At 40.6% G+C, this 140118-nt stretch overlaps 14 protein-coding genes and 3 long non-coding RNA genes across 18 annotated transcripts; all 17 read right to left on the bottom strand.

Annotated features, from left to right (window-relative positions):
- Nucleotides 1-8565: 8565 nt before the first annotated feature.
- LOC125245613 (scavenger receptor cysteine-rich type 1 protein M130-like) lies at nt 8566-16168 on the bottom strand. The gene is made up of 15 exons (XM_048156281.1): nt 16162-16168; nt 15745-16059; nt 13860-14174; nt 13429-13743; nt 12973-13305; nt 12588-12905; nt 12101-12403; nt 10611-10682; nt 10115-10429; nt 9803-9988; nt 9609-9704; nt 9340-9399; nt 9060-9122; nt 8890-8958; nt 8566-8794 (listed from the first exon to the last, which is right to left on the bottom strand). Exons 1-15 carry the CDS (start codon nt 16166-16168, stop codon nt 8667-8669), a joined length of 2895 nt encoding a protein of 964 aa, XP_048012238.1. The 3' UTR covers nt 8566-8666.
- A 6406-nt stretch (nt 16169-22574) lies between these two features.
- LOC125245481 lies at nt 22575-24009 on the bottom strand. Its single transcript, XR_007179556.1, has 3 exons — nt 23984-24009; nt 23643-23831; nt 22575-22734 (listed from the first exon to the last, which is right to left on the bottom strand). It is a non-coding gene; the product is annotated as an uncharacterized LOC125245481 (long non-coding RNA).
- Nucleotides 24010-31582: 7573 nt separating this feature from the next.
- LOC125245612 (scavenger receptor cysteine-rich type 1 protein M130-like) lies at nt 31583-44066 on the bottom strand. Its single transcript, XM_048156280.1, has 15 exons — nt 44042-44066; nt 43370-43684; nt 42929-43252; nt 42535-42852; nt 42053-42355; nt 39719-39790; nt 33837-34151; nt 33550-33747; nt 33362-33457; nt 33101-33160; nt 32831-32893; nt 32658-32726; nt 32470-32532; nt 32277-32339; nt 31583-32083 (listed from the first exon to the last, which is right to left on the bottom strand). Exons 1-15 carry the CDS (start codon nt 44064-44066, stop codon nt 32034-32036), a joined length of 2334 nt encoding a protein of 777 aa, XP_048012237.1. The 3' UTR covers nt 31583-32033.
- Nucleotides 44067-44221: 155 nt separating this feature from the next.
- Nucleotides 44222-50275, bottom strand: LOC125245611 (antigen WC1.1-like). The gene is made up of 3 exons (XM_048156279.1): nt 49966-50275; nt 49274-49573; nt 44222-44544 (listed from the first exon to the last, which is right to left on the bottom strand). Exons 1-3 carry the CDS (start codon nt 50273-50275, stop codon nt 44222-44224), a joined length of 933 nt encoding a protein of 310 aa, XP_048012236.1.
- On the bottom strand, nt 50006-52708 carry LOC125245438 (soluble scavenger receptor cysteine-rich domain-containing protein SSC5D-like). The gene is made up of 4 exons (XM_048156033.1): nt 52160-52708; nt 51605-51901; nt 51214-51516; nt 50006-50735 (listed from the first exon to the last, which is right to left on the bottom strand). Exons 1-4 carry the CDS (start codon nt 52455-52457, stop codon nt 50416-50418), a joined length of 1218 nt encoding a protein of 405 aa, XP_048011990.1. The 5' UTR covers nt 52458-52708; the 3' UTR covers nt 50006-50415.
- Nucleotides 52709-53065: 357 nt separating this feature from the next.
- LOC125245479 lies at nt 53066-53505 on the bottom strand. Its single transcript, XR_007179554.1, has 2 exons — nt 53434-53505; nt 53066-53265 (listed from the first exon to the last, which is right to left on the bottom strand). It is a non-coding gene; the product is annotated as an uncharacterized LOC125245479 (long non-coding RNA).
- Nucleotides 53506-71309: 17804 nt separating this feature from the next.
- LOC125245609 (scavenger receptor cysteine-rich type 1 protein M130-like) lies at nt 71310-76696 on the bottom strand. Its single transcript, XM_048156278.1, has 8 exons — nt 76374-76696; nt 73604-73927; nt 73205-73522; nt 72677-72979; nt 72061-72132; nt 71571-71885; nt 71419-71489; nt 71310-71327 (listed from the first exon to the last, which is right to left on the bottom strand). Exons 1-8 carry the CDS (start codon nt 76666-76668, stop codon nt 71310-71312), a joined length of 1716 nt encoding a protein of 571 aa, XP_048012235.1. The 5' UTR covers nt 76669-76696.
- A 79-nt stretch (nt 76697-76775) lies between these two features.
- LOC125245608 (CD5 antigen-like) lies at nt 76776-79864 on the bottom strand. Its single transcript, XM_048156277.1, has 5 exons — nt 79747-79864; nt 79317-79631; nt 78010-78309; nt 77224-77538; nt 76776-77101 (listed from the first exon to the last, which is right to left on the bottom strand). Exons 1-5 carry the CDS (start codon nt 79862-79864, stop codon nt 76776-76778), a joined length of 1374 nt encoding a protein of 457 aa, XP_048012234.1.
- A 352-nt stretch (nt 79865-80216) lies between these two features.
- On the bottom strand, nt 80217-81177 carry LOC125245450 (putative DMBT1-like protein). Its single transcript, XM_048156049.1, has 2 exons — nt 80772-81177; nt 80217-80684 (listed from the first exon to the last, which is right to left on the bottom strand). Exons 1-2 carry the CDS (start codon nt 81106-81108, stop codon nt 80269-80271), a joined length of 753 nt encoding a protein of 250 aa, XP_048012006.1. The 5' UTR covers nt 81109-81177; the 3' UTR covers nt 80217-80268.
- Nucleotides 81178-81341: 164 nt separating this feature from the next.
- LOC125245606 (scavenger receptor cysteine-rich domain-containing group B protein-like) lies at nt 81342-84454 on the bottom strand. Its single transcript, XM_048156276.1, has 2 exons — nt 84219-84454; nt 81342-81670 (listed from the first exon to the last, which is right to left on the bottom strand). Exons 1-2 carry the CDS (start codon nt 84274-84276, stop codon nt 81342-81344), a joined length of 387 nt encoding a protein of 128 aa, XP_048012233.1. The 5' UTR covers nt 84277-84454.
- A 1273-nt stretch (nt 84455-85727) lies between these two features.
- LOC125245472 lies at nt 85728-86615 on the bottom strand. Its single transcript, XR_007179546.1, has 4 exons — nt 86545-86615; nt 86413-86455; nt 86169-86230; nt 85728-86041 (listed from the first exon to the last, which is right to left on the bottom strand). It is a non-coding gene; the product is annotated as an uncharacterized LOC125245472 (long non-coding RNA).
- A 1742-nt stretch (nt 86616-88357) lies between these two features.
- Nucleotides 88358-89767, bottom strand: LOC125245452 (scavenger receptor cysteine-rich type 1 protein M130-like). Its single transcript, XM_048156050.1, has 4 exons — nt 89530-89767; nt 89103-89419; nt 88690-89013; nt 88358-88613 (listed from the first exon to the last, which is right to left on the bottom strand). The coding sequence occupies exons 2-4, from the start codon at nt 89323-89325 to the stop codon at nt 88435-88437; spliced, it is 726 nt and encodes a 241-aa protein (XP_048012007.1). The 5' UTR covers nt 89326-89419; nt 89530-89767; the 3' UTR covers nt 88358-88434.
- A 4351-nt stretch (nt 89768-94118) lies between these two features.
- On the bottom strand, nt 94119-99576 carry LOC125245605 (scavenger receptor cysteine-rich type 1 protein M130-like). Its single transcript, XM_048156275.1, has 13 exons — nt 99462-99576; nt 98492-98806; nt 98032-98346; nt 97614-97928; nt 97197-97520; nt 96803-97120; nt 96278-96580; nt 95585-95656; nt 95098-95412; nt 94812-95009; nt 94618-94713; nt 94341-94400; nt 94119-94189 (listed from the first exon to the last, which is right to left on the bottom strand). Exons 1-13 carry the CDS (start codon nt 99574-99576, stop codon nt 94119-94121), a joined length of 2817 nt encoding a protein of 938 aa, XP_048012232.1.
- On the bottom strand, nt 99274-104434 carry LOC125245604 (deleted in malignant brain tumors 1 protein-like). The gene is made up of 7 exons (XM_048156274.1): nt 104236-104434; nt 103902-104091; nt 101952-102266; nt 101528-101830; nt 101125-101439; nt 100483-100785; nt 99274-100327 (listed from the first exon to the last, which is right to left on the bottom strand). Exons 2-7 carry the CDS (start codon nt 104026-104028, stop codon nt 99915-99917), a joined length of 1776 nt encoding a protein of 591 aa, XP_048012231.1. The 5' UTR covers nt 104029-104091; nt 104236-104434; the 3' UTR covers nt 99274-99914.
- Nucleotides 104435-113070: 8636 nt separating this feature from the next.
- On the bottom strand, nt 113071-114653 carry LOC125245458 (scavenger receptor cysteine-rich type 1 protein M130-like). Of its 2 annotated transcripts, XR_007179530.1 has the most exons (5): nt 114153-114653; nt 113951-114028; nt 113448-113841; nt 113274-113324; nt 113071-113087 (listed from the first exon to the last, which is right to left on the bottom strand). XR_007179530.1 is itself a non-coding variant. In XM_048156058.1 (3 exons), exons 1-3 carry the CDS (start codon nt 114187-114189, stop codon nt 113573-113575), a joined length of 384 nt encoding a protein of 127 aa, XP_048012015.1. In that variant the 5' UTR covers nt 114190-114653; the 3' UTR covers nt 113408-113572. The 2 variants fall into 2 exon arrangements, 1 of the variants encoding a protein (XP_048012015.1); XM_048156058.1 differs by lacking the exons at nt 113071-113087; nt 113274-113324 and having other exon boundaries at nt 113408-113841.
- A 5-nt stretch (nt 114654-114658) lies between these two features.
- On the bottom strand, nt 114659-117057 carry LOC125245602 (scavenger receptor cysteine-rich type 1 protein M130-like). The gene is made up of 6 exons (XM_048156271.1): nt 116757-117057; nt 116305-116619; nt 115873-116187; nt 115448-115763; nt 115043-115366; nt 114659-114966 (listed from the first exon to the last, which is right to left on the bottom strand). Exons 3-6 carry the CDS (start codon nt 116074-116076, stop codon nt 114659-114661), a joined length of 1152 nt encoding a protein of 383 aa, XP_048012228.1. The 5' UTR covers nt 116077-116187; nt 116305-116619; nt 116757-117057.
- Nucleotides 117058-124253: 7196 nt separating this feature from the next.
- On the bottom strand, nt 124254-128956 carry LOC125245439. The gene is made up of 2 exons (XM_048156035.1): nt 127621-128956; nt 124254-124313 (listed from the first exon to the last, which is right to left on the bottom strand). The coding sequence occupies exons 1-2, from the start codon at nt 128737-128739 to the stop codon at nt 124311-124313; spliced, it is 1122 nt and encodes a 373-aa protein (XP_048011992.1). The 5' UTR covers nt 128740-128956; the 3' UTR covers nt 124254-124310.
- Nucleotides 128957-140118: the final 11162 nt, after the last annotated feature.

Here is a 140118-nt window from a genome sequence, read left to right as displayed (position 1 = left end):
CAAAATTAGGAAAAACTTTGGTGGAATAAGTTTGCTTAAACTTTTAAAGTTCAAGGCTTATTCATACCTGAAGTAATTAGATCTAAAATAGAATTTTAGATTTATGAAAATTATGAAATTAGAAATAATGGAAATTTGGGAATGTAGAGATCATTTAAAATTACTTTCTAGGAAAACGTAGGATTTCAATTTAAATTTAATTGGTTGTATTAAATTCAAATTTGACAATTAAAAATTGTAAACCAGTATTTCTTTTTCAAGTCAAATGCAGGTAAGGCAATTATTAATTGTAAACCAATATTTTCCCTTTCAAGTAAAATATAGGTAAAGTAATAAGTGAGAAAGTTAAAATGGAAAGTATGAAGGAAAGACCAACAAGTGTACATAAAGTTGAAGTGTTTTAAGTGGTTAAATCACTTTATAGTTGCTAAAACAGACACTGTGTTCACACAATGATGTTAACTAGATTAGCTTTGAGGCTAAAGGCTTTAGCATACGAACTTCGGTGTAAAAAAACTACAGAGGTTAGCTTAGCAACACCGTGCGGTTTGTTTACAATGACGTTCTTCCGGAAGCGTTGGTTAAGACTTCCGTGCCACGACTGTAACTATGGCGACCAAACAAAATGATAGTGGCGAACATGTGAATTACATCAAATACATGTAACTGTACAAATGAAAGACACATGCACGTACAATCAAGCATTACGTGAAATGTCGGCGCATTTCAACTCTATAAATAAGAGACACCACTCGTAGCTGTTTTACGACGTGGGGCTTAAACTTTAAGTGATAGCTTTCTGCTGTAATAGATGGAAAAATCGCGACCTCGGCGGGTCTCTATATGCACGCAAAATATAACAGTTTCAAAAGCTTCACTTGATCAGTTTCAAATCACTTAAATTGCGCTCGGACACACGTAGTGTTACACGAGCTCAAACAAGCAAGCATATAGCGTTTAGCAAACGGGAGAATATAGCACACTGAAAGCAGTGGAACACGCACTATAATCAGTTTGGCTATATATAAAACCAGCAAGCGTATAGCGTTACTGTTTAACAGAGGGGAAAATAGCAGATTAAGTACAGTGGAACACGCACTGACACTTTAGCTATAAAAATAAAACAAGCAAGCGTATAGCGTTACTGTTTAACAAAGGGGAAAATAGCAGATTGAGTACAGTGGAACACGCACTGACACCTTAGCTATAAATATATTGATTTAGAAACAGATCGAGGAACACGCTCAATCTTGCCGTTCTGTGAGGAGAGTATTCGTCCTACACTGAGGTATTTTAACTATTGCAGTTTAGTTTCACTTCAGCTCTCTGATACACAATAACGTTATTATAGCTATATGACGCTGGAACACGCAGACATCAGGATAGCTAAACAAGGCATTCTAGAATTTAAGGAACACGCTTAATTCTTACCTTATTGTGATATCATAGATCTGAAATTTACTGCAGACTGGAGTTTAGAGACAAGACAGCAGACTGGGGTTAAAGCTCTCACTCATTCAGGCACTCGTTCAAACGGGCCGCGCCGTGCGCGCTGCATACGTCACACGAACACTGAGGGGTTTAATAATTTGCGTTGATAAAAAGAAAAATGACTTGATATGTGCTCCAAATTTAGATTAAACTGCCCGAATTATCCTCCACCATTACTGTAGGGAAAACACCCTAGGAAGTAAAATTAGCTCAAATGAAATATTTATAGGGAATTATAAAGAGTTGTTTAGATTACGACCGAGCAACTGATTCGTCCAGCGTTCATTTGCTCGAGCCGTAATAAGCTCTTGTAACGGATATAAATATCCAACAATCGTGAAAACACCTGATTAGAAGCACGGTAACTTGAAATCGACAGTTTAAGACATTAAATCATAAAGCACATAATACAAGACACTTTCTTTTTAAAATCTACAAGAGATTTTATTTATTCTTCTAACACAAACTAATCTAACACAAAGGCACGCACACACATACATTCATACGCGTTGCAGTAAGAAGGAAATGAGAGAGAAAGAGTTTTGAAAGAGAGAGAGAGGGAGAGAGAGAGAGAGAGTGATCTGATTAACAGAATTCCTATCAATGCATTTCAAAGACCTGAACGAACCATGAATCATTCATTTAAATGCACCAGTTCAGTTTTCCTCTGGAGGTACTTGCTTGCGTTGACTTAAAGGTGAATTTCCCTCGTCGTGCAGAGGAGGGTTTCCCAAGTCGATGATTGGTCCAGATCAGGTCCGTGTGGAACAATGAAAGGAGTCTCTTTGTCGCTGGAGTTGAAGCGGCCAAAGTCGTTGGTTGAACTTTGCGGCGAAACTTAGGACACGAGACTTTCAGCGGTAAAGGAGAATTAGGTAAAAGAAAAGAAAAGTGAGTGAAGGTCGGATGGCTTGAATGAGCTGCTTGTCTGTTCTTTCTTGTTACTCCATTGTTCTTGGTACTTGTCTTGGCTTCTTTTACCAGAACAGAACCAACTTCTCCCCCGTTTAGTGACCAACCTCTCCGTTCACTATCTTGCAATATGATCATTTAAACTTAGTTGTTTGTCACACCTCTGAGGAGTCCTGGCCAATCAGACATTGTCCTGTTTCAAGAGGGCCTTCCTCTGACCCCAATAAAACATAAGTGTTACATCTTGTTTCTGCTTCAGCAGAGAGTGCCATTTTAACATAATTTCTATTAAATGGAATACAATACATTTTAAACAGATTTCATTCAAGCCATGATTTAAGAAAGATGAAAAGAAATAGATCAAGTCCAAATAAGGCATACTTTCAGTCATTCAGTCAAGAGTTAACACATTTACATGAACTGTGAGTGTTCTAAAGCCTAACTGTTTACAGGTAGTACTTGTGGACACATAATGCAAAATGTATGTAGTTAAAAGATGTTTGATAAGTCCGTTAAAATTGTTGAAACAATTTTGAAGCAGTTTTATTTGTTCAACAGTCTCTTTGGCTTTCCTGTGAAGTAAGGAGAACAAAAGGGTCTGGATTGTCTCTCTGTCTTCTTGGGTGACCCTTTGGTATGTCGCTTCTGCTATCAGGAAGCATGTGTCGTAAAAGTAATCAGCCTGGCTTTATCTGCAGACGGGCCGGAGCCGGAACCCTCAATTCTGAATTAGAATTATGTTTTGAAAGAATCATCTGAATGATTCATTTGTCTGGTTCGTCCACAGTTCCTACAACTTTGACATTCAGAGCACTGGGCAGAAATCACATCGCGTCAACACCCGCGAGGGCCTTCGCGATGCTTTGTTTTAATTAAACAGTCGGATTCCCCTGGTCCGCACCAGTTCTAAGCCGGCTGCTAGTCGCCGGCCGAGGCACCGCGCCGGGTGGCCCCCCCGCCCGGACGAGACCCCCCGCGAAGGGAGCCCCGCCGCGGGACGAGGGTCCCAGCGCGAGCCGTAGCCGTGGAGATCCGCGAGAAGGGCCCGGCGCACGTCCAGAGTCGGATGTAACAAGTCAGGGTAAATGCTCAGTAATGATTGCAAGGCAAAACAAGACTTCGCGAAGCATGATGGGTTATGGGAGTCTTAAATAGTCCAGAGAATGCACTGCAGGTGGGAGGTGTAATCAGTCCAGGTATGTGGGATAGGAGTTGTAGTTCTTAAGACCTGTTAGTATTCCGGTGATGGCGCCCTCAGGTGGCGATCGGAGGGGACCACAGAGACCGTTTCTGTGACAGAGCCCCCTCCCTGAGAGCGGCTCCTGAAGCAAGGTGGCTGACGATGCCGGGGTCTTACACGAGGCCAGGGGGCCGGACGCTCCGGATGGGTCCTGTGAAACTCTGTGATGAGATTTGGGTCCAAGATGTCGTCTGCATTGACCCAGGACCTCTCCTCCGGGCCGAACCCCTCCCAGTCGACTAGATACTGTAACGAACGACCCCGGCGTCTGGAGTCTAGAAGCTCGTTGACCTGATAGGTCTCCTCGCCCTCTACGATGACAGGAGGGGGTCTCTGCTCACGGGTCTCCTCTAGGTCCTCCCCTCCTCTCGGACCACCTGCGGGCTTGAGCAGAGAAACATGGAAAGTGGGTGAGATACGGTATTCCGGAGGTAAGTCTAGACGGTAAGAAACTGGAGTTATTTGTCGTAGAATTTTGAATGGACCCACATACCTGGGACTGAGCTTCCTGCATGGTAGATGGAGACGGAGATCCCTGGTGGAAAGCCAGACCATCTGTCCGGGTTGATATGGAGGCTGGGGTCGACGATTCCGATCAGCCTGTTCCTTGGTTCGACGTACCGCCCTCTGCAGGTGAACGTGGGCCTCATTCCAGACCTCCTCACTACGTTGCAGCCAGTGATCCACAGCAGGTAAGTCCGTAGGCTCCCCGGTCCAGGGGAAAAGGGGAGGCTGGTACCCGAGAATGCATTTGAATGGAGAAAGGCCGGTTGCAGGTTTGTGTAAGGAGTTCTGTGCATATTCGGCCCAGAAGAGATATCTGCTCCAATCTGACTGGTTCTGGTGACAGTATGAACGCAAGTATCGTATGAGCTCTTGGTTAAGCCTTTCAGCCTGTCCGTTGGCCTGAGGATGGTACCCCGAGGTGAGGCTAATGTTGACATTGAGCTTTTGGAAGAAGGATGACCAGAGGCGGGAGGTAAACTGGGGTCCGCGATCTGAGACGATATCCTCGGGCAAGCCATAGAAACGGAAAACATAATTGCACAGGTGTTCAGCAGTCTCTAATGCGGTGGGTAGTTTGGTAAGTCGGTAATGAAGTCTATGGCGATGTGAGACCAGGGGCGTTGTGGAATTGGTAAGGGTTGGAGAAGGCCTGCGGGTGAGTGACGGAGAGATTTTGTGGTCTGGCAGACTGTACAGCTCTGGATGTAGGTGATGATGTCAGTTGATATAGTGGGCCACCAGAAACGATTGGCTATCAGATGGGTGGTTGCGGCCATACCTGGGTGTCCTGTGCTGGGTGACGTATGAACCTCTTGCATTACTCGTTGACGTAGTGTGGAAGGAACATAGGTGAGGGAGGCTGGACAGTCGGGTGGAGAAGGTTCCTGTTGTTGAGCCTCGGTTATTTCTGAAATGAGATCCCACTGTACGGGTGCGAGAAGAATCCTGGCAGGAAGGATGGGCTCATTGGATGGTGGTGTTAGACTGGACTCGAACTGACGTGAGAGTGCGTCTGCTTTGGTATTCTTGGAACCGGGACGGTAAGTCACTTTGAACTGGAAACGTGTGAAGAAAAGAGCCCACCTGGCCTGGCGATGGTTTAGGCGCTTAGCGGATCTCAGGTATTCGAGATTACGGTGATCTGTCAGGGCGGTGAACGGATGTTTGCTTCCCTCCAGCCAATGCCGCCAGTGCTCCATAGCCGCCTTCATGGCCAGCAATTCACGGTTCCCGACATCATAATTCTGTTCCGGAGGGGTGAGTTTACGGGAATAGAATGCACACGGAAACAACTTCGGAGGGCTGCCCTGTCTCTGTGATAACACTGCCCCAATACCGGTGCTAGAGGCATCCACCTCCACAATGAACTCCTTCTCGGGATCTGGATGACGCAGGATGGGCGCCGAGGTGAACAGTTCCTTAAGCTTACGGAAAGCCTCAGTAGCGGACGGTGTCCACTCGAGTTTGTGGTTGGTTCTCTTGAACATTGACGTGAGGGGTGCTGCGATCAGGCTGAAATTCCGAATGAATCTCCTATAGAAGTTAGCAAAGCCTAGGATGTTGTCAATGTAAACGATCATCCATCTGTTCAGCATATCCCGGAAAACCTCATTGATGAAAGCTTGGAACACGGACAGACTATTGACCAGCCCGAAGGGCATAACCCGGTACTCATAGTGTCCGGTTGTGGTGGAAAAGGCGGTCTTCCACTCGTCCCCCTCGCGAATACGGATGAGATTGTAAGCACTGCGTAGATCGAGCTTGGTAAAGAAGCGTGCTGATCGTAACTGTTCTAGAGCAGCAGGAACCAGAGGCAGAGGGTACCGGAACTTGATGGTGATGTCATTGAGCCCTCGGTAATCGATGCATGGTCTTAGTCCTCCATCTTTTTTCTTTAGGTATTCATAGGTATTTAGCCATTGATTATTTATGCTGGTTTGTATGTAAAAGTGTTGCAGATTTGGAGATGATGCTTTGATATAGACCTTGATAATGACAGTTCAGAGCATTTCAGTTCTGTGATTTCAGTTGTTTACTGTCTTTTACTACGGTAATATAAATTTCTAGGCTACAATTTCAATCATTGAAATTTTGGTATTATAATTCATAATATATTTTTGTTTGTTTGTTTTAAATTTAAAATGCAGAATGTTTTTTGTAAGGCTTAGGGGATAGAAAAAAATTGTTCATTGTAAATTTTGTACAGTATAAAAACCATCGTCTATGGAGAGTCCTCAAACACAATAAAGCGTGTGTGTGTGTGTGTGTGTGTGTGTGTGTTGTAATTCACCCAAGGCAAATGTAAGCAGAAGGACCTGGATGAAATACTCTGAATGATCAATCCACAATCTGACTTGTGATGCAGTCTGGAATCATAACCAAACTGTGTTCGCCCTTCTGGCCAGAGGAGAACTGGTCCCCTGACTGAGCCTGATTTCACCAGTGTAGTTTGGGTTCCTTGACACTGTCACCTTTTGACTCGCTTAGTTGGGGACACTTAATATTCAACAATATTATTGATTTGACTGCAATGACACTATCAGATTGAACTGAGCTGGATGATGACATCACTGTTTTCTGCTTTATTGCTGAATTTAACTCATTCCATAATTGATTAACTTTACAGTTATTGAACCGAACTGAATCAGGACTGAACAGTTGTCTTTTTAGAGCTAATTTACAGTAGAACTGAATTCTGTTTGCATCATTGAATCATTATTTCCTGCTTTGAAACAATCTGTACACAGATAAAGACATTTTGTTACACATAACATCAAAATTTAACAAAAATGAACAGGAAAGCTTTATTAATCAACTTGATTTCCTGATGACCTCTTATTTGAGTCTTCTGGCTCAATCGTACCATATTGTTATACAGCCACACCAGTTAATTTGTGTAATAGTGTGGTGTGTTGTGTGTGTGTGTGTGTGTGTGTGTGTGTGTGTGTGTGTGTGTGTGTGTGTGTACATGATTATGTGTTTGAGTAGGTCTGTTTTGTACTCTCAGTGTTTTAGAATCTGTGGTTTTAGTGCATTGTGGCTTAATTATTGATTTTATTTCACACATCTGCAATTTGGTGGGTGGAATGTGTCTATTTTGCCCTCTTGATATTGTAGAGTGTCACCCTTCATTGCTGTGCACTTTTTTCCGAATTGTGTATATTTTTGAGCATTTCCCATTCATTTCCAAAGGCAGTCATTTTTGACATCAACAAATACATAAAGAACTATCTCCAATCAGCTCCTGACAGATATGGGGGTATGGGATGCCAGAAGGGCCAGACAGCTGTTGATCTTTGTTCTCAATCAGAATAGGTGCATTTTTTATTTACATTTGTATTATTGATTTGAAGTTTGCTGAATAAAAGTTCTGTCATGACAACTCTCTGAGTGTTTGGCATGGTAATGGGTATGACGATGTTGATATGTTTGGTCTTGGTGGAATACATCTGCTACACTGCTTTAATCTACTGCTTTATTGCTGCTGCTGAGCAAGTACGGGATTTGCTACTGCACTTAAAACATATAAAATGTTGAATTTTTTTTTTTTTTTTTTTTTTTTAGAAAATGATCGATGGTTTCTCTAGATAAGACTTTTATTTCTCGTCTGGGATCGCTGTAATTTTGACCTTAACCGTTTGGGCTCCACTGAAGTCCACTATAAGGAGAATAATCCTGGAATGTTTTCATCAAAAACCTTAATTTCTTTTCGACTGAAGAAAGAAAGACATGAACATCTTGGATGACATGGGAGTGAGTAAATTATCAGGAACATTTAATTTGAAAGTGAACTAATGCTTTAATATTTTATAATTTTATGATTTAAATTCCAACAATTTTTAGCAAAATATAAAAGTCCACCAGTGGGTTTACATTCACAAGGAATGTAATTATATTTTTTGTTCTCTCAAATTTTTAAGGCTACGTGATAGAAATGTACAAAAAAGAGCATTTTCTACAAAAACATATGGGAAAAAAATCAATTTTCAAAACAATGCTTTTTTTCTCAGAAATTGTCGCTGAATTAGAAGATTTCAATACAAAGTGCAACATAAAACATTGCTGGACTGCAGGTAAAACATACAGTGTAGGATCTTAAACACTTTTCAGACCACTTATAAACTTTGATTTGAGGCAGTGTGTGGTTGGAGTTATACAGCGCTTCCATGTTTTCCTGGATCTTCCTCCACATCATCAGTCTGTTATCAGAAAACAAGAGCAAATTCATATATCAACATGCTTTAAAAAGTATTATAATGACCACAATGTTTTCAGTCCATTTAAATTAGCCATTGTGACAACAGAAGTTGATGGAACAAGATAAATTGATAATATAAAGCTATTAAAAAGGCTAAACCAAAATTATTCTGTAAAAAGATGTCAATAGCAAACATGTCACTTATATGTTCCCTGATGTTCTTCACATCATCATACTCCTCCTGATTGTCCTCTGATATAAATGTGTCTAGAATTAATTACATGAAAAAAGTCTTCATACTTTATATGCTACTATAATTTAATGAAAAATAATAAGAAAAAAATACCCTGTTCTAATGTAGAAGTATAATTTGAAACCCACACCTTTTTTATCATTGGAGAACTGCTGTATGATGATGACATCATCATAGTTTTCTGCTAAGTCATCTAGAATAAAATAATGAAAAAATAAATGCATCCATCCATTAATGAACAAAATTTTAGATTTAGAAACTATAATATATATATATACAGAAATAAACCTGTATCATGAGGTCTCCGTTCAGGAATGATTACATCATCATAATTCTCTGGTGTGTTTTGTTGCTCTACTAAATTATTTAACAGGAAAATAGAATAAAGAGAAACTAATTCACAGGCCAAATAGATATTTAAATTAAGCGAATTTCTGTGATCAGTTAAAGTCACTGACCTGCTGGTCCTTCAGTGACGGTGACATCATCATAGTCAGGTGTGGCTCCTACTGCAGAATTTGCTTTTGAAATAGAAAATACATACATACATATATATTATTGTTATTATTATTATTATTATTAATAATAATAATAATAATAAAACCTTATCTGAATTATGTGCTGAATGATTTATATGATTTATACTTGTCTAAAATAACAAGTGAATGTTTTTAATTATTTAACACAGATACTTTTTTGTATGTAGTAGGTAACATAATTCTGTTTCAGTCCTCTAACCTGAAAGATGCTCATCAACATCTTCATACCCAGAATGCTGTTCTTCAGAAAGGACACTTCCTGTTATAGAGTAGAACCATCAGACATGTTCAAAATCACAAATCAGCCAAAATCCCCATATCAATTGGGCCATATAGCACTAAACCTATATCATTACAAGTGACACAAACAAGGTACAAATTAATCTATGTGAATTACTCTACTCACCCTCTGAATTAACTGATTACCCTGCTGATCTCCACAAATCAATCACTACGACACTTACTCACCCCTCTGAGTGAAGAGACTGTGTCTATGAGTGGGTCTGTGATGAAGCTCCTCATAAACAGCCTCAGTCGTGCTCCTGTGTCTCCTCTCAGAGAGAGCTGTGAGTGTAGAGAGACAAACCTGCTGTCAGTTCACAACACATGACTGATCACACACTGAATAAGACACAATATGACAGTCTCTGGATCTCTCCTACCTCTCCTCATCACTCTGTTCTGCTGAATCAGTATAAGCAGTGGCACTAAGAGCAGTAAGAGCACAACTCCCAGTACAATCACAAGCACAGAGAGAGACGGAGGAGTTTGTGGACGAGAGACTGATGTTGAGCTCACTGTCTGAGAAACTGGAGGAGAAGATGCAGGAGTAGTGGACACTGACAAATCTGGAAAAACAGAGACACATTCAAAATCGTGATTGTCTTGATTCAAGACTCTTGAATACACAAATATTATGAGCACAAAAAAAAAATTATCTAAAATTACTAATATTGCTCAGTGTTTTCTGTGACCTGCACAGGTGAGTCCAGCGTGATCTTTGTTGGAGCAGTCAGTGTGGTTCTTCAGGGAGAGAGGACAGTCCCACAGGTGAATCTCATTCCCTCTGCACTCGACTCCGTTCAGCCACACAACACCTTCACCAGCACCAAAGACTGAATTCCCATCAGCCCTCAGTGCTGCTCCACAACCCAGCTGTCTGCAGACCACCTGAGCATCGCTGATGTCCCACAGATCATCACAGACTGAGCCCCACACAGCGTTATGATACACCTCCAGCCTCCCAGAGCACCGGCCCTCCCCTCCACTCAGTCTGAGAGGAACATGCTCTAAAATCCACAGACAAGTAGACATTATTATTGGCCAACAGAGTTCAGTCAGAACAGCGCCATCTACAGTGTGGTGTGTGTGTGGTGTGATATTAAATCCTCTTCCCCGAACAAAAATTACAAGCATTCATCACAAATGGCTGTTATGATTTTTATGTTCTTCTACATCAAATGAACTTACCTGAACACTGTCTCTGATGTGGAGATGTGGAGCATGACAAAGAGCTTCTAGGGAACTCATGACTCTCCTGTTCTGTAATCACAAGTTATTTAGGGCCTGAGCACCGATGGTGTGAGGACCCTATTGTAATTGTTCGGTCAATTCTTCTTCTTCTCCGAAATTAATTGCATTTTTTCAGGCCTAAACATGCTTGAAAACTCATGAAACTTTGCACACACATTAGAAGTGGTGAAAATGTACGTCTGATATGGGTTTCAGAATTAGGTGTGGCAAAATGGCTCAATAGAGCCACCTACAAAAATTCAATTAAACGTCCTTCGCGCTACGTTTCATGTACAAGTATGAAATTCGGTAGACAAATGTAACAGCCCAATGCCTACAAAAAAGCCCCTGGGTGCAAAATCTAAAACCCAACAGGAAGTGAGCCTTTGCAATATTAGATCATGAGTTTTTGCTGAAGGGCACGTCTGTGGCGGCCTGACAAAATTCGAAGTTTTTCCATGAAACAGGAAGTTGTTGTAACTTGGACATACAATGTCCGATCTGACCCAAACTTCACATGTTTTATTAGAGTCCTGACCTGAAGACATCTACATGCCAATATTCAGTTACGGTCATAGCGCCACCTGCGGGCAACAGGAAATGTCATGTTTTACACTGTGATTAACTCCTCATAGAGATTTAACCAGATCAACATCATATGTTATCTGTATAATTTTAAGGCCTTAGTGATGATAAATATCAAAGATCTTGAGTTTTCGTTGAAGGGTGTGTCCATTTTATATTAATATAAAATATTAATATATATATTTTATATTAATAATAGGATATTAAATATTATAATAGTAATATAAATTAGTATTAGTAATATATATTTTATATTGTATTGTTAGTGTATAAACAACATAAAGACAGTATATTTTAAACATTTGATCTAACAGGTATGAAATATAAAGAAAATGAATAAAGTTATCAAACACAAATTATAAATTAAATATAGACTAATCCTTATTAAAGCTATTAAAGTTAGCTGTGAGTTATTTTCTCTTTTTCTTTTGTTCTTTCATTAACATTAATGACAAACAGCAGCAGGTTTATTAGGGATTTTGGCATAATTGTTGTTTTTGTTCAAGTGCGAAAGAGAACTCAATGCAGCCAGTGTGCTGTCTGAAGCAGATTTCTGTGCGTGAGTCATGTGTGTGTCACACAGACAGGAGATTCATAGACAGCGTGCCAGTACCGCACCGAGTTCTCTTTTGTCACATTTGAATGGTTCAAAAGCATTTGCATGAATAAGCCCTAAAGGATGATGGGAAAAGGATGCTTAGTTAAATATTTTTAACTTGTTAAACTGAAGAAAATTAATTGCATGACTTAAAGTGTTAAATTTGACAGCCCTAATTATATATATATATAAATATATTTATATGCTCAGTAATGTTAACGGATTACTCTTGTATTTTTAAAAATGGAAAATCCATCAGTCTTACCCAAGCAGGTGATTTTGGCCACTTCATCTTCACCACAGTTATTCTGTCCCCAAGGTGAAGATGGACACTGCCAAAGATTTGAATCATGTGGTCGACATTTCACTTCATCCAGCCAGTTAGGAGCTGATTCCACTCTTGGTGTAGAACTGGAAAAAGCACCAAATCTTCCACAGTTCATCTCTTGACAGAACAGACTCACTGTGTCTCTGTCCATCTTGTTCCAGCACACATTACCCCAGGATCCATTGTAGAAAACCTCCACATTTCCCTCACAGCCCTCAGTTAACCTGATCTCTTTAAACTCTAGATGAAAACATGAATGCTATATCAGCTCTCATCCAACCCCATTCATTTCAACCACTCGATGTTACATAATACAAATTACTGAAATAACCCAAAAATATAACATAAAAAATATTTTAAAAAGATAAAATTTAGCTTTTAAATGTTACTGAATAACATTTTTTCACAACTGAGTGCTGTTTACCTGAGCACACGACTCCTACATCCTCCTTGTGTTGACAGTCATGTTTTCCCCAGCCTGGAGAAGAGCAGCTCCACAGGGATGTCTCATTCCCCTCACACTCCACCTCATCCAGCCATATGGGCCCAGAACCAGGACCAAACCAGGCTGGTACCTGCTGGTTACTGAGGGCCACTCCACACTGCAGCTGTCTGCACACCACATGGGCATCTTTAATATCCCAGGAGTCATCACACATTGTCCCCCATGAGCCGCTGTGAAAAACCTCCAGCCTCCCTGCACAGTCTCCCCCAGAACCCACCAGCCTGATGGACCCACGACCTGATATTCAGAGAAAGAGAAACACATTGGTGATCACTAACAACTAAAGAATCTGCCCAGATGTTGCTCTTCTCACCAAGGCAGGTGATTGACAGCTGTTGTGTGGAGCTGCAGTTGAGAGTTTGTGGAGAGCTGCAGTTCCCCAGATGAGCTTCACTCCCAGAGCACTGGAAGCCCGTCACACACTCATGACTGTGTTCAGGACTGGATGAAGAGGAGCCGGAGAAGTTCAGCACAGAGCCACAGCCCAGCTGTCTGCAGACCACAGAGGATTCAGTGAGACTCCAGGAGTCCAGCAGAACTCTCCTCCAGACCTGATGGATGGAAACTTCCACCTCCCCCTCACACTGTCTCTCTCCAGACAACCGCACCAGACCATCATGAACAGCCGGAGAGGAATCTGGAGAGAAGATCTTATATTTTACTAAAATAATTGTGTTAGATCATATTGAAATAGTGTTTATATATTAAAGAGAGTTTTTTTTCCAGTAGCATAATGCTCTCAGGTGTCAAATAAGTTTACCAGAGCAGATGACGCCAACATCTCGTCTATGAGAACTTTCAGCTCGACTCCATGAAGAGATGGAACATTCTGAGAGTTTTGTTTCATTCCCGTCACAATCAAACACATCAGCCCAGATTTCACCACTTCCTTCACCAAACCAGTGTGATCCTACAACAGACACAGCCATCCCACAATTCAACTGTCTACAGAGGACACTGGCAGCTCTTATATCCCAGCATGCATCACACACTGTGCCCCATTCATTGAGGAATTGAAGCTCCACTCTTCCAGAACAAGAGTCTGAACCATTCATCAGTTTGGCCTCTGTGTAACCTGAACAAAGAACAGAGAAGTTACGTAACATAACGAAAATAACGTAGGCTAATAATGCAGCTGACAAAGAAGATATATTGTATCAAATGAAGAGACACTGAATATTTATAATTTACCTGAACAGATCAGTCCCACACTATTGTCACTGGTGCAGCTGTGTTTGTGTGTTGATGATATTGAACAGAATGAAATCTGAGATTCATTTCCTCTGCACTGAATCTCTTGTGTCCACATCTGAGCATCTCCTTTTCCAAAAGCATCTTCTCCCAGCACCTGTACAGGAGCCCCACAATCCAGCTCTCTACACACAACCTCTGCATCCTGCTGGTCAAAGGCAGCAGCACACACTGTGTTCCATGTGTTCCCCTGAAGTATCTCTAACCTTCCAGAGCAGAGGTGAGATCCATTAACCAGTCTGGAAGCTTTATGACCTGTTCATATTACAGAAATGACAGAGCACAGTATACAATAATAAATGATTGACAATTAAATTCAACAACCACACAAACATTTACAGTTTTCAAAACAAATGTAACAACTGAGACAAATCAGACACAATTATTTGTTATATTTAACAAATAATTGTTTAAAACTTACTCTGGGGTCTGTCCCCATCCCCAGAGAACACCAGCCTGAGTTTTATTGCCCCAAAGTTTGTGTGTGCCACGTGGAAAAGCAGAGACAAAGAGACACATAGAAAGCCCTCAAAACAGACGTTCCTGCATTCAGTTAGAGACAGGCTGTTCTATAAATTAACATGCATACCCATAGGACATGGCATCCATTATTACTGTTTGTTGTATGGTACTCAGTATTGTATTCACATTTTATGATACATACAATGTAACTTCAATTATGCCATGTTTAGTGTCTATGGGTTCGTATTGAGAAGATTTAAATGCTTGTGTATACGATATGTCGATACCTGTGCAACAAATCAGTAGTACAATAATCTTTAATAGTTCTTCTTCAACAACTCAGCCAGTTAAATCGTGCTCGGTCGTAAAAGCCCCGACAGGAGGGATGTTGTCACCCGGAAATTCAACCTTCTCATTGGTCAGGTCAACCCTAAGAGGTGTGACTTTGACCAGAAGTTAAAAGCCAGTGCGCAATGCACCTCCCTCTCTCTTGCTTCTTTGCGACCCAGCCATGTGCTCATCTATGAGAGAGAAAAAGACTTCTTTCCCCACTAAGATTCAAACTAATCATGCAAGTTTGTTATTGCTTCTTCATTCAACGCAGAAGATTGATATCGATTGCTACTTCCATACCATCGGACTGAATTCTCAAGACTTCCTACGGCAGCAATATATCCAGACGCTCTTCATACAGGCCAAGGCCTGATGCAAGTATCGTACGATATATTAAATTGCTGCTAGTTAGTTAAAATTATTAACCTGAAATTAATAACCTCATTAAAAAAAAGGAGTTTTATGATGAATACTGATGATTCTTTCTTGGTTTTTCTTTTCTTCATAGCTCCTACTGTTGCCCACTTCCGGTTTCACTTTATAATTTATCATTTTACCCATTTATGTGTGACTTGCATGTATGTATGTTTGTGTTTGTTAGTTAGCTATGTGCTCATGATTTAGTTAATAAAACTTGTGCACATTACATATTTGGTTCTGATGCTCTGTCTGCAATGGATTACCTCTTAAATGATCAGATCTGATTACCAGCTCTGTAAATGCTTATTACAAAGCACTGCAAATACTAAGAAAGAATTATTTTTCTGTGGCCATGAAAAATGCTATTCTCTTAGAATTAATTAATAATCAATACTGAGTGTTCACATGATGAACTGATTTATTGATCATAATTTTAATGTAGCTACTAAAGGTAATCTGATTAACTGATTCAAATATTCATAATTAATCATAATTAACAATCATAGTGAGTTATGAATAATTATTAATATTTCCCCTTTGAGCTAATATTGCTACACAAAATGTTATTTATATCACAACAAATTCATGGACAATCAGTTAAATTACTCACCCGAACAGATGACACTGGCATCATGATTGTGAGCACACGCATGTAAGCCCCATCCTGATCCCCCACAGTTCTTCAGTGTTGACTCTGATCCAATACATAACACAACACTCGTCCAGATTGGTCCTGATCCTGATCCAAAATGAGCATCACCCAGAGCATCTACAGGTTCTCCACAGTCCAGCTCTCTACACAGCACTGCAGCATCAGCCATATCCCAGGCATGATGACACACTGTTCCCCACTGACCTCTATGAAGAACCTCCACTCTACCAGCACAGCGACTGTGACCACCAACCAACCTCACATTCTTTTTATCTAAGTGACAGAAAAATACAGACAGAGTCTATGGCAGCATCTCCATAAGCACACTAGTTCACGTATCTGTATATTATGCACTGGTAAAGCACACTGGCTCACCACACATTTGGACACTGATTACTCAATTTCTGGTGACATGACTAGGTGCTTGTGTTGTAAAACTTCTGGTATTTATCAACAACACACAGGACCAATATCTTTCTGACATTAATGCTGTTTAAAGTATGTCATGAAATGTACTGATTTTAGTTGTATATCTCTGCAACATTTTAATTGTAAATATTAACTAGGCTATTTACTACCTATCTATTGATGTTTATGCTGACATTTCATTAAATAATGATTTGTCTTTTCAAATCTTCTATCGCATGTCATGATAATATTGTGTTGATATTGTGTTGGCTCGTGCGATTTGTTTTTCACTTAAGAATTTCCATTAAGGGAACAAAGTGAGCATCTTGTTTTTTAAGTGCATTGTGGGATTTTTAGGGAGTGAACATTCCAGTTTACTCAAAAGGTTTTGTGATTGAAACAGCCCTTAAAATGTCTGGCTCTCTGGTCAGTGTTCTGACTACTGAACTAGGGAGCTGACTGAGATGAACCCTATGAGTAAAAGGTGTGATATTACTCTCATATTCTTTTGACTCACCAGCACAGAACAGCCTCTGGTATTTATCATGTAAACAGCTGTTTTTGTGTAAGGATGTTGGACAAAATTGAATCTGAGACTCTGCACTGAATCTCTTGTGTCCACATCTGAGCGTCTCCTTTGCCAAAAACATCTTCTCCCAGCACCTGTACAGGAGCCCCACAGTCCAGCTCTCTACACACAACCTCTGCATCCTGCTGGTCAAAGGCAGCAGCACACACTGAAACCCACGACTGATCATCAAGTATCTCTAACCTCCCAGAGCAACTGGAGTTTCTGATAAGCCTGACACCTGAAGTAGCAAGAGATAAGAAACTTTCCAGTTGTGTTTGCTATCTATGTGTAATAATTCTTGTCATTAATGGTCTACCACAAAGCACCACTTGTTAATGTGAAAGGAGTAAAATAATCAAATTACTCAATCTCAATTTGTCAATCCAAACCCATCATACATTCTTTCAAGAAACATAAAAGGGGAATTTTAAAAACTACCCTGGTACTCTTTTCAATATAATGAAAGTAAATTAAGAAATTAGAAAATACATTTTGTGCTCCACAGAACAAAGTCATATAGGTTTGAAAAGACAAGTAGTAAATGATGCCTGAATTTTTATTTTTGGTGAACTATTCCTTTGAAGCAGGTGGTTTATCAGTGAAATAAACATAGGGCAGGGTTTAGAGCATTTACCTGAGCAGATGACTCCTGCATCTTTTGTATGATCACACTTATATAAACCCCAATGTACTGATCCACAGTTCTTAAGTGTAGATTCTGATCCAGTACATACACTGCGATTTGTCCAGATTGATCCTGATCCTCGTCCAAAGTGAGCACCTCCCAGAGCATCTACAGGTTCTCCACAGTCCAGCTCTCTACACACCACTGCTGCTTCAGCCATATCCCACCCAAAATCACACACTGTTCCCCACTGACCTCTATGAAGAACCTCCACTCTACCAGCACAGTGACTGTGACCACCAACCAGCCTTACTCTCATGATGTCTATATAATGAATAAAGAGGGAGTAAAGACATATGGACAAAGGAAAAGAATGAGGGGAAAGTATCACACAAAAAGAATAAAATTAATGAATATTTAGTGTAGTATTTGGAAACATTAACATTTTATTTTTAGTTTATTTAAAAAAAAATAAAAAAAAATAAAATTCTCTAACCGGCACACTCCAAGCCAACATCATTTTCATGTGAACAGTTGTTTCTATGAGATGGTGATATTGGACAGAGGTGAAACTGAGACTCATTTCCTCTGCACTGAATCTCTTGTGTCCACATCTGAGCATCTCCTTTGCCAAAAGCATCTTCTCCCAGCACCTGTACAGGAGCCCCACAGTCCAGCTCTCTACACACAACCTCTGCATCCTGCTGGTCAAAGGCAGCAGCACACACTGAAACCCACGACTGATTATCAAGTATCTCTAACCTCCCAGAGCAGCGAGAACCTCCAACCAGCCTGACTTCTGAAAGAACAACACAGGAAAGAACAAAATTTAAGGTTATGGAACTTCAATAATGAGTCAGTCATTCTGTATAATCAATACATCAATTATATAATAAAAAAATCATATTTTCCTTTATCTTCTGAAATAAAAGATATTTACTATGAAAACATATTATACATTTCCAGTCCAAAAAGGCCTTGAAAATAAGATACAAAAATGGCTCATAAAGAAAAAAGCGTATAATAACTTACTGTAAAAATCTGCCCACATTTTCATGTCAACAATGTCTATGAAAGAATCCTTTCAGAGCATCACATTAAAATGTATTATTAGAAACAAGCTTCTAAAGTTTATTTTTAACACGGTCCCTGATTATAACTGTTACAAATGCAGTGTAGCTGCAGCAGGGATGAGGCGAAATACGGACTTCAAACAAACAAAGGTATTTATTACACAAAGAACAGAACAGCGACACTTAGAAAATAACATAAAATAACATTAAGAACAGACAGGGAGTGCAGGGAGTGAGTCCAACTTAAAGAGAGTGCTAATGATGAGGACCAGGTGCAGGGAATCCAGGAGAAGCAGAAAGGCTGATGAGGGAAGTGCAGACAGGTGATGAACAGGGAGAATTCTGGGAAACGGAGTTCAGGACAGGCGTGGATGTAACATTACCACCCCCTCTCCGGTAGGCGCGTCCTTTCGCCGTAACAACGGGGGAGGGGGGTGGGCACCCTGGAGACCTTCATGCAGGTGTGGGGGGGGTGCAGATGGGTGCGGAGGTCTCCAGGGCGGGTCTAGGAGTTCGGACCATCACGGCGGGTCAAGAGTCTCAGGCAGCCGTGGCGGGTCAGGGGCCGTGGGCGGCCATGGCAGGTCAAGAGTCTCGGGCGGCCATGGCGGGTCAGGAGAACGTGGGCAGCCATGGTGGGTCAGGAGAACGTGGGCAGCCATGGTGGGTCAGGAGACGTGGGCAGCCATGGTGGGTCAGAGGCCGTGGGCGGCCATGGCAGGATTCGCTGGAGACTTGGGCTGCTCGGAGACAGAATTCGCTGGAGACTTGGGCTACTCTGAGACAGAATTCGCTGGAGACTTGGGCTGTTCGGAGGCAGAATTCGCTGGAGACTTGGGCTGCTCGGAGGAAGAATTCGCTGGAGACTTGAGCTGCTTGGTGGCAGAATTCGCTGGAGACTGGGGCTGCTCGGCGGCAGAATTCGCTGGAGACTTGGGCTGCTCGGAGACAGAATTCGCTGGAGACTTGGGCTGTTCGGAGGATGAATTCGCTGGAGACTTGGGCTGCTCGGAGACAGAATTCGCTGGAGACTTGGGCTGCTCAGAGGCAGAATTCACTGGAGACTTGGGCTACTCAGAGGCAGAATTCGCTGGAGACTTGGGCTGTTCGGAGGAAGAATTCACTGGAGACTTGGGCTGCTCGGCGGAAGAATTCGCTGGAGACTGGGGCTGCTCAGCGGCAGAATTCACTGGAGACTTGGGCTGCTCGGAGACAGAATTCGCTGGAGACTTGGGCTGCTCGGAGGAAGAATTCGCTGGAGACTTGGGCTACTCGGAGACAGAATTCGCTGGAGACTTGGGCTGTTTGGAGACAGAATTCGCTGGAGACTTGGGCTGTTCGGAGACAGAATTCGCTGGAGACTTGGGCTGCTCGGAGGAAGAATTCGCTGGAGACTTGGGCTGTTCGGAGACAGAATTCGCTGGAGACTTGGGCTGCTCAGAGGCAGAATTCACTGGAGACTTGGGCTACTAGGAGGCAGAATTCGCTGGAGACTTGGGCTGTTCGGAGGAAGAATTCGCTGGAGACTTGGGCTGTTCGGAGACAGAATTCGCTGGAGACTTGGGCTGCTCAGAGGCAGAATTCACTGGAGACTTGGGCTGCTAGGGGGCAGAATTCACTGGAGACTTGGGCTACTCGGAGACAGAATTCGCTGGAGACTTGGGCTGTTTGGAGGCAGAATTCACTGGAGACTTGGGCTGCTCGGAGGAAGAATTCGCTGGAGACTTGGGCTGCTCGGAGACAGAATTCGCTGGAGACTTGAGCTGCTTGGTGGCAGAATTCGCTGGAGATTGGGGCTGCTCGGTGGAAGAATTCGCTGGAGACTGGGGTTGCTCGGCGGCAGAATTCGCTGGAGACTTGGGCTGCTCAGAGGAAGAATTCGCTGGAGACTTGGGCTGCTCGGAGACAGAATTCTCTGGAGACTTGAGCTGCTTGGTGGCAGAATTTGCTGGAGATTGGGGCTGCTCGGCGGAAGAATTCGCTGGAGACTTGGGCTGCTCGGAGGAAGAATTCGCTGGAGACTTGGGCTGCTCGGAGACAGAATTCTCTGGAGACTTGAGCTGCTTGGTGGCAGAATTTGCTGGAGATTGGGGCTGCTCGGCGGAAGAATTCGCTGGAGACTGGGGCTAATTGGCGGCCTTCTTTTTCGGCCGTCTGGGCTTAGCGGTGGACTTTTCTTTGGGTGGCTTGGGCATTTTGTCAGGCAGGACACCAGGGGAATACCCACTGGAGGGGTATGTGGGGGAAACTGACGGTTGGTGAACTGGCCAAGCCGCTTGTATGTCTGCGGAGACTGAGGAAAACACGATTCTTTTTGCACCTCTTCAACTTCAAAATCAGAACCATTCAGAAAGAGAATCAGGTTAATAGTCTCGACTAGGGAAAAAAAAACATGCAGGTTCACTGAAGCAAATCGTGTCCTCGTCCACCCCCGCCAGAAAACAAGCATTTAACGGTGCATCTGGCCAGTTCACCAAGCAAGCAAGCTCAGAAAACTCTTCCACATACCTCTCTAGCGGGCGACTGTCCTGCCGAAACCCCGACAGGCGATCCACCGCTGATGCATACTTTTCGCTGAGAGGCAGGTGCTGGCAGTTCTTTGAGGGCACGGGAATGAGAAAGAGACCTATTTCGGCTTGTTGAAGTCCAGCGATTTGGTCCGTTCTTCTGTTACAAATGCAGTGTAGCTGCAGCAGGGATGAGGCGAAATACAGACTTCAAACAAACAAAGGTATTTATTACACAAGGGTCAGAACAGTGACACTTTGAAAATAACATAAGATAACATTAAGAACGGACAGGGAGTGCCAACTTAAAAACTTAAAGGGAGTGCTAATGACGAGGACCAGGTGTCCAGGAGAAGCAGAAAGGCTGATGAGGGAAGTGCAGACAGGTGATGAACAGGGAGGATTCTAGGAAACGGAGTTCGGGACAGGTGTGGATGTAACAATAACAGCCTAATTTAACAGTTTGTGTGGTCAAAAAGAAGGCGGAAAATGCTCACAAAAAAATTTATTATGGCTGCTTTTGGTGCAATTGTTTTGTACATTAAGACAGGATTTTTTTAGCTTACCTGAACAAATGACTTGAGCTCTCTTATCAAGACACACATCAAGATCAGTTGGTTGCATGAATCCACATTTCTTAAGTGTAGACTCTAAGCCAGTACACATTGCAGTTTTCATCCCCTTGGATTTTGATCCTAGTCCAAAATGAACATCATACAGAGCATCTACAGGTTCTCCACAGTCCAGCTCTCTACACACCACTGCTGCATCAGCCAAATCCCAACCATCACCACACACTGTTCCCCATTGACCTCTTTGAAGAACCTCCACTCTACCAGCACAGCGACTGTGACCACCAACCAACCTCACATTTATTACATCTGTGAATGTAAGAGAAAAAGCTAGTGTAAATATAAAATGTTATAATAAAATGGAATGAAAAGTACTTTGTTGTACTTTGAACTCCTACCAGTACACTGCAAACCAATGTTGTGTTCTTGTGAACAGTTGTTTTCTTCTAATGGTGATGTTGGGCAGAGGTGAATCTGAGATTCATTTCCTCTGCACTGAATCTCTTGTGTCCACATCTGAGCGTCTCCTTTGCCAAAAGCATCTTCTCCCAGCACCTGTACAGGAGCTCCACAGTCCAGCTCTCTACACACAACCTCTGCATCCTGCTGGTCAAAGGCAGCAGCACACACTGAAACCCACGTCTGATCATCAAGTATCTCTAACCTCCCAGAGCAGCGAGAACCTCCAACCAGCCTGACTTCTAAATAACACAACACAGATCAACAAAAGCATGGCTTATTTATGGGGCTTCAAGATAATTATTTTTACATAGAAGCCATTTTATGTTTAGCCTTATAATGAATAAATAATGTAAAAAAAATATTATTAAAGTCAACATTTTAAAACCAACTTCTTTAAAAATTCGAAGCCAAACTAAAAGCACAAAAAAATTATACAAAGATATGAATTTTAATATCAAAATTAATTTATCTGAACAGATGACTCCAGCATCTTTAGCATGATCACAGGTGTGTTTACCCCATCCTAATGACCTACAGTAGTTCAGTGATCCAAAATGAGCACCACCCAGAGCATCTACAGGTTCTCCACAGTCCAGCTCTCTACACACCACTGCAGCATCAGCCAAATCCCAGAAATCATCACACACTGTTCCCCACTGACCTCTATGAAGAACCTCCACTCTACCAGCACAGCGACTGTGACCACCAACCAACCTCACATTCACACCGTCTAAATATTAATCAGTAACAATGAGAGATGAAGGGATGAGAGTTTAATTCATAGCATTACAAAATGGGACACATACTGTATGCCTGAATATTTAAAATTAATATTCAGACTTCAATACAAGTTGAGCTCAATCAACATCATAGATATGCTGATTAACAAAAAAAAAAAAAAAAAAAAAAAATCATGCTATGTCCATCCTTTTTTTAAAAAAAAGGGGGTTTAAAGACTTAAATTAATTGTCTTAAAATGCATTATTATTTAATCTGTAAATAGTTTAAATCATAATTACAGGGTTAATACCATTACGTTAAAACAAAGTTGTAAAACTCAATATAACTTTGCACAGAAAATTTTTTACACACATATTGTTTACATCTTGTTTTTATATTATTGGCCCCATTCTCTTCCACTGTAAATTTCTCACTGTAACCCAGATTTTTTTTTTTTTTTTTTTTTTTTTTTTCCAAGTAGAAATTTATTTTTGTGGTAAACAAATTTATGCCTCAAATAATGTTGATTGAGCTTTAAAAGTATTCCTTTCATATTCTTTCCCTCTATATAGTTCATGGTAACCCTAAAAGGCCTTTAGGGGGGTTTTTCTGTCTTGTTTGTCATGATCACAACTTTATTTACTTGTGATCTTGACATAACATAATATAGCATATGCTGCTGGATAAAAAGTAGACCATCATCTAAAACTTAAAGGTCTTTATAAATTGGAGAGAGACAAAAAGAATGAGAAAAAAATGCCTGTTAAACACAGAAGCACATTCAAAATATTGTAACAATGCGTTTACGCAGGCATCTAAAAAACACAAATTACAGAAGGCTATAGTTTAATTTTGAGTGATTAAATAACAAAGTCTGGCCCCTTAATTTCTAAAAATAATCTCTTTCATTGTACTTACCAGCTGTGATGAGTTTTATAACTGTAGTCAGTAAAACGTGTCAGGCATCTCTCCATCTCTCTCTGCTTGATTAATTCAACATCCAGTTCAAGCTTCTCCGCACTGATGATACAGAAGTACAGGCATCCTCTCACACCCCTTAATGAGAGAGAAAGAGGTCCAACACCCTCCAATCACACTCGCTGTTACCTTATTAGACAAAACAGAGGAAATCATCAAACAACTTCAGTGACAAATCAGATGAGGCTTTTATGACTTTCTCCATATATATCTAACTGTCAGCGCTGATGAACTCCTCCTCCCCACCCATCAAGACACACACACACACACATTTGACTTACAGGAGACAGGAAACTCTCCAGTTTATACAGCATCAAAGCTCAACACCTGCAGAGAAGAGATAAAAGCGCTGATAACTAACTGTGAATGTCCTAAACACTGTCTATTAGTGTATACATATGTTAGCATGACATTAACACGTAATAAATTCAACTCTGTAAAATGAATGCTATTGAAATATGACATTTAACAAATTAAAGGGGACCTATTATGCAAAATTCACTTTTGCCTGGTGTTTGGACATAAATGTGTGTTGGCAGTGTGTGTACACAACCACCCTATAGTGATAAAAATCCACCCACTCCTTTTTTTTAATCCCAATAAATCATAAGCAGTGTCTCAGAACAAGTCGTTTCCAGATCCCTGGCAGTGTGAGGTCACAAAAGCCACAGGCCCCGAATGTTGACAGACACTGCCGTTTGAACATAGAACCGCCCTGAGCGCATTCACAGTGAGTCCGCCATTGCTGCACTGATGAGAATGTCTCCCAAGAGTTTTAGGTGTTCTGTAGCTGGATGGATTAATCCACATAGCTCTCTCCATTTACTCCCTAAATCTGAGCTGCTGAAAATGAGGTGGATTGTTTATTGTTTATTGTTTATTGTAAAAAGGATCCCCATTAGCTGTCACCAAAGTGAACGAGCTAATCTTCCTGGGGTCCACAACAACAACAAAAAAAAAATCACATAACAATGTTAATATGAAAACAATATAGCACTATAACATTATATACATCAATACACATCATCATAAATTAGTCTGAATAAATAATTACAATATTACATTCATAAAATAAATATGTCCTTTCCTTACTTACAGATTTAAGTAGTGCATTCTCAAGTGGTACCATATATTCAATGGACAATTATTCCAATGATTGATGGCCCGATAAATAACAGTTCTCTTTAAAGCATTTGATTTTGGGCGTGGTAACATCATCTTGCCATCATCCACAGACCTAGTCACATGAGAATGTACCTGATCACACCCAACAATTTGGTTATATAAAAAAACTGGTTGAGAAGAATAGACAATGTTTCTAAAAAACTTAATTGTATTAAAAACTAGCCTTTTATCCACCGTTAACCATGAGAGCTGACAGTGCATACTAATAGTATTTGTTCTAATGGGACAATGTAATACTAACCTGGCAGCTCTATTTTGGGCCGTTTGTAATTTATTTAGTTGACCTTTAGATATAGATGACCATACAGGGGCACAATAATCCAAATGACATAAAATTAAAGATTTAGCCACCTGCTCCACAATGTGTGTAGGGACATAAAAAAGACATTTCCTCACCATAGCGATACCACTACCCATCTTCTTCACTATAGTATCAATATGTTCTACCCATGACAGCTTACTATCCACTATTGTGCCCAGTAATTTTACTTTATCTACCTGTTCTATAGGTTCCCCAAACAAGCTCAAACTCATCTTTGGTATTAATGACAATTTGTGACTTGATCCCAAAATAATTGATTTGGTTTTTGAGATATTCAACACCAACTTATTCTGTTTTATCCAATCAGAAACCATATTTAACTCAGCTGATAAAACATAATCCAGTTCACTGACAGTTTTTGCAGCATAATACAAAGTAGAATCATCAGCATACATTTGTACAGTTGCTTTACACAAAACAGATGGTAAATCATTTGTGAAGATGGTGTATAAAAGTGGTCCCAGGCAGCTCCCTTGCGGAACCCCACAGTCCAAGACCTTAGAGTGAGACCAGCTGCCAGTGTAATAAACCCGCTGCGTCCTACATGTGAGATAACTCTTCATAAAATCAATGGCAGTTGGACTAAATCCATAGCATTCTAGTTTACCAATGAGTAGATTGTGATCTATGATGTCAAATGCCGCACTAAAATCAAGTAATACAGCACCAGTCATCTTTAAATTATCCCTTTCCTTAAGCCAGTCATCTGTCATTACCGTGAGGGCAGAACAAGTTGAGTGATTTTGTCTATAAGCATGTTGGAAATCTGTGTTCAAACCATTAGATTCAAAATATTCCTTTACTTGTGAATGAACTATTCTCTCCATCAGTTTACTAAGAACTGGGAGAATAGTAATAGGTCTACTGTTCTTCCCAGTAAGAGCTAGTCTGCCATCTTTAGGTAAGGGAATAATTTTACCCTCTTTCCAAATAGTGGGAAAAACACCTTTCATTAAGCATGCATTTAATATTTGACATAACGGACCGCAAACATAGTCAACTGCCAGGCTGAGTACTTTACCATCCAGCATATCAGTACCTACTGAGCTATGTTCAGGCAGAGACTTCAACAACTTTTTTACTTCCGACTCCTCAACATGATTAAACTGAAAAGTACAACTCTTGTCTAACATCACATCTTTTTTTATAAACTTTAGGTAATTAGAATCAGTATTGTCCATATTCTGCCTTAGTACATTGACCCTATTTATGTAGAAATCATTAAAATAATTCGCTATATCAGATGGTTTAGTCAAAAACTTGCCTTCTGACTCCACAAAGGAAGCCCCTCCAGATGTCCGCCTCCCCATTATTTCATTAAGGGTTTTCCAGAGCTCTTTACCATCTTGCTTTACAGCATTTATTCTCTGCATGTAATAATCTTTTTTCATCAGTCTATTCAGTTTAGTAACCTGATTTCTCAGTTGACAGTACTTAAATCTGTCCTCCACCAATCCAGTCTTTACTAATATAGATTTGGCTTTGTCTCTTTCCTTCATGAGGCTCTTTATCCTCTCATTCAGCCATGGAGCTGGTCTCCCTTTTACAATACACTTTCTCATTGGGGCGTGCCTATCAACAATCTTCATAAATCTTTCCATAAAGATATTTAAGGCAGCCTCAGGCTCCTCAGCAGCATACACATCAGTCCAATCAATACCTCCAACATCTGCCAAAAAACTCTCCGGAATAAATTTCTTAAACATTCTTTTATGTACTATATTAACCTTACATTTTGGAATTTTAGTTTTTCTGGTAATTGCTATAATATTATGGTCACTAAAACCCACAGATCTAGAAACTGGTTTAGTGCAACATTCAGGAATATTTGTATAAATATGGTCTATGCAAGTGGCAGAAGTATGTCCAGCACTGTTAGTAAAGACTCTGGTTGGTTGAGAGATCATCTGAGACAGATTACAAGCAGCGATCAATGAAACTAACTTTTGTTTCATTGGACATTGATTCGCAAACCAGTCAATGTTCATATCCCCAAGTAAAAAAATATCACTATTCACATCTGTAACTCTGTCAATTAACACACATAAATCATTCAGGTATTGCACATCAGTCCCAGGAGGTCTATAACAGCAACCTATTAGCACCGGCTTTAGGTGAGGAAGATGCACTTTAACCCATAACGATTCTAAACCATCAGAGATAAACTCAGAGCACAGTACTGCCGGAAAGTTATCTCTGATATATAATGCTATGCCACCCCCATGTTTATTCCTGTCCCTCCTAAAAACATTATAGCCATCAATAGAAATCTCTGTATCAAGAACAGTAGCATCCAGATGAGTCTCTGATACTGCCAAGATATGAATGGTGTTTTCTGTAGTTAGATAATTAAGTTCAAATACCTTATTTCTGATGCTACAGACATTCAAATGAGCCAAGACAAGACCATTTGAAACAGAAAGGAGCTGCTTACCATCAATAGGCCTACTATCCATAATTATTATTTTTCTTTAAAATCAGTTCAGTCTATTTGAGCTCAAGTTAAGGAAACCAGAACACTAGTCTCTCACTTCAGCTCTTAACTCCAACTCCTGGCTATTAGTTCCTTTCCCATCCTTATGCTTTCGGGCAGGGTGATGGACAATAAGCTTGTCATGTCGGATATAGGCTATGTCTCCTCGTTCTCTGGCAGCTTTCATGGCTGGAATAAGTTCCTTACGCTTTTGCCTGATGGCTTCGGTGTAGTCCTCGTTCACATAGATGTTGGTGCCTTTCAGGTCCTTAGTCTTTCCCAGAACAGCCACTTTATCTTTATATCTGAGGAATTTGACCATGATAGGCCTAGGTCTCTTTCCAGAATATCCGGATGGATTGCCAGTCCTATGTGCACGTTCAATCACCATCTGACTACTGTCCAGGTGAAGTTTCTCCTTTATCACATACTTGACTTTGTCCTCAACCTCTTTCCAGCTTTCATTCTGGGTCTCAGGAATGCCATCCACAACAAGGTTATTCCTTCTTATTTGACCCTCCAAATAATCAGCTTTCTCAGTCATTTCTGCCAATTTCCCCTGCATTATTTTGGTTTCAGCACAAACAATTAATCTTTCTGACTCAATTTTATCATTTTTCTTTATTAGATCATCAATGTCCTTCTGGGAGAATTGCAAGCTGCTTCTCAGCTCCTGTGTCTCCTTGATCAATTTGTCAATCCGAGTGTTCGCATTGTTCACAATTAATTCCACAACAGTCTTAAAGTTGCTTTCTTGCTGCTGTAGAAGTTGCATAAACAGATCCCTTTGTTGACTCATTAAATCCCTTAACTGTGAAAGCGACACCAACTCCTCACCATTACTTTGGTTGCTTCCTTGGTCCTTCTTGGGTGGCATGGTGTGCTGAGATTCTTTACCAGGAAATCCTTAGGCTTCAGTCGACCAAGTAGGCCAAGATAGTATCCAACAAAAATCTCAAAGTATGAATACCATCCACTGTTTTTCATTAAGTATCTTATAAAATATAGACTCTCTGAGTGGATATAAAAAAAAAAATGTCAGTTCATAAGTTAAGATAAAACACTTAAAGTTCAGGGTTCAGGGTTCAGAGGAACTACAGGAAGTATGTGTGCTTATCTTAATAGGTGGATTAACTTGGTTTTCCAGGAAAATGCTCCCTCAGTTCTGTCAGTTCATGCATGTCTGCACGAATCATTTCACACCGGACTGCTTTGTGAAAGAATGTCAATACAAAGGGACAATACAAAACAGAGGTTGTGCTAAAAATATGCTACTCAAGGACATACAAGTAAAAACTTTTCGTGATCCAGCTTACAGTCTCCAGAGTGATACTGGATACGGTACGTTTCATGTCTTAGGACATCAATGTGTCATCACGAGCCGCAGGGTTTAATTTGGATTTGTCTGTGCATGTTTGTTTTTTTACTTGTATAGACGAAGTTCCTGTTGACATGCATTATATGACTGACAGATGGCAACAGTTGGAGTTAAAAATCATCATTTGTGTTCTACTGAAGAAACAAAGTCACCTACATCTTGGATGCCCTGGGGGTAAGCAAATAAACATCAAATTTTCATTTTTGGGTGAACTATCCCTTTAACGATTTGGTGTTTCCCGAAACCATAGTTCAAACGAACATTTGTAAACTGCATTGCAAGTGGTTAGAAGCAGTTTCTTGTTTTTATGACATGTGGACTTAATAATCTTGAGCAAAATTAGCAAGTTGACTTTAAGTACAATGTATATGTTTTATTTCAAATATATAAATGTCATTTACATATATTAGTTTGTAAAGAGTTTAAAACATCTGTAGACATTTAATGACACATTTGTATAATAAAATGAAAGGATTAGTTCAATTTCAAATTAAAATTTCCTGATAATTTACTCACCCCCATGTCATCCAAGATGTTCATGTCTTTCTTTCTTCAGTCAAAATGAAATTAAGGTTTTTGATTAAAACATTCCAGGATTATTCTCTATATAGTGGACTTCAATGGCCTCCAAACAGTTATAAGTCAAAATTACAGTTTAATTGTAGCTTCAAAGCGTTCTACGTGATCCCAGATGAGAAATAAGGATCTTCACTAGAGAAACCATCACTCATTTTCTAAATATTTTATACATTTTAACCATAAATGCTCATTTTGAACTAGCTCTCTTCTTCTTCTCTATTAGAATTCCAGCAGTGTAGACACTGCTAAGTGTATTACTGCCCTCCAAAGGTCAAAGTTTGAACTAAATTGTCATATACAAAATGCTAGTGCAAGTATATAACAATTAGTTCAAACTTTGACTTGTGGAGGGCAGTAATACACTTAGCAGTGTCTACACTGCTGGAATTCTAATAGAGAAGAAGAAGAAGAGAGATACTTCAAGATGAGCATTTATGGTTAAAATGTATATAATTTTTTATTTATTTATTTTTTTAGAAAATGAGCTATGGTTTCTCTAGATAAGACCCTTATTCCTCGTCTGGGATCATGTAGAACGCTTTGAAGCCGCACTGACCTTCAACCTTTTGGAGGCCATTGAAGTCCACTATATGGAGAAAAATCCTGGAATGTTTTCATCAAAAACCTTCATTTCTTTTCGACTGAAGAGAGAAGGACGTGGACATCTTGGACGACACGGGGGTGAGTAAATTATCAGGAAATTTTAATTTGAAAGTGAACTAATTCTTGAAGAGTTGTAGTTAAAAGTCTCTTCCTGGTTTTATTAAAACCATCCATTACCGTTTTTTTCAACTGCTTATACACAAAATCCTTACTTGTCATACAATTTCTGAAACCTGACACTCAAACAGCAGAACCACACACCAAATCTGCAAAACCACACATTAATTCTCAGCCTTTGACTCATTTTTCAATTTCATAAAACACTTTTTGCAAAACACAACACACAATTCTCTATACAACACACAAAAATCTAACAGGAAGTATCTTGATTTCCTTTTTCAAACACAACCAATCAAAATGCCACAATAATTCATCAGGGCCTCACACTAACTCCTCACATCTGCAAACATTCATTGCTTTAATTAACACCAACTAATCATGGCTTTAGAATAGGCCTATAAATAGGCCAAAGGTCAAGTTATAGGTTTTCAACAACTTTTCTGCTGTCTACTTACTTCCATATTCATCTTTTCTAAACCCTATTGAGGATTTTTTCTCCACATGGTGCTGGCAACTGCATGATCGTTGTACCTATAACACTTCTCCAGGAAATGGAAGAGGCATGTAGAGACACTGACGCTGCCTCCATCCACGGTTGGATACACAAGAGAGAATATAGCATGTGACGTGGATGAAGTATTGTGGCCGAACCCAGCCAGGAGGAGAGATGGAGCCTAGATACACCCAACCATCACGCCCACCAACAAACATGTGAAAAACGTGGACAGGGCCTGTACAAATTGCCGTCACATTGTACAAAATCTGCTAACGGCTTGTTCTGAGACACTGCTTATGATTTATGGGGATTAAAAAAAAGGATTAAGGATTGGGTGGATTTTTATCATTATAGGGTGGTTGTGTCACTCACTGCCAACACACATTTATGTTCAAACATCATGTAAAAGGAAATTTTGCATAATAAGTCCCCTTTAAAGTGTTGACAAAGTCACACAGGTGTCATGAGAGTGAATGTGGGAAACACAAAGTCTGACACCTGCAGAGAAGAGATGACAAACACTGACAATGACCCTGGCTTGAGGAACACTGGGTGTTAATATGCTAAGAAAGAGAGACATAAAGGACAATCTGTGAACAACAAAACATTGTTTTGCCTTAATGGATTTTGCTTTTTGTGTACAAAAAAAAAAAAAAAAAAAAAAATGTGTTGCAATAAGTTGATTCAGCCTTCCCAATTTCCCCCAAAAATCATATTTCCATTCAGTCAGTCTGATTTTAACTCTTTAATAGAAAACATGGACATCAATTCAAAACAACAATTAAATTGCAAGCAAATCTAAAACTAATACATGAAACAAGCTCTGGTTTTCAGCTCACAGTGCAAGTCACATGTTTCTGACAGTAAGAAACTCCTTTTGCAGGACATAAAGTGAACATGCTTTTCTGATAATTGTTCAAAGCTGCTGTTTGTAAACTTGTTTCCCAAAGTAAATTCCAACAAGTCCACCAGCAGTGGGTCTACATTTAAAAGGAATTATATTTTTATAAGTAGAAGTTGCTGTGAAATGTTAAAGACTGTGATTGTGGTGGCTTAAAAGTAAAAACATAAAACATTGCTGGACTGCAGGTAAAACATACAGTGTAGGATCTTAAACACTTTTCAGACCACTTATAAACTTTGATTTGAGGCAGTGTGTGTGTGTGTGGTTTGAGTTATACAGCGCTTCCATGTTTTCCTGGATCTTCCTCCACATCATCATAGTCTGTTATTAGAAAACAAGAGCAAATTCATGTATCAACATGCTTTAAAAAGTATTATAATTAACACAATGTTTTCAGTCCACTTAAATTGGCTATTGTGACAACAGAAGCTGATTAAACAAGATAAACTGATAATATAAAGCTATTATAAAGGCTAAACCAAAATTATTCTGTAAAAAGATGTCAATAGCATACCAAACATGTCACTCATATTTTCCCTGACGTTCTTCACATCATCATACTCCTCCTGATCGTCCTCTGATATAAATGTGTCTAGTATTAATTACATGAAAAAAGTCTTCATACTTTATATGCTACAATAATTTGATGAAAAATAAGAAAAAAATACCCTGTTCTAACTTAGAAGTGTATAATTTGAAACCCACACCTTTTTTATCATTGGAGAACTGCTGTATGATGATGACATCATCATAGTTTTCTGCTAAGTCATCTAGAATAAAATAATGAAAAATTAAATGCATCCATTAATGAACAAAATTTTGGATTTTGAAACTGTACGTATTGTATGTATACATATTGTGTTAAAACCTGTCTAAATAATTAAAATAAATAAACCTGTATCATGAGGTCTCCGTTCAGGAATGATTACATCATCATAATTCTCTGGTGTGTTTTGTTGCTCTACTAAATTATTTAACAGAAAAAGAGAATAAACATAAACTAATTCACAGGCCAAATAGATATTTAAATTAAGTGAATTTCTGTGATCATTTAACAAAGTCACTGACCTGCTGGTCCTTCAGTGGTGGTGACGTCATCATAGTCAGGTGTGGCTCCTACTGCAGAATTTGCTTTTGAAATAGAAAATACATACATACATATATATTATTGTTATTATTATTAATAATAATAATAATAAAACCTTATCTGAATTATGTGCTGAATGATTTATATAATTTATACTCTTCTAAGATAACTTAAGTGAAAGTTTTTAATCATTTAACACGCATACTTTTTTGTATGTAGTAGGTAACATAATTCTATTTCAGTCCTCTAACCTGAAAGAAGCTCATCAGCATCTTCATACCCAGAATGCTGTTCAGTAGAAAGGACACTTCCTGTTATGGAGTAGAACCATCAGACATGTTCACAATCACAAATCAGAAAAAATCCCATATCAGTTGGATCGTATAGTACTAACCCTATATCGTTTACTACAAGTGACACAAACAAGGTACAAATGAATGTGATTTACTCCACTCACTCTCTGAATGAACCCTGTTGATCTCCACAAATCAGACACTACGACACTTACTCACCCCTCTGAGTGAAGAGACTGTGTCTGTTAGATGGTCTGTGATGAAGCTCCTCATAAACGGCCTCAGTCTTGGTCCTGTGTCTCCTCTTAGAGAGAGCTGTAGAGAGACAAACCTGCTGTCAGTTCACAACACATGACTGATCACACATTGAATAAGACACAATATGACAGTCTCTGGATCTCTCCTACCTCTCCTCATCACTCTGTTCTGCTGAATCAGTATAAGCAGTGGCACTAAGAGCAGTAAGAGCACAACTCCCAGTACAATCACAAGCACAGATAGAGACAGAGGAGTTTGTGAACGAGAGATTGATGTTGAGCTCACTGTCTGAGAAACTGGAGGAGAAGATGATGATGATGTGGCAGGAGTAGTGGACACTGACAAATCTGGCAAAACAGACACAAACACATTCAATATCATGCAAATACGCAAATATTATTTACTCTACAATTATCTAAAATTGATTTTCTGTGACCTGCACAGGTGAGTCCAGCGTGATCTTTGTTGGAGCAGTCAGTGTGGTTCTTCAGGGAGAGAGGACAGTCCCACAGGTGAATCTCATTCCCTCTGCACTCGACTCCGTTCAGCCACACAACACCTTCACCAGCACCAAAGACTGAATTCCCATCAGCCCTCAGTGCTGCTCCACAACCCAGCTGCCTGCAGACCACCTGAGCATCGCTGATGTCCCACAGATCATCACAGACTGAGCCCCACACAGAGTTATGATACACCTCCAGCCTCCCAGAGCACCGCCCCTCCCCTCCACTCAGTCTGAGAGGAACATGATCTAAAAATTAACATTGGGCATGTTACTTTAAAAAAGTAATTAGTCAGTAATTATGTCAGTATTGTGTTTCATCTTATTTGATGGAACTTGCTACAGTACTGTTTGATGCTAAGCTTTGTATGATTTGTGTTGAACAAGTTTGAAAGTTGTGATTTAAGTTTGTCAACATTATAATATACTGGCAGATACTGAAGCTGACATGGCAGATGGGGAAGAGGCTGAACTTGGTAAGCAGCAGCAAGCTAATTTAGAAAAGACAATCCATGAATGCAAAGTAAGATTGGAAGGGGTCAGGAAAATCGTCCTGTCCAACTTATGGTCAAGATATGGGGAACATGAGATTGAAACAGTAATCCAAGAAGAGTGCCCTAAATATCCATGTCAGATCCGCAATCACAACCAATGCTGAGAATAAAACCAACCAGTTTACCTAAGTTCAGTGGATTCAAAAGTAATTTCCATCGATGGAAGAGAGACTGGGAAAGTCTGCAAAAGCAAGGGGAGCCAACTGGCTCAGTTGAAGTAAAAAAGATCCAACTCTTGGACAGCATAGATGACAGAATGTGCAGAGACCTCCGATTGTCTACCTACAACACTGCTGAAGACATATTCTGAGTGCTTGAGAACAGGTATCGAAATAAGTCCACAATTGCCTTGGAAATAATTGAAGATCTGGAAAAAAAAAAATACCCATTTTAAGAGCAAATTGATTCAATGTATAGAGAAGGCCTTGGATGACCTCAAAGAGCTTAGCAACACAGGAGCCATTAACAACCCTCTAGTGATCAAATCAATAGAAAGCAAGTTACCCAACAACATGAAAAGAGACTGGCTTGATTTCATGGTCAACCCAGCATGAAACACAGAATAAATTCTAGAGAAATTAGAGCAACTGGGAGTAAGTGAAAAGCCAGAAATGAGACAGCACACGGAAAAGTATGCTTCCACTTGGTCCACAAGGAAAGTGGATGTGTCGTTTGTGGAGATGAGAAGCATCGGGAGAAGATATTCTTTTGTAAGCGGTTTAAAGAACTGAAGCCTGGTGATAAGCTGAATGCTGTGGAAAAGCTGGGAGCATGTAAGAAGTGCCTGGTATGTCATGATGAAGATAGTGAATGTAAGGATTACCTGTGTAGGAACAGGGATTGTAAGAAAAGTAACTCTCCAGACCATAATTTCTTTCTTTGCCTGAAGAGAGACTTCAAAATGAGTGAGGCAGAAAAAGGAGGAAAGTCTAATGTAAAGCATCAGTTCGCAGAGGAACAAGAAAAATTCATATCTGAACTCCCACCAGAGATGGTAGAAAAATTCAGAAAGGCTTTTACCAACAGCACTGCAAAAACAAACTGTGTTGGTAAGAATCAATCAGGAGTGATGGAGTTAAGTGCACTGGAAGAGCTACCTGTGATTTTAATGCTATTGGAGGTAACTGCCAATGCAAAAGAAAATATCGGGACCTTGATAGCCTTGGCATCAGACACAAACTATATTACCCACAAAACTGCCAGAAGATTAAATCTGAGGAGTTAAAAGATTTACGTTCATGGAGTTGGAGGAATGAACATGAAAGTCAAAGCCAGAAGGTACTTTCTCAGAGTGAGAATCAAGACGCCTATAGGCACAGAGAGAGCTCATGAACTTGTTTGTTATGGTTTGGATGAAATTGCCAAAGTGCACAGGGTAGTCAGGCCTGAACAACTCAAGAAATTATTCCCAGAAGTTAAACTTGTAGATTTAAAAATACCAAAAGCCATTGAGATGCTGATAAGTCACCGTGAGGGAAGACTTGCTCCACAAAGAGTGAAGGTAATTGGAGACCTTGTCTTATGGGAAAGCCCATTGGAGAAGACTGTTGGGGGAGCACATCCAGATCTCTTTGAAAAGATAGATATGGCTATGCACAAATCTGAAACACATTTTGCTAGAATCCACAAGAGTTCAAAGCTGAGACTAAAGTTGCTGGCAAAGAGTTTCTAGAGTGGTGGAAATGGGACAGCATCGGAGCAGCATGTGAACCCAAGTGTGGAGGATGCCGGTGCGGCAATTGCCAGCCGGGAGGCAAGAAAATGACTCTAAGTGAAGAAAGAGAATTGGAAGTCATAAAGAAAGGTCTTACCTATGTGAGAGCAGATGAACATAGTGATTAACCTCACTGGGAAACAAAGTACCCTTGGATCGAAGACCCAATTTCTCTGCCTAACAACAGGAGTGGAGTGGAAACCACTTTTAAGGACAGAGAGGCAACTCAAGAAAGAACCAGAGTGGCAGGTAGCATATGCAGCTCAAATCCATGAAATGGTGGAAAGAGGAGCCGCAAAGAAACTCACAATAGAGATCATTGCCAGCTGGACAGGACCAGTGTGATATATAAGTCACTTGGTAGCACCTAACCCTCATTCTGTGACAACACCTCTGCGTCTCGTATGGAACAGCAGCCAGAAGTTTAAGGGACTCAGCATGAATGACCTACTGCTGAAGGGGCCTGATGTTCTCAATCCAATCCGGGTAGTTCTCCTTAGGTTCAGGAGAGGTGTGGACATGGCCCTTGGTGACACCAAAAAAATGTACAATTATGTGTGGTTAGAAGATCTAGAGATGCACCTCCATAGATTTCCGTGGAGAGACACAGAAGATGGAGAAATTGAAGAGTATGTCATTACTGTGCATCGCACAGCTGGCAATGAAAGAAACAGCAAAGCTGCCTGAGTTTGCTCACCTGAAGGATCCTGGAAGAGGATTCGTATGTTGATGATATATTGACTTCCCACAATGACAGGAATAGGCTAGACGAAATCACCAAAGGTAATCCTAAAGGCTGGTGGATTCTTCCTCGAACCATGGGTCCGGTCAGGCCAAAGTGGGAGGCAGGAGCATGTATCAGAAATGGCTAAAGCATCAGTGGGAAAAGTGCTTATTCTCCCAAATCAAATGAAGAGAGGAGATAATAAAGCTCTGGGAGTCAGATATTTGGTTGAAGAGGACAAACTATCCAATGACCTCAATCAAGAGGAAGAAGAAAATGAGAGTTGGAAAAAATCCAAACCCACTAACTAGGAGAGAGCTGTTAAGCCAAGTAGCTAGCCTTTATGACCCGATCACATGACTTCATCACACCTGCTAAGCAAAGGGGTGCCATTCTAGTAAGAAGAGCATTTCAGGAAGTTGGAACCAGATGTCTTGCCCGGGACATTTGGGATAAGCCACTTTCTGAAAAGTTGAGGGAAGAAGGCATTCAGCTCTTTGAGGAATATGTCTGCCTCAGCCAAGCCACTTTCCATCGAAGCCTCACACCAACCAACTGGATTGGGAAGCCTTAGGGAGTAACATTCTCTGATGGAAGTGACAAGAGCTATGGAGCTGTGGTGTATTTCAGGTGGGAGACAGAAACAGGTGTCCAAGTCCGATTGGTTGAGTCCAAAGCAAAGCTGTCACCATTAGATCAGAAAGGAGAAGCGGTCAAAGCTGAAATATGTGGTGCAGTCTTTGCAGTACGACTCAGAAAATACATTGAAAAGCACAGTCAAATAGAGATTGATCGATGCTTCCAACTACTGGATAGCCAAACTGTGTTAGGAGCAATCCAAAGAGACAGTTATGGTTACCAGGCCTTTTTTGCAAACAGGGTTGGAGAGATTCAGAAAGTCGGGTCTGCTGAAGACTGGTGGTGGATCCCAGGAGATCTGAATGTGGCTGACATCATAACAAGGGGAGCAACACCAGAAGTCCTTAAGGAAAATTCTGTGTGGCAGAATGGGCCAGAGTTTCTGAGGCAACCTGTAGAAGAATGGCCGAAAAAATCAGCCAAAGAAGTTGCTGCATCTAATAAAGAAAGCATAGACAAGCTCCAAAGAAAGTGCTTTTCTGCAGCAATGACCAGGGCATATAATGTTATAATGTCTGTAAAGAGGATATATGCGCAATATATCAGGAGACATGCAGTGGGTCAGACATGATTTTGACCACTTCATTAAGTTTTGTTTTGTAGAAAGCCTTTCTATAAAGTGGCTGCTTGCCTCACAGACATGAGAAATATACCTATAAAAAAAGTTTGAAATGTCTATTTTTTAAGTGAAATAATTCAAAACGAAAAGAAATGGGTTACTCTCTGATTATGTAATCTGAATGAAATGTGCATCCACTATGCGGAGATGATGAGAGTCAGCAATGTCAACTTCATCTTTGCAGCCGACACTGATTCAGAAAACATTAGTTTATTAATAAACAATTAAAATGTCTCCTTGCTGTTTTTTGTCACATTCATAATCATTACTTTTGCAGGTTCTTTATGGCAAGCTTTATGCGTGTTCTTGAGTGCTATAGGCTATAGCCTTGATACTGTATATTACGTAAACGCTCATTATGATGGTTTATTCTCTCCAGTGTTAACGAAATTAAATTAAAGGGATAGTTCACCCAAAAATGAAAATTTGATGTTTATCTGCTTACCCCCAGGGCATCCAAGATGTAGGTGACTTTTTTTCTTCAGTCGAACGCAAATTATGATTTTTAACTGCAACCGCTGCCCTCTGTCAGTCAAATAATAGCAGTGGATAGGAACTTCAACTATAACAGTAAATAAAACTTGCTTAGACAAATCCAAATTAAACCCTGCGGCTCGTGACGACACATTAATGTCTTAAGACACGAAACGATCGGTTTGTGTGAGAAACCGAACAGTATTTATATCATTTTTTACCTTTAATACACCACTATGTCCAACTCCGTTCAGCTTCCGGTGTGTGAGGTCTGATCGCGCTCTGACAACGGAAGTGTTGTCTCGCGCTCATTGAAGTATATGGGCGAGACATCACTTCCGTCGTCAGAACGCGTTTTTTGACCTCACTAACAGGAAGCTGAACGGAGTTGGACATAGTGGTGTTTTAGAGGTAAAAAATTATATAAATACTGTTCGGTTTCTCACACAAACCGATCGTTTCGTGTCTTAAGACATCAATGTGTCGTCACGAGCCGCAGGGTTTAATTTGGATTTGTCTAAGCAAGTTTTATTTACTGTTATAGTTGAAGTTCCTATCCACTGCTATTATTTGACTGACAGACGGCAGCGGTTGCAGTTAAAAATCATAATTTGCGTTCGACTGAAGAAACAAATTCACCTACATCTTGGATGCACTGGGGGTAAGCAGATAAACATCAAATTTTCATTTTTGGGTGAACTATCCCTTTAATATAAATGTGACTAGTCAACTAATGGCTTAAATGAACAGGTCTGTCATCTCTAGTCACACAACATTCATCATCAGTTAGCCCACTGTATGTGTCCTACCCAACACACACACACACACCAGAGAAAAAACTTTGCAAGTCCTATGACTGAGAGAGAGCCTTCTCGGATGAAAACCGCTTCAGTGAGCTCAATTATAGTAACACCGTTTTTTATTGTCAGTAACGGTAATGGCGTTGTAACGGGGAAAACGTAATTAATTTGATTACTTGTTACTGAAAAAAGTAATGCCGTTAGTAATGCTGTTTATTTATAACTCCATTATTCCCATCACTGCAAATGGTTGTTATGTTTTTTTATGTTCTTCTACATCAAATTAATTTACCTGAACACTGTCTCTGACGTTGAGATGTGGAGCATGACAAAGAGCTTCTAGGGGACTCATGACTCTCCTGTTCTGTAATCACAAGTTAATTCAATATTATATTTAGTGCTGTCAATCAATTAAAAAGAAATTGTAATTAATCATGATTAATCACATTTAACATTTAAGTTTTTAATATATATTTTTATATTGTAATAATTTCAATTTTTATCTCCAAATTAATGCAGAAACCACATAGGCAGTACATTTTAAACAATCTAATGGGCAGGAAATATACTGAAATGAAATAAAGTTCCCTTTCAGTCGGTCACGTTCGACGTACGTCAGTAGTGACCGACGAATTGGGATATCGCTAGAGAGCCCTATCAGCTTCGAGTGAACTAAAACAAGCCAATGGAATTGGCGTGCGATATTTGCATAATGCGCACCGCCCCCGACAGGTGTATATAAATAGGAAGCAGATGCAATCGCACTCTGTCTTTCGCTTCGGAGCCAACTGGTTGGTCTCTTCAGCTTTTCAAGACTGTTTGAAGTCAGAGTGTTCTTCAAAGCCTTTGAAGTGGTGCAGCACTTTCTGTTGGCGTCACAGCACAGCAGCGAGGTCGCAAGCTTCTCCAGGAGCCTGAGCATTGAGCTCTAAACTGCTGTTTTCACAGCAACCCTTTGCCCCATTGAGCGCGAGCATTCGAGGGTCGAGCATATCAGTACAAAGTCCTACCCTTCGGGCTGGCCCTGTCGCCCCGCGTCTTCACAAAGGTTGCGGAGGCGGCCATTGTTCCCCTCAAGGAACAAGGTGTTCGTATTCTCAACTACCTTGACGACTGGTTGATCCTGGCCAGCTCGCGAGCGCAGTTGTGCGAACACAGGGATATGGTTTTAGCTCACCTCAGCCAGTTGGGGCTTCGGGTCAACTGGGACAAGAGCAAACTCTCCCCCGGGCAGAGGATCTCTTATCTCGGTCTCGAGCTAGACTCGGTCGCCCGGACTGCGCGCCTCACCGAGGAACGCGTCCAGTCGGTGTTGACCTGCCTGAGCACGCTCAAGTGCAGGACAGCGGCCCCACTGAAACTATTTCAGAGGCCCCTGGGGCATATGGCATCTGCAGCCGCGGTCACGCCGCTCGGATTGCTCCATATGAGGCCGCTTCAACACTGGCTTCACGGCCGGGTCCCGAGATGGGCGTGGCAGCGCGGTACGCTCCGTGTCCCCGTGACACCGAGCTGCCGTCGCACCCTCATCCGGTGGTCGGACGGATGGGTAGGTAGTGGGTAGGTAGTGGCCTCCGCAGCGTCCCCTACGGGTTCGCTTCCCCAGTGTAGTCTAGTTTACTTAGTGGGTAGTTGTGAAACAGCAGTAGACTCTCTCGGCGTAAGCTCGCCCCCTCCACCGTCCCAGCTAGTGCCATGGGTGGCCGAGCTTGCGCTGGGCACTGGAAGGGGTTTCGTAACTGTGGCGCTTTAGTTGGGATCCCAATTCGTCGGTCACTACTGACGTACGTCGAACGTGACCGACTGAAAGGGAACGTCTCGGTTACGTATGTAACCCTCGTTCCCTGAAGGAGGGAACGGAGACGTACGTCCCGTCGCCACAGTTTCTGTACCCTCGCTGCTGCGCGGACACCAGTTGTCTCCTCAGCGAAAAACAGAGTGCGACTGCATCTGCTTCCTATTTACATACACCTGTCAGGGGCGGTGCGCATTATGCAAATATCGCACGCCAATTCCATTGGCTTGTTTTAGTTCACTCGAAGCTGATAGGGCTCTCTAGCGATATCCCAATTCGTCGGTCACTACTGACGTACGTCTCCGTTCCCTCCTTCAGGGAACGAGGGTTACATACGTAACCGAGACGTTATCAAGCACTTTACAGTTTTCACTGCATAAATTACAAATTAAATATAGATTAATCCTTATTAAAGCTATAAAAGTTATTCAGTCAAGAGCAGTGAGTGATTTTCTCTTTTTCTTTTGTTCTTTGATTAACATTAATGACAGACATCCAGCAGGTTTATTAGGCATTTTGGCATCATTTTGTGTTTTTGTTTGTTCAAGTGCGAAAGAGAACTCAATGCGGCCAGTGCCAGTACTGAGTTCTCTTTTGTCATGCTTGAATGGTTTAAAAGCATTTGCATGAATAATAATGCATTCATATAATGCAATGCTAGATGGAAAAAAATGGATGCTGCATTAAATATTTTAAACAAACTTAACTGAAAAAAAATTAATAGCATAATTTAATGCCTTACATTTTAACTATAGTTTATATGCTCAGTTATGTTAACAAATTACTGTTGTATTTTTAGAGAAGGAAAATAGAAAAATCCATCAGTCTTACCCAAGCAGGTGATTTTAGCCACTTCATTTTCACCACAGTCATTCTGTCCCCAGGGTGAAGATGGACACTGCCACAGATTTGAATCATGTGTTCGACATTTCACTTCATCCAGCCAGTTAGGAGCTGATTCCACTCTTGGTATAGAACTGGAAAAAGCACCAGATCTTCCACAGTTCAGCTCTTGACAGATCAGACTCGCTGTGTCTCTGTCCATCTTGTTCCAGCACACATTTCCCCAGGATCCATTGTAGAAAACCTCCACATTCCCTTCACAGCCCTCAGTTAACCTGATCTCTTTAAACTCTAGATGGAAACATGAATGCTATATCAGCTCTCATCCAATTCATTTCAACCACTGGATGTTACATATAAGATTGACTGAAATAAACCAAAAAGATTAAATTTAAAATATTTTTTAAAATATAAAATTTAGTTTTTAAATATTACTGAATACCACTTTTTAACAACTGAGTACAATTTACTTGAGCACACGACTCCTACATCCTCCTTGTGTTGACAGTCATGTTTTCCCCAGCCTGGAGAAGAGCAGCTCCACAGTGACGTCTCTTTCCCCTCACACTCCACCTCATCCAGCCATATGGGTCCAGAACCAGGACCAAACCAGGCTGGTACCTGCTGGTTACTGAGGGCCACTCCACACTGCAGCTGTCTGCACACCACATGGGCATCTTTAATATCCCAGGAGTCATCACACACTGTCCCCCATGAGCCGCTGTGAAAAACCTCCAGCCTCCCTGCACAGTCTCCCCCAGAACCCACCAGCCTGATGGACCCACGACCTGATATTCAGAGAAAGAGAAACACATTAGTGATCACTAACAACTGAAGAATCTGCCCAGATGTTGCTCTTCTCACCAAGGCAGGTGATTGACAGCTGTTGTGTGGAGCTGCAGTTGAGAGTTTGTGGAGAGCTGCAGTTCCCCAGATGAGCTTCACTCCCAGAGCACTGGAAGCCCGTCACACACTCATGACTGTGTTCAGGACTGGATGAAGAGGAGCTGGAGAAGTTCAGCACAGAGCCACAGCCCAGCTGTCTGCAGACCACAGAGGATTCAGTGAGACTCCAGGAGTCCAGCAGAACTCTCCTCCAGACCTGATGGATGAAAACTTCCACCTCCCCCTCACACTGTCTCTCTCCAGACAACCGCACCAGACCATCATGAACAGCCAGAGAGGAATCTGAGGAGAAGATCCCATGTTTTACTAAAATAAGAATTGTGTTAAAACACAGTGAAAATGAGTTCATATATTACATCGAGTTTTTAAGTAGCATAATGCTTCTTAAAATAAGTTTACCAGAGCAGATGACTCCAACATCTCGTCTATGAGAACGTTCAGCTCGACTCCATGAAGAGATGGAACATTCTGAGAGTTTTGTTTCATTCCCGTCACAATCAAACACATCAGCCCAGATTTCTCCACTTCCCTCTCCAAACCAGTCTGATCCCACAACAGACACAGCAATCCCACAATTCAGCTGTCTACAGAGGACACTGGCAGCTCTCATATCCCAGCATGCATTACACACTGTGCCCCATTTACTGAAGTACTGACGTTCAACTCGACCAGAACAAGAGTCTGAACCGTTTATCAGTCTGAGATCAGTGTACCCTGGATAAGGCAGAGAAGTTAAAATAAAGTATAATGCAGTTGAATACTGTTTCAAATACAAATGAAGAGACACTGAATATTTATAATTTACCCGAACAGATCAGGCCCACATTATTGTCACTGGTGCAGTTGTGTTTCTGGGATGATGATATTGAGCAGAATGAAATATGTGACTCATCTCCTCTACACTGAATCTCTTGTGTCCACATCTGAGCATCTCCTTTGCCAAAAGCATCTTCTCCCAGCACCTGTACAGGAGCCCCACAGTCCAGCTCTCTACACACAACCTCTGCATCCTGCTGATGAAAGGCAGCAGCACACACTGAAACCCACGACTGATCATGAAGTATCTCTAACCTCCCAGAGCAGAGGTGAGATCCATTAACGAGTCTGGAAGCTTTATGACCTGTTCATATTACATGAATGAGAGAGCACAGTAGACAAAAACAAATGCCTGATAGTTGAATACAATAACCACATTTACAGTTTTACAAACAAAATATTCTGTCAACACAAATTCTTGGTCAATCAGTTAAATTACTCACCCGAACAGATGACACCGGCATCATAATTGTGAGTACACGAATGTATGCCCCATCCTAATAACCCACAGTTCTTCAGTGTAGACTCTGATCCAGCACATAACACAATAAACATCCAGATTGGTCCTGATCCTGGTCCAAAATGAGCATCACTCAGAGCATCTACAGGTTCTCCACAGTCCAGCTCTCTACACACCACTGCAGCATCAGCCAAATCCCAGCCATCACGACACACTGTTCCCCACTGACCTCTATGATGAACCTCCACTCTACCAGCACAGCGACTGGGACCACCAACCAACCTCACATTCTTTTTATCTAAATAACAGAAAAAATACAGATAGAGACTATGGGTGCATCTCTATAATTGCACTAGTTCACGTATCAGTATATTGTGTACACAAATTCGGGCAATGGTAAAGCACACTCTCTCACTACACTTTCAGACACTGATTGCGTAATTTCTGATGACATGACTTGGTGCTTGTGTTGTCACCCCTGGTGTTTATTAACAACACACATCCTGTGTTATCAATATCGTTCTGACATTTTTATGCTGTTTAAATATGTCATGAAATACACTTTGATGGTTGTTATATATGCAACATTTTAGCCAATTTTTAATTATAAATATTAACTAGGCTGTTCACTACCTATCTACTGATGTTTATGCTGACATTTCATTAAATAATGGTTTTACTTTTCAAATCTTCTATCACATTTCATTTCAATATTGTATTGATATTGTGTTGGTTCATGCTATTTGTTTTGCAGTTAAGAAATTTCATTAAGGGAACAGCATCTGGTTTTGGGAGTGCAGTGTCAGATTTTTAGGGAGCAAACATTCCAGTGCACTCAAATGATTTTGTGATTGAAACACCCCTTAAAGGGTTAGTTCAACCAAAAATGAAATTTCTGTCATTAAAGGGGTAATTAAATCAAATTTTCCTTGAGCTTTTGACATATAAGAGGTCATCATACTATAAGAATATCCTGTAAGCTTCAGAATTGAAAACTTCCTTGTTAGTCCAATAAAAGCTTTTATTGACACCAGGCCCAGCAAATTACAGGTTTTTCAAAGTGGGGATCTATGATGTCAAAGGGCAGCAAGCACCGGCTCTGCAGAAGAAGATCAACGCCTACTTCATCACTGCCTGTTTAGCCCCACCCACCGATTCACGCATGACATGCAATAGACATGCATTTTTTAATAAACCCTTATACTTAAATTATTATTAAGTTTTTTGAGCGATATAAATTGACGTCATTCATGTCACATCGTTGCAGATGTTACCGATGTAACCGACATTATCAGAAGAGTCCATTCAACAAACTGAGCAGCAGCATATTTCAAGTTTTCTGTTGAAGTTTTTAGGGTTACCATCATGGTTAAGACTAGTGCCTGTAGATGTTGAGAATGGGCTGTGAAACATTAATCGCCAGTGTATGGAGTGTGACGTCTGATCCCCGGGTGTCATGGCACGTCAGCGCCGGGGGCGAGGTTTGGGGTGTGTGTGTGTGTGTGATGGCTTATTATTCTGGCTGTTGTCGCCATTAAAGCAAGTGTTAACCAGCCTCTCGAGATGGCAATTTATTGTGTCTCATCTATACACTGGCGAAGACTTCATATATTGCATGTTGATTAACAGTTCATGCAAGTAAATAGTGATAAGTCATTTTGATGGTACATTAGCACATGCTAGTATGCTATTGCTAGCTAACACTTAACTGTAAAGATTAGGTGTTGGTTTAATCAATATTTATATTACTGAATTTGGGTAATATAAAATATATTTTTTAAGTTCTACTAAAATAATCTTTGAGTTGTTTACTTAAATGTTTTGAGTATTCTGAACTTATTTGGTTTCACAACCACTGCATTAAAATAATTGAAAAATAAGAAACATGGTAAACAATAGTGTAAGAAACCCCCCATCAGCCCAAAAATGGAATCCAACGGCCTGGGCAAAGGTTTAATGCGTGTTTCTGGGTACAGAAGATCCCCCATGACTGTTTTGCACTTTACCTTAAATACCCAGACCAGAACAAAAGGATTGTAAATATTTACTACACCAACACCTGTTTTGGGGGGAGAGGAGTGGGTTTTCAGATATCTTGAAGAGACACCACCCAAAAGGAGAACAGAATTCTCCTCAGTTTTCAATCTTCTTCATACACGTACCGCACGTCCTGATATTGCTGAGTTAGATGCATTCCTGGGTCAACATATTTTGTTGATCCTGGAACAACATTCCAGTCTGAAAATGTGGTCTTAACCCTATTCCTACCCCTATACCTAACCCTACCCATAAGTTATCCCAAAAATCAGAGGGAAATGATAGATGAATAACACTGATGTAGAAGCACCAGTTCATGATTTTAAGCCTAAACTTGACATAATCTGTAAACTTGTCCCTCAAATCTGATTGGTTGATTTGAGTGTTATTCCAGGATCAACAAAATTGTTGACCCAGGAACATGCTGAACTCAGCAATATCAGGTTGTGCACACATACCAGTGACTGCTGTGAAATTGAGACAATTTTACCAATCGCACAGAGACATTTAAAATGATACCAAACATGAAGGGAAAAAACAATAGATACAAGAGAACTTTCAGTTACTTGAGTCAGGGGGAAAGGAAGGAGGGTGTGTGTGTGTGGTGGTGGTGGTGGTTTTGGGGGGATGGGGGGGGGGGGGGGGGTTGCATAATTTGGGCAAGGCAGAGTAGATCTTCTCTCCAGATGAGTTTTATTGCTTTATTGCAGGGCACTTGAGCTCAGTTTTCGTCTTAGCAGGAAAATCAAGTCTTACAGTTTGCAAGATTGAAAATATCTAAATGATATTTTACAATGAGCAAAGACATTTGCTTTACTGTTTCAACCCCCTCTCTCTTGCTACAAGGGCCATTTGGAAGGTGTTGATAGTGATCAAGGCCTGTAGGCCAAGAAGTATGTACATCGGGGGTCTACAAATGGTGACACCTTTAGTACAGTGGGGGAAGTTTTAATCTTCTGATTGGTCAGTTTGAATGTCTCACATTTGGGTTTCAGTCACATGGTCAAGGAAAGGATAAAAGAAGATTGTAACTGTTGCTCTATCTCTTTTATTGTCTGCTCTTTTTCTGGGCTCTTTAATTCTTTTCTTGGGCCCTCTCTGGCCCTCTCTCTCTTTCTCAGGTAACTTTTTACATACATGCTGGAATACAATTAATGGTATATGATTTTATCATCTAATACATCTATTTTGTAATTATTATTTAAGTGTAACCATAATCAGATATTGTCATTAAACCCTTTCAATTACTTAAAAGACTTGATTTGCTTCACTTAAATTTTTTGAGGTAATCAGTGTGCTTTCATGTGCTCAACATGTCTGTGATCGGCTACAGTGTTCATCTCTGCAACCTTTCATGCCACAATCTAAATATAATATCATAGATCTAAATGTAATGCAACACTTTTCACGATTAGTTAACCTTGAGAGCTGTAATAGTAAAAACGTGCTAAAAGAGAGAGAGTAATACTGAGCTATTTCAAATGGAAAGATGTTAGCCAATCACAGCAGTGGGCATTTACACTGAAGTCTCACAGCAAACACGCCCTTTAAAACAGAGCATTCAAATCAGATAAAATCAGGGTAGGAAAAATGCCTTTTATTTATAAATTAAGACAATTTTGAATGTAAAAAGCATACTAACATTATAAGTGCATGACCCCTTTAAGTACTCACCCTCATGTCACCCCAAACCCGTAAGATGTTCGTTTGTCATTTGCAATGAATAGGTCACCGTGATTTTGTCAAGTAAGACATGTTCCTGGATCAACAACTTTGTTGATCCAGGAACAACATTCCAATCAACCAATCAGATTTGAGGGACAAGTTTACCGTTTATGTCAAGTTTAGGCTTGCAACCAGGATTAGGTGCTTCTACATCAATGTTATTCACCTATCTTTCCCCTCTGATTTTATATAAATTATGGGTAGGATTAGGTTTAGGGGTAGGAATAGGGTTAAGACTCAATTTTCAGACTGGAAAGTTGTTCCAGGATCAGCAAAATATGTTGATCCAGGAACATGTCTTACTTGGCAAAATCACAGTGACCTTGGTGGTAATAATACAAAAAAAATGACATACAAACATTTTACACAGTTATTATAATAAATGAAATATTTGGACATTTAACACGCATATGTAGGGTAAGTTTAAATGTGTAGTGTATAAAGCTAAGCTAGTAGGGTAATCACGTTGATGTATGCAATGCTAATACGTAAACTAACTAAAAAAAACAGTAAGAACGAGAAATGCTTGATTTCACAACCTATAGCTTCAGTTATATACTAGTATATGAACAAAGTCATTTAAACAACATTAATAGTCATTGTAACACATTTTAAACAATATAAAACATGACGTTATTTTTGCAGGAATTGTAATCAGGCACTAAAAATACTACCCATTAAAAGTCTGCTGAACCAATGGGATCACTGTGGGGTCCTAAAGGAGACCCAATGTATGGAGGGACCTATTTTTTAGTCTATGGGTAAGACTCAATTTCTCATGACACCGCCGTTCAGACGTAAACATGGAAGATCTGCAATGGAAATAACATAACAGAATGACAGGGAACAAAAGAATTTGTTGAATAAAATAGTTATTTTTGTTTTGTTTTTGCGCACAAAAAGTATTCTTGTCACTTCATAGCATTAAGGTTGAACTACTGTAGTCACGTTGGCTGTTTTTTTCAATGTCTTTAATACCTTTCTGGAAATCAAAAGATGCAATGACATTGCTGCATATGTGTGGATCAGATACCCTCGGATTTCATCAAAAATATCTTAATTCGTATTCTGAGGACAAACAAAGGTCTTACGGGTTTGGGACGACATGAGGTTGAGTACTTTATGACAGAAATTTAATTTTTGGGTGACCGAACCCTTTAAAATGGCTGGCTTCCTGGTCGGTGTTTTGACTACTGAACTAGGGAGCTGACTGGGATGAACACTATGAGTAAAAGGTATATTACTATCATATTCTTTTAACTCACCAGCACAGAACAGCCCCTGGTAATTATCATGTGAACAGCTGTTTTTGTGTAAGGATGTTGGACAGAGGTGAATCTGAGACTCATTTCCTCTGCACTGAATTTCTTGTGTCCACATCTGAGCGTCTCCTTTTCCAAAAGCATCTTCTCCCAGCACCTGTACAGGAGCCCCACAGTCCAGCTCTCTACACACAACCTCTGCATCCTGCTGGTCAAAGGCAGCAGCACACACTGAAACCCATGATTGATCGTGAAGAACTTCAATTCTCCCAGAGCAACTGGAGTTTCCAATAAGCCTGACACCTGAAGTAGCAAGAGATAACAAACATTTCAATTCTGTTTTGCTATCTATGTGTAATTCTTGTCATTAATGGTCTACCACATAGCACAATTTATTAATGTGAAAGGAGTAAAATAATCAAATTACTCAATCTCATGTCAATCCAAACTCATCTTACATTCTTTCAAAGAACATAAAAGGGGAATTTTACAGAATATTCTGGTACTATTTTCAATATAATGAAAGTAAAATAAGAAATAAATAAATAAATTTTGTGCTCCACAGAACCAAGTCATATAGGTTTGAAAAGACAAAATGTAAATGATCCCGATATTTTTATTTTTTGTTGAACTATCCCTTTGCAGCAGGTGGTTTATCAGTGATGTAAAAATAGGTCAGGGTTTAGAGTATTTACCTGAGCAGATGACTCCTGCATCTTTTGTATGATCACACTTATAAACACCCCAATTTACTGATCCACAGTTCTTCAGTGTAGATTCTGTTCCAGTACATAAACTGCGATTTGTCCAGATTGATCCCGATCCTTGTCCAAAGTGAGCACCTCCCAGAGCATCTACAGGTTCTCCACAGTCCAGCTCTCTACACACCACTGCAGCATCAGCCAAATCCCAGCCAAAATCACACACTGTTCCCCACTGACCTCTATGAAGAACCTCCACTCTACCAGCACAGCGACTGTGACCACCAACCAGCCTTACTCTCATGTTGTCTATAATGAATAAAAAGGGATTAAAGACATATGAACAAAAGGAAAGAATGAGGGGGAAAGTATCACACAAAGATAATAAAATTAATGAATATTTAGTGTAGTTTTTGGGAGCATTAACATTTGATTTCAGTTTATTTAAAAAATGCTCAAACCTGCACACACCAAGCCAGCACCATTTTCATATGAACTGGTGTTTTTATGAGATGGTGATGTTGGACAGAGGTGAATCTGAGACTCGTTTCCTCTGCACTGAATCTCTTGTGTCCACATCTGAGCATCTCCTTTTCCAAAAGCATCTTCTCCCAGCACCTGTACAGGAGCCCCACAGTCCAGCTCTCTACACACAACCTCTGCATCCTGCTGGTCAAAGGCAGCAGCACACACTGAAACCCACGTCTGATTATCAAGTATCTCTAACCTCCCAGAGCAGCGAGAACCTCCAACCAGCCTGACTTCTGAAAGAACAACACAGGAAAGAACAAAATTTGAAGCTATAGAACTTCAATAATGAGTCAGTCAATCATTACATCAATTATATAATGAGAAATCATATTTTCCTTTAACTTCCGAAATAAAAGCTATTCACTATGAAAACATATTATACATGCCAACAAAACTTCTTCCAGTCCAAAAAGGCCTTGAAAGTAAGATACAAAAATGGCTCATATAGAAAAAAGCATATAGTTATAGTTACTGTAAAAATCTGCCCACATTTTCATGTCAACAATATCTATGAATGAATCCTTTCAAAGCATTAAATTAAAATGTATAATTAAAAACAATCTAAAGATTTTTAACAAGGTCCCTGATTATTACAGCCTAAATTAACAGTTTGTGTGTTCAAAAATGAAAATGGTAACAAAAAATGAAATTATGATTGCTTTTGGTGCAGTTGTTTTGTACATTAAGACAGGATTTTTAGCTTTAGCTTACCTGAACAAATGACTTGAGCAGTTTTATCAAGACACACATCAGGATCAGTTGATTGCATGAATCCACATTTCTTAAGTGTAGACTCTGAACCAGTACACATTGCATTATTCATCCAAAATGGTTTTGATCCAAGTCCAAACTGAGCATCTACAGGTTCTCCACAGTCCAGCTCTCTACACACCACTGCAGCATCAGCCAAATCCCAACCAGCACCACACACTGTTCCCCACTGACCTCTATGATGAACCTCCACTCTACCAGCACAGCGACTGTGACCACCAACCAACCTCACATTTATTATGTCTGTGAATGTAAGAGAAAAAGCTAGTGTAAATATAAAATGTTATAATAAAATGAAATTCATGAGCTTTATTGTACTTTAAACTCTTACCAGTACATAGCAAACCAATGCTGTGTTCATGTGAACAGTTGTTTTCATGTGATGTTGGACAGAGGTGAATCTGAGACTCATTTCCTCTGCACTGAATCTCTTGTGTCCACATCTGAGCGTCTCCTTTTCCAAAAGCATTTTCTCCCAGCACCTGTACAGGAGCCCCACAGTCCAGCTCTCTACACACAACCTCTGCATCCTGCTGGTCAAAGGCAGCAGCACACACTGAAACCCATGACTGATCATCAAGTATCTCTAATCTCCCAGAACAGCGAGAACCTCCAACCAGCCTGACTCCTATATAAGACAACATAGATCAACAAAAGCATGACTTATTTATGGGGCTTCAAGATAATGAATCGTGTACAAAATCCATTTAATTTTTTGTCTTTTAATTAATAAATAATGTAAAAACACACAGAAAAACTAATATAAATATGAAATCGATTATTGAAGTCAACATTTTAAAATCAAATTCTTAAAAAATTAGAAGCCATTAGGGAAGCACAAAAAAATCTTACAAAGATATGAATTTGAATATGTAAAATACTCTACCTGAGCAGATGACTCCAGCATCTTTATTATGATCACAGCGGCTTTTACCCCATGCTCCTGACCCACAGTTTTTCAATGTAGATTCTGATCCAGTACACATGACAAAACTCATCCAGACTGGTCCTGATCCTGATCCAAAATAAGCACCACCCAGAGCATCTACAGGTTCTCCACAGTCTAGCTCTCTACACACCACTGCAGCATCAACCAAATCCCAGTCATCACCACACACTGTTCCCCACTGACCTCTATGAAGAACCTCCACTCTACCAGCACAGCGACTGTGACCACCAACCATCCTCACATTCACACCGTCTAAACATTAAGCAGTGATAATGAGAGAGATGAAGGGATAAGAGTTTAATTCTTAGCATTAGAAAGTGAAACAACTGGAAAATGGGACACATACATCTGAATATTTAAAAGAACATTCAGAGTTCAATACCCCATGGGACTCACTCAGGCTAACATGTCTGTCACTAATATTTCAAAATGAATGTCAGAACTCCAAATATATGATTAATTTTACTGCCACCCAGCTCGAGGGACTGAGATGCCTGCATGATTATAGAATGATGTTTGAAACATGATGAATTTGCAACCAGAGAAAAGGTGAGCAATATATGAATTTTTTTTTTTTTTTTTTTTTGAGACAACAGTTCATTGAGACAAAATTTACGATGATGATATCACGTGCAAAATTATTGCGATTACAAGACAACATGAAAATGGGAGAAATAGAGAGAGAAAGAAAGGAAAAATTGCCTGTTAAACACAGGAGCACATTAAAAATATTGTGACAATGTGATTACACAGACATCTAACAAAAAAATACATTACAGTATAGTTTAAATAACAGTCTGACCCCTCCATTCCTAAAAATAACTTAATCTCTTTCATCCCTTGTGTACTTACCAGCTGTGATGAGTTTAACAACTGTAGTCAGTAAAACGAGTGTCAGGCATCTCTCCATCTCTCTCTTCTTGATTAATTCAACATCCAGTTCAAGCTTCTCCGCACTGATGATACAGAAGTACAGGCATCCTCTCACACCCCTTAATGAGAGAGAAAGAGGTCCAACACCCTCCAATCACACTCGCTGTTACCTTATTAGACACAACAGAGGAAATCATCAAACAACTTCAGTGACAAATCAGATGAGACTTTTATGATATTCTCCATATATATATATCTAACTGTCAGCGCTGATGAACTCCTCCTCCTCACCCATCAAGACACACACACACACACACACACACACACACTTGACTTACAGGAGACAGGAAACTCTCCAGTTTATTTACAGCATCAAAGCCCAACACCTGCAGAGACGAGATAAAAGCGCTGATAACTAACTGTGAATGTCCTAAACACTGTCTTTTAGTGTATACATATGTTATGTTAGCATGATATTAACATGTAATAAACTCAACTCTGTAAAATGAATACTCTTTTACAAAACCATTTAAGTAAATGTTTACCAAGAACACAGCGTACAAGTAAGTAAGTCCTTATTATACTGACAGGCAGAAGAAAAAAAACTGTCTTGTGAAACATTTTATCTATATCTCAGAATAATTCCTGTAACTAATGTGAAATTTACTTAATTGCACAAAAGTGTTTTCTTTCAGGTGACCCAGAAAAGAAAACTAATTTTCAGTGAAGATGAGCATGTTGTTCACCTTGTGACCAGCAGAGAGAGCCAGTGAACTACATTTCTGCTAAAGCACCTTGTTTTGCACATTCATACTTCCACAAGCTAACACAGTATATTTGAACAATGAAATAAATGAACCTCGACAGATATTACAATGATAGAAAATGTAGCTTTGATAGCATCAGTGGTATTTGAACACATTAAAATAGTGAATAGTGAAACAGATACTAAATAAAGATGAAGATGGCATAGAGAAAATATAGAATAACATAAGGTCGGTCCTGAGAGTCTCAGTCTGGCAGAGTTTAGCTTCAACCCTGATAAAAACTCACCTGCCTGTAGATTTCTAGCAACCTTCAGACCTTGATTAGCTTGTTCAGGTGTGTTTGATTAGGGTTGAAGCTGAACTCTGCAGGACTGAAGCTCTCCAGGACCAACGTTAGCCACCCCTGATATAAACTAACTGTGGTTGGTTTTAAATGGCAGTCATGTGGTCTCTTCCTGTCTACACTGTAGTGGTTCTTATCCAGAATGTGACACTTTGTTGTGCTGGCTTGGTGTCAAGATACTTAGAAGAAAGTGCAATTACGTTTACCACACTTGCGTTGATTTGTCTTAGAAAAAAAATTAGATGTCATTTTGACGTGCACACACTGATGTCCAATTGATGTCGAAAAAAAAAACATCAAATGGACGTCAATTTTTTTATGTCAATTTGACGTCCACACACTGATGATTTTGGGAAAAAAAAAAAAGAAAAAAAAAATCAAACTGACATCTGTTTGACATCCACACACCGATGTTCAATTGACGTCAAAAAAAAAAAAAAAACCTCATCGAATTGATGTCAATTTTTTGTCAACAAACCAGGTCAAAAATGCAAATCAAACTGACGTCAAAAATTTGACGTCCATTTGACATCCACACACTGATATTATTTCGACCACCAAAATAACGATACAAAAGCAATGCAATGAAAGAAAAATACAAAGTTCTGTCATGATACTCTAAATGCACAGGCTAATAGGTCCTTAACTCAACTGCTCGTAATCACATCATTATCTATAGGACACAGATGATTGGTTCCTGCTGTATTAGTAGCCAATGAGCCTGCATGCTCAGTCTTCAAATACACGAATAGCATTTGCCTTAGCAATGCAGCACGCTTTCAGAAACCCTCCACCTTCACCTGTATAGATCTGCTATGGGTAATTCTTGTATGCTATATTGTACAGCAGCAGCATGTCTTACTTGCTCACAGCAGCGTGTCATGTATGTGTTGGCAGTAGCAAATCCCGTACTCGCTCTGCAGCAGCATCAGCAATAATCAACAGCAGTAGCAGCGTAGCAGATGTATTCCACCAAGACCAACATACCAACATCGTCATACCCATTACCATGCCAAACACTCAGAGAGTTATATTGAGAGGTATATTGTCATAACAGAACTTTTATTCAGTAAACTTCAAATCAATAATACAAATGTAAATAAAAAATGCACCTATTCTGATTGAGAACAAAGATCAATGGCTGTCTGGACTATCTGGCATCCCATACCCCCATTTCTGTCGGGAGCTGATCAGAGATAACACAAAAATATACGCAATTCAGAAAAAAGTGCACAGCAATGAAGGGGGCAAAATAGACACATTCCACCCACCAAATTGCAAATGTGTCAAATAAAATCAATAATTAAGCCACAATGCAGTAACACAGATTCTACAACGCAGAGTACAAAACAGACATACCCACTCAAACACACACTCACACACACAATTATACAAATTAACTGGTGAGGCATAACAATATGGTACAATTGAGCCAGAAGACTCAAATAAGAGGTAATCAGGAAATCAAGTTGATTAATAAAGCTTTCCTGTTCATTTTTGTTAAATTTTGATGTTATGTGTAACAAAATGTCTTTCCCTGTGTACTCAGGTTTAACTAATAAAATTAAAGCAAAAACTGAAATTTCAACATTTCAAAAAAAAAAAAAAAAAAAAATCTAAACCTTTACAAAGAGCTGTATTTGAGAATGTCTAAATATATTTCCAAATTCACAACGTGACAGACAAGTTTTGAAAGTAACATGCGAGCCATGAGATTTAAGATTACTCACAGGTAAATCAAGTCAAGTCACCTTTATTTATATCTCTTTATTCAAAGATGCAAACAGAATTAAATTATTCTGTAAATTAGCTCTAAAACTACAACAGTTCAGTACTGATTCAGTTCGGTTCAATAACTGTAAAGTTCATCAATTATGGAATGAGTTCAATTCAGCAATAAAGCAGAAAACAGTGATGTCATCATCCAGCTCAGTTCAGTCTGATAGTGTCAGTGCAGTCAAATCAATAATATTGTTGAATATTAAGTGTCCCCAACTAAGGTGACAGTGTCAAGTAGCCCAAACTCCACTGGTGACAGAAATAGAGGAAAAAGTCTTGGAGAAACCTCTGGACATTCTGGATTTTTTAAATTTTCAAAATAAATAAATAAAAAACTAATAATAATTTATAATACTGAAATTTCAATGATTGAAATTGTAGCCTATATTACTGCACCTCATCTGTATCCACAAGATAGCAGTAAAAGACTGTAAACAACTGAAATCACAGAACTGAAATGCTCTGAACTGTCATTATCAAGGTCTATATAAATCATAACCTCATCTCCAAATCTACAACACTTTTACATACAAACCAGCATGAATAGTCAATAGCCAAACGTCTAGAACTGCATATTCATTTTCCAAGATATGTTGTCAGTGTAGTACATTAGACTGCATAAAGTTTGAAGTTTATTTTTTCTGCTTAACAATTTTGAGTTAACAGAAAATACTTGTGATAAAATAACATTAGAAAATCACAACAGAGATAAATTCAATATGGAAGTCAACCATATTAAAAATTTCTGTAAAATACAACCACATCAAAGACAGACAACAGAATAATCAAGATAATGAATCAGATATTCTTAAAAGAGTCTGTTCATTCTTGTCTTTAACATTCTTTAGCTGGAATCAGAACAATTCAGGAATCAGGAGATGAGCATTATGATCTCTCAAATAATGAGAAAGATCTTTCTCTTAAAAATGCTGTTGGCTTAAGGATTCAATATATACATTTTTGTAATATTTAGTTTTGTTTCATTTTGTGTGAGATGTAATTATTGTATCCCACAATGTAATGAAATTAAGTTATTAGGACAGTTCTTTTCTATTGGTGTAAATGTACAACTTCACAGCCACTGAATAACATTTATGCAAACATCCTTCAACAATATTTTCTAACATACAGTATATTTAACAAATGCTCAGAAATTCATCTGTGAAAGACATTGTAACGATCATGTTTTGTCACTGGAAGACTCTCCTACATTCCTCAGAAAGAGGAAATAAATGGTTAAGTGTAGAAACATTTAACCCTGACTCTGATTCATAACACTGAACTGTGGAAATCACGGCAATAAACAATGTTTAGAAATGATAATGGTAGCAGTATTTCATTTATCGAGATTGTGTTAATGACCATATTTAAGTAGTTTATCAACAGTCCATTTTCACAGACTGTGATGAAGTGTTTTAACGGTCATCAATATCGTAAATCCTGCAAAGTTTTTTATATTTTCTTTTTTTTTTTTTTTTAAGTATGTAGATTTTATAACACTATACTTAACATTATATTACCTTTGCATCAAATTACAAAGAAAAAAAAAAGTTAACACTGCTGTGAGGGTGGGGATATAAAAATGACATCTTTCTCTCTTTTGACTGCCTCTCTATTTTTTTCCTCTTTTTGAAAGTTGTGAAAACATTATATTGGAGTTTTCCTTTACTATTGGTGCAAATGGAAACAAAAATGTATTTAATGAAGTCTTTTATTCACCGCTCTATAACTTTACCCAACCATAATGACTTCTGCTTCTGAGAAACCTGGAAGTGTGAAAAGGGTCTATAGACAATATCTATTTTTATGTCACAATTATTTTAACAGAAGAGAAGGTAGAAAATAGTCATGGAAACTAAAAATGATGACTGCTTTTGACAAGTGTTTTTATTATAAAAATATAAAACTTTTAACTTACCTGAGCAAATGACTTGAGCACTCTTATTATGACACTCGCCATGAAAACTCAATTTTATGGATTTTAAGTGTAGACTCTGATCCAGTACAAATTGCAATTTTCATTAAGACTGGCCTTGAACCAAGTCCAAAATGAGCATCACCCAGAGCATCTACAGGTTCTCCATAGTCCAGCTCTCTACACACCACTGCAGTATCAGCCAAATCCCAACCAACACCACACACTGTTCCCCACTGACCTCTATGAAGAACCTCCACTCTACCAGCACAGCGACTGTGACCACCAACCAACCTCACATTCTCATGGTCTGATGATGAGAGAGCTGACAAAATGAGAGAAAGATAAAGGGATGAGAAAGAGTAGAAGAGAAACATACATACACATAGGGTTAAAAAAAAGTTTTTGAATGTAATATTTCTTCCTTTTTCTCTCTGTATTGCAGTGGACCTCTTTAGCTATTGAAATGGTATTGTATAAAAGGACTGTGCAATACGGAAGCCCTAAGGTGCCATGCATTATTCTTTTTTCTGTATTGGTTTTTCACAAAATTGTTTGATCACAGCCTAATTTACTCAACATGACAAAAGTTGTTCTCTCTTCCTATTTATGTATTTTTTTGGTATGGATGTAACAAAAGCCATTTCTATACTCTATATATACACTACTTAATCATGGATAAGTAAACTTTGAAAAGGGAAATATGTCAATAAATCACTTCCAAATTAATGTTTATCAAATCAGAATTGTATCATTGTAGACACTAAAGTGACTATTTCTATTTCATTTCTAGTGAACTCAAGGGACAGAGATTTCTGTACAGTTATAGATTGATGTTTGACAAATGCAATTAAATAGTCTACAGCTGACCAGAGAAACTGTTTTTTTGTCATGTGAAAACTAATCAAAGATCTAATAATCATATGATCTGTAAACATCAAATGCATTTATTATTATTATTATTATTATTATTATTAAACTGTCATCTGAGACACCACATTACAGTCAAACTTAATTTTAAGTAGCCTATTTGAAAAACACCAAACTTAATTTCTGACAATAACTTCACCACTTTCATCCCTTGTGTACTTGTGATGAGTTTTACAACTGTAGTCAGTAAAATGAGTGTCAGGCATCTCTCCATCTCTCTCTGCTTGATTAATTCAACATCCAGTAAAGCTTCTCCGCACTGATGATACAGAAGTACAGGCATCCTCTCACACCCCTTAATGAGAGAGAAAGAGGTCCAACATCCTCCGCTGTTACCTTATTAGACACAACAGAGGAAATCATCAAACAACTTCAGTGACAAATCAGAGGAGGCTTTTATGACTTTCTCCATATATATCTAACTGTCAGCTCTGATGATCTCCTCCTCCCCACCCATCAAGACACACACACACATATATTTGGCTTACAGGAGACAGGAAACTCTCCAGTTTATACAGCATCAAAGCCCAACACCTGCAGAGAAGAGATAAAAGCACTGATAACTAACTGTAAATGTCCTAAACACTGTCTATTAGTGTATACATACACTGTGTGCAGAATTATTAGGCAAGCTGACTTTCTGATCATATTTTTTTTCCAAGCACATTTTACCAATTTCAATCCACATCAATCTTAATAACTACTATTAATAATGTTTTTAATCATTTATAAGTGATATATAATTGTTCATGAAGGCTGGAAATGAAAAACGCTTTATATTCAGGTGTGCAGAATTATTAGGCAGGTTTGCTTTTACAGGCAAAATGAGCCAAAAAAGAGATTTAACTCAGACTGAAAAGTCAAAAATGATTAAATACTCATGAGAAGGACGCAATACTAATGCAATACTAGAAATTGCAAAGTTAAAGCATGACCAAGGGAAAGCAAAATGCTCATTGGGTCAGCGGGGTCATACAAAAACAGGTGGAAAAGAAAAGACACATGTTAACTGCAAAAGAGTTAAGAATTAAGGTGAAGAGTTAAGTGTGAAACCATCAGGAACCCTTTAGTCTCCAGCGCCACCATTTTCCAGAACTGCAACCTACCTGGAGTCTCCAGAAGTGCAAGGTGTCAAGATCTCAGAGACTTAGGTTAGCTAAAGAATCCTAAAAAATGACCCGCTTTTAATAAGAATCACAAGCGGAAGTGTTATAAAATACATGAAGACTGGGTTTTTATAGGCCTTATAGACAGACAGATTGAGAGTGACTCCTGAAGGACCAGCACCACATCCTCTTTTACCACTGTTTGAAGAATTTATCTTCCAGAATCTGGTAGTAAGTTTTGGAAGATCATTTTTAGTCCATCTCTGCAAGACGGATATTTCAGGATTAGAGAGGGACTAAAAGTGAACTCCCACACTTTACTGCCAGATTCTGGAAGATAAATTCTTCAAACAGTGGTACAAGAGGATGTGGTGCTGGTCCTTCAGGAGTCACTCTCAAGCTGTCTGTCTATAAAGCCTATAAAAACCCAGTCTTCATGTATTTCACAACACTTCAGCTTGTGATTCTTATTAAGTGTGGGTCATTTTTTAGGATTATTTAGCTAACCTAAGTCTCTGAGATCCTGGCACCTTGCACTTCTGAAGACTCCAGGTAGGTTGCAGTTCTGGAAAATGGTGGCGGTGGAGACTAAAGGGTTCCTGATGGTTTCACACTTAATTCTTCACCTTAATTCTTAACTCTTTTGCAGTTAACATGTGTCTTTTCTTTTCCACCTGATTTTGTATGACCCCGCTGACCCAATGAGCATTTTGCTTTCCCTTGGTCATGCTTTAACTTTGCAATTTCTAGTATTGCATTAGTATTGCGTCCTTCTCATGAGTATTTAATAATTTTTGACTTTTCAGTCTGAGTTAAATCTCTTTTTTGGCTCATTTTGCCTGTAAAAGCAAACCTGCCTAATAATTCTGCACACCTGAATATAAGGCATTTTTCATTTCCAGCCTTCATGAACAATTATATATCACTTATAAATGATTAAAAACAATATTAATAGTAGTTATTAAGATTGATGTGGATTGGAATTGGTAAAATGTGCTTAGAAAAAAAATATGATCAGAAAATCAACTTGCCTAATAATTCTGCACACAGTGTAATAATAATAATAAAAATATCAGCAACCAGTATCAGAAACGGCCAGTTTGCTTGTAAATATAAATCAGAATCTGAATTGGCCATGAAAAAATACTAAATACAATCTGGGCTGTCTTTTTCTATCAGTTATTCAATATTGTCTTTCATAAAGGTCGAGGTCAGGGATCTTGGGCTTAAAAGGTTGGTGACCACTGCTGTACTGCATCTTCATACTTTGAATATTTTACAGTGTGGACGAGAGCTTTGGTTATATCAGTAAGGAAATATAAACAATCTATATAAATCAAACTAAGAGAAATGAAATATTACACAAGTTATTGACGGTACAAAGGAAGATCCTTATGTTAAATATTAAACAACTTTAATTTAATATGTTGAAAGGAATTGTCTGGCCCTTTAACTGAAGGTAAAAATACCTGCACTGGTGAGTGTGACGACTGTGGACATCAGTAGGATTGTCAGACAGTTCTTCATCTTCCTCTGCTCCGCACTTTAGTACAAACTTTTCATCAACTCTCTTAGCAATTCTGAAGAAAACAGAGTGAATGTGGGAAACACTTCAGAGTACATACAGCACCAAAGTCAGACACAAGCACTGATAACTGCTGACGAAAAACACAAAGACAGAGAGACATATCAAACTACTGAATAACAGAATACAATATCCCATAGACCTTTATTGTTTTATGTTGCAACATTCCCCAGTTTCACAATAATGATAATAATAATGACATAATATCCATGCACATAGTCAGTCTGATTTTAAATGCTAAACAGAAAACATTTAAATCAATTCAAACCAGCAATCAAATTGGACACAAATATAAAACTAGTACATAAAACAAACATATGAATGCCATGTATCAATGTCTGACTGTCACAAAACCCTCTGCAGGATATAAAGAGAACAACAAGCCCTTCTGCTCAGTTCAAAGAGTCATTACATTATTTTGAGGTAAAGATCCTTGACCACAGCTGCTGTTTATAAACTTATTTCCCAAAGTACATTCCAATGATCTTTAGTAAAATATTGTGTACACTATCAGTGGGTCTACATTCAAAAGGAATATGATATTTTTATGTTGATATTTTTTAAGTATAATATTTTTAATTTGCTGTAAAATATTAAAGACTGGGGCAGTGGAAGGTAAATGGTGAAGCATCTGAAATCATAACAATTATATACAAACTGATTACATGTTAGGATTTTTTTCCCCTCCAAATTGCCAAATCTACATCATAGAAATGTTTCAGATCACTTAAAAGCTTTAAAAGGATTTGAGGCAGTGGGTGTGGTTTGAGTTATACAGTCCCTCCCTATTTTCCTGGCTCCTCCCCACAGCATCGTAGTCTGTTATTAGAAAACAAGAGAAAATAAATGTATTAATATATACTTTAAAAAGTATCATAAACATCAATATTGGCAGTCAAGTTAAATGAGCTATCAAGATCACAGAAATGAAAGCTCTAGTGTAAGTTCTGCCGGGAAGACTCTATTGTTACGTCATCCATTAGATCAGATCTAACCAATCATTATCGAACACTTGGGTATAAAGCATCGGTACTTACACTTATCTGAGTTCGCAGATGTTGACGCCAATCTCCACCTCCATCCTCCCCACCACCACCAGAATGGTCCCTGTCCATACCCCCGTGGGGGTCGGCTACGCCCCTGCCTTAATTCCGGGCAGGATATGCTGAGCCTACAACCCTTTGGATGTGTGCTACGGACGGGGCCTACGCCAAAGAACTTTATCTTATTCTGTAGCTTACTGGTTGTTAATAAATTTCATTGTTATGTTATCTTGCCTCCCGAGTCTTTCTGGTAGAAATTGATATTATAACACAATTATAAAACGTAAATGTAAATTAATTCAGTGTAAGGTAAAAAGGTGTCAGTAACGTACCAATCACATCACTCATACACTCCCCGACATTCTTCCGACATTCTTCACATCATCATAATCCTCCTTAACGCCATCTAATATGAATGTTTCTATTATTAATTATGAGTTTATATGCCAATATAATTTGAAGATAAACAAACAAACAAAAATGTGTAATTTGAGAGAGGAATTTGAAACCCACACCTGCTTTAATCACTGGAGAATTGTTGTACAATGATGACATCATCATATAGTTTTCTGGCAGGTCAAAATAGACAAAATAATGAAAAATTGAATGCATATGGGGTGGAAGACCTCACATTCATCATCGTGGTAAGTCACCACCCTGTGGCTGCAGGGTGAACTGTTCTAGGTCTTTTAAATTAATCAAATACTTCTGTATTTTTCAGACTGCTGTTCATTGTGTAGGAAGTGTTTGGGCATTCATCTGAATCTAGGAAAGGATTTTTGTTCATAGTGATGTCACAATTAGGGCCCTGAAGTCCCTGCAGGTTGGCTAGAATGATTAGAGAGAAGTACTATTAATAGGTCTTCTTTGAGTATGCTGGGTTTTGCTTATTGTATGTTCTCTGGCGAGCCCACTGCTCTTTTTAGCTCTCTTATTATTTCTGAGTGTGCTGGCCCCCCTCCCACTTGGGAGTGGTTTGGAGGCCACCACTCTGTTGTAGGCTGGCCCTTGTCAGACCGCCTTGACAGCCACCTCAGGGTAGAGTAGTTTGTCTCCTCTTCTCATGGTTTGGAGAGATTTATGTGGAAAAAAAAAATCAAAGAGACATGCCCTTTTACTTCAGATTGATTTAATGTCTTGCGCCGGCCCTCAGGGCCACCTGACATTGTTACCTAGTTAGCATCACTCATTCTAAAATTGATTTAGGATAGCTAAGGCTTTCATGGTATTTTTTAGCCACCTTAGCAGTGTCAGTTTAAATGTGATTATGCCTCCTCTCAGCTCAGAGTTGTTCTGTAGAGGCCGCTGCTCCGAGGGGTGCCAGGTAGATCTATGCTTTGTGGGCTGGCCCTCACCTGGGCCACCCTGACAGCTAGAGTAGGCTAAGCGCTAGGGATTTGAAGGCGGTCTGTTAAGCATTCTGCCTCTGACCCCTCATTAGGTGAGTGTAGGTTCCCTTTGGCATCCCTAGTTCTGGCCTCCTTTCCATAGGGGGTGGGCCTTGGCTGGACCACTCTCTTCGGCATTGGGGCATAATGCAGGTTGGTGTGGAGGCAGAATAGGCGGTTTAGGCCCTTTTCACTTCGCGAGAACTTTCTGAGATTGCGATAAAGTTGCCTAATATGACAATTTTTTAGTGATTATTGAGGGAACGCTCTTTGCGCGCTTTCTGCCATGCCAAATCCATTATACATTTTCTTTTGAAATTAGCAGTGGTTTGTGAACGTACTTAGACGCTTTAATAATGGTTTGTCAGGAGAGTTTATGCTGGGCTGTGTATGTTGTGCGACAACACGGAAACTGGAACTATTACAAGGAAATTTATGTGTTTTTAAAGAGGAATCACTTCTCCTTAGCCTTACCTTGGAGTTAGTTCGCCCTCCACCTATGTGTGTGTGCGAGAAAGCAGAGGAGAGGTCATGTAGCTCACCTTTTTGTGTGTGTAATATTTATATATGCCATATAATTATAACTTCTATTTATTTTTATTTTGAGCGTGAGAACCGTGTGCACACTGTCGATTCACCACTATTAGAACTACCACCGATTTGTGGCTTTTGTGGCTCTGATTGAAAATTAACTAGAGACTTGTGCTTTGCGCATCCCGTAAACTGCTGCTTTATGTCGAAGTAGGCTACTGCCGGCCCAATTTATCAGTGGCCCACCAGGAATTCTCCCGAATCTTCAAGGAGATATTCTTGGTATATAATTACAGTTAGTGGTTACGTGTTATTTTTTTTTTTACGTTGCAGAAAGAAAAAAAAAATCCCGAAAACATGTTTGCACATTTTTTTACTTTAGTTTAAGTTTATTAATAAATCAATAAACAAAACCTTCATTCTTTTACATGCATCTCAAAGATCAAGTTTAATTGTGAGTGTGAAGTGGGGGTGGCACGACAGGGTTTGGCCTAGAGCGGCAGTTGAGCTTGTGCCAGCCCTGGTGCTGTATTTAGCCATGTAGTACTGGCAGCCAGGCAGCTGGCCCTAGCGGGCCGCCTTGGAGGCTAGTCCCCAGCAGTAATGGGTTTTCTGGTAGGTGGACATAGACTTGCTTCAGATAGTAGGCCTCAGCAGGCCTCTCTGAGGGCGTGTTCCCACCAGTGTGGGTTTCTGGCAGCTACTGAATGCTTGTTCTCAATTATTGGCCTTAGCAGGCCTCTCTGAGAATTAGCAGGCCTCCCTATGGGCGAACTCCAATGCTGCAGGCCCTAGACAGCTAGCTAGTCTTGCTCTCAGGTAGCTGGCCTCAGCAGGCCTCCCTGAGTATTAGCAGGCCTTCCTGTGGGCGAGCCCCAGTGTTGTAGGCCCTAGACAGCTAGCTATCAGGTAGCTGGCTTCAACTGGCCTCAACAGGCCTCCCTGAGAGCCAGCCCCCAATAAGTGGGTGCATGATGGTTAGCAATAACTATATTCAGCCAGTGAATTTTGCCATTGAAGTGTTTGGTCTTATTGGGCCCCTCTGAAGGTGAATTCCCCACAGAGCGGGTACTTCTCTACCAGTTAAGATTTGATACCAGGTAGCTAAGGTCTTGTTAGGTGGTTGGCCTTTCTAGCCTCCCTGAGACCGCACACTACTATGTGTTGCTGGCTTGGCTAACTTAGTTCACTTTTGTATTCTAGCCTATAGCCTGGTCGACCTAATAGGTCGAGCTTTTGACTGCCCTTTCTCTGGTATAGATTTGAGTACTTAGCTCCCTAAGTCTGGTCAGAGGTTGAAGCCTTCTCTTGAGGCCTCCCAGTTAGATCAGCCCTTAGGCTGTAAGCGCTCCCCTCACGAGGGTTCCCTTTTAGAGTGTGCGGCCTCCTTAGCGCCTTAAACATAGGTGCTTTGTAGATCCTAGGATCGAGCAGAGTAACTCTCCTCGCTTACAAGGGTCGATAGCACTTCGCTGTGTCCTGTGCTCCAGGATGCCCGTCTCTAAGATCCGGTCTGAGTTGGTCTACTGCCCTTTCTGAAGTCCCTCTTTCTGGATGTCTCTTCATGAGACTTCTGTGTCTAGAGACTGTTTCTGAGGAAACAGACAGGTTGTTGGCAGACTAGGTTACTAGTACACCTAGAAGCCAGGTCAGCCTCCTTAGTGGCATTTGGGGTTGACTTTGTTCCCCTGAGAAATGACTGATTGGGGTGCCTTTGGGCACCCTAGCCATGCTCCCTAAAAGGTACCCCTTCTGAGGAAGTGGTTGGTTCCAGGCCTTTGTGTGGCCTTGGCAGGCCTTCATATGTAAAATATGGAGGCCGCTTTGAGGCTTATAGCTGAGGCTTTGACCGCTGGGAGCACTGTCACTGACAGCCCAGTTGTGACCCGTAGGGTGAGTGGGTCTGGCGTTTCATTTGAATTTGCCTGACTCTGACAGTTGTCACTGCCATATGTTGGCATGCACTACCCTCAGCATGGCACCATGGGTATATCGTTCCCTTAGCGCTCTGACGCAGCGCGAGTTCCCTTTCAAAAGGGAACGTCTCAGGTTACGCATGTAACCATGGTTCCCTGAGAACAGGGAACGAGACACTGCATCTCTTAGCCATGCCTCGGGTCCTTTCTGCACACAGTCCCTTCAGACAATAAACGGATGACATGTTATCTTGGCACCCATTATATACTTACGGGTTGCATGGTTATGACATCATGGGCTGTCGCCAGTCAATATGCTATTGCAGAGATTGGATATGTGTTTCAGGCACCAGTTCCTGTGGAGGCGGTTCCCCTAGCTCCCACTCTGTTTCCCAGAAACTTTTTCTTTTTGTACAAAAAGCACAGTGTGTTGAAATAAAATGTTTCAGCCTTCCAAAAAAACAAACAAACAAACAAACAAAAAATCAATGCACATAGTCTAAGTTTAACTATTTAATAGAAAACATGGACATCAATTCAAAACAACAATTAAGCAAATCTATGGTGCTATGACATGTTAAAGACTGTGGTTGTGGCGGCTTAAAGCTAAAGAACTCATACATTTTTTTTTTTTTTCTCAATTTTCTAAGGATACATGATAGAAAGTATGAAATAGCAAACAAAGAAGAAGAAGAAAAAAGAAGCAGCATGATCTGCAAAAACACCAGGAACAAAAATCAAACATTTTGAAAGCAATGCCTTTTTTTCCAGAAAAAACATTCAGTGTATAGGATCTTAAACACAAACTCTGCAGACCACTTAAAAATTTGATTTGAGGCAGTGGGTGTGGTTTGAGTTATACAGCCCTTCCATGTTTTCCTGGATATTCCTCCACATCATCATAGTCTGTTATCAGTAAACAAAGAGCAAATTCATATATCAAATATCAAATTCATATATCAACATTCTTTAAAAAGCATTATAATGAACAATTTTTTCAGTCCGTTTAAATTAGCCATTGTGACAACAGAAGTTGATGGAACAAGATAAATTGTTAATATAAAGCCATTATAAAGGCTAAACCAAAATTATTCAGTAAAAAAGGTGTCAATAACATACCAAACATGTCACTCATATTTTCGCCGACATTCTTCACATCATCATACTCCTCCTGATCATCCTCTGATATAAATGTGTCTATTATTAATTACATGAAAAAAGTCTTCATACTTTTTATGTTACTATAATTTAATGAAAAAAGGAAAAAATATTGTGGCGAGGGGGGCGTGGTTTAGTGGGGTCTGCAACAGGAGGGAGCGTCTGGGGATGTGCGGTGATTGAACGGGTTGAATGTAAATCACGAACACCTGTTTCTTGTTCCAGTAATTGGCGTGGAGACAGGATAAAACGCCAGGAGAAGCAGGATCGAGAGAGAGAGAGAGGGACTGCTGAAAGTCACGCTGAGTGAGCCGTGCTCGTTTGTTGGAGTGAAGCCCGTCCTTGGATATGGAATTATTGAGTGTGCGTTGCACCGTCTTTTCAAATAGGTCCAGGAAGGCCTCCGGGTCATCTTGCGGGCCCATCTTCTGCAGTGGCAGCTGGAAGGGGCCAGCAGCTGCCGCACTGGTCTCCGCGGGAACCTCCCGGTCTATCCAGCTCCGGAACCTCTCGCGGTCCTCCTGCTGGCCCTGGATGATCGCCTCGAAGCGGCGCTCCTGATCGTTTCGGAGATCCAGCAGGGCCCGATGTTGCTCTTGATGAAGGACCGCGAGGGACGCGATGATGTCCGCAAACGGCGCTCCAGCGGTGGGGTTTGCCTGCATGGCGGCGGCTTCCGTCTTCCTTCCCGGGTTTCGGCACGAGTGTGGTAAAGGTTCTTGTGTAGTGGGAAGGAAGAGGACAGGGATCGGCTTTGGCTGCTGACAGTCTTTATTCTCACCAGAGAAAATATCAAACACATAAACAAAAAGACGGTGCAACGCACACTCAATAATTCCACATCCAAGGACGGGCTTCACTCCAACAAACGAGCACGGCTCACTCAGCGTGACTGTCAGCAGTCCCTCTCTCTCTCTCTCTCTCTCGCTCCTGCTTCTCCTGGCGTTTTATCCTGTCTCCACGCCAATTACTGGAACAAGAAACAGGTGTTCGTGATTTACATTCAACCCCTTCAATCACCGCACATCCCCAGACGCTCCCTCCTGTTGCAGACCCCACTAAACCATGGCCCCCTCGCCACAAATATATATTTTGAAACCCACACCTTTTTTATCATTGGACAACTGCTGTATGATGACAACATCATCATAGTTTTCTGCTAAGTCATCTACAACAAAATAATGAACAATTAAATGTATCCATGAATGGACAAAATTTTGGATTTTGAAGCTGTACATACAGTGGGTACGGAAAGTATTCAGACCACCTTAAATTTTTCACTCTTTGTTATATTGCATTGTTATTTGCTAAAATAATTTAAGTTCATTTTTTTTTCCTCATGAATGTACACACAGCACCCCATATTGACAGAAAAACATTTTGAAAACAATTGTTGACATTTTTGCAGATTTATTAAAAAAGAAAAACTGAAATATCACATGGTCCTAAGTATTCAGACTCTTTGCTCAGTATTTAGTAGAAGCACCCTTTTGATCTAATACAGCCATGAGTCTTTTTGGAAAAGATGCAACAAGTTTTTCACACCTGGATTTGGGGATCCTCTGCCATTCCTCCTTGCAGATCCTCTCCAGTTCTGTCAGGTTGGATGATAAACGTTGGTGGACAGCCATTTTTAGGTCTCTCCAGAGATGCTCAATTGGGTTTAAGTCAGGGCTCTGGCTGAGCCATTCAAGAACAGTCAAGGAGTTGTTGTAAAGCCACTCCTTTGTATTTTAGCTGTGTGCTTAGGGTCAATGTCTTGTTGGAAGGTAAACCTTCGGCCCAGTCTGAGGTCCTGAGCACTCTGGAGAAGGTTTTCGTCCAGGATATCCCTGTACTTAGCCGCATTCATCTTTCCCTTGATTGCAACCAGTCGTCCTGTCCCTGCAGCTGAAAAACACCCCCACAGCATGATGCTGCCACCACCATACTTCACTGTTGGGACTGTATTGGACAGGTGATGAGCAGTGCCTGGTTTTCTCCACACATACCGCTTAGAATTAAGGCCAAAAAGTTCTATCTTGGTCTCATCAGACCAGAGAATCTTATTTCTCACCATCTTGGCAAACTCCATGCAGGCTTTCATGTGTCTTGCACTGAGGAGAGGCTTCCGTCTGGCCACTCTGTCATAAAGCCCCGACTGGTGGAGGGCTGCAGTGATGGTTGACTTTCTACAACTTTCTCCCATCTCCCGACTGCATCTCTGGAGCTCAGCCACAGTGATCTTTGGGTTCTTCTTTACCTCTCTCACCAAGGCTCTTCTCCCCCGATAGCTCAGTTTGGCCGGACAGCCAGCTCTAGGAAGGGTTCTGGTCATCCCAAACGTCTTCCATTTAAGGATTATGGAGGCCACTGTGCTCTTAGGAACCTTAAGTGCAGCAGAATTTTTTTTTGTAACCTTGGCCAGATCTGTGCCTTGCCACAATTCTGTCTCTGAGCTCTTCAGACAGTTCCTTTGACCTCATGATTCTCATTTGCTCTGACATGCACTGTGAGCTGTAAGGTCTTATATAGACAGGTGTGTGGCTTTCCTAATCAAGTCAATCAAATCGAATCAGTATAATCAAACACAGCTGCACTCAAATGAAGAGAACCATCTCAAGGATGATCAGAAGAAATGGATAGCACCTGAGTTAAATATATGAGTGTCACAGCAAAGCGTCTGAATACTTAGGACCATGTGATATTTCAGTTTTTCTTTTTTAATAAATCTGCAAAATGTCAACAATTCTGTGTTTTTCTGTCAATATGGGGTGCTGTGTGTACATTAATGAGGAAAAAAAATGAACTTAAATGATTTTAGCAAATGGCTGCAATATAACAAATGAAAAAAGAGTGAAAAAATTAAGGGGGTCTGAATACTTTCCGTACCCACTGTATGTACAATTAAAACGCGCATATATATATATATATATATAAAACCTGTCAAAATAATTAAAAGAAATAAACCTGTAGCATGTTGTTCCACGTTGATTACATCATCATAATTCTCTTGTGTGACTTGCTGCTCTTCTAAATTATTAAACAGAAACTAATTCACAGGCCAAATAGGTAATTATATTAAGTGAATTTCTGTGACCAGTTAACACTGACCTGTTGGCCCTTCAGTGGTGGTGACATCATTATAGTAGTCAGTCTTCATTCCTACTGCAGATTTTGCTTTGAAAAAGAAAATACATACATGATTATTATTGTTACTATTATAATAATAATTATTATTATTAATTCTTATTTTGTGCTGAATGATTTATATAATTTATACTCTTCTAAGATAACTTAAGTGAATGTTTTCTGTATGTAGTAGGTTACATAATTCTATTTCAGTCCTCTAACCTGAAAGAAGCTCATCAGCATCTTCATACCCAGAATGCTGTTCGGTAGATAGGACACTTCCTGTTATAGAGTAAAACCATCAGACATGTTCAAAATTACAAATCAGCCAAAATCCCCATGTCATTTGGATCATATAGTACCAACCCTATATCATTACAAGTGACTCAAACAAAGTCCCACAAATGGGACACTTACTCACCCCTCTGAGTGAAGAGACTGTGTCTGTTAGTGGGTCTGTGATGAAGCTCCTCATAAATGCCCTCAGTCGTGCTCCTGTGTCTCCTCTCAGAGAGAGCTGTGAGTGTAGAGAGACAAACCTGCTGTCAGTTCACAACACATGACTGATCACACACTGAATAAGACACAATATGACAGTCTCTGGATCTCTCCTACCTCTCCTCATCACTCTGTTCTGCTGAATCAGTATAAGCAGTGGCACTAAGAGCAGTAAGAGCACAACTCCCAGTACAATCACAAGCACAGAGAGAGACGGAGGAGTTTTTGGACGAGAGACTGATGTTGAGCTCACTGTCTGAGAAACTGGAGGAGAAGATGATGTTGTTGTGGCAGGAGTAGTGGACACTGACAAATCTGGCAAATCTGTCAAAACAGACACAAACACTTTCAAAATCTAATCAAAGTAAATGTTTGATTTAATATTCCTTATTGTTTTGCTGTGACCTGCACAGGTGAGTCCAGCATGATCTTTAATGGAGCAGTCAGTGTGGTTCTTCAGGGAGAGAGGACAGTCCCACAAGTGAATCTCATTCCCTCTGCACTCGACTCTGTTCAGCCACACAACACCTTCACCAGCACCAAAGAGTGAATTCCCATCAGCCCTCAGTGCTGCTCCACAACCCAGCTGCCTGCAGACCACCTGAGCATCGCTGATGTCCCACAGATCATCACAGACTGAGCCCCACACAGCGTTATGATACACCTCCAGCCTCCCAGAGCACCGGCCCTCCCCTCCACTCAGTCTGAGAGGAACATGCTCTAAAATCACAGTCAAGTAGACATTATTATTGGCCAACAGAGTTGTCAGAACAGTGACACAGAGGGTGTGTGTGTGGTGTAAGATTACATTCTCTTGGTTCCTCTGAACAAAATTATGCATTCATCACATATGGCTGTTATAATTTTTATGTTCTTCTACATCAAATGAACTTACCTGAACACTGTCTCTGATGTGGAGATGTGGAGCATGACAAAGAGCTTCTAGGGGACTCGTGATTCTCCTGTTCTGTAATCACAAGTTCAATAATTATATTTAGTGCTGTCAAAAAAAGTTTTATTTTATTTTTTGTAATTAATTATGATTAATCACACCAACAGTTTTTAACAGTATATTTTAAACATTTGATCTAACAAGTAGGAAATATACAGAAACTGAATAAAGTTCTCAAACTATTTGCAGTCTTCACTGCATAAGTTATAAATTAAATATAGATTTATCCTTATTAAAACTATAAAAGTTATTCAGTCAAGAGCAGTGAGTGATTTTCTCTTTTTCTTTTGTTCTTTGATTAACATTACTGACAGAGAGTAGCAGGTTTATTAGGCATTTTGGCATTATTTTGTGTGTTCTTGTCCATTCAAGTGCGAAAGAGAACTCAGTGCGGCCGGCATGCCTAGTTGTGTGTGTCACACAGACAGGAGATTCACAGACACTGAGTTCTCTTTTGTCATGCTTGAATGGTTTAAAAGCATAAAAGCATGATGTAATACTAGCTAAAGGAAGATTATTACTGTTGTATTTTTAGACATGAAAAATACATCAGTCTTACCCAAACAGGCGATTTTAGCCACTTCATCTTCACCACAGTCATTCTGTCCCCAGGGTAAAGATGGACACTGCCACAGATTTGAATCATGTGGTCGACATTTCACTTCATCCAGCCAGTTAAGAGCTGATTCCAGACTTGGAATAGAACTGGAAAACGCACCAGATCTTCCACAGTTCAGCTCTTGACAGATCAGACTCACTGTGTCTCTGTCCATCTTATTGTAACACATATTACCCCAGGATCCATTGTAGAAAACCTCCACATTCCCTTCACAGCCCTCAGTTAACCTGATCTCTTTAAACTCTAGATGGAAGAAAAGATGTGCCTTAAAACAAGAGTTATTCTGGTTATGCTAAATCTAAAATATCACCAAAATGACTGGTTAAAATAAGGGTAATCCATGCTGTCTAAAATATTACATCAGCCTAATAATATGTTACAATGTTCAAATGTAGGGGTTTTTTTTTTTTTTGGTTTTTTTGTTTTTAAATAAAAATACATCTATGGCAAACATTTCTGCTAGTGTACCTGAGCACACGACTGCTACATCCTCCTTGTGTTGACAGTCATGTTTTCCCCAGCCTGGAGAAGAGCAGCTCCACAGGGACGTCTCATTCCCCTCACACTCCACCTCATCCAGCCATATGGGTCCAGAACCAGGACCAAACCAGGCTGGTACCTGCTGGTTACTGAGGGCCACTCCACACTGCAGCTGTCTGCACACCACATGGGCATCTTTAATATCCCAGGAGTCATCACACACTGTCCCCCATGAGCCGCTGTGAAAAACCTCCAGCCTCCCTGCACAGTCTCCCCCAGAACCCACCAGCCTGATGGACCCGTGACCTGAGAAACAAGATTAGGAAAGAGAAACACATTAGTGATCACTAACAACTGAAGAATCTGCCCAGATGTTGCTCTTCTCACCAAGGCAGGTGATTGACAGCTGTTGTGTGGAGCTGCAGTTGAGAGTTTGTGGAGAGCTGCAGTTCCCCAGATGAGCTTCACTCCCAGAGCACTGGAAGCCCGTCACACACTCATGACTGTGTTCAGGACTGGATGAAGAGGAGCCGGAGAAGTTCAGCACAGAGCCACAGCCCAGCTGTCTGCAGACCACAGAGGATTCAGTGAGACTCCAGGAGTCCAGCAGAACTCTCCTCCAGACCTGATGGATGGAAACTTCCACCTCCCCCTCACACTGTCTCTCTCCAGACAACCGCACCAGACCATCATGAACAGCCAGAGAGGAATCTGAGGAAAAGATCTTACCTTTTACTAAAATAAGAATTGTGTTAGAACATAGTGAAATAGTTCCCTTTCATGGGAACTCTTGATGCTACGGCATATGATGTTATGGGAACCCTCTGCGTGATTGCGTCGTGAAGCACTCTTGTATCTAACCAATAATGTGACAAGACGTAGAGGCGGGTGACATCACGGACCAGGAAACTGTAAAGCATACCCAGAACAAAGAACGCTAGCTTCTGCTGTCTTCAGCAAGCGCTCTGTGTTATCGTGTGTCTTATTTGGTGTTGTTTGTCTTATTACATATAAACAAGTCACGATCTCTTCGTCTGAGGACAAGAGTATCCCACACCAATCCATATATTTATATATAAAAAAGACATATTATGGTGAGCAGCAGTTGAATGGGAGTTGAGCATGCCCAGGCAGCTCTCGAGGGAGATGTCTGTGTGCACTGTAAAAAACTCACTCTTAGGACACTGTGCTCCAGTGTTCCCCGCGGATCGGGTCCCGCTTCTGCTGAGGCAGGGCGGAGGCTCCATTCGTGGGGTTCACAAATGGATCTGACAGAGGGGTTAGCGACGGGCGCTGCCCTTTCTCTGCCCTTACCTGCCAGGTTCAGTGCCGTCTCCCAGGTGGAAGCATGCTCTGTGGTTTCTTCCCCCGGGTTGAGGCACCGGTATTTCACATGTCCAGCTCTGAGGAGGTGGATATTGTGATATCGATATGAGGACTCGCCACCTCACAGTCACACACATATCGTGTTTCAAAATCACACGTTTATAACAAATTAATAGTGAACAGCAGTTTGAATCGCGTTTCCCCCTGTGCTACACTACAAAGCGAGTGGGGATACACACGATTTATGTGTTGTTTGCTAGGAGTGGAGCATGCACGTCAGCTCACAACTGACAGTGACAGTGTTCATTCATAAAAATGTCCCAAAGAGAAGTATGCACTAGCGGGAGTTTTGTAGCTCCACTCCTGTTGGCTCTATTCTCAAGGGAATAAAAGTCTAACACAAGGCTCGGATCTCGCGCTTGCCAAGGCAGCGCGTGGATTAAATTTTCATTACAGAATATATAGCTCGGATCTTGCGTTGCCGAGGCATTGCGTAGATTAAGTCTGCAAGAATGAATATACGGCTCAGGTCTCGCGTTTGCCGAGGCTGCGCATAGATCATGTGTCCGTAAATATATATGTATTTATATATTGAGGGATCTGAGTAGACGGGAGTTTCCCTTTCTCTCTTTCCCTAAAATACCTTGCGAATTATTACGAGCTATAATTCTTTTTGTATTCTAAATATATTCACCCTGTTCAAAATAATATATATATAAGAACTGGCTCCATTTAATTTGAGGATTACATTAAATATTGAATACATTAAACTCTGAGGAATTTAAAAGAAAATAAAGGAAACCGTTCTCCAAGAAAGAGGAGGATTGTAGAGCGGTCAGTTCAGATGTTCCCTGCCAGTTCGCCGTTTCAGGGCACTGATCTGACCGTTCATCCAAAGAAAGTGTCGCCACCCATGCTCTCCCGCAGAAAGCTTGGGGACAGGGACAGGCGACACAGCTGGAGTCTTTGTGGGGTAACACAGATTTGCGGACTGTAATTATCACCAAGAAGGCTTCATCAGGAGAAACTCAATCTGCTCTGCCCAGTGAGGGCTTTAGATGTATATGTCCACAGAGCTGCCCTGAGGGGCAAAACAGATTAATTGTTTGTGTGTTACGGGTCTCCTAAGAAAGGAGGCCCGGCATCTAAGTAGAGAATGAGCAAGTGGGTGGTCGAGGCTATCTCACTTGCTTATGAGGCGGCCGGACAGCCATCTCCATTAGCTGTCCGTGTCCACTCTACTAGGGGTATAGTGGCCTCAAAGGCCTTAATGTCAGGAGTATCCATTAATGACATATGTGGTTCAGCTGGATGGTCATCCCAGCACACATTTATTAGGTTTTTTCAACCTGGACGTAGGCTCCACTCTGGGGTCCTCAGTTCTGTCTACAAGATAACAGACAGGTACTTGGTTCTACGGCGTAGTTGGGACAGTGTTCCCATAACGTCCCCATGAAAGGGAACGTCTCGGGTCACTGTAACCCTGGTTCCCTGAATAAGGGAACAAGATGCTACATCACATTGCCGTACCCCCAGCATACCTGTAAGCGTCTTGCTTCAGCCATAATCCAGAAGCTAGCGTTCTTTGTTCTGGGTATGCTTTATAGTTTCCTGGTCCGTGACGTCACCCGCCTCTGACGTCTCGTCACATTATTGGTTATATACAAGAGTGCTTCATGACGCAATCACGCAGAGGGTTCCCATAACATCATATGACGTGGCATCTCGTTCCCTTATTCAGGGAACCAGGGTTACACAAGTAACCTGAGACGTTTTTATATATTAAAGAGTTTTTCAGTAGCATAATGCTCTCAGTGTCAAATAAGTTTACCAGAGCAGATGACTCCAACATCTCGTCTATGAGAACTTTCAGTTCGACTCCATGAAGAGATGGAACATTCTGAGAGTTTTGTTTCATTCCCGTCACAATCAAACACATCAGCCCAGATTTCACCACTTCCTTCTCCAAACCAGTCTGATCCCACAACAGACACAGCAATCCCACAATTCAGCTGTCTACAGAGGACACTGGCAGTTCTCATATCCCAGCATGCATCACACACTGTGCCCCAATCAGTGAGGAACTGAAGCTCCACTCTTCCAGAACAAGAGTCTGAACCATTCATCAGTTTGGCCTCTGTGTAACCTGAATAAAGAACAGAGAAGTTAAAATAAAGTATAATGCAGAAAAGATATATACCACATCAAATACAAACAAAGAGACACTGAATATTTATAATTTACCAGAACAGATCAGGCCCACACTATTGTCACTGGTGCAGCTGTGTTTGTGTGATGATGATACTGAGCAAAATGAAATCTGAGGTTCATCTCCTCTGCACTGAATCTCTTGTGTCCACATCTGAGCGTCTCCTTTTCCAAAAGCATCTTCTCCCAGCACCTGTACAGGAGCCCCACAGTCCAGCTCTCTACACACAACCTCTGCATCCTGCTGGTCAAAGGCAGCAGCACACACTGAAACCCACGACTGATTATGAAGTATCTCTAACCTCCCAGAGCAGAGGTGAGGTCCATTAATGAGTCTGGAAGGTTTATGACCTGTTCACATGACAGTGTGCACAGTAGACAAAGACAAATGCTTGATAGTTAACTACAATAACCATACAAACATTTACAGTTTTCCAAACAAAATATTCTTGGGCAACCAGTTTATTACTCACCTGAACAGATGACACCTGCATCAGAGTTGTGAGTACAGGCATGTAAGCCCCATCCTGTTGCCCCACAGTTCTTCAGTGTAGACTCTGATCCAGTACATAACAAAACATACATCCAGATTGGTCCTGATCCTGGTCCAAAATGAGCATCACCCAGAGCATCTACAGGTTCTCCACAGTCCAGCTCTCTACACACCACTGCAGCATCAGCCGAATCCCAGCCAACATCACACACTGTTCCCCACTGACCTCTATGAAGAACCTCCACTCTACCAGCACAGCGACTGTGACCACCAACCAACCTCACATTCTTTTTATCTAAGTGACAGAAGAATACAGATAGTGACTGTGGGTGCATCTCCATAAGCACCAGCTCACGTATCAGTATATTGTGACACAAATGTGGGTACACTGGTTCAATACAGATTAGGACACTGATTACTCAATTTCCAGTGACATGACTATGTGCTTGTGTTGCAAAACGTAACCACTGGTATTTATCAACAACACAAAGAACATCTTTCTGACAATTTTTATGCTGTTTAATAAAGTATGTTATGAAATTGTTGTTATATATCCCTTAAATATTTCAACCAAATTATAATTATAAATATTAACTAGATTACGTTCACTACATATCTAGTTATGTGTTTATGCTGACATTTAATTAAATATTTGCCTATTATTTCAAATTTTCTATCACATCATGATGTTGTGTTGGTTCGTGCAATTTGAGATGGACCCTATGAGTAAAAGGTATAATATTACTCTCATATTATTTTAACTCACCAGCACAGAACAGTCCCTGGTAGTTCTCATGCAAACAGCTCTTTTTGTGTAAGGATATTGGACAGAGGTGAATCTGAGACTCATTTCCTCTGCACTGAATCTCTTGTGTCCACATCTGAGCATCTCCTTTGCCAAAAGCATCTTCTCCCAGCACCTGTACAGGAGCCCCACAGTCCAGCTCTCTACACACAACCTCTGCATCCTGCTGGTCAAAGGCAGCAGCACACATTGACATCCATGTCTGATCATCAAGTATCTCCAACCTCCCAGAGCAACTGGAGTTTCCAATAAGCCTGATGTCTGAAGTAGCAAGAGACAAAAAAGCGTAAAAACGGGGTTGACACTGTTTTTATCAGTTCCCTTTCAGTCAGTCATGTTCAGTGTTACACGCCTGAGATCACAATCACCTTTGAGTGTAAACTGAGTGTCTGCAAGTGCTCTTTAGGAAGAGGCCTCTGCTATCCAGTGTTGGTGTGACAGCCCTGCAGCGGTGGTCGCAATCCTTCAGAGCATTTCCTGCTGTTTCATAAACAGCCCTAAAAGATCTTTCTGCACACTGCACTGCACCGGTCGCCGGTCAATGATGGTCACGATCATTGACGTAAGTGTCTGGGCATCAGGCATGCTGAGGTAGCTTTTGTGAATGAGTCGGAGGACGAGACTGTAGTACCTCTAATGAGGTGGAGTCCCCTTGCCTATACCCCGATCTAGTTCCTCTTCTGGGTATCAGAAGAGGGCTACTTCGGTGAATAACCAGGATCACCGGCTCGGCTCCTCAGAGAAAATCTGAATATGCATTGCATCTGCTTCTGCATTTATACCCGGGCTGCGGGGAGGAGAGCGAGATGCAAATCTCGCATGCCAATGTGCATTGGCTCGTTTAGTTTACACTCAAAGTTGATAGGGCTCTCAGGTGAGATCCCAGTTCGTCAGTCGTTCTGATGTAATGTCTTCATTCCCTCCTTCAGGAAACAAGGGTCACATACGTAATTGAGATGATTTCTTTGTCATCAAACTGTGTTATTCTTTTCATTATTGGTCTACCACAAAGCACAATTCATTAATGCGAAATGAGTAAAATAATCAAATTACTCCATCTCGTCAATTCAAACACTTTCGACTTATTTTCTTTCATGGAACACAAAAGAAAAAAGTCAAATAAGAAAAAAAAAAAGCATGTGCTTCACAGAACAAAGTCATACAGGTTTAAAAAGACATTAAGTAAATGATGACTGAATTTTAATTTTTTGGTGAAGCAGGTGGTTTATCAGTGCTGTAAAAATAGGACAGGGTTTAGAGCAGTTTACCTGAGCAGATGACTCCTGCATCCTTTGTATGATCACAGTCATAAATAGCCCAGTCTACTGATCCACAGTTCTTCAGTGTTGACTCTGATCCAGTACATGTTTTGCGATTTGTCCAAATTGTTCCTGATCCTGGTCCAAACTTAGCACCACCCACAGCATCTACAGGTTCTCCACAGTCCAGCTCTCTACACACCACTGCAGCATCAGGCATATCCCAGTAAAAATCACACACTGTTCCCCACTGACCTCTATGAAGAACCTCCACTCTACCAGCACAGCGACTGGGACCACCAACCAACCTCACATTCTTTTTATCTAAGTGACAGAATAAATACAAACAAGAGGTAGTAAATCATATGGAGAAAGAGAAAGAAAGAGGGGGAAAGTTAACATTAAATTTGATTTCAGTTTATTTAAAAAAGGCTCAAACCTGCACAAACCAAACTCAAATCATCCTCATGAGAACAGTTATTTTTATGTGATGGCGATGTTGGGCAGAGGTGAATCTGAGACTCATTTCCTCTGCACTGAATCTCTTGTGTCCACATCTGAGCGTCTCCTTTTCCAAAAGCATCTTCTCCCAGCACCTGTACAGGAGCCCCACAGTCCAGCTCTCTACACACAACCTCTGCATCCTGCTGGTCAAAGGCAGCAGCACACACTGACATCCACGACTGATTATCAAGTATCTCTAACCTCCCAGAGCAGCGAGAACCTCCAACCAGCCTGACTTCTGAAAGAACAACACAGGAAAGAAAAAAATGTAAGTTAGAGAACAGTGTGTTGTTATTGTTACTGTAAAAATCTAAATACATTACATGACCGCAAGATATGCTTGGTTACAAACATTCTTCCAAATACAGCAGAACAAAGAAATTTTGAAACAACTTGAGGGTAAGTAAATGATGACAGAATTTTCATTTTTGGGTGAACTATTTAACAGTTTGCATGGTCATAAAGAAAGAGGAAAATGGTCACGCAAAATGAAATTATGACTGCTTTTGGTGCAATTGAATTTGTACACTAAGACAAGATTTTTAAGCTTCAACTTACCTGAACAAATGACTTGTGCATTCTTATCAAGACACACATCAGGATCAACTAATTGTAAAAATCCACATTTTTTAAGTGTAGACTCTGAGCCAGTACACATCGCATTTTTCATCCAAACTGGTTTTGATCCTGGTAAAAACTGAGCATCACTCAGAGCATCTACAGGTTCTCCACAGTCCAGCTCTCTACACACCACTGCAGCATCAGCCAAATCCCAACCAGCACCACACACTGTTCCCCACTGACCTCTATGAAGAACCTCCACTCTACCAGCACAGTGACTGTGACCACCAACCAACCTCACATTTATTATGTCTGTGAATGTAAGAGAACAATAGAAAAAGTGAGTGTAAATTTAAAATGTTATAATAAAATGAAATGTGTTGTACTTTGAACTCCTACCAGTACACAGCAAACCAATGTTGTGCTCATGCGAACAGTAGCTTTTTACTAGTGGTGATGTTGGGCAGAGGTGAATCTGAGACTCATTTCCTCTACACTGAATCTCTTGTGTCCACATCTGAGCATCTCCTTTTCCAAAAGCATCTTCTCCCAGCACCTGTACAGGAGCCCCACAGTCCAGCTCTCTACACACAACCTCTGCATCCTGCTGGTCAAAGGCAGCAGCACACACTGAAACCCACGACGACTGATCATCAAGTATCTCTAACCTCCCAGAGCAGCGAGAACCTCCAACCAGCCTGACTTCTGAAAAGACAACATAGATCAACAAATTCATGGCTTATAGAAAAAAAAAAGAAAAAAAAATATGGGGCTCTGAGATAATGATTTGTCCATTGAAGCCATTTTATATTTTAGTCTTCTAATGAATAATGTAAAAACACAAAAGAAAAATAGAAAAATATATAAACATGAAATTTATTATTGAAGTAAACGTATTAAAATTAACTTCTTTAAAAATTAGAAGCCAATATGGAAGCACAAAAAACCTTACAATGTGAATTTGAATATTTAAAATTCTTTACCTGAGCAGATGACTCCAGCGTCTTTACTATGATCACAATTGCTTTTACCCCATCCTACTGACCCACAGTTCTTCAGTGTTGACTCTGATCCAGCACATATAACAAAACTCATCCAGATAGGTCCTGATCCTGGTCCAAAATAAGCATCACCCAGAGCATCTACAGGTTCTCCACAGTCCAGCTCTCTACACACCACTGAAGCATCAGCCAAATCCCAGTCACCACCACACACTGTTCCCCACTGACCTCTATGAAGAACCTCCACTCTACCAGAACAGCGACTGTGACCACCAACCAACCTCACATTCACACCGTCTAAAGATATTGAGCAGTAACAATGAGAGAAATGAAGGAATGAGAGGGAGAGTTTAATTCATAGCATTACAAAGTGGGACAGCTGACAAAGTAGTGCACATACATCTGAATATTTATAGACCCCCTGTGGTGAAAATCAAGTCTTTAATATTGTTTATATGTCTATGTGGTGATTTTTAGTATGTTTTAAGACAAACCATGTGCAAATTCATATGTCAACACCATTTCTGAGTATTTGTCCTTAAAACTGCAGTGAAAAAAGACAGTCTCAAACCTGCGGTTTGAAATCGCTGTTTCTGACGTCACAAACTACCTTGTAATCAATCGCGTCAATGTGCCAGCGAGCTTTAGCATATCATTAACAGCGAACTAGCAGGGGAGTCTCGAGATAAACCAGGTTATCCCAGTATATTTTTCTGTTGATATGAAAAATCGGGTAGATTTAGCAATATGGGAAGTGTCTGATGTATATTACGATGTTATGATGAACTATATGCCTTTCTCCACTGACGTTCTGAGTTTTTCAAAGCATTTGTAAAGATACTGAATGTTAGAAGATAGCTGTCTGACTCTTATGGCGAACGGGAACATGGTTTGTGTAACATTAGTAACACATTATTAGCTGTTTGGTAACATAGTCAAGCAAAAGGCTAACATAACAATCGCAAGGGCTGTGCCAAGAGTGCGACCGCACAGGGCCTTGTGCCAAAGTAAAGTGATGGATGACTTGATGAAGTATAAAGCCAATAGTTAAAGTTCATGTTTTTGTCCTTCGAAATAGAGAGAGCAGTCCAAATGAATGCGAGTGGATTCAGACGGTTTTGCAAATGTGTTTTACCAATTCATAATTTAATGAACTGGTAAAACACGTTTGCTAAACTGCCTGAATCCACTCGTAACATACAAGTGGATCCATGTATATTAAATGAGGCAAAGGTGTAGAGTTACATTCAAGCTATTTTAAGGCATGAAGAATTTTTTTTTCACAGGAAAAAAAAAAATGTATAAACGACATTTTGGTGATCAAGTTTTGAAGAGTTTTGGTGATGAGTTTTGAAGGATAAAATAATTGACTATAGGGGGACTTTAATGGAATATCCAATGGAATATTCAATTCAATACTGGTTGAACTCAATCAACATCATTTTAGGTGTTGATTAACAACAACAACAACAAAAATGCTGACTTCACCCTCAATTTTAATAAAAAAAAGAGGGTTGAAAGACAGAAATGTGAAGCTTATAATTAAAAAAAAAAACCTTTAAATCAGTTATCTCAAAATGCATGTATTATTTATTAGCTGTAAAGCTGTTCAAATCTTTGTGTGTGTGTTTGTGTGTGTGTGTGTGTGTGTGTGTGTGTGTGTGTGTGTGTGTGTGTGTGTGTGTGTGTGTGTGTGTGGCATTGCAGGGTTTATACATTATGTTATCATGGAAACAAAATTGTAAAATTGGACATAACTTTGCAGAGAAAAGGTTAGTAAGCAATGTTTTCCAAACTAAAATCATGTTAACATATTTTTCATGTCTTGTTTCTATATTATCGATACAGTATTTTAGCGTTTACAGACTGACCCCATTCTCTTCCATTGTAAATGTCTCACTGTAACCCAGATTTAAAAATAAAAAAGAGGGACAAGTAGAAATTTATTTTTGTGGTAAACAAAATTATGCCACAAATGATGTTGATTGACCTTAAACTATATTAAACCTGGTGTATTCTTCTAATATCTATATATTTTTCCCTCTTCTTCTGCAGCTGAGCTCTGTATTGTGTAAGAGTCTAAAATGGTAACACTAAAAGGCCTTTAAGGTTTTTTTTTTTTTTTTTTTTTTCCTGTCTTATTTGTCATGATCTTCATTTTATTATGATCTTGATGTAACATTATACAGCATTTATGCTGCTGGACCATACGTGATTCATTTAATCTTTTTTGTAAAAATGTTAATGGGACTTGCTCAAGTTAACATGTTTGTCACTAATATTTCCAAATGAATGTTTATCAAATCAGAACTCCAAATGTGTGATCAGTTTAACTGCCGTTCAGCTCGAGGGACTGAGATGTCTGCATTATTATAGAATGATGTTTGAAACATGGCGATTAAATAATTTTAAAAAATGTGCGCAAATGTATGATTTTTTTTTTTTTTTTGAAAAAGTTGAGACATTTATTATCTCAAAAATTAAATTGCTTTCACAAAACAACAAGATAAAATAATAATAATAATAATAATAATAAGTAGCCTCTGAGTGTTTACATATATAACAAATATTACAATTATTTTAATAATGATATATTATAATAAATAAAAAGAAGACCATCATGTAAAACTTATTTATAGCTCTTTATAAATTTGAGAGAGAGAGAGAGAGAGAGAGAGAGAGAGAGAGAAATCGCCTGTTAAACAGAACACATTCAAAATATTGTGACAATGCGCTTACACAGACATCTAATACATTATAGTTTAATTTTAAGTGATTAAATAACATTGTCTGACCCCTTCATTTCTAAAAACAACTTAATCTCTTTACCTTCTTGTGTACTTACCAGCTGTGATGAGTTTTACAACTGTAGTCAGTAAAATGAGTGTCAGGCATCTCTCCATCTCTCTCTGCTTGATTAATTCAACATCCAGTTCAAGCTTCTCCGCACTGATGATACTGAAGTACAGGCATCTTCTCACACCCCTTAATGAGAGAGAAAGAGGTCCAACACCCTCCAATCACACTCGCTGTTACCTTATTAGACACAACAGAGGAAATCATCAAACAACTTTAGTGACAAATCAGAGGAGGCTTTTATGACTTTCTCCATACATATCTGTCAGTGCTGATGAACTCCTCCCCATACATTAAGACGCCTCACTGAGGGGATGCAGAAACACACACACACACACACACACACACACACACACACACACACACACACACGTCTATAACTGACTTAGAGGAGACAGGAAACTCTCCAGTTTATTTACAGCATCAAAGCCCAACACCTGCAGAGACGAGATAAAAGCGCTGATAACTAACTGTAAATGTCCTTAACACTGTCTGTTAATTTATACATATGTTAACATTATATATTAATATGTAATAAACTCAACTTTATAAAATAAGTACTCATTTTAAAAAGCATTTAGGTAAATGTTTATCAAGAGCACAGCGCACAGCACAAGTAAGCCCTTATTACACTAATTAGAGGTTTTAAAAAAGTTATTTTGTGAAACATGTTATCTATATCTCAGAATAATTCCTGTAACTAATGTGAAATTTACTTAATTGCACAAAAGTGTTTTCTTTCAGGTGGCCCACAAAAAAAACATAATTATCAGTGAAGAAAAGCATGTTGTTCACCTTGTGAGCAGCAGAGGGAGCCAGTGAACTAAATTTCGGCTAAAGCACTGTTGTATTTCACATTCATACTTCAAGAGCAGGGACAAACTAACATTATATATTTGAACAATTAAATAATAAATGACCCTCTGCAAATTTTAATATTAAAGAAACTTTTATTTTTTATAACATTAGTTATATTTCACACATCGAAAACAGTGAGCAGTGAAACAGTTACATATATGTAAATTACATATATGTAAATATATGTATTTGATCTCTCTCTATTTACCAATGTCTTTGCTGCTGTATCACACACAACATATTTATTTATTTATTTATTTATTTATTTATTTATCAAAAGCGTTTAATCAATGTTATACCAAGAAAAAAAAAATCACAATATGCTTAGAAAAAACAAAATTAATTTATTAAAACATCAAATCAGTTTTTAGGAAGTTACCCTTCATACATTACTGTTGTCTAAATAAAATGTTAAATATTTGAAGAACTCCTAACTTCAGAAAAGATGAATTCACTTTTTTATTTATTTGCTAAAAGCACTTATTAGTTCAAAATACATTTACAAAAAAAAGAGCCATATGCAATAATCTTTCCTTTTAATAGAATAACTGTTTTCATTAAGCAGAAGTACATGTTGGTCATTTTGTCTTGTATGGGCTTCTGGCCTTCAGAAACTCGATGCATGTACAGAGCTTGAAAATGTTTTTGTTTTTTTAATAATCAAAAATGTGAGAATAAGACAAGAACATAAAATACCCTGTCTGTTTTATTTATTTGTTCTATATATATTTCCAGTTTGTTTGCTGCATGTTTTAAATTGAAGTCCATGTTATCTATTAATGCTTCAACTGTAACAATGGTGGACTGAAACTAAAACTTAATAGTATGTATCATTTAAACTCACTGTTGAGACAATTAAAAGCTGTAAAAGACTGTGAGGTGGTGGGTGTGGTCACAAACTGAACATAGCCCCTCCCTGTTTTCTTGGCTCCTCACTCATATAATCATAGCCTGCTGTTTGAAAACAAGAACAAATTCTTGTATCAGTACATGCTTAATGTGCAAATCAACATTTGCATTGCAATTTCTAGTTATAAAATCTAAACATATCGTGTGAGATAAACGGGTCACAATAACTTACCTAACAAGTCTCTCGCATCTTCATTGATATTTCTCTCATCATCTACTTCTTCAGACTGCATACTGATATAAATGTATCAGTCATTAAATACATGAACACAATTTCACACTGCACTTGAAAACACACTACAATATATAAAAATTATAATAAAATAAGTATAAAGTATAATTTATATAATAATATAATTTGGAAAGAAAATTCACTGTATCAGAATCTAAATCTAAAAGAGTAAAATGAAACCCACCGTCTTATGATGACAACATCATCATAGCTTTCTGATATGTCATCTGCAATAAAATAATGAAAAATGAAATGTGATAAGCTTAGTAAAATGACCATGCATATTCAAATAATATGAAAAATTAAAGAAATAAACCTGTAGCATGATGTCTCAATCCAACAGTGATCACATCATCATAATTTTCTATTTTAAATTGTTGTTCTTCTAAATAAGTTAAAAGAAAGAGGAAAAAAACTGATTTATAGGGTCATTTATATTTGGGTCATTTAACATTACATCATTTGACATCAAATGACACAAAAAAGGTCCTACAAATAAATCTATGCAATTTGCTCCACTCACTCCCCTGAGTACAGTGATTACCCTGTTGATCTCCTAAATCAGACACTCAGACACTTACTCACCCCTGTGAGTGAAGAGATGGTGTCTATTAGTGGGTCTGTGAAGCTCCTCATAAACGGCCTCAGTGTTCTTAGAGAGAGCTGTGAGTGTAGAGAGACAAACCTGCTGTCAGTTCACAACACATGACTGATCACACACTGAATAAGACACAATATGACAGTCTCTGGATCTCTATACCTCTCCTCATCACTCTGTTCTGCTGAATCAGTATAAGCAGTGGCACTAAGAGCAGTAAGAGCACAACTCCCAGTACAATCACAAGCACAGAGAGAGATGGAGGAGTTTGTGAACAAGAGACTGATGTTGAGCTCACTGTCTGAGAAACTGGAGGAGAAGATGATGTTGTTGTGGCAGGAGTAGTGGACACTGACAAATCTGGCAAATCTGTCAAAACAGACACAAACACTTTCAAAATCACATCGAAGTAAATTATTGATTTAACATTCCTTAATGTTTTGCTGTGACCTGCACAGGTGAGTCCAGCATGATCTTTGTTGGAGCAGTCAGTGTGGTTCTTCAGGGAGAGAGGACAGTCCCACAGGTGAATCTCATTCCCTCTGCACTCGACTCTGTTCAGCCACACAACATCTTCACCAGCACCAAAGACTGAATTCCCATCAGCCCTCAGTGCTGCTCCACAACCCAGCTGCCTGCAGACCACCTGAGCATCACTGATGTCCCACAGATCATCACAGACTGAGCCCCACACAGCGTTATGATACACCTCCAGCCTCCCAGAGCACCGGCCCTCCCCTCCACTCAGTCTGAGAGGAACATGATCTAAATCACAGACAAGTAGACATTATTATTGGTCAACAGAGTTCTGTCAGAACAGCGACACCTACAGTGGGGTATGTGTGTTGTGTGATATTAAATCCTGTTTGTGAACCCAGAACAAAATCACATACATGCATCATATATGGCTGTTATGATTTTTATGTTCTTCTACATCAAATGAACTTACTGTTCATTACAGTAGGAGCCATACACTGTCTCTGATGTGGAGATGTAGAGCAAGACAAATGAGGGGACTCATGACTCTCCTGTTCTGTAATCACAATGACAATATAATATAATATACACAACTCATATAACTTACTGTTGTAATTACTGTTGTTTTTTAGTGATGGAAATTGCATCAGTCTTACCTGAGCAGGTGATTTTGGCCACTTCATCTCTGTTGCAGTCATTCTGTCCCCAGGGTGAAGATGGATACTGCCATAGATTTGAATTATGTGGTCGACATTTAATTTCATCCAGCCAGTTACGAGCTGATTCCAGTCTTGGTGTAGAATCAGACAAAACACCAGATCTTCCACAGTTCAGCTCTTGACAGATCAGACTCACTGTGTCTCTGTCCATCTTATTGTAACAAACATTTCCCCAGGATCCATTGTAGAAAACCTCAACATTCCCTTCACAGCCCTCAGTTAACCTGATATCTTTAAAATCTATACAGAAGTAAAAAAATAAATAAATATTATATATATATATATATATATATATATATATATATATATATACATGTTTTCCCCAGCCTGGAGAAGAGCAGCTCCACAGGGACGTCTCATTCCCCTCACACTCCACCTCATCCAGCCATATGGGTCCAGAACCAGGACCAAACTAGACTGGTACCTGCTGGTTACTGAGGGCCACTCCACACTGCAGCTGTCTGCACACCACATGGGCATCTTTAATATCCCAGGAGTCATCACACACTGTCCCCCATGAGCCGCTGTGAAAAACCTCCAGCCTCCCTGCACAGTCTCCCCCAGAACCCACCAGCCTGATGGACCCACGACCTGATATTCAGAGAAAGAGAAACACATTAGTAATCACTAACAACTGAAGAATCTGCCCAGATGTTGCTCTTCTCACCAAGGCAGGTGATTGACAGCTGTTGTGTGGAGCTGCAGTTGAGAGTTTGTGGAGAGCTGCAGTTCCCCAGATGAGCTTCACTCCCAGAGCACTGGAAGCCCGTCACACACTCATGACTGTGTTCAGGACTGGATGAAGAGGAGCTGGAGAAGTTCAGCACAGAGCCACAGCCCAGCTGTCTGCAGACCACAGAGGATTCAGTGAGACTCCAGGAGTCCAGCAGAACTCTCCTCCAGACCTGATGGATGGAAACTTCCACCTCCCCCTCACACTGTCTCTCTCCAGACAACCGCACCAGACCATCATGAACAGCCAGAGAGGAATCTGAGTGAAAGACGTGGCATTTTATTAAAATATTGTAAGGTAATTTGTATAGATAATTTAAAACATTTATTTCAATAAAATCCCCTCACTAGAGCAGATGACTCCAATATCTCGTCTATGAGAACATTCAGCTCGACTCCATGAAGAGATGGAACATTCTGAGAGTTTTGTTTCATTCCCGTCACAATCAAACACATCAGCCCAGATTTCACCACTTCCCTCTCCAAACCAGTCTGATCCCACAACAGACACAGCAATTCCACAATTCAGCTGTCTATACAGAGGACACTGGCAGCTCTCATATCCCAGCATGCATCACACACTGTGCCCCATTTACTGAAGTACTGACGCTCAACTCGACCAGAACAGATGTCAGGACCATTAACCAGTCTGAGGTCAGTATAACCTGGAGAAAAGTACAGAGTTTTTACAAAAACAGTATATATATAAAAAAAAGTATTTTTAAAAATTTATTTATTATTATCCCAATAAGTTAAAAAACTACTGCTCCATTACCAGAACATAACAGTCCAATGTCATTCTCATGGGTACAGTCTTGTTTGAGAGAAAATGATGTAGGACAGAAAGATATATAAGACTCATTTCCTCTGCACTGAATCTCTTGTGTCCACATCTGAGCGTCTCCTTTTCCAAAAGCATCTTCTCCCAGCACCTGTACAGGAGCCCCACAGTCCAGCTCTCTACACACAACATCTGCATCCTGCTGGTCAAAGGTAGCAGCACACACTGAACCCCACGACTGATTATCAAGTATCTCTAACCTCCCAGAGCAGCGAGAACCTCCAACCAGCCTGACTTCTAAAAGAACAACACAGTTTAAAAAAAAAAAAAAAGTACACTTGATATATAAAAAATATTTTATAGATTCTATACTTATAGATTAAGATATGGAAGATAAATGCGACAAGTTTCATATTTGTATTTTATTTTTAATATAGCCTAAATCAGCTAGGATCTTAAGAATTTGAAAACAGATTGGGAAATAAAAAATGTAGAAGCATATATGTGTGGTTACGTCACATATGTAAACAAGAAGAAAGTCTGGTACGAGTACGAATTCAATGTGACACTGGTTTTAATGGTGGGAATTGCATGGTAAGATTAAGATAGCTAAACATTTATTTATTCGACAATATTCATTGATGCAAACTATTCAACTTTTTTGACAAATAGACATATGAATAAAAAAATAATAAAAAATATATTTAAAAAAATATATAGGGATATTTTATTCTTTATTCTATTTATGATTCTTTCACAAATACAATTTTCTCATTTTTCCGTTGTTAGTGACATTTGTTCTGATAGATTAGAAGGATTGTCTGTAATGATGGGTACACTTAGCAGCCATGACATATAGTGGTAATATAATTGCATGTTTAAACAAAAATAGTGCCTTTATTCAACATTTCCGTCTCTCCCCTGTCTGCTACGCTGTTTAAGTTGTATAGACAGTTCAGGCTTCTGGGTTCTATGTCAGAACGGCTCAGATGTCAAGAGTAAATGAAGACTGCTATGTTCAGTGATGGGCGCTTTTGAAACGCGCTTCGTGAGGCTTCAAAACCTTCGCGAATTATTTGTTTCAAATCAATGGTTCAGAGCTCATACTGCCAAAGCCATGTGATTTCAGTAAACAAGGCTTTGTTATGTCACAACTGTTTCGAAATGTCAATCGTTCGCCATTACGGGCCATGCTCACTGTTAAAGCCATTAACAATTGTCTGTATGATTTTTAGCTGATCTCAGATCAGTTTTATATATTTGTAGACATTTAATGACACATTTGTATAATAAAACGAGAAGTTAGTTAAAATATCTTACTGTTACTGTAATTAAACAAGTTCTCTATTAAACAAAACAATCCTTACAATTTAATAAAATAACACAGACGCTTTATATTCAATGGTGTTAGATAATTTGCTAATTGCATTTAATAGATTACGCTTTCAACAAAACATTTGCAGTTGTAAAAGCTGATTTAATGGATGTTTGAGCTGGGTTTTCATTGTATTTAGGCCTACATTGTTCTGACCAGCGCATGGCGCTTTGAATGCTTCAAAACAGTGAATCATTTTGTGAATCAATTGCCTCAATTCATTCAAAGTTTCGAAATGCTTTGTTTCTCCCATCACTAATGTTCACTCTTACATCCAAAAACAAAACACCTTTTCGCTTACGAGACATTCTTGTCTCTTGTAGCTGCTCCGATGTCAAGACAATGGTGGACTATTCGCAGCTTCTTATTGACGCTATCCGGTCCACTTTAAAAGACGCTACGCTTCCGCGTTTGTAGCTTCTTATTCACGCTCAAGTCGAGTACATTGAGAATAAGGCCTCAGGAAAACTTTTAACGCACCTTCAAAGGCAGCTGAGATATAGCGCCTCCAATATGGCCAATAGTGCAATTTCTCTGATAACTGTATTGTCACATTTGTCAAATTCATGGGTCCATAACTTTAAAATGCTACAGTAAAAATGTCTGAAGGTGACAGTCAAGTACATTGGGACTAAGGCCCCAGTGCAACTTTTAACGCACCCTCAAAGGTAATTTAATTCACATTCACTTGTATAGCGCTTTTCACTATACATATTTCAAAAGAAGTTTTACAGCAAATTCATGTTTTTATGTGACAAAAACACAACAGTCTTCTTTTATGAGATGATATCAGAACGTACAGTTGTAAGATATACAAATTGTAGTATTTACTTATTTTAAGCAAAAGTAGTGTGCATGCAAAGCAATGATAACATGATCATTTTGTATAATCATCCATGTTTGATGTTCTGGAGTCCTTCATCTGAAGTCTTCATAACAGGCTGGATCCAAGCTGGAGCTGGAGCTGGTATAGTCTCTACCTTGTGATATTGAAATCTGTAATATTTGCTTGAATTATTTTTTTATTCAATTGATTCATTAATGCTTTTAAATGATGACGTGCAAAAAGAATGTAATTGTTTTTTATACACCTTTGTAATTTTACAGTAATTTTCACAGATATCTCGGTGTTATTTACATTTCAGAATAGTTTATTATTATTTTTTTCTGAAAATAGACAATAATAGCATAAAATGCGTGAATAAGAGAAAAACTACACGGTCCTTCAAGTTGAGCTGATGATACGTTCAATAAACAAAGAATAGCCTACTAATTATATTTTATGTGCCTTTATATTTTTGCAGCCTATTTTCGCGTGTTCAGTGTTGCATTTCAAAATAGTTTCTGAAAATAGACACAAAAAGCAACACAACACCTCAAAAAAGCGCGAAAAAGAGAAAAACTGCACTGTCCCTAAATTGAGCGTGAATAAGAAGCTACAAACGCGGAAGCGTCGCGTCTTTTAAGGTGGACCGGATAGCGTCAATAAGAAACTGCGAATAAGAAGCTGGATTCAGCCTCGTGGTGGACTGTGTATAACTCACACAGGGCGGGGTCTATGCTAATACAGCAGTGTCCGTCAACAGTCAGCCTGTACAAATGTCACTTTGTACAGAACCTGTGAACGACTTGTTCTGAGACAGTGCTTATGATTTATGGGGATTAAAAAAAGGAGTGGGTGGATTTTTATCATTATAGGGTGATTGTGTTACACGAACACTGCCAGCACACATTTATGTTCAAACATCATGTAAAAAGGAATTTTGCATAATAGGTCTCCTTTAAAAGTGCTGACAAAGTCACCCAGGTGTCATAAGAGTGAATGTGGGAAACGCAAAGTCTGACACCTGCAGATGAGATGACAAACACTTTAACAGAAAACATAGACATCACTTCAAAACAACAATTAAATTGGAAGCAAATCTAAAAGAAATACATGAAACAAACAGGGTATGGTACTTTAAAAAGCTCTGTTATAAACACTGAAGGTTTCAGCTTACAGCTTGCATTCAGCTTGCATGTCTTGTGTTTCTGACAGTCAGAAACTCCTTCTGCAGAACATAAAGTGAACATGCTTTTCTGATAATTGCTCACAGCTGCTGTTTGTAAACTTATTTCCAAAAGGAAATTCCAACAATTTTTAACAAAATATAAAAGTCCACTAGCAGTGAGCCTACATTTAAAATGGCGCTGGTGGCTTAAAGCTAAAGAACTCATGAAATAGTTTTTTGTTCTCTCAAATTTCTATAGATGATAGATGATAGAAATGATAGAAATGTATAGCAAAAAAAAAAAAAAAAGTGCAACATAAAACATTGCTGGACTGCAGGTAAAACATACAGTATAGGATGATCTTAAACACTTTTCAGACCACTTAAAAACTTTGATTTGAGGCGGTGTGTGTGTGTGTGTGGTTTGAGTTATACAGCGCTTCCATGTTTTCCTGGATCTTCCTCCACATCGTCATAGTCTGTTATTAGAAAACAAGAGCAAATTCATGTATCAACATGAATTAAAAATTATTATAATGAACACAATGTTTTCAGTCCATTTAAATAATCTATTGTGACAACAGAAGCTGATAAGATAAATTGATAATAAAAAGCTATTATAAAAGGCTAACCCAAAATTATTCATTAAAAGGTGTCAATAACATACCAAACATGTCACTGCAAATATTCCCCAACATTCTTCACATCATCATACTCCTCCTGAACACCCTCTGATATAAATGTGTCTATATTAATTACATGAAAAAAGTCTTCATACTTTATATGTTACTATAATTTGATGAAAAATAATAAGAATAAAAAACCCTGTTCTAATGTAGAACTGTATAATTTAAAAACCCACACCTTTTTTTATCATTGGAGAACTGCCGTACGATGACGACATCATCATAGTTTTCTGCTGAGTCATCTAGAATAAAATAATGAAAAATTAAATGCATCCAAATTTTGGATTTTTAATTAAATGCAATATATATATATATATATATATATATATATATATATATATATATATATATATAAGAAATAAAGAAATAAACCTGTAGCATGATGTCTCTGTTCAGCAATGATTACATCATCATAATTCTCTGGTGTGTTTTGTTGCTCTAATAAATTATTTAACAGAAAAAGAGAATAAACAGAAACTAATTCACAGGCCAAATTATTTAAATTAAGTGAATTTCTGTGATCAGTTAAAGTCACTGACCTGCTGGTCCTTCAGTGGTGGTGACATCATCATAGTCAGGTGTGGCTCCTACTGCAGAATTTGCTTTTGAAATAGAAAATACATACATATTTAAAACATTGTTTTATATAATTTTTACTCTTCTAAGATCACTTAAGTGAATGTTTTTTAATTATTTAACACACATACTTTTCTGTATGTAGTAGGTAACTTAATTCTATTTCAGTCGTCTAACCTGAAAGAAGCTTACCAGCATCTTCATACCCAGAATGCTGTTCGGTAGAAAGGACACTTCCTGTTATGGAGTAAAACCATCAGACATGTTCACAATCACAAATCAGCCAAAATCCCCATATCTTTTGGATCGTATAGCTTTAACCCTATATCTAACACCACATATCAAGTGACACAAACAAAGTCCCACAAATGAATGTAATTTACTCCACTCACCCTCTGAATAAACTGATTACCCTGTTGATCTTCACAAATTAGACACTCTGACACTTACTCACCCCTCTGAGTGAAGAGACTGTGTCTGTTATTGGGTCTGCGATGAAGCTCCTCATAAACGGCCTCAGTCATGCTCCTGTCTCTCCTCTTAGAGAGAGCTGTGAGTGTAGAGAGACAAACCTGCTGTCAGTTCACAACACATGACTGATCACACACTGAATAAGACACAATATGACAGTCTCTGGATCTCTCCTACCTCTCCTCATCACTCTGTTCTGCTGAATCAGTATAAGCAGTGGCACTAAGAGCAGTAAGAGCACAACTCCCAGTACAATCACAAGCACAGAGAGAGACGGGGGAGTTTGTGGACGAGAGACTGATGTTGAGCTCACTGTCTGAGAAACTGGAGGAGAAGATGATGTTGTTGTGGCAGGAGTAGTGGACACTGACAAATCTGGCAAAACAGACACAAACACATTCAATATCATGCAAATATGCAAATATTATTTACTCTACAATTATCTAAAATTGTTTTCTGTGACCTGCACAGGTAAGTCCAGCGTGATCTGTGTTGGAGCAGTCAGTGTGGTTCTTCAGGGAGAGAGGACAGTCCCACAGGTGAATCTCATTCCCTCTGCACTCGACTCTGTTCAGCCACACAACACCTTCACCAGCACCAAAGACTGAATTCCCATCAGCCCTCAGTGCTGCTCCACAACCCAGCTGCCTGCAGACCACCTGAGCATCGCTGATGTCCCACAGATCATCACAGACTGAGCCCCACACAGTGTTATGATACACCTCCAGCCTCCCAGAGCACCGGCCCTCCCCTCCACTCAGTCTGAGAGGAACATGATCTAAAATCCACAGACAAGTAGACACATTATTGGCCAACAGAGTTCAGTCAGAACAGCGCCATCTACAGTGTGTGTGATGTGAGATTAAATCCTCTTCCCCAAACAAAATTACTAAAATTCATCACAAATGGCTGTTATGATTGTTATGTTCTTCTACATCAAATGAATTTACCTGAACACTGTCTCTGATGTGGAGATGTGGAGCATGACAAAGAGCTTCTAGGAGACTCATGACTCTCCTGTTCTGTAATTATTCCAAGTTAATTTAATATTATATTTAGTGCTGTAAAAAATTGTAATTAATCATGATTAATCACATGTAACAATTAAGTTTTTAATATATATTTTTATATTGTAATAATTTCACATCTCCAAATTAATGTAGAAACAACATAAAGACAGTATACATTTTAGATATTTGATCTATATAGAAACTGAATAAAGTTATCAAACACTTCACATTCTTCACTGCATATATTATAAATCAAATATAAATTAATACTTATTAAAGCTATAAAAGTTATTCAGTCAAGAGCAGTGAGTAATTTTCTCGTTTGCTCTTTGATTAACATTAATGACAGATATCAGCAGGTTTATTAGGCATAATTTTGTGTGTTTTTGTCCATTCATGTATGAAAGAGAAATCAATGTGGCCGGCACGCTGTCTGAAGCAGCTTTCTGTGCTTGAGTCGTGTGTGTGTCACACAGACAGGAGATTTACAGACACAGTTCTCTTTTGTTGCACTTGAATAGTTTAAAAGCATCTGCATGAATATATATACTGTACATATATATTGTTTATATCCTCATTAATTTTTACAGATTACTGTTGTATTTTTAGAGTTGGAAAATACATTAGTCTTACCCAAACAGGTGATTGTGGCCACTTCATCTTCACCACAGTCATTCTGTCCCCAGGGTGAAGATGGACACTGCCACAGAGTTGAATCGTGTAGTCGACATTTCACTTCATCCATCCAGTTACGAGCTGATTTCACTCTTGTTGTAGAATCAGACAAAACACCAGATCTTCCACAGTTCAGCTCTTGACAGATCAGACTCACTGTGTCTCTGTCCATCTGGTTCCAGCACACATTACCCCAGGATCCATTGTAGAAAACCTCCACATTCCCTTCACAGCCCTCAGTTAACCTGATCTCTTTAAACTCTAGAAGAACACATGAACACTCTCATGTGCTCTCATCCAGCCCCATTCATTTCAACCACTCAATGTTACATTATATATATATATATATATATATATATATATATATATATATATATATATATATATATATATATATACAAATAAATGAAATGACCAAAAAAAGATAAAATTTAGATTTTAAAAGTTACAGAATAACAATTTTCACAACTGAGTACTATTTACCTGAGCACACGACTCCTACATCCTCCTTGTGTTGACAGTCATGTTTTCCCCAGCCTGGAGAAGAGCAGCTCCACAGGGACGTCTCATTCCCCTCACACTCCACCTCATCCAGCCATATGGGTCCAGAACCAGGACCAAACCAGGCTGGTACCTGCTGGTTACTGAGGGCCACTCCACACTGCAGCTGTCTGCACACCACATGGGCATCTTTAATATCCCAGGAGTCATCACACACTGTCCCCCATGAGCCGCTGTGAAAAACCTCCAGCCTCCCTGCACAGTCTCCCCCAGAACCCACCAGCCTGATGGACCCGTGACCTGATATTCAGAGAAAGAGAAACACATTAGTAATCACTAACAATTGAAGAATCTGCCCAGATGTTGCTCTTCTCACCAAGGCAGGTGATTGACAGCTGTTGTGTGGAGCTGCAGTTGAGAGTTTGTGGAGAGCTGCAGTTCCCCAGATGAGCTTCACTCCCAGAGCACTGGAAGCCCGTCACACACTCATGACTGTGTTCAGGACTGGATGAAGAGGAGCTGGAGAAGTTCAGCACAGAGCCACAGCCCAGCTGTCTGCAGACCACAGAGGATTCAGTGAGACTCCAGGAGTCCAGCAGAACTCTCCTCCAGACCTGATGGATGGAAACTTCCACCTCCCCCTCACACTGTCTCTCTCCAGACAACCGCACCAGACCATCATGAACAGCCAGAGAGGAATCTGAGTGAAAGATGTGACACTTTATAAAAATATTTAAAGCTCATTTATATAGGTCATTTATAACATTTATTTAAAAAAAAAAAAAAACCTCACTAGAGCAGATGACTCCAACATCTCGTCTATGAGAACGTTCAGCTCGACTCCATGAAGAGATGGAACATTCTGAGAGTTTTGATTCATTCCCGTCACAATCAAACACATCAGCCCAGATTTCACCACTTCCCTCTCCAAACCAGTCTGATCCCACAACAGACACAGCAATCCCACAGTTCAGCTGTCTACAGAGGACACTGGCAGCACTCATATCCCAGCATGCATCACACACTGTGCCCCACATATTGATGAACCGAAGCTCCACTCTTCCAGAACAAGAGTCTGAACCGTTCATCAGTTTGGCCTCTGTGTAACCTGAATAAAGAACAGAGAAGTTAAAATAAAGTATAATGCAGCTGAGAGAGATGACATACTGTATCAAATAGAAATGAAGAGACACTGAATATTTATAATTTACCAGAACAGATCAGGCCCACAGTATTGTCACTGGTGCAGTTGTGTTTGTTTGATGATGATATTGAACAGAATGAAATCTGAGACTCATCTCCTCTGCACTGAATCTCTTGTGTCCACATCTGAGCATCTCCTTTTCCAAAAGCATCTTCTCCCAGCACCTGTACAGGAGCCCCACAGTCCAGCTCTCTACACACAACCTCTGCATCCTGCTGGTCAAAGGCAGCAGCACACACTGAAACCGACGACTGATCATCAAGTATCTCTAACCTCCCAGAGCAGAGGTGAGATCCATTAACCAGTCTGGAAGCTTTATGACCTGTTCATATTACATGAATGACAGAGCACAGTAGACAAAAACAAATGCTTGGTAGTTACATAGAATAACCATATAAAAATTTACAGTTTTACAAACAAAATATTCTTTATGTCACAACAAATTCATGGACAATCAGCTAAATTACCTGAACAGATGACACTGGCATCATGATTGTGAGTACAGTCATGTACGCTCCATCCTCCTGACCCACAATTCTTCAGTGTAGACTCTGATCCATTACACTTAACATAACTCATCCAGACTGGTCCTGATCCTGGTCCAAAGTGAGCACCACCCAGAGCATCTACAGGTTCTCCACAGTCCAGCTCTCTACACACCACTGCAGCATCAGCCAAATCCCAAGTGTTATGACACACTGTTCCCCACTGACCTCTATGATGAACCTCCACTCTACCAGCACAGCGACTCTTACCACCAACCAACCTCACATTCTTTTTATCTAAGTGACAGAAAAATACAGATAGAGACTATGCATGGATCTCCATAAGCTCACCAGTTCACGTATCAGTATATTGTGTACACAAATTTGGGCATAGGTAAAGCACACTGGCTCACTACACATTCAGACAATGAATGCTCAATTTCTGGTGACATGACTGAGTGCTTGTGTTGTCACCCCTGGTGTTTATTAACAACACACAGGACCGATATCTTTCTTTTTTATCTTGTTTAAAGTATGTCATGAAATATACTTTGATGGTTGTTATATATATGCAACATTTTAGCCAAATTTTAATTTTATAATACCTATCTACTGATGTATATTCTGACTTTTCATTAAATAATGGTTTGACTTTTAAAATCTTCTATTGCATGTCATGATAATATTATGTTGATATTGTGTTGGTTCATGCGCTTTGTTTTGCGCTGAAGAATTTCCATTAAGGGAACAAAGTGAGCATCAGGTTTTTGGAGTGCATTGTGGGATTTTTAGGGAGTGAACATTCCAGTCCACTCAAAGGATTTTGTGATTGAAACAGCCTTTAAAATGGCTGGCTCCCTGGTCTGTGTTCTGACTACTGAACTAGGGAGCTGACTGAGACGCACCCTATGAGTAAAAGGTGTGATATTACTTTCATATTATTTTAACTCACCAGCACAAAACACCCTCTGGTATTTATCATGTGAACAGCCATTTTTGTGTAAGGATGTTGGACAGAGGTGAATCTGAGATTCATCTCCTCTGCACTGAATCTCTTGTGTCCACATCTGAGCATCTCCTTTTCCAAAAGCATCTTCTCCCAGCACCTGTACAGGAGCCCCACAGTCCAGCTCTCTACACACAACCTCTGCATCCTGCTGGTCAAAGGCAGCAGCACACACTGAAACCCACATCTGATTATCAAGAACTTCAATTCTCCCAGAACAACTGGAGTTTCCAATAAGCCTGACACCTGAAGTAGCAAGAGATAAGAAACATTCCAGTTCTGTTTGTTAGCTATGTGTAATTATTATCATTAATGGTCTACTACTACAAAGCACCACCTATTAATGTGAAAGGAGTAAAATAATAAAATTACTCAATCTCATGTCAATCCAATCTCATCTTACATTCTTTCATGGAACTTAAAAGGGGAATTTTCAACATTTAACGTAGATGGTTTATCAGTGATATAAAAATAGGACAGGGTTTGGAGCAGTTTACCTGAGCAGATGACTCCGGCATCTTTTGTATGATCACAGTCATAAAAACCCCAATTTATTGATCCACAGTTCTTCAATGTAGATTCTGATCCAGTACATAATTTACGATCTGTCCAGATTGATCCTGATCCTGGTCCAAAGTGAGCACCACCCAGAGCATCTACAGGTTCTCCACAGTCCAGCTCTCTACACACCAATGCAGCATCAGCCAAATCCCAGCTAAGATCACACACTGTTCCCCACTGACCTCTATGAAGAACCTCCACTCTACCAGCACAGCGACTGTGACCACCAACCAACCTCACTCTCATAATGTCTTTATAATGAATAAAGAGGGAGTAAAGACATATGGACAAAGGGAAAGAATGAGGGAAAATGTATCACACAAAGAAAATGAAATTAATGAATATTTAGTGTAGTTTTTGGGAACATTAAATTTGATTTCAGTTTATTAAACAAAAATGCTCAAACCTGCACACTCCAAGCCAACATCATTTTCATGTGAACAAGTGTTTTCATGTGATGGTGATGTTGGACAGAGGTGAATCTGAGACTCGTTTCCTCTGCACTGAATCTCTTGTGTCCACATCTGAGCGTCTCCTTTCCCAAAAGCATCTTCTCCCAGCACCTGTACAGGAGCCCCACAGTCCAGCTCTCTACACACAACCTCTGCATCCTGCTGGTCAAAGGCAGCAGCACACACTGAAACCCACGACTGATTATCAAGTATCTCTAACCTCCCAGAGCAGCGAGAACCTCCAACCAGCCTGACTTCTGAAAGAACAACACATATAATCATATAATCAATCATATAATCAATATATATTAGTAATATAATGAGAAATCATATTTCCCTTTATCTTCTGAAATAAAGATAAAGGGAAATATGTTTTTTTTTTTTTGTTTTTTTTAATAAATCCATTCAGGGCATTACATTAAAATGTATTATTAGAAACAAGCTTCTAAAGTTTATTTTTAACAAGGTCCATGATTATTACAGCCTAATTGAACAGTTTGTGTGGACAAAAAGAAGGTGGAAAATGGTAACGAAAAATGAAATTATGACTGCTTTTGATGCAGTTGCTTAGGACTGGATTTTTAGCTTTAGCTTACCTGAACAAATGACTTGAGCGCTCTTATCAAGACACACATCAGGATCAGTTGGTTTTAAGAATCCACATTTCTTAAGTGTAGACTCTGAACCAGTACAAATCGCATTTTTCATCCAAAACAGTTTTGATCCCAGTCCAAAATGAACATCACCCAGAGCATCTACAGGTTCTCCACAGTCCAGCTCTCTACACACCACTGCAGCATCAGCCAAATCCCAGCCAGCACCACACACTGTTCCCCACTGACCTCTATGATGAACCTCCACTCTACCAGCACAGCGACTGTGACCACCAACCAACCTCACATTTATTATGTCTGTGAATGTAAGAGAAAAAGCTAGTGTAAATATGAAAAGTTATAATAAAATGAAATGAATGTGTTTTGTTGTACTTTAAACTCTTACCAGTACACTGCAAAGCAATGTTGTGCTCATGTGAACAGTTGTTTTCATGTGATAGTGATTTGGGACAGAGGTGAATCTGAGACTCATCTCCTCTGCACTGAATCTCTTGTGTCCACATCTGAGCGTCTCCTTTGCCAAAAGCATCTTCTCCTAGCACCTGTACAGGAGCCCCACAGTCCAGCTCTCTACACACAACCTCTGCATCCTGCTGGTCAAAGGCAGCAGCACACACTGAAACCCACGACTGATTATCAAGTATCTCTAACCTCCCAGAGCAGCGAGAACCTCCAACCAGCCTGACTCCTATAAAAGACAACACAGATCAACAAAAGCATGACATTTTATTGTTAGTATTTTAACCAATAAATTATGTAAAAACACACAAAAAAACTAAAATACTGTAAAATAATGTAAAATACTTTACCTGAGCAGATGACTCCAGCATCTTTAGTATGATCACAGGGGCTTTTACCCCATCCTATTGAGCCACAGTTCTTCAGTGTAGATTCTGATCCAGTACACGTGAAATAACTCATCCAGATTGGTCCTGATCCTGGTCCAAAGTGAGCATTTCTCAGAGCTTCTACAGGTTCTCCACAGTCCAGCTCTCTACATACCACTGTAGCATCAGCCAAATCCCAGTCATCATCACACACTGTTCCCCACTGACCTCTATGATGAACCTCCACTCTACCAGAACAGCGACTGTGACCACCAACCAACCTCACATTCACACCGTCTAAATATTAAGCAGTAAAAATGAGAGAGATGAAGGGATGAGAGTTTAATTCATAGCATTACAAAGTGGAACAACTGGCAAAATGGGACACATACATTTCAATATTTAAAAGAATATTCAGACTTCAATACTCTTTTTTTATTAAAAACTTAAAGCTGCAGTCCACAACTTTTTTTGTGTTAAAAATTTACAAAAATTATATAATGAGAATATACAACATGAATCCATTTTCTAAACCGTGTTTTTGTCTTATCCTGAATCATTAGGGTACACTTATAATAAGTGTTTATATTCAGACTATTTCAGACTGGACTGGTAGGACTCGCCGCAGAGTATCACAGTAACTGTGTGACTCGCCATAGATATACACTGAGAAAATAAGCTCCGGCTAGAATGTTCCTCCGCAAGACGCGTGCAGTTCTGTTTATTAACCGCTAGAGGGCCAAAAATCGCGGACAGCAGCTTTAAAAACTTTTATTAAAACTTATTTTATAAAAGCACTTAAATCAATTATTCTAAAATGTTTAAAACATTGTTACAGGGTTTATACCATTACTTCGTCATGGAAACGAAGTTGTAAAACTGGATATAAATTGGCACAGAAAAGGTTAGTAATTTTTTCCACACTAAAATCATGTTAACACACATATTGTTTACGTTTTGTGTCTAAATTATTGAGACTGTGAGTATTTTAAAGTTTACAGATTGGCCCCATTCTCTTCCACTGTAAATGTTTTTGTTGTTGTTTGTTTTTTAAGGAAGGACAAGTAATTTTTTTTGTGGTGAACAAAATTATGCCACAAATGATGTTAATTAAACTCAAACTATATTAAATCTGGTTTATTCCTTTTATATTTAAAAGTTCTTCTGCAGCTGAGCTCTGCATTGTGTAAGATTTAACACGGAAAGGCCTTTAGGTTTTAGGTCTTGTTTCTCATGATCTTAATTTTCTTGAGATCTTGACATAATATAGCATTTATCTTGCTGGATCGAATTAGCAAATAATTTTTTCTTGTTTTGTTTTTTTTAATGTTAATGTTCATGGGACTCACTCAAGCTAACATATCTCAAACTAAGATTTCCAAATGAATGTCTATAAAATCAAATGTGTGATCAATTTTACTTAACCGAGATGCCTGCATGGTTATACAATGATGTTTGAAACATGACAATTAAATAATTTGTAACCTGAGAAAAGGTGAGCAATGTATGATTCTTTTTTTTTCTTTCTTCTATTTTTGAGAAAACAGAACATTGAGACAAAATTTCCGATGTTGATATCACGTGCAAAATTAAATTGTGATCACAAAACAAAGCAAAAAATCAGTAAATATCAAATAATAACATTATTTTGATAATGATATTATAATGAATAAAAAGAAGACTATCACATAAAACTTATTTATAGCTCTTTATAAATGGGAGAAACAGAGAGAGAAAGAAAGACAGAGAGTGAAAGAGAAAGAAAGAAAAAATTGCGTGTTAAACAGGAGCACATTTAAAATATTGTGACAATGTGATTACACAGACACAAAAAACACATTACGGTATAGTTTAAATTTAAGTGACTAAATAACAGTCTGACACCTTCATTCCTAAAAACAACTTCATCTCTTTAATTTCTTGTGTACTTACCAGCTGTGATGAGTTTTACAACTGTAGTCAGTAAAATGAGTGTCAGGAATCTCTCCATCTCTCTCTGCTTGATTAATTCAACATCCAGTAAAGCTTCTCCACACTGATGATACAGAAGTACAGGCATCCTCTCACACCCCTTAATGAGAGAGAAAGAGGTCCAACACCCTCCAATCACACTCGCTGTTACCTTATTAGACACAACAGAGGAAACCATCAAACAACTTCGATGACAAATCAGACGAGGCTTTTATGACTTTCTCCATATACATCTAACTGTCAGCGCTGATGAACTCCTCCTCCACACAGACACACGCATATACATTTGACTTACAGGAGACAGGAAACTCTCCAGTTTATTTACAGCATCAAAGCCCAACACCTGCAGAGACGAGATAAAAGCACTGATAATTAACTGTAAATGTCCTAAAAATGTCTATTAGTGTATACATATGTTAGCATAACATTAACATGTAATAAACTCAACTCTGTAAAATGAATACTCCTTTACAAATCCATTTAAGTAAATGTTTACCAAGAGCACACAACGCACAATTAAGCCCTTATTACACTAATGACAGTCAGAAAAAAAAAATAATTTTGTGAAACATTTTATCTATATTTCAGAATAATTTACTTAATTGCACAGAAGTGTTTTGTTTCAGGTGATCCAGAAAAAACAACAACAACACAATTATCACTGAAGATGAGCATGTTGTTCACCTTGTGACCAGCAGAGAGAGCCTGTGAACTACATTTCTACTAAAACACCTTGTTTTGCACATTCATACTTCTACAAGCTAACAGTATATTTGAACAATTAAATAAATGGACCTCCATAGATATTACAATGATAGAAAATGTTGCTTTGATAGCATCAGTGGTATTTCACACATTAAAATAGTGAACAGTGAAACAAATACTAAATAAAGATGAAGATGAAGATGGCATAACATATTAGAAAATGGCATAACATATTTCAAATAAACTCTCATCCTAAACATATATAAGGTCGGTCCTGAGATCTTCAGTCCTGCAGAGTTTAGCTTCAACCGTGATAAAAACTCACCTGCCTGTAGCTTTCTAGCCAGCGGCATAGCAAGTGAGCCCCGGGCCCTTATGCAAAAAATTTTCACAGGCCTCCCTCGGTTTCGCGGGGGGTGGAGGGGATGTGCGTCTTATGCAAATGATTCCCAGGACTTTAAAGGTGCTAAATAGGATGTTTTGTTTTATACATTTTTGCAATATTACTTGAAACTGTCTTTACTAACTGATAAAAGACTATTTATTAGGTGCACTGAAAGTAATAATATTAATATACATCATCTGTGCACGAGGTAGGGTCTTAAAAACATCAGCCAATCCGATTGGCCCTCTGGCTTGTCAATCACTGCCATTACGTTCCTTGTGAGAGACGTGCGCGGATTGGCCCTCTGGCTTGTCAATCACTGCCATGACATTCCTTGTGAGAGACGTGTGCGGCTGCGCGCTCCAGTAACTTTCCACACTCCACAGGCGCTGCATGCAATGTTTTTGTCAGGAGACAGGAATAACAACTGCAGATTATGAGTTACCTGCGGTGAGTCCAACATAATGAATCCACTAACACGACACAGCGAATGCCGGTGGTAAACACTCGTGTTCCAATACTCGTGCACGAGTTTTGGGAGGCTTTCCTTTGAAATGAGCTGTGAAGGGGGGGCTGTTCTTACGCATGCGCTCATTTCAAAAACTCAGTAACAAGTCTTTGGATTCTCAGTCGATGAAAAAATCCTCTCTCTCACTAACATGCAGACAAAAATGGTTAAAAAAAAAAAATGTCTAGGAATGACAACAATGCTCTCCTCCATCATTTTGACTTCTATTTCAAAAATGTCAAAAAAATCGGCTTTTCAACACAGTCTACATTTGAATTCGACCGATTCGACTAAAGCTTTGGAATTTAAGGATGATCATAGCATCATTTCAGATGCAATGAGTCCTAAGATTTATGTTATAAAGGTATGAATTAATTATTCTGTCACAGACTTTTTTTAATGCACATGTTTTATTCCTAATAATTACTAAAAGTGTATTCTCTAAATATGTTTACATCACGTTTTATGTGTATTTTATTTTGTTGAATAAAGAGTAGCGAGTACGAGTATTATTTATTCACATCTTGTGCAGTAGCCAAACTGTGCAGACATAGTCATTTTTTTCAGAAAACCATTATGACTCATTTAAAATTCTGTTCTGCTTACATTCCTGCATGCATACGTTTCAACCTATTTGAAAAACGACAGAAAAGAGAATACCGGTCAAATACAATAGATTATGGCTAAGACATGGCATGGACAATTTTATGGTCCATTTATTCAGATTGTTAATGACTGACGCGCGTGCGAGCCTTTGAAAGTATTTGGCTGCAGAAAGACGCGTTCGGCGTGTGCACTGCGCACTATCTAGCGGACTTTGTTTTCAAGCACTCAATTCATTCTCACATTGGCTGTTGAACAGTACACACACTGTCCGTGCCATCACGAAAATTGAGCTGCACGCGGACGAGGAGTGCGGACATCCACGAACCCTCCTGATGGCGAATATTCGCGATGCAGATGATGCGCGGACGCCCGAAGTATACTTTGGGGTTAAGCCCGTAATAGCGGCCCCCAATCCGCCCGGGCCCATATGCATGTGCATACCTTGCATGCCCAGATGCTACGCCACTGTTTCTAGCAACCTTCAGACCTTGAGCTTGTTCAGATGTGTTTGATTAGGGTTGAAGCTGAACTCTGCAGGACTGTGGCTCTCCAGGACCACCACTAGTATAAACTAACTTATTTTAAATGCAGTCATCTGGTCTCTTCCTGTCTACACTGTAGTGGTTCTTGTCCAGAATGTGACACTTTGTTGTCTAAAGCTACTTAGAAGAAAGTGCAATTACAATGTTTACCACACTAGCATAAGTGATTTGACTTCTAAAAAAATTTTAGATGTCAATTTGACATCCACACAATGATGTCCAATTGATGTCGAAAAAAAGTCAAATTGACATTAAAAAATTGACATCCATTTAACACCCATACACTGATGTCCAATTGATGTAAAAAAATAAATATCAAATTGACAAAAAAAACAGGTCAAAAATGCAAATCAAACTGCCGTCAAAAATTGACATCCATTTGACTGTCACAGACACGTCAGGTTCCACCTCACTCCCTTACCCACGCACTCAATCACCAGCATACTGATCACCGCCACCTGTGACTCATCAGCACTGCAATCACCACCACTACAAAACCACCACACTCACACACACTCACTGTCCGGTCTCGTTTGCACCTTCCAACGCATCTCTCCATCTGCATCTGCAAGACAAAATCAGGACAGTATTATACTCTCTCCATTATTCAAGAACTGCATATCTGCTTACCATCACCATGTGCTCTGCTGTTTGTGCAATAAAACTTACCTGGATTGCTTTTATCTCTGCCTCCGTGTCTCTGTCGTAACAGAAGACCGGACCATAACAACTTCACAGCATGAGCACCAACGACCCGTTTCAAGAGCTTGTGGACGCCCTGCCCTGGTCCGAAGAAACCATTCCCTCCTCCAATGCCTCCACACGCACTCCGCCGGGTTGCCCCCAAGGCTTGCAATACGTCACACGGGCACGTCGCACTCCACTCCTGCACAATACCCACTCTTCACTTGGCACTGGCCACCCGGGGGCCAATGAGACCCTCTCGTTGCTCAAACAACGCTTCTGGTGGCCCAACATGGCCAACGATGTCAGAAGGTACGTGCAGGGCTGCAGGGAGTGCGCCATCTCCAAGAGCCCACGCCATCTTCCCACCGGCAAGCTCCTTCCTCTGCCCGTTCCTGAGAGACCCTGGTCACACCTGGGAGTGGACTTCGTCACCGATCTCCCTGAGTCTGACGGTCACACGTGCATCCTGGTGGTGGTAGACCGCTTCTCAAAGTCCTGCCGTCTGATACCCCTGGAGGGTCTACCTACCGCCATGGCCACTGCAGAATTGATGTTTAATCATGTTTTTCGTCATTATGGAATACCTGAAGACATAGTCTCCGACAGAGGACCCCAATTCGTCTCCCACGTCTGGAAGGCCTTCTTCTCCCTCCTGGGTGTGACCGTCAGCCTGTCATCTGGATACCATCCTCAGTCGAACGGGCAGACGGAACGGAAGATCCAGGAGATAGGCCGCTTCCTGCGTACCTTCTGTCACGGCCACCAGAACTCCTGGAACCAGTACCTGGGTTGGGCCGAGTACGCACAGAACTCCCTCCACCAAGCCACAACTGGACTAACACCCTTCCAGTGCGTACTCGGCTACCAACCCCCACTGTTCCCCTGGGATGGGGAACCTTCCAACGTTCCTGCAGTCGACTACTGGTTCCGGGAGAGCGAGAGGGTTTGGGACTCAGCTCACCACCAACTGCAGAGAGCCCTGCGCAGACGCAAGATGGCAGCCAACCTTCGGCGCTCCGACGCTCCTGTCTATCAACCGGGGCAGAAGGTCTGGCTGTCCACCAGGGACATCAGGATGCGTCTGCCCTGCAAGAAGCTGAGTCCCCGCTTCATTGGCCCATTCACCATCATCCGGCAGATCAACCCCGTCACCTACCGTCTCCAACTCCCGGCACAGTACAGTAGAATCCATCCTACATTCCATGTATCACTGCTAAAACCTCACCACCCTTCTGTTGTTCCCTCCACAGAACCTGACGTGGCAGCCGCCGAGCCCCCCCTTCCACTCATCCTGGAGGACAGCACAGCTTACGTGGTTCAGGAGATCCTGGATTCCCGGCGCCGTGGTGGTCAACTCGAATACCTCGTCGACTGGGAAGGCTATGGCCCCGAAGAACGCTCATGGGTTCCCAAGAATGATATCCTTGATCCTATCCTGTTACAGACCTTCCACACCAACCACCCAGACAGACCTGCTCCACGCCCTAGAGGAAGACCACCACGACGTCGGGGTCCGCGGCCCTCAGGAGCGGGCCGTGGGAGGGGGGGTACTGTCACAGACACGTCAGGTTCCACCTCACTCCCTTACCCACGCACTCAATCACCAGCATACTGATCACCGCCACCTGTGACTCATCAGCACTGCAATCACCACCACTACAAAACCACCACACTCACACACACTCACTGTCCGGTCTCGTTTGCACTACAACTCATGTATGCTTACCTTAAGGACTCCAAACGCTATACTTACCTGCTCCAAGTTGTCTACTCCATCTCCCTCGTCTCCTGTTCTCCTCGTGTGCCTACCTACCTGTGTGTGTGAGTGTCTCAGCCATCACCTTCCAATGCATCTCTCCATCTGCATCTGCAAGACAAAATCAGGACAGTATTATACTCTCTCCATTATTCAAGAACTGCATATCTGCTTACCATCACCCTGTGCTCTGCTGTTTGTGCAATAAAACTTACCTGGATTGCTTTTATCTCTGCCTCCGTGTCTCTGTCGTAACATTGACATCCACACACTGATATTATTTCGACCACCAAAATAACAACACAAAAGCAATGCAATGAAAGAAAAACTAAAAGTCTATCATGAAACTCTAAATGTGCAGGCTAATAGGTCCTTAACTCAGCTGCTCGTAATCACATCATTATCTATATGACACAGATTATTGGTTCCTGCTGTATTAGTAGCCAATGAGCTTGCATGCTCAGTCTTTAAATACATGAGTAGCATTTGCCTTAGCAGTGCAGCACACTTCAGAAACCCTCCACCTTCCCCAGCTCCACCTGTATAGATCTGCTACGGGTAATTATATTGTACAGCAGTAGCATGTCTTACTTGCTCACAGCAGCTTGTCATGTATGTATTGGCAGTAGGAAGTCCTGTACTTTCTCTACAGCAGCAGCAGCGTAGCAGATGTATTCCACCAAGACCAAACATACCAACATCGTCATACCCATTACCATGCCAAACACTCAGAGAGTTGTCATGACAGAACTTTTATTCAGCAAACTTCAAATCAATAATACAAATGTAAATAAAAATGCACCTATTCCGATTGAGAACAAAGATCAATGGCTGTCGGGCCCTTCTGGCATCCCATACCCCCATATCTGTCAGGAGCTGATCGGAGATAGTTCTTTATGTATTTGATGATGTCAAAAATGACCACCATTGGAAATGAATGGGAAATACACAAAAATATATGCAATTCAGAAAAAAGTGCACAGCAACGAAGGGTGACACTCTACAATAACAAGAGGGCAAATTAAACACATTCCACCCACCAAATTCCAAATGTGTGAAATAAAATCAATAATTAAGCCACAATGCACTAAAACACAGATTCTAAAACATTGAGAGTCCAAAACAGACCTACTCAAAAACATACTCATGTACACACACACACACACACGCACACACACACACACACACACACACACACACACACACACACACACACACTATTATACAAATTAAGTGGTGTGGCTGTATAACAATATGGTACAATTGAGCCAGAAAACTCAAATAAGAGGTAATCAGGAAATCAAGTTGATAAATAAAGCTTTCCTGTTCATGTTAAATTTTGATGTTATGTGTAACAAAATGTATTTCTCTGTGTACTCAGGTTTAACTAATATAATTAATGCAAAAACTGACATTTCAACATTTAAAAAAAACAAATAAATACAAAATAAAAATTAAACCTTTACAAAGAGCTATATTTGAGAATGTCTGAATATATTTTTAAATCCACAACTTGACAAACAAGTTTTGAAAGTAACATGCGAGCCATAAGATTTAAGATTTCCCACAGGTAAAGTCAAGTCACCTTTATTAGCACTTTATGCAATATAGATTGTTTCAAAGCAGGAAATAATAATTCAGTGATGCAAACAGAATTCAATTCTACTGTAAAGCAGCTCTAGAAAGACAACAGTTCAGTGTTGATTCAGTTCAGTTCAATAACTGTATAAAGTTAATCAATTATGGAATGAGTTCAATTCAGCAATAAAGCAGAAAACAGTGATGTCATCATCCAGCTCAGTTCAGTCGATAGTGTCAGTGCAGTCAAATCAATAATATTGTTGAATATTAAGTGTCCCCAACTAAGCAAGTCAAAAGGTGACAGTGTCAAAGAACCCAAACTCTACTGATGACAGAAATGGAGAAAATAGTCTTGGAGAAACCAGGCTCAGTCAGGGGACCAGTCCTCCTCTGGCCAGAAGAACGAACACAGATATGATTCCAGACTTCATCACAAGTCAGATTGTGGATTGATCATTCAGAGTATTTCATCCAGGTCCTTCTGCTTACATTTGCCTTGGGTGAATTACAACACACACACACATTCACTGTAAAAAATTACTGTGATTTTAACAGTAAAAGACTGTAAAAATGCTGCGGTGAAAAACTGTCAATTGGTTTACAGAAAGTTTCCGTACTATATACGGTGAATAACTGTAATAGATCTAACGGTACATTTAATGTAATTTTACGGTAAAATACCGTTAAATTCACAGTTTTTGAAAGTGAAAAATAACAATTCATTGTAAAATTTACAGTGAAAAACCGTAAATTGACATTCCCACAATTCCCTGCGTGACACTTCACATTTGATATATTTTTGTTGAAATAACTCTGTTTCTTCTTAGTTTTTCTCATTTTTTTCTAATCAGTTATGTACATTAGGGTTTTATGTTACATCTAATGTTGTTAAATTAATGTTTATTGCATTTTTAAAATTTCATGCATGTTACCATGATGGTGTTTAGTGTGTGTGTGAATGACACTGTGTGCTCCTTTCTATATATTAGTATTGTCCTCCTCAGCTTGTGGAAAAGCTGCTTGTGATGAACTTTGATTCATCATGTGACTCTTATCACCACTGTGTTTGGTGACTGTCAGTGTATTATAAAGGTACAAAACAGATATTAGTACTTCATTAGGTTGGTAAATTAACATTATATCAGTTAATGAAATATGTTATTTTACCGTAAATTTTACTGGGATTTTTTCGTGTACTGAAATCCAATGTTAAATATACATATTTAAAATGTCAAATTCACATGTAACTCCGTAAGTATGTTTACGGTTTGATGTCATTTTTACAGTATTGTTCTGGTAACCACAGCTGCCGGTATTTTTCCATAGAAACAACGGGATTTTTTTTACAGTGCTGTTTTTTGTTTTTGAGGACTCTCCATAGACAATGGTTTTTATACAGTACAAAAATTACATTCTATCCCCTAACCCTTACAAAAAACGTTCTGCATTTGTAGAAATTTTTAGAAACATTTAACCCTGACTCTGAAATCATGACAATAAACAATGTTTAGAAATTATAATCTTAGCAGTAATTCTGTTGATCAATATTATGTTAACCATATTTAAGTAGTTTATCGAAGAATACTGAAATATTGAAAAGAGAATGAAAGGCAGCTCTACAAATATTTCAAGTATTTCAGTTTAGTTTGCCAAGTAGTTCAATTTTGAAAAAAAAAAAAAAAAAAAACATCAAGAAGTTGTAATAAACAGTGGCAGTAGACGTGGCCATTGAGTCATGCAGTTTCTCTCTTATTGTTTGACTCCTCCACATCATCATCATCTGCATTTTAAAAAAAAAAAAACAAAAAAAGTTCAGTGTTGTGATTGCATCAGTATTTCAAACTGAGTTTATTTAAATCAGTAAATTATTTATAATTTTATGTCTTTAATTTTATTCTAGAAAATGTTTGGTATTTATTAAACAATGAGGTGTGTTCAAACATTTGATAGTATATTAGATAAATATAGTGGTGTGGGCAATTCAGTTTCAACTCATGAAGGGGTCAAATCGTAAATTGTGAGTCTTAAACATGAAATATATTACAATATATTTAGTAAGTGTAGGAATCATAAGACAAAAAGGTTAGTCCTACCTAACAAGTTTCTCAAATCTTCAGTGATACTCATCATACTCCTCCTGATCCCCCTCTTTACACATGTAAAAAAAAAAAAAATGTGTCAGTGATGTCACTTATCTCTTTCCCTTATTAGATTAAACCTGAAGCCATGATGAATCTTTAATAGTAGAAAAGCATGTTCAACAATTCTTAGAAATAAATGTAGATTAAAAATGAAGTTGTGTGACTCAACTAACCCATTTCACATTGAGGGCACTGTCCATTAATGATGACATCTTCATAATTCTCTGGTGTGTCCACTACACACACGCGCACACACACACACACACACACGCACACACGCACACGCACACACACACACACACACAACATAAGCTCTTAAATATAACTTTAAGCTAATAAATTTTGTCTTCACCTCAAAGAAAAGAGCAAAATTATATCTAAAAAACAAAAAACAAACAAAATACCCCAACTTTTTTCAGTACCATAGGTCTGTCCACTGGTAATGACATAATCATAGTCCTCTGGTGTGTCATCTACAAATTTAAAATGAAATCAATGCCATCAAGCTCAAAACAAACTTCAATGTATATAATAATATGTAGATTGTAGAATTACAGAGAGAGAACTTCAACTACAGTACAGACGTGAACCAGCACCTGTCTCACGATCGGGTTTTGGTCCATCGATGATGATTTCCTCATAGTATCCTGATGTGCCTGCATTCACCCTCTCTTCAACGTCAGGTGCACAGGTGAGTCCAGAGTGCTCTTTGTTGGAGCAGTCAGTGTGTTTCTTCAGGGAGAGAGGACAGTCCCACAGGTGAATCTCTGCACTCGACTCTGTTCAGCCACACAACACCTTCACCAGCACCAAAGACTGAATTCCCATCAGCCCTCAGTGCTGCTCCACAACCCAGCTGTCTGCAGACCACCTGAGCATCACTGATGTCCCACAGATCATCACAGACTGAGCCCAACACAGCGTTATGATACACCTCCAGCCTCCCAGAGCACCGGCCCTCCCCTCCACTCAGTCTGAGAGGAACATGATCTAAAATCACAGACATCAACATCACTGACCAGCTTCAGAACAGCATCTATATTAACACATTGACATCACATTTTATAACTATTTAAAGTTCTGATAATAATAAACTTACTTGAACACTGTCTCTGATGAGGAGATGGTGAGGTAAAATATGTCAGATGACTCTGAGGAGATTCACGATTCTCCTTCTCTGAGATTAAAACATGTTAAAAATTTCATTCACCACAAAAGAGAAAAATAATTTAAAATAATCCTATTTAAATAAAATACAACCACTTCAAACTACCTTAAATAAGTAAAAAATATCATCTTACCTGAGCATGTGATCTTGGCCACTTCATTATCAGTCATTCAGTCCCCAGGGTGAAGATGGACACTGCCATAGAGTGGAATCATGACGTCGACATTTAAAATAATCAAGCCAATTTTTAAACTTCAGTCCTTTTGAATAATTGGGTTCACTGCCAGATTTTCCACAGTTCAATTCCTGACAGATCAGACTCGCTGTGTCTCTGTCCATCTTATTATAACACACATTACCCCAGGATCCATTGTAGAAAACCTCCACATTCCCTTTACAGCCCTCAGTTAACCTGATCTCTTTAAACTCTAGATGGAAAAAGTATGTACATAAAAACAATTACTGTTCAGGTTCTGCTAAGCCTAAAATATTTAAATGTCCGCATATTTATTTATTTGGGTAAGTATTCAGGATAATAAAGGACCCCTCTGGTCCTAATCACCCTGGAGTTATTAATTACATATGACATTTTGTGATAAACATTCACAGTAGTGTACTGTTTACCTGAGCACACGATTCCTACAGTACATCCTCCTTGTGTTGACAGTCATGTTTTCCCCAGCCTGGAGAAGAGCAGCTCCACAGGGACATCTCATTTCCCTCACACTCCACCTCATCCAGCCATATGGGTCCAGAACCAGGACCAAACCAGGCTGGTACCTGCTGGTTACTGAGGGCCACTCCACACTGCAGCTGTCTGCACACCACATGGGCATCTTTAATATCCCAGGAGTCATCACACACTGTCCCCCATGAGCCGCTGTGAAAAACCTCCAGCCTCCCTGCACAGTCTCCCCCAGAACCCACCAGCCTGATGGACCCGCGACCTGATATTCAGAGAAAGAGAAACACATTAGTGATCACTAACAACTGAAGAATCTGCCCAGATGTTGTTCTTCTCACCAAGGCAGGTGATTGACAGCTGTTGTGTGGAGCTGCAGTTGAGAGTTTGTGGAGAGCTGCAGTTCCCCAGATGAGCTTCACTCCCAGAGCACTGGAAGCCCGTCACACACTCATGACTGTGTTCAGGACTGGATGAAGAGGAGCCGAAGAAGTTCAGCACAGAGCCACAGCCCAGCTGTCTGCAGACCACAGAGGATTCAGTGAGACTCCAGGAGTCCAGCAGAACTCTCCTCCAGACCTGATGGATGGAAACTTCCACCTCCCCCTCACACTGTCTCTCTCCAGACAACCACACCAGACCATCATGAACAGCCAGAGAGGAATCTGCATGAAAGATGTGGCATTTTACTAAGATATTGCAGGAAAATTTATTTATTTAACTTTTTTTCAATAAAATCCCCTCACTAGAGCAGATGACTCCAACATCTCGTCTATGAGAACATTCAGCTCGACTCCATGAAGAGATGGAACATTCTGAGAGTTTTGTTTCATTCCCGTCACAATCAAACACATCAGCCCAGATTTCACCACTTCCCTCTCCAAACCAGTCTGATCCCACAACAGACACAGCAATCCCACAATTCAGCTGTCTACAGAGGACACTGGCAGCTCTCATATCCCAGCATGCATCACACACTGTGCCCCATTTACTGAAGTACTGATGCTCAACTCGACCAGAACAGATGTCAGGAAACATTGACCAGTCTGAGGTCAGTATAACCTGGACAAAGAACAGAGTTTTTACTAAAACAGCATGAAAAAATGCTATTTTAAAAATCAGTTTTAAAAAATCACATATCTCAATACGTTGAAAACTACTGCTCCATTACCAGAACATAACAGTCCAATGCCGTTTTGATGGATACAGTCTTGTTTGAGAGAAGATGATGTTGGACAGAAAGATATATAAGATTAATTTCCTCTAGACTGAATCTCTTGTGTCCACATCTGAGCATCTCCTTTTCCAAAAGCATCTTCTCCCAGCACCTGTACAGGAGCCCCACAGTCCAGCTCTCTACACACAACCTCTGCATCCTGCTGGTCAAAGGCAGCAGCACACACTGAAACCCACATGTTTATTTGAAGGATCTCTAACCTCCCAGCACACAAGTGAAGTCCTTTGGTAAGTCTGGGTTGTTTATGATCTGTTTTTACAAAACAAAGAAAACACAGTTATATTATTTTTCCCCATCAGTTATGCAAGAGCATTTTGTGTTATTTATGACATTTGTCACAATATAAAAGTAAACAATGTCATTCACCTGAGCAGATGACTCCAGCATCACCATTATGATCACAGGTATGTTTACCCCATCCTGATGCCCCACAGTTCTTCAGTGTAGATTCTGATCCAATACATAACACAGTATACATCTAGATCGGTCCTGATCCTCGTCCAAAATTAGCACCTCCCAGAGCATCTACAGGTTCTCCACAGTCCAGCTCTCTACACACCACTGCAGCATTTGTCATATCTCAGTCATCATCACACACTGTTCCCCACTGACCTCTATGAAGAACCTCCACTCTACCAGCACAAGGACTGTTACCACCAACCAACCTCACATTCATTACATCTAAGAAAAGGTTATAGAAAAAGAGAGAGAACAGCATTTAAAAAACTTAAAATAATATAATAGTCCAGTGTGTTGTTTTGTGATGGGTTCAAATACAGTATATGTGTAGCTTTTCTCTCTTTCAGTTCAGCTCTTACCAGCACACACCAGTTCTACATTGTTGTCTTGAGAACAGTTGTTTTCTTCTAATGGTGATGTTGGACAGAGGTGAATCTGAGACTCATTTCCTCTGCAATTAATCTCTTGTGTCCACATCTGAGCATCTCCTTTTTCAAAAGCATCTTTTCTCAGCACCTGTACAGGAGCCCCACAGTCCAGCTCTCTACACACAACCTCTGCATCCTGCTGGTCAAAGGCAGCAGCACACACTGAAACCCACGACTGGTTATCAAGTATCTCTAACCTCCCAGAGCAGTGAGAATCTCCAACCAGCCTGACTTCTAAAAAACAAAATAACAATGACTTTTTTTGTTTATTTAAAATTAATACTGGTGTGTACAGGAATGTATACAATTTAAATATTATCATTGTTGCATTAAGCAATAAAAAATGTAATTAGAAATTTAGAAATTAAAACACTTTTCATTTATAATGATTTTTATTTTATTTATTTTTTTAAGGCAGGCGGATAATCAGCTATAAAATAAAATGAGGTTTGGAGCAGTATACTGTACTTTACCTGAGCAGATGACTCTAGCATCTTCAGTATGATCACAGGTGCTTTTACCCCATCCTGATGACCCACAGTTTTTCAGTGTAGATTCTGATCCAGCACACATGACAAAACTCATCCAGATTGGTCCTGATCCTTGTCCAAAGTGAGCTTTACTCAGAGCATCTACAGGTTCTCCACAGTCCAGCTCTCTACACACCACTGCAGCATCAGTCATATCCCAGTCATCATCACACACTGTTCCCCACTGACCTCTATGAAGAACCTCCACTCTACCAGCACAGCGACTGGGACCTCCAACCAACCTCACATTCACACCATCTATATATTGAAGAGAAAGCATGAGAGATGAAGAGACAATAAGAAACAGAGAGAAATAAAAAGTGAGATAAAAGAAATCACACAATGAGAAGGGAAAACATTGATATCACATCAAGTTTCAATCTAAGGATTTGAATCTGAAATGAAAATTAGTTTCAACCTGCACACACAAATTCAGGACAGTAGAGGACAAATTCCTGTACAGGAGCCCCACAGTCCAGCTCTCTACACACAACCTCTGCATCCTGCTGGTCAAAGGCAGCAGCACACACTGAAACCCACGTCTGATTATCAAGTATCTCTAACCTCCCAGAGCAGCGAGAACCTCCAACCAGCCTGACTTCTGAAAGAACAACACAACAGTTCATTTAAATATTTGATTGAGCCAAAAAAAAAGAAAGAAAAAAAAAATGTACACTCGATATATAAAAACTAATATTTTATAGATTCTTAAGATCATATTTCATATGGAAGACAAATGAGACAGGTTTTATACTTATATTTCATTTTTAATATAAATCAACAAGAATCTTAAAACCTATTAAGAATTTGAAAAACAGATTGGGAAATAAAAAAAGTAGAAGCATATATGTTAAAGCTATAGTGTCTTTGTGTGGTTACGTCACATGTAAACAAGAAGTAAGTCTGGCATGAGTGCAAATTCCAACGAGACTATTTGGTTTTAATGGCAGAAGGTTGTGTGGCAAGATTAAGTAGCAAAACGTCTCGGTTACGTATGTAACCCCCGTTCCCTGAAGGAGGGAACGGAGACGTACGTCAGTAGTGACCGATGAATTGGGATATCGCTAGAGAGCCCTATCAGCTTCGAGAGAACTAAAACAAGCCAATGGAGATTGGCGTGCGATATTTGCATAATGCGCACCGCCCCTAACAGGATATAAATAGGGTAGCAGATGCAATCGCACTCTGTTTTTCGCTGAGGAGACAACCGGTGTCCGCACTTCAGCGAGGGTACAGAAACTGTGGCGACGGGACGTACGTCTCCGTTCCCTCCTTCAGCGCAAGCTCTGGCCACCCGTCGCACCAAAGGGACGGTGAAGGGGGCGAGCCTACGCCGAGAGAGTTTACTGCTGTTCCGAAATACCCACTAAGTAAATTAGACTAAACTGGGGAAGCGAACCCAAGGGGACGCTGCGGAGACCACTACCTGCCCGCAGGGAGAAATTACGTGGGGATATCATATGGACTGGCCAGCTGGGCAGTACGCATATGAAGTCCCTGGGATGGCTCCACCTGAGAAGGGGGAGACACATCTGACAGGTGACAGCAGAAGTGGCTCTGCTAAGGGAAAGACACAGGCTCACCGTAGGGAGTTTGACTGTGGATAATACACATATGGGACCGCTCACATAGAGGAGTCACAACATATGGAACCCAGCCAACATCAACGTCGGAGACGGACGTAGGCCTGGCATCAGACACTCCGCAATGTCCGAGCCGAAGGGGGAGGCGGAGGAACTCAACAGGGTTCACCAAATGGGGAACACGACTGGAGTCAAAGATGCACGAATCTGGCCCTGGGGGCAAGAATGGCAATGCAAGCCGACACTTAGAGCAGGCTCAATGCGTCTACCGGCTGGTGGAAGCGAGTACACGGGAAGAAACCGGCTCTACACGAAGGCTATAAAATCTAGTGAACGTGTTAGGTGTCGCCCAGCCCGCAGCTCTACAGATATCTGTCAGCGAGGCGCCGTGAGCCAAAGCCCAGGAAGAGGCCACTCCTCTGGTGGAATGGGCTCTCAACCCGAGCGGGCAAGGCACGCCCTGGGAATCATACGCCAGGGTGATGGCATCCACTATCCAGTGGGCCATTCTCTGCTTGGAGACAGCCTTTCTCTTCTGCTGGCCTCCGTAACAGACAAAGAGCTGATCTGAGGTCCTAAAGCTTCGCGTTCTGTCCACATACACACACAGAGCGCGGACTGGACAGAGCAAAGCCAGCGCTGGGTCTGCCTCCTCCGAAGGCAGCGCTTGCAGGTTCACTACCTGATCTCTAAAGGGAGTGGTAGGAACCTTGGGCACATTTCCGGGCCGGGGTCTCAAGATAACGTGAGAGTCGCCGGGCCCGAACTCTAGGCACGATTCGTCAACCGAAAATGCGTGCAAGTCCCCTACCCTCTTGAGCGAGGCCAATGCAACCAGGATGACGGTCTTAAGGGACAGTTCTTTTAACTCAACTGATTGCAAAGGCTCGAAGGGATGATGCCGAAGAGATGTAAGAACTAAGGTGAGATCCCAAGAGGGTATAGAGGAAGGGCGAGGTGGATTTAATCTCCTCGCCCCCCTCAGGAACCTGAAGATCAGATCATGCTTCCCCAAGGAAGTCAATATAGTGGGTTCGTGGAAAAAACCCCATGTTAATAATTGGACATCAATAATGACCCGAAGGGATTGTAGGGCCAATTTGGCTGACAAATATACATTAGCTAGGAGGAGCGTTGGGCGTTTTGCGATTATTTCGACCCTGCTGACCAGTGGTCGATTACCTTGGGAAAACGACCGAACGGACGCCTTTAGGGGGCGACCCCGAGCTGGGGGGTCACCCACCCCCCAGCCCGCAGACCCCTTTAACGCCCGATTCCCATTGGTTACACAGTAAAGGGGGTAAGCCTGTCCCAAATACACACTAAACACCCAATCCCCCATTATACGAATGGCTGTTGTTCCTATGGAGGGGTCAGTGAGGGTCAGGGACCCACGAACCCACTATTTGCCCAATTACCCACTATAGTGGGCAAACTATCAGGTGACCCGCTGACCGCTTCCAGGCCACGCCCCCAGCCCACAGACCCGCTATTTGCCCGATTACCCACTATAGTGGTCAAATGATCAGGTGACCCCCCGACCACTCCCATCCAACAGACCCATTATTTGCCTGATTACCCACTAAATTTACAGGAGGCCCCAGCTCGGAGACGAAAGGTCGCAGGCCCTCGAGATTTGAGATTCCGACTCGCCAGGGGCCCGCGACTCAGGGCCCGAAACGTGAAACCTTACAATAATGCAATTTTTTTTTTACAACAATGCGATCCACTAGGGGGCACCATTTATTTTCTCGCCACAATCCCCCGAGTCGGACGGAAAAGTTTGGGGGCCCTACGACCTCTTTCAGGGGTCAAAAGGTCAAAAAAGCAACCTCGGCAGCCAAAGCAGCACACTCTTGAAAGACGGCCCCCGCTCGGAGACGAAAGGTTGTGGGGCCTTGAGATTTGAGGTGCCAACTCTCCAGGGCCCCCGACTCAGGGGCCCAAAGCACGAAACTCTATGAGGATGGAATTTTTTCCCTTAGGGTTAGAGCCAGGTGCTCTCTGTATGTCGGTCAGGGGCCCCCCAGGGGCCAATGTGCAAAATTTGGGGCCCCTGGGACCTTTGTAGCAATATCCCACTCGCCCATTATTTTTAGAGGGAAGCTTAACCCTCTGGAGTCTGAGGCTGATTTGGGGGTTGGAGAAGTTTTGACATGCCCTGACATTTGTGCTTTTTTCAGTTGTTCATAAACATATAAATGACAAAAGTGTCATTACACTGTATTCAGCATAAACTAGGCTACAATAATATGTGAGGAACATGTATGTACATGTTTGTATTTTTGAAGGAATAATGTTTATGTGTGGTTATTGAAAAAACAAAAACTTGAAATAAGGCCAAAAAAAGTATATTAACACTCTGAGGTCTAAAAACGCGCCGGCGCGTTTTGCAGTTTTTTTTTCACATTGCAGCAAAACAGACTTAAAATACTCCGTCATTTTTTATCATAGAGACATAAGTAATATATCAAATGAAACTATAGAATGTCTTCTTTTTTTTGTGTACACTCACAATCAAAATAAAACTTTGTGCTTTTTAAAAATAAATAAAATATACAGGGTGTGCTGTCCTGCCATCTCCGTCTCTGCAAACATCATTCTAAAAGGTCACTAAAAGTAACTAAAATAGACGGCTTATACATGCTACATGGACATGAGAGATATGTCTTTGCAAAGCTTTAAGTGTCTACTTTTAAACGAAACAAATAAATTCTAAAAAAAATATTCTCCCTTTATGTAATCAGTATAAAAGTAAAGAGAGGTACTGTTTCTCCTGTCTTACCTAATTATCTTTAATGTGTGCCCGCCCACGCGCAGAGCGCTCTATTCATAAGATAATGTGCTGAGGCGATCTATGCAAACTGTAAACGCCCCTAACAGCGTCTTAAAAAGCATCACTACTCAGGTGAGCAGCCTCTTCCGATGGTCCTGGACAGTGAGGAAGAGTTCACTTTTTCCTCGGAAGAAGAACACGACTCTGACGATGAACGTCTGCATTTTGAAGAGCGACTTGATCCAGCTGAAGATACAGTTTCTGATGAGTAAGTGATTTAGTTTTACTTAAATTATTTGACGTGTTTTTTCTATATAAGCGTACATATATATTTGTCTTATATTTACATCTAGGCCTATCTATATAACTCTATATAACTTTATCTCATAAAAATGCTTATAAATAGAATGCTTTTCTGTTGATATTCGACTTGTTATTAATATGCATAGATACGTTGGATACACGCGTTAGATCGATTAACTGCATGCAGTTGAATAGCATATTATGATAGACGTGAATGTGCTAAAATATGCTTGGTTGTGAAATGCGCGAACGTGTTGCTATTCACTAAATGTGCTAACTGATATAGCAGACTGTAACGTTTACACATTCGCACACTTTGTCCGGTAATGGCCAATTGACAGACATATACAGCATGCTTGTAGACCTGTTAATTTCCTGTCAGTTATGCATAGCTAATGGTATGAGAGTAGTATCTTATATGCTAATAATAACAACAGTTTTTTTGTTTTGTTTTAGAAATGTGGATCCATCACTCTCGCATTCACCTGCAATTCTCACTAAGAGGGCACGCAGCAACACAGGCGATAATGAGAAAGAGTAAGTACACGTTTACCCACTATATGTGCAAACTGATATAGCAGACTGTAACGTTTACACATTCGCACACTTTGTCCGGTAATGGCCAGTTGACAGACATATACAGCATGCTTGTATACCTGTTACTTTCCTGTCCGTTATGCATAGGTAATGGTATGAGAGTAGTATCTTATATGCTAATAATAACAGTTTTTTTGTTTTGTTTTAGAAATGTGGATCCATCACTCTCACATTCACCTGCAATTCCCACTAAGAGGGCACCCAGCAACACAGGCGATAATGAGAAAGAGTAAGTACATGTTCACCCACTATATGGTAGGCCTATGTACACTACCGTTCAAAAGTTTGGGATCACTAAGATTTTTTATGTTTTTAAAATAAGTTTCATCTGCTCACCAAGGCTACATTTATTCAATTAAAAATACAGTAAAAACAGTAATATTGTGAAATATTATTCCAATTTAAAATAACTGTGTACTATTTAGTCTACAGTGTCACATGATCCTTCAGAAATCATTCTAATATGAGGATTTGCTACTCAAGAGACATTTATTGTTTACAATTGTTCAGAAATGTTTCTTGAGCTGCAAATCATCATACTAGAATGATTTCTGAAGGATCATGTGACACTGAAGACTGGAGTAATGATGGTGAATATTCAGCTTTGACATCACAAGAATAAATGACTTTGTGAAATATATTTAAATAGTACACAGTTATTTTAAATTGGAATAATATTTCACAATATTCCTGTTTTTACTGTATTTTTAATTAAATAAATGTAGCCTTGGTGAGCAGACGAAACGTATTTTAAAAACATTAAAAATCTTAGTGATCCCAAACTTTTGAACGGTAGTGTATGTATATATGTGTCTGTATGGCTTTCTTTCTTATGCGTGCACAATATTAGCATTAGTGCTTGGTAATGTTAATATATACAATAATAAACATTATATTAGTATTAGTTATTGATGCTGCAAATAGTATAGCTCCTTGTGTAATAACCATCTCACTGTTTTTTTTTCTCCAGCTATAGCCCTAATGAGAGTGCTCCAAAACCCCTTGCAAAAAAGGCCAAGAAAAACATTCAGACAAGCAACAGGCATTCAGCTCTGTCATGGAAAACAGATAATGACACTGACATAGTTCCACAGACTCTGAGATTCCTACCTGCACGGGAACCTGGACCACAGCTGCGTCCTGCTGATGAACACACTCCTAAGAGTCTCTTCAAAATGTTCAAAATGCAAGGAATAATGCCACCGCTGGTCGTCGGAACTGCATGCTTTGCAAAGTACAGCTTGGTAAAAGGCAAGACACACCTTGGAAATGCCAGGCATGTGACATTTACTTGTGTCTTCAGTTGAAAAGGAACTGTTTTCAAAAATGGCACACAGATGTGTGACTGTTCAGATTCTCTGTTCACCACCTCTCACTGACCATTGGGCTGCAAAGATTATCTATATGTGATTGTAGTAATGTTCAAGTTCGTGGGGAAGGAAGAAGACAAAGGGTCGGCTTTTGACTGCTGACTGAGCTTTATTTCGTAAAATGAAAAATGTCCAACAAAAGTCTGTGCACCGCACAACAACGAAAATAAACAATCCACAACAGGGCTTCACTCCAGAACGGTATAAACAATCCACAATAGGGCTTCTCTCCAGTGCTGTTGTCGTGCTCAGTGTCTCAGTCAGCAGTCCCTCTCTCTCTCGCACACTCCTGCTTCTCCTGGTGTTTTATCCTGCCTCCGCGCCAATTACTGGAATGAGAAACAGGTGTTTGTAATTTACATTTAACCCCCTCACTTACCACGCGTCTCCCGACACTCTCTCCAGTTGCAGACCTCGCTGAACCACGCCCCCCTCGCCACATACCCCCACCGCCCGACTCAGGCCGGGGAGCCATCCGGCCTGCAGCCCCCCCCCATTTCTGGAGAGGAAATCGGCCACAGCCATCTGAACACCCGGCCTGTGGACCACCTTGAACTTAAAGGGCTGTAAAGCTAGATACCAACGGGTGATCCGCGCATTGGTATCCTTCATGCGGTGGAGCCACTGCAGAGGAGCGTGGTCCGAACAGAGGGTGAATTCCCGTCCCAGGAGATAATAACGGAGGGTGAGGACGGCCCACCTAATGGCAAGACATTCTTTTTCTACGGTGCTGTACTTAGCTTCTCTCTTGGAGAGCTTACGGCTAATGTACAGCACCGGCCGTTCCTCCCCCTCTATCTCCTGGGACAGGACAGCACCCAGCCCCCTGTCCGACGCGTCAGTCTGCAACAAAAAGGGGAGAGAAAAGTCAGGAGAATGAAGCAGTGGCCCGCCACATAGAGCAGCCTTCACTTGGGTAAAGGCCTGCTGGCACAGCTCCGTCCACTGGACCGTATCTGGTGCATCCTTTTTAGTTAGATCAGTCAACGAGCTGGTGAGGTCCGAAAAATTAGGTACAAACCTTCTATAATATCCCGCCAGCCCGAGGAACTGTCTAACCTCCTTTTTGGTCTTGGGGCGCGGACAAGTCGCAATTGCTGCGGTCTTATCAATTTGGGGACGCACCTGTCCATGCCCCAAGTGGAAGCCCAGATACCTTACTTCCACGCGCCCAATTGCACACTTCTTCGGGTTGGCCGTGAGCCCAGCCCCCCTCAGCGATCTCAGGACGGCCCTCAAATGCTGCATATGCCGCTGCCAGTCATTACTGAAGATAATAATATCATCCAGATAGGCAGCAGCATATGCACCATGGGGCCGCAAAATTTTATCCATGAGCCGCTGAAAGGTAGCCGGTGCCCCGAACAGCCCGAACGGAAGTGTAACAAATTGGTGCAATCCAAACGGCGTCGTGAAAGCTGTCTTTTCTTTGGATAATGGCGACAAGGGGATCTGCCAATATCCCTTTGTTAAGTCCAGTGTCGAATAAAATCGAGCCGTACCGAGCCGGTCAAGCAGTTCGTCCACCCGTGGCATTGGATACGCGTCGAATTTCGACACTGCATTCACCTTGCGATAGTCCACACAGAACCGAACTGAGCCGTCCGTCTTGGGAACCAAAACTATCGGGCTCGCCCAGTTACTGCTGGACTCTTCTATTACTCCCATTTCAAGCATTGCCCCTAATTCTGCCTGAACTACCTTTTTTTTGTGTTCAGGCAACCTATAAGGCCGGCTGCGAACCACCACGCCCGGCTCTGTCTCGATGTGGTGCTGAATGAGGTCAGTACGGCCCGGTAGGGGAGAAAACACGTCAGCAAACTCTGCTTGTAACTTAGATAAATCAGTGAGCTGGGAGGGCGAGAGGTGATCTCCCCCTGGAGCCAGAGCGAGGGATTGTTTTTTGACATTCGCCTCTGGCCCGAGATCATCCTCCCCGCTAATCACCGTCGCCAGCATCACTGATTCCGCCTCATTCCATTTTTTAAGGAGGTTGAGGTGGTAAATTTGACGTGCTCCTCTCCTATCCGACCGTATTACCTCATAATCGAGATCCCCAATTTGCCGTGTAACCTCAAACGGTCCTTGCCACTTTGCCAATAATTTTGAGCTTGAAGTAGGGAGCAATACAAGCACTTTATCTCCCGGTGAAAATTTGCGTAAGTTAGTTCCCCTGTCATACAGTTGGCTCTGTTTGTGTTGGGCTTGTAACAAATTCTCCATGGATAGCCGCCCCAGAGTGTGGAGTTTTGCTCTCAAGTCCATCACAAACTGAATTTCGTTTTTAGCCTGAGACGGTCCGTCCTCCCAAGTCTCTCTTAGGACATCCAGCACCCCGCGGGGCTGGCGTCCAAAGAGAAGCTCGAAGGGGGAAAACCCCGTGGAGGCTTGCGGGACTTCTCGTACTGCAAATAACAGGGGTTCTAGCCACTTATCCCAATTTTTGGCGTCTTCCCTAACGAACTTACGAACCATGGATTTAAGCGTGCGGTTAAAACGTTCGACCAGCCCGTCCGTTTGTGGGTGAAAGACGCTGGTACGAATCGATTTAACGCCCAACAATTCGTAGAGTTCGCGTAACGTGCGTGACATAAACGCCGTGCCCTGGTCAGTGAGGATTTCTTTCGGAATCCCCACTCGGGAGATTAAACTAAACAGTGCGTCCGCAACACTCTTAGCGGAAATGTTGCGGAGAGCCACTGCTTCAGGGTATCGCGTTGCATAATCCACAATGACTAATGCAAAGCGATGCCCCCTTGCTGATCGCTCTAATGGCCCGATGAGGTCCATACCAATTCTTTCGAAGGGGACCTGCATTAATGGGAGGGGGCGCAAAGGCGCTTTTGGAGCGGCCGGTGGATTCACCAACTGACATTCACGACAAGACGCACACCACCTGCGCACGTTCTCGTGAATGCCCGGCCAAAAGAATCGGGTCATGAGGCGATTTAGTGTTGCCGTTTGTCCTAAGTGACCAGCCATTGGATTAGAATGAGCCGCGTGGAAAAGCATTTCCCTGCGGCTCTTTGGAACTAATAACTGAGTTGTATCCTCCTTTGTCTGAGTGTCTTGGGTCACTCGATACAACCTATCCTTTATGATCGCAAAATACGGATAATTCAGTGGGCGTCCAGGCTGGAGAGGCTGACCATCGATAGTGCTGACCTTTTCAAAAGCGTGTTTTAACGTCTCATCCTGAGACTGCTCCAGGGGGAAGTCATCGCGATCCGAAAGAATTAGTCTCCCGATTTCGCTCTGTCCCCCTGAGGCAGTACTCATTGGTCCCTGGTCAGTCTCCCCCACCTGCACGCGCACATCCTTACCCGGCGAATTTTTATTCCAAGAGGCATCCGAGCACAAACAACCCAATAATTTATTAAACGCAGGCCAATTCGTCCCCAAAATTATCGGATGCCGGAGGTGCGGGTTAACTGCCACCTCAACATTATGCTTTTGTCCCCTAAATTGGATAATGACTGGCACTATAGGATATTTCACCACATCCCCGTGCACACACCGAACCCTAACCATGCGGCTTGTATCCAATGCCCCGGATGAAATCAGGCTTTGATGCACCGAGGTTTGGTTACATCCTGAGTCCACCAAAGCCTGATAGGTACCCCCCTTGATACTCACAGGAATTTGGTACCCGCCAGCTTGACCAGGGGCGGCCTGCGGAACGTCCGGGACCCGGATCAACGTCCCAACCTCCATAATCGGACACCTGTCCACGAAATGCTCCGGGTCCCCGCAACGCCAACAGGCCGGCCCAGACCTGCCCGCCGCTCTCGTGGCAGGGAGAGGGTTAAATGGTTGGCGCGGAGAGAGGGGAGAAGCAGGAGTGGGGTCCAGCCCGGCAGCAGATGGTCCCGCCCCCCTGGGCGGGACCCGAGGTCCGGAAAAGAATCCCTGTTCAGTCCCGCCCCGCCCCCGGGGCGGGACACGAGGAGGGCCGGGCGGACGAGACCTGGGGAGAGGGACAGGCTTAGAGAGAGAGGAGGATGGAAGAGAAGGAGAGAGAGAGGCAGATGGAAGGGGTTCGCCGACCCCTGGGCACGCCACCATGTGGTCCTCCGCGAGGTGGATGGCCGAGTCCAGCGACGTGGGACGGTGGCACTGGACCCACTCGGCTGTTCTTTTGGGCAGCCGAGTTATGAACTGCTCCAGCACCACCAGATCGATGACTTGCTCCACGTCGCCTCCCTCGGCCAGGAGCCATTTGCGGCAGGAGTCCCGGAGCTGTTGGGCCATCACGAAGGGCCGACCGGACTCGCCTAACTCCAGTGAGCGGAACCGTTGGCGATGCTGTTCTGGGGTCCGGCCGACCCGCTGAAGTATGGCCCTCTTCAGGTCGTCGAAGACCAGGAGGTTCTGTACAGGCAGCTGCTGCGCTGCCACCTGCGACTCACCCGAGAGCAGTGGGATGAGTCGCATGGGCCACTGATCCCGGGGCCAACCTGACACCTCCGCGGACTTCTCGAAAAGGTCCAGGAAGGCCTCCGGGTCATCCAGCGGGCCCATTTTGTTGAGGGGAAGATGGGTGGGCGCAGCCAGCTGTCCGGTGGTCTCCGTACGAACCTCCCGGTCGATCCAGCTCCGGAACCTCTCGCGGTCTTCCTGCTGGACCTGAAGGATGGCTTGGAAACGCCGCTCCTGATCCGAGCGGAGGTCCAGCAGGGCTTGATGTTGGTCTTGGTGTAAGACCGCGAGGGATGTGATGATGTCCGCAAACGGCACGGCGGAGGGCGTTTGCATGGCGGCGGCTCCCTTCTTCCTTCCCGGGTTTCGGCACCAGTGTAGTAATGTTCAAGTTCGTGGGGAAGGAAGAAGACAAAGGGTCGGCTTTTGACTGCTGACTGAGCTTTATTTCGTAAAATGAAAAATGTCCAACAAAAGTCTGTGCACCGCACAACAACGAAAATAAACAATCCACAACAGGGCTTCACTCCAGAACGGTATAAACAATCCACAATAGGGCTTCTCTCCAGTGCTGTTGTCGTGCTCAGTGTCTCAGTCAGCAGTCCCTCTCTCTCTCGCACACTCCTGCTTCTCCTGGTGTTTTATCCTGCCTCCGCGCCAATTACTGGAATGAGAAACAGGTGTTTGTAATTTACATTTAACCCCCTCACTTACCACGCGTCTCCCGACACTCTCTCCAGTTGCAGACCTCGCTGAACCACGCCCCCCTCGCCACAGTGATCAAGCAGGTTATGTATAGGGTGTAAAAGTGGGCTTTTTTTATAAACCTTACCTTTATTTGCCTGTATACACAAAATGTGCCTTTGACCCTAGTTTATATGTGGATTATATTGTTAACTTTATTTTAAATAAAAAAGAAAAAAAACAATGATATGTCTTGTCTTTGCATTTTCTTAGTTGACTCAGTCACATTCCTGACTGAATGGCTCATTATGTGGCTCATTAGGGGCAGGGTCTTAATCTCCCCAGGTGTAAATCACTTCATTATTCATGAAGAGTCACACCTCTTCGCATATGGCCTAGCTAAACAAAAAGTGTCTTAGAAATTTAAAATCAATACAATGTTTTATGTGTCAGAGTAGGGAGGATCATTTCCACATCATTTTGAAGCAAAAACTCTACACTAAAATATACAATTCTCAAAAGTCTTGTGAAAAAACATTTAGTATGCATTTTGAGGTATTGTTTCAGTTACTTTTTTTTTTTGTTTTTTCAATAACCACGCATAAACATTATTCCTTTAAAAACACAAACATGTACATACATGTTCCTCACATATTATGGTAGCCTAGTTTGTGCTGAATACAGTGTAATGACACTTTTGTCATTAATATGTTTATAATCAACTGATAAAAGCACAAATGTCAGAGCATGTCAAAACTTCTCCAGGGCCCAAAATCAGCCTCAGACTCCAGAGGGTTAAATCTATGTTCACAAGACTTTTGGGTATTGGAGGTTGTAGACTAGAGTTTTTGCTTCAGAACTATGTAAAAATTATGCTGCCTACTCCTTCATATAAAACAATATATTGATTTAGTTTTTGTAAGACACTTTTTGTCAAGAAACACAGCATGCGTGGGGGCGTGAATCTGCATGAATAATGGGCCATTTACACCTGAGAAGACAAAGGAATCACATAGTAATGATCTGAAATGACTTGCATATTAATGAGGCCTATCAGTCAGGTAGGCTGTGAAAAAAACCCTCTGTAATAATGTCTCAGCTCATCATAAACAGCAATACTGTGAAATATTATTACAATTTAAAATAATGGTATTCTATTATATTCTTTAAAATATAATGTATTTCTGTGGTGCAAAGTGTCTAAACAATTATGTTACCTCTATGGCATTTCATATAGGCTTTTAGCTTAAAAGCATGCACATTGAAATATTGATGGATTCTTATATATTTATGTCAATTTTCTATACTGAGAAATAATATTTATTGTCATCACTATGAGTGCTGGATACTGTGTTTTTAATTCATACTTGCAGCCGGAGGGCGCTCTTTACACCTTTAGTCCACAAATTCATAATATAAAGAAGAAAAGGAACTAGGAACTAATAGCATGTCTTCTAGAGATCGCTAACCATTGCTTTAACATCCAAATAAACACTTTTCAAGACAATAAATACACGACTGAGACGATGAATGCATGTATTACCTCTTGTTACGGATAAGGGTAACATCTGTTCCCGAAACGGAACCTAGTCGCCTTTAGGTGGTGTTCTAGATTCTGTTGTGTTTGTGTTTGTTTTTGTGTTTTGCAGGGTTGAGTCAAGTGACAGGTGTGACAGGTTGCCTATAATGAGTGGAATGATAAAAGGATTTGTCTTTCCAAAGAGCGTTGGATCTGCGCTTGGGTTCCTGATATCATTTGGACTTGATCTCTCTCCTGCACCAGTTTTTTTTTTTTGTGTTATTGTTATTTTTGTTTGTTAGTTTATTATGTGTTTCTTCTTTAAATAAATATATTTTTGAGTCAATTTGAGTTGAGCGTGGCCTCCCCGTTTTGTTACGCTGCCATGAGCCAGGTAGCATGTAACATGTGGGGGCTTGTCTCGGAGTAACTGAAAGAAATAATCAGTATTTTTGATCGGTCTTGATTTTGAACCGATTTCAAAGCCGTGGGGAGAGCCGTGCTTTTTTCTTTTTCTTTTCTGGTGTTGGAGATGAGAGATCAAGTAAGTAAATTTATTATTATTGAATATTTGGTCTGGGGTAAGTTGGCATGGTGTTGCTTGTGCTTGATTCATTGAAATGTGAGTAATAGGTTTACTTTGTAAGAGCTAAGTTAGCCTCGTGTTAGTTAAAGAGCAGTTAACGCTGTTTTTTATTTTAATTTTTAATTTTAGTTTTTTGTGTTTGATGTGTCGGACGCGGGTAGACTGCTTGTGGTGGCAGTTGAGCTGCATGTGGGCACATTGAAGAGGTTAGGGTTTGAGTTTGTTTTGTTAATTTTACGAGGCAAATTTATGTAAACCTACCTTTTTCTAATAATAATAATAAAAAACGCTTTATCTTGTACTTTGCAACCTCTGCCACTATCCCATGAAAAAAAAAAAAAAAAATGAAGAAAATCGGGTGATTCGGTCGTTTTCATTCATTTCTAACACTTCTGTTGAAATCGAAAATATTTTATAATGGATAAGTTGGAGAGTTTTTTAGCGGCGCCGACGGAGGAAAAATTGGAAGGTCTCACGAAAGATCAATTGCGTAAAGCTGGTGAGCATTTTAATATTGAATTGGCTTTGCCTAAAACTGCTAACCTACAACAAATTCGTAAAGCTGTTAAAGAAAAATTAGTGGAAAGGTTAGTTTTAACATTATATACGCAATCTGATGTGGAAAATTTATCCCCAAAGGGTGCTTCGACTCCGCATTTAGCCGAACTAAAGAGTGATGTGGAAAATTATGTCTTAACATTCGAGCAACAAAAAGAATTATTAGAATTTAAAAGCAAGGAACGCGCATTAGATCGTCAACTGGAATGGGAAAGGGAAAAGAGTAGGGAGCGAGAGCGTGAACGAGAATTTGAAAAGTTTAAAGCTCGACATAGGTTGGAGGAGTTGAAATTGGAGCAAGAAAGGGAACGGCTTAGATTAATTTCTGAGGGTAGAATGGCTAACATTGATTCGGAAAGTTTAACAAATGATCAACCGGATGTAAAAAATCAATTTTCCAATATCATAAACATGGTCAAAATTTTGCCCAAATTCAATGAGAAAGATCCAGATGTATTTTTCTCACTGTTTGAAAATGTCGCTGAAGATAGAGGGTGGGATGATATAGAGCGCACCTTTCTGCTACAGAGTGTTTTAGTGGGCAAGGCACAAGAGGCTTATATTGCCTTATCAAAATCTCAACAAAAAATATATGATGTTGTAAAAGAAGCTGTACTCAAAGCGTATGAGCTTGTTCCAGAAGCGTATAGACGGCGTTTTAGAGGTTGGAAGAAGGGAGACAGGCAAACTCATGTAGAAGTTGCGAGGGAGTTAACGGGTCATTTTAGTCGTTGGTGTGTCTCTACAGGAGTGGACACTTTTGAAAGTTTGAGCAATTTAATGGTGTTAGAACAATTTAAAAACATAGTTCCTGATCGGGTAGCTACTTATATAAATGAGCATAAAGTGAAGTCCGCTGCCGAAGCTGCCGTTCTTGCAGACGAGTTTGTTCTAACACATCGCTCTAACTCGGTTCTAAATCATGATGGTAATCGCAGAGAGTTTCGAAGTACTGATGCATTTCATTCTGTTAGTTTGAAAGTCGACCCAAATAAAAAAATAGATCCGAATTCTACGTGTAATTATTGTCTCGAAAAAGGACATTGGAAGAGGGAGTGTCCAGTATTACGAGGCAAGTATAAGTCCATTCCGAAGCCTGTGGCTTTAGCCTCTGGACAATTATGCTGTGACTTGAATACATGTATCGACTCTAATGTTAAATCTACAGAAGTTAACAATAAGGATTTTGATCTGACGTCTGATTTTGGACCTTTTATCACAAATGGTTTCGTTTCTTTAACGAATGATTCCGTTAAAGTGCCGGTGAGAGTGTTGCGTGATACAGGTTCATTGGAATCCTTTATATTGGAGTCTACTTTACATTTTTCTTCCGAGTCTAATACGAGTAGCACAGTGTTAATTCAAGGAATTGGATTACAGACTTTCTCAGCGCCTTTGCACAAAATCCAGTTATATTCAGATCTTGTGCAAGGTGAGGTGGTTATGGCCTTGCGTCCTTCTTTGCCGGTGGAGGGTGTGGATATCATCTTGGGTAACAATTTGGCTGGGGGACAGGTGTGGCATGGTGTCCCGCCACCTGTTGTCAAGATGATCCCTTCTCTCCAAGTTAAGGATGATGAAAGTGCTCGAGATTTTCCTAGTGTGTTTCCAGCGTGTGCTGTGACAAGGGCAAAAGCTCTCACCTTGGAAAACTCCGATGTTGCGCACGAAAATTCTTCGTCTGTATGGGTGGATTTACCTGTTCTTCCTCCGTCTATTTCTGCTAATGATTTAATTTCGGCTCAGCAACACGATTCTACTTTAGCGCATTTATTTGCTGATGCAAAGAGTGCTGAAGAAATGCAAAGTATTGCTAATGGTTACTTTAAACAGGATGGAATGTTGGTTCGTAAATGGACCTCGTGTAATGATAAAGGGGTGGGTGAATCGTTGTTTCAAATTGTAATACCCTCTAGTTTACGTGATGTGGTATTACAAATGGCTCATGGTGATATTGCAGGACATTTTGGAGTAAAAAAAACGTATGATAGAGTGCTGCGTCACTTTTTCTGGCCAAGTCTCAAGAAAGATATCGCCAAGTTTATTAAGACCTGTCATGTTTGTCAAGTAACAGGTAAACCGAACCAGAGTATTCCACCTGCTCCTTTATGTCCAATTCCTGTGGTAAGTAACCCTTTTGAGCATATCATTATTGATTGCGTGGGGCCATTGAATCCATCTAAATCTGGCTCGAAATATTTGTTAACTCTCATGTGTCAAGCTACGCGTTATCCAGCTGCGTATCCGTTGAGATCTATTCATACGAAGTCTATTGTAAAAGCTTTGACACAGTTTATTTCGATCTTTGGCATCCCAAAGATAATTCAGACTGATAGAGGGACTAATTTTTCGTCTCGCATGTTTGCAGAAGTTTTGCAACAGTTGCGCATTAAACCTCATAAAAGTACTGCACGACATCCACAGAGTCAAGGAGCCCTCGAACGTTTCCATCAGACCCTAAAACAGTTACTGCGTGCTTATTGTATCGAACTTAATAAGGATTGGGAGGAAGGTCTCCCTTGGCTGATGTTGGCAGCCAGGGAGGTAACGCAGGAAAGTTTGGGCTTTAGTCCTAATGAGTTGGTTTTCGGGCATTCGGTGAGGGGGCCTTTAGCAACATTGTTTGATGAACCAACAAAACCTGCATCGCCAAAGAATTTGCTTGACTATGTTAATGGTTTTCGTCGTCGACTTTTGCTGGCCTGTAAACTAGCTCGTGAAAATTTGACTAAAGCTCAGAACAAAATGAAAACATGGTTTGATGGCAAGGCAGTAAGTAGAGAATTTAGTCCCGGTGATCAGGTGCTGGCTTTACTTTCGGTTCCGGCTTCTCCTTTTCTAGCCAAATATAGTGGTCCTTATGTCGTTGTGCATAAAGTATCTGATTTAAATTATGTCATCTCTACTCCTAATCGTAAGAAAGCAACCCAACTGTGTCACATACATTTGCTTAAGCCTTATTACCATCGAACTTCGGTGCCAGAAATTGTTTCTGATACCAAAGTGAAAGCTGTACCATTGAGTGTAACTGACGATTCATTTTTGCTTTCATCTATGGGAGCCGCCGCTGTTGATGAGGTATCTGAGAGTCGTGTAATTCAGTCTAGGCTATGTAATTCCGAGGCACTTGAGAATTTGGAGACCTTGTTTGGTTATTTAACGTGTGATCAAAGGGCAGAGTTGACGGCACTTTTGCGTGAATTTTTGTCACTTTTTTCTGATGTTCCATCTCGTACTGACTTAATACAGCATGATATAGATGTGGGAAGTTCCCCACCTATTCGTCAGTCATTTTATCGAGTGTCTCCTGAGAAACGGTGTCTTTTGGAACAAGAAGTGAAGTATTTGTTAGATAACGGTCTGGCTGAACCGTCTGGTTCTAGTTGGTCTTCCCCTTGTTTATTGGTCAAAAAACCCGATAACACACTACGCTTTTGTACGGATTACAGAAAACTGAATAGTCTTACTAAACCGGACTCTTTCCCTTTACCTCGTATAGAGGATTGCGTAGACTGTGTCGGTTCTGCTAAATTTGTAACAAAAATCGATCTTCTTAAGGGATACTATCAAGTTCCGTTAACGTCCCGTGCACGTGAGATGTCAGCATTCATTACTCCATCAGGATTATATTCTTATACAGTCATGAGTTTCGGATTACGAAATGCTCCGGCCACATTCCAGCGTCTGATGAATCGGGTGGTAGCGGGACTGGAGGGATGCGCAGTTTATCTCGATGATGTAATCGTTTAAAGTGACACTTGGAAGGAGCATTTATGCCGGTTACGTGCTCTGCTTTCACGGTTAGTGGATGCCAATCTTACAGTGAATCTGGCTAAGTGTGAGTTTGCCAGAGGCACTGTAATTTATTTGGGGAAAGTGATTGGGTCAATTGCGTAGTGCGTGCTAAGGTTGAAGCCATCGATAATTTCCCGCCTCCCACCACAAAAAAAGAATTAATGCGGTTTTTGGGCATGGTAGGTTACTACCGTAATTTTTTTTTTGGTGGCCCCGTTAACTAATCTTTTGAAGGCCAAAGTAAAGTTTGAATGGTCTTCTAATTGTCAAGATGCGTTTGAAAACGCCAAGTTACTGTTGAATACAGCGCCTGTTTTGACTGCACCGCGGTGGGATCGGCCATTTCAGTTGTATGTACATGCCAGCCAGGTAGGTGCTGGAGCAGTGCTTTTACAAAAAGATGATGCTGGAATTGATAGACCTGTAAGTTTCTTTTCGAAAAAGTTTAATTGCCATCAAGTAAACTATTCGACTATTGAAAAAGAAGCACTTTCGTTAATATGGGCCTTGCAGCATTTTGATGTGTATGTGGGTGGGGGGACAGTGCCCATTGTAGTATTTTCGGATCATAATCCCCTTACATTTTTGCGCTCCTTGCGTTCTCCGAATCAGCGCCTAATACTCTGGGCGTTGTTTCTGCAGCCGTATTGCTTGGATATCAGACATGTTCGTGGAGTTGACAACATTGTGGCGGATGCGTTGTCTCGTTCGTTTAGAGAAATGTAAATTACCTTTCTGCTGTTTCTCTTTCTTTTTTTCCAGATGTCCTGCTCTCGTTGGTCAACGTGCTTGATGTTGAAGAGGGCCGGGTGGTTTGGGGAAACTGGGGGTAATATTTTAACGAGTGGTAGAAAAAAAAAAAATGATTGTATGGTTGGATTTATCTTTTGGATTTATTGGTTATTTGGAGAATTATTTTTGGTTATTGAATATTTTGGATTTGGTTCATTTAATTTATATTTGGATAATTTATATTTGGTTGTATTTGGAGAGAATAATTTTGGGGTTTGGACTAGAGACTTTAAGTAGTCTCTATCTTGAGGGGGGAGGTGTTACGGATAAGGGTAACATCTGTTCCCAAAACGGAACCTAGTCGCCTTTAGGTGGCGTTCTAGATTCTGTTGTGTTTGCGTTTGTTTTTGTGTTTTGCAGGTTGGAGTCAAGTGACAGGTGTGACAGGTTGCCTATAATGAGTGGACTGATAAAAGGATTTGTCTTTCCAAAGAGCATTGGATCTGCGCTTGGGTTCCTGATATCATTTGGACTTGATCTCTCTCCTGCACCAGTTTTTTTTTTGTGTTATTGTTATTTTTGTTTGTTAGTTTATTATGTGTTTCTTCTTTAAATAAATATATTTTTGAGTCAATTTGAGTTGAGCGTGGCCTCCCCGTTTTGTTACGCTGCCATGAGCCAGGTAGCATGTAACACTCTGAATTTGCGTCTGAATAGCGCTGGCTCCGTGGGCGTGGCCGCATTAGCGGATAATGAGCTGAATCACAGACTTCTGACATGGCTCTCTTTTCATACAAATTACATAAACACAGAATGTTTGTTTTCGATTTGACTTGCACGATTTAAAACCTGACATTTCAACATTTCTTTAGACGTAAGTGTAATTTTTTTTGTCATTAGTATTCATAAGTTACAGTTCATTTTCTGAGAACTATCAGATTGGACTTCGTTCAGAGGGAGAGGAGAGATCACGCATCATGTTAGTTTTCTTTATTTTACAAAAAGCACAACATTGTGTTTTTACTCTGAGTGTACACAAATAAAAGAAGATATTCTATAGTTTCAACTGATATATTACTTATGTCTCTATGACAAGAAATGACGGAGTATTTTAAGTCTGTTTTGCTGCAATGTGAAAAAAAACCTGCAAAACGCGTCGGCGCGTTTTCAGACCTCAGGGAGTTAAGTGGCATAAGCCGGACGGCCCCCGCGCGGAGACGAAAGGTCGTGGGACCTTGAGACTCGAGATTGCGACTCTTCAGGAGCCCCCGACTCACGGCCCCGAAGCGCGAAGCTCTGGGACCTTCCCGAAACAATGCCCCTCCCCCGCCACAAAATTACTTGAAGGCCTATATCAGTGTATTAGTTAAAGAGCCTCGAGAGAGAGATTTTTTTCAACATTTAAAAACGCCTTGCCTTCGCACTAGAGCGCGGTGGTTTTGGTACGTCGCTCTGTGCCCCCTGGGAGCCACGGCGCAAAATTTGGGGCCCCCGGGACCTTTGCAGCAACATCCCGCTCTCCCATTATGTAACAGGAAAGCGTAACTTGCTGAAAAAACCCGCTTCCAAAGGGCCGATCCACTAGGGGGCGCCGTTTATCTTATCGCCATGATCCCCCGAGTTGGGCAGAAAAGTTTGGCGGTGCTACGACCTATTTCAGGGGTCAAAAGGTCAAAAAAGACTCGAAGGCCGAGAGATTTGCTTTCGGAGGCTCCTTCGTCTCTCCTTTGCACTAGGGCGCAGCGGTTTTGGTACATCACCTGGAGCCCTCCCAGGAGCCACGGTGCCAAATTTGGGGCCCCTGGGCAATATCCCATTCTCCCATTATTTGAATGGGTTTGCCATAGGGGTTTCGCGTACGCAGATTCCGCGGACTTCGAAAGGGCCGATCCGCTAGAGGGCGCCGTTTGTCTTCTCGCCACGATCCCCCGAGCCGGTCTGAAAAGTTTGGCCCTACGACCTATTTCAGGGGTCGAAAGGTTAAAAAAGACTCGCGCGTCCGCCAAGTCGGTATGTCGTAAGCATGGCTGGGACGACTCCCGAAGACGGAAGGTCGTAACGTCTCGAGATTTGAGATTTAGAGTCTCCGGCGAAACCCTAGGACCTTCTGGAAAAAAGTTGGTCTTTCGGAACCAAAAATCAGTCAGAATCCTCTGTCGACCCAAGAGTCACATATGATCTTGACAGAAATTGGGGTTAAAGGCTCAAATTTTGTTCCCTGGACCCTAGAGCCAGGCGGTTTCAGTATGTCACTCAGGGGGCCCCCAGGAGCCACTGTGAAAAATTTGGGGCCCCTGGGACCTTTGTAGCAAAAGCCAAGTCGCAAATTATTCACACGAATGGCCGTAGCGGTTTTGCATACGGCCCCCGTACGGAGACGGAAGGTCGCAGGCCCCCGAAACTTGGCACGCTCCGCCGGCGCGGGCCCCCGAGTTTGAGGGCCCTAGCCGCTTTCCAAGCGTTTCGAGTCCGGCCGAACGTCTCGTCGAAATCGGGCCTGGCAGACACAGAGAGACGCCGCTTCGAATGGGCAAATCGGCCAGGGGGCGGCGTCTTTCTTCTCGCCACGAGCCCCCGAGTCGGACAGAAAAGTTTGGCGGCCCTACGACCTCGTCGGGGGTCGAAAAGTCAAGAAAAGGGATAAGCACGTCTTTAATTTTCTGCTAATATTTTTGCAGATTTTTTTTAAGGCACTTCCTAAAATCCGAGGAATTCGGCTCTTTGACACGGCTCTTTTTCTGCTTATATCTCGGGAATGCTGAGGGGGAAAATTCTGAAATTCAGGTCAAAGGAAGGTCTGGGGGGCCTCTATCGAATGCGGCCCTCCTGGGCCCCGGGGTCCTGGAGTTACAGGCGGTCAAAGGTTTGCCATTTTTGCCTTATATCTTGGGAACGCAATGACCCCTTGGCTCTGGGAGGGCCTTGTTGGAAAGGGCTCGATGTGCTCGGGGGCCCCCGGGTTCGGGAGCTAGAGCCCGTGAAAGTTCGGGACCCTTGCGGATCCGCAATCATATCTCGGGAACCGAGTGGCCCTGGAGCTCGAGCAGGGACTCGTTGGAAAGGTCTCGGGGTCCCCTGTCGGGTTCGGGAGCTAGAGCCCATACAACAAAAGCATCCCAATGTCCAATTACGTAATGGCCGCCAAATAACGTGTCCGCGGAAACTGCCTTTTCTATGCCAGTTAAGCATAAAATGACTTGGAAACTAGATGAATCTGTTTGGTTGAGTGTGCTTAGTACAGTTAAAGGGTTTTAGTCCATAAAACTTTATATAAAATTATGCATCCGACATGGTCAATATTAATATTCATGTCTTTTTATGAATATTTATTTTAATCATTTATGGCTTATGATTGATCAGTTTTACTTTTGCTTTCATATATTCATGTACTCCTACTTTATATATTAAATCTTATCATATTTTCAAGTATTTACTTGTTATTGTACCCTTACGGTTATTCTTATTTTATATTTAAGAGTATGCTTGTTATGTTCAGTTGTTCTTCAAGTGTTCCAGTGTGACAGGTCACGCTGACACGTTTGTGGTTAGACATTGGACGCCTGCCAAGTACTGCAGAAGTGATGTTTTTCAGAATTATTGACTGCTGACATTTAACAGTAAGATTTGCAAAATTCCCTAAGGGTTAAAACAACTATTTTTGACACTGGACCCGTGGACGACGTAACGGGTGAAATTAACCTTTTTCATTTTAACAAAAACATCAGTTTGAGTGGGTTGAGAATTTCCCTGTATGCTTATGGTATAATATGGACTGAGTTGTTGATAATGGGGCTTTTTCCCTTCTTTTGCTCTCCTGGGCTTCTGCTTCTTCTCTCTTATC

Source organism: Megalobrama amblycephala, linkage group LG14 (assembly GCF_018812025.1).
Source record: "Megalobrama amblycephala isolate DHTTF-2021 linkage group LG14, ASM1881202v1, whole genome shotgun sequence".
In the NCBI taxonomy this organism is placed as follows: domain Eukaryota; kingdom Metazoa; phylum Chordata; class Actinopteri; order Cypriniformes; family Xenocyprididae; genus Megalobrama; species Megalobrama amblycephala.
The sequence above is the reverse complement of the archived record's forward strand: the minus strand, read 5'-3'. Positions and strand labels throughout refer to the sequence as shown.

What these genes read in the sequence shown, in the direction of transcription:
- LOC125245605 (XM_048156275.1), bottom strand. Translation starts at nt 99,576, where the DNA reads ATGTGGACACAAGAGATTCAGTGCAGAGGAGATGAATCTCAGATTCAC. An exon ending in TGTAGGAGTCGTGTGCTCAG is followed by an intron (nt 96,581 to 96,802) that starts GTAAATAGTACT and finishes GTGTTCTTCTAG; the next exon opens with AGTTTAAAGAGATCAGGTTA. An exon ending in GGCCACAATCACCTGTTTGG is followed by an intron (nt 95,657 to 96,277) that starts GTAAGACTAATG and finishes GAATAATTACAG; the next exon opens with AACAGGAGAGTCATGAGTCT.
- LOC125245438 (XM_048156033.1), bottom strand. Translation starts at nt 52,457, where the DNA reads ATGGTTGGTGGTCACAGTCGCTGTGCTGGTAGAGTGGAGGTTCTTCAT. An exon ending in TGCTGGAGTCATCTGCTCAG is followed by an intron (nt 51,902 to 52,159) that starts GTAGAGTATTTT and finishes TGTCTTATATAG; the next exon opens with GAGTCAGGCTGGTTGGAGGT. An exon ending in CATTGGTTTGCTATGTACTG is followed by an intron (nt 51,517 to 51,604) that starts GTAAGAGTTTAA and finishes TTACATTCACAG; the next exon opens with ACATAATAAATGTGAGGTTG.
- LOC125245612 (XM_048156280.1), bottom strand. Translation starts at nt 44,066, where the DNA reads ATGGATCTCACCTCTGCTCTGGGAG. An exon ending in CGCTGGACTCACCTGTGCAG is followed by an intron (nt 33,748 to 33,836) that starts GTCACAGAAAAT and finishes CTGTTTTGCCAG; the next exon opens with ATTTGTCAGTGTCCACTACT. An exon ending in ACGGAGACCTCATGATACAG is followed by an intron (nt 32,533 to 32,657) that starts GTTTATTTATTT and finishes ATTTTATTCTAG; the next exon opens with ATGACTTAGCAGAAAACTAT.
- LOC125245458 (XM_048156058.1), bottom strand. Translation starts at nt 114,189, where the DNA reads ATGACTGATAATGAAGTGGCCAAGATCACATGCTCAG. An exon ending in GGCCAAGATCACATGCTCAG is followed by an intron (nt 114,029 to 114,152) that starts GTAAGATGATAT and finishes TTTTAATCTCAG; the next exon opens with AGAAGGAGAATCGTGAATCT. An exon ending in TCATCAGAGACAGTGTTCAA is followed by an intron (nt 113,842 to 113,950) that starts GTAAGTTTATTA and finishes CTGTGATTTTAG; the next exon opens with ATCATGTTCCTCTCAGACTG.
- LOC125245611 (XM_048156279.1), bottom strand. Translation starts at nt 50,275, where the DNA reads ATGAGAGTAAGGCTGGTTGGTGGTCACAGTCGCTGTGCTGGTAGAGTG. An exon ending in TGCAGGAGTCATCTGCTCAG is followed by an intron (nt 49,574 to 49,965) that starts GTAAATACTCTA and finishes TTGCTACTTCAG; the next exon opens with GTGTCAGGCTTATTGGAAAC. An exon ending in CCAGGGGCTGTTCTGTGCTG is followed by an intron (nt 44,545 to 49,273) that starts GTGAGTTAAAAG and finishes TCTGTTATTTAG; the next exon opens with ATAAAAAGAATGTGAGGTTG.
- LOC125245452 (XM_048156050.1), bottom strand. Translation starts at nt 89,325, where the DNA reads ATGCTGGGATATGAGAGCTGCCAGTGTCCTCTGTATAGACAGCTGAAT. An exon ending in TATTGGAGTCATCTGCTCTA is followed by an intron (nt 89,014 to 89,102) that starts GTGAGGGGATTT and finishes TCTTTCACTCAG; the next exon opens with ATTCCTCTCTGGCTGTTCAT. An exon ending in GCTGTCAATCACCTGCCTTG is followed by an intron (nt 88,614 to 88,689) that starts GTGAGAAGAGCA and finishes TCTGAATATCAG; the next exon opens with GTCGTGGGTCCATCAGGCTG.
- LOC125245604 (XM_048156274.1), bottom strand. Translation starts at nt 104,028, where the DNA reads ATGCCTGTACTTCTGTATCATCAGTGTGGAGAAGCTTTACTGGATGTT. An exon ending in TGTAAAACTCATCACAGCTG is followed by an intron (nt 102,267 to 103,901) that starts GTAAGTACACAA and finishes CTTAATATTTAG; the next exon opens with ACGGTGTGAATGTGAGGTTG. An exon ending in TGTTGGCTTGGAGTGTGCAG is followed by an intron (nt 100,328 to 100,482) that starts GTTTGAGCATTT and finishes TTCATTATAAAG; the next exon opens with ACATTATGAGAGTGAGGTTG.
- LOC125245608 (XM_048156277.1), bottom strand. Translation starts at nt 79,864, where the DNA reads ATGTGGACACAAGAGATTCAGTGCAGAGGAAATGAGTCTCAGATTCAC. An exon ending in TTTGAGTTTGGTTTGTGCAG is followed by an intron (nt 79,632 to 79,746) that starts GTTTGAGCCTTT and finishes TCTGTCACTTAG; the next exon opens with ATAAAAAGAATGTGAGGTTG. An exon ending in TGCAGGTGTCATCTGTTCAG is followed by an intron (nt 77,102 to 77,223) that starts GTGAGTAATAAA and finishes TCATGTGAACAG; the next exon opens with GTCATAAACCTTCCAGACTC.
- LOC125245602 (XM_048156271.1), bottom strand. Translation starts at nt 116,076, where the DNA reads ATGCAGAGGTTGTGTGTAGAGAGCTGGACTGTGGGGCTCCTGTACAGG. An exon ending in TGTTGGAGTCATCTGCTCTA is followed by an intron (nt 115,367 to 115,447) that starts GTGAGGGGATTT and finishes TCTTTCATGCAG; the next exon opens with ATTCCTCTCTGGCTGTTCAT. An exon ending in GCTGTCAATCACCTGCCTTG is followed by an intron (nt 114,967 to 115,042) that starts GTGAGAAGAACA and finishes TCTGAATATCAG; the next exon opens with GTCGCGGGTCCATCAGGCTG.
- LOC125245439 (XM_048156035.1), bottom strand. Translation starts at nt 128,739, where the DNA reads ATGCAAACGCCCTCCGCCGTGCCGTTTGCGGACATCATCACATCCCTC.
- LOC125245606 (XM_048156276.1), bottom strand. Translation starts at nt 84,276, where the DNA reads ATGGAGAGATGCCTGACACTCATTTTACTGACTACAGTTGTAAAACTC. An exon ending in TGTAAAACTCATCACAGCTG is followed by an intron (nt 81,671 to 84,218) that starts GTAAGTACACAA and finishes CAATATCTTTAG; the next exon opens with ACGGTGTGAATGTGAGGTTG.
- LOC125245613 (XM_048156281.1), bottom strand. An exon ending in GGCCAAAATCACCTGCTTGG is followed by an intron (nt 10,683 to 12,100) that starts GTAAGACTGATG and finishes TTGTGATTACAG; the next exon opens with AACAGGAGAGTCATGAGTTC. An exon ending in GAACAGAGTGATGAGGAGAG is followed by an intron (nt 9,705 to 9,802) that starts GTAGGAGAGATC and finishes CTACACTCACAG; the next exon opens with CTCTCTCTGAGAGGAGACAC.
- LOC125245450 (XM_048156049.1), bottom strand. Translation starts at nt 81,108, where the DNA reads ATGAATTTGTTGATCTATGTTGTCTTTTCAGAAGTCAGGCTGGTTGGA. An exon ending in CATTGGTTTGCTGTGTACTG is followed by an intron (nt 80,685 to 80,771) that starts GTAGGAGTTCAA and finishes TTACATTCACAG; the next exon opens with ACATAATAAATGTGAGGTTG.
- LOC125245609 (XM_048156278.1), bottom strand. Translation starts at nt 76,668, where the DNA reads ATGAATGGTTCAGACTCTTGTTCTGGAAGAGTGGAGCTTCAGTTCCTC. An exon ending in GGCTAAAATCGCCTGTTTGG is followed by an intron (nt 72,133 to 72,676) that starts GTAAGACTGATG and finishes TTGTGATTACAG; the next exon opens with AACAGGAGAATCACGAGTCC. An exon ending in ACATCAGAGACAGTGTTCAG is followed by an intron (nt 71,886 to 72,060) that starts GTAAGTTCATTT and finishes CTGTGATTTTAG; the next exon opens with AGCATGTTCCTCTCAGACTG.